We start from the raw sequence: 144,179 nt of genomic DNA on the forward strand, positions 1-144,179 counted from the left end.
CACAAATAAACTCTTTCATACACTAGGATTGCCGAAGGCGGTCCTCTGACTAATATATTCTAATACAGTCTTCTTCACTCTGTGTTCTACTGACGAGAAATGCGAACTCCCCGCCAAAAGGACGGAGTTCAGATAACGTCTCAACGTAAGTATAAGAAGAAGAAGTGCTCTCAATTACTGAACGCTGCGTACTCAAGACGACTTCCAACCCGGAGGTGAAGTCCAGAATAGACATCAAGTCTTGTTGCAACCCTTATTGACTCAAGACTGAGCAGCCCTTATTTACAACTATTCATGACGTCGCCTCTCCGGCTTAGATCTTTTTTTTTTTAATGTGGCTTGTAAGTACTGCATCTCTTTCCAGTCAGTACAAACTTTAATTTTGTTAATGTATTATATACCTAATATGTTTTAGAACAGTTAGTTTAATTCTGAAGACGACGCTCATAGTAGCGTCTAAACTTGGTCAATTTTGACTTAATATTTATGACAGAGGGCTTATTTGTTATAATTAATATGGGACATCAAGTCCGTCTGTACCAACAAAGCTGATACCGAGCGACCGTCACTTACGGGCGCTCACAACAGAAGACCTCGTCTCTCCACTGCTGGCTTCCCAACAAGGCTCGGATCGCCACCCTCGTAATTCCGAAACGAATCATATTCCCGATGCCACGTAATATTCTCCCTCTCTACAGATTCTTCCAAACGCCGACTAACCATATTTTAGTCTTTTGTCGTCCAGTACAGAAAGTTTGCGAGGAAAAACCGATACTCGTACAATGGTACGCTTCTGAGTAAAAATCCGCGGAAATAACCCAGCCTGTGTGGTTTCTGAGGTGCCACTTTTTCGTTCCTCTCACCTGATTTTCAGCGTTTCCAAAATATAATACTTCCGGTTCGGCTACAAGACTGGCCAGTCGCGACTCTATTGTGCTCCAGCGCTTAGTTGCTACGACGTCCGTCTTGCTATTTCCCATGTTTAAACAGGACCAACACACCTGTGTGGGCCTTCCACCCACGGCTTGAGTTCCGCCTGTCGTTTCATTTCCAGAGTCGTTCCAACCTCAAGTAGTATAGGCAATCATTCATTGTGCCGTTCTGATAACGAAGATACTCCGTCACCTTTCATGCTATAAGCGTTAACAATTATTTACTAGGCGTTCGTGACAACGTCAGTCTCCTTTATATATTCATATATACGATGTACAGCCTATCACATCATACCTAATTGTGTTTGTAGATCGCGGCAAAGTATGTGGATGAGTGCTTGTAAGGTGCAAAATTGTACCCACCTTACAACTTTATAAGAGAGTATATGTATGCTGAGACTGCTGTTAGTACGCATAATTTTTTTTAGTCAGTTGTCTACACGAAGTCCACGGTCGGACAGCAGATGATGTGCTTACAACATATTTCTGTCAAATGAACGTGTGTGTGAATATGGAAATGCCCAAGAAAATTATTCACAGAATGGATTTATGCAAAGTAGGACTATCTTCGCCAAACACAGAAATTAGGCGTAGAGCATCAAACGTTGCAGAACTCAACTGGTTAAGAAGAGATGAATAATATACGGTTTGCAATTCCATTTATGAACAAAGTTCACACCCAGGGATGTTCAACAATCAGTTTTACGCGAATTCTTTTGGCCAACCTGCGTGATATTATTATTATTATTGATGAACGATATATCGTGCCTTGTATAGAATTAAATGACCTGTGTTTAACTTAAATAGCATTCACCGAGAACCAATCAGTAATCATTTTGAGTACTTCATTCAGAGGAGGTGTAAACCACAAATAAACTCGTTTACTCGGGACAGCTGGGGCCTGTGACGTCATCTGGATTATCGACACTACGGGTAATCGGGAAATAATAGAAAACTTGATCTTGAGACAACTTTTCAATGGAAGTAAAAATTTCCGGCAGTTACTGTATCTCTCGAAAGGTTTTTCATCGGTTACTTAAACCTGGCGCATTCCATGTCGACTTTGAAATCAAACCAGCCCGCCTGTGAGATTAGCATCACCATTAGAAAGCTTCTTGTTTGAAATTTTCTCTTTTCTCTGCGATATTAGGCCTGAAATAGGGATGCCACTGCTCTTCGTAGCATTAAACCACGTGTAAAGTTCATCGTCTAGCGGTTCATCCGTTGTCCTGCATCTCTCTCAACTGTGCTTTGTCATCAGTTTGAAACAAAAGTCTTTAATTACATTGCGGTTATTCTTCCGAAATGTTACCGTTCAAGTTTCAGCACCAAATTCGGCAGCAATCTTTCTCAACAATCTTTCCTTTATTCATAATATGCAGTGCGTGAGACTTTTTGTCGATGAACACCGCCTTTAGTGTCTATACGCCACGGGACAACCGGGAAATCTGGGAAAACGCGGCATTGTTTTAGAATTCTAGGAATTTTCCATTGTTTTAGTATACAGTTAAATGTTTGTAATTTTGACCAGTAAAAACAGACACTCTAGCAAAGAATTTTACTTTAACTCAGCCGGCCGCTGTGGCCGAGCGGTTCTAGGCGCTTCAGTCTGGAACCGCGCAACCGCTACGGTCGCAGGTTCGAATCCTGCCTCGGGCATGGATGTGTGTGATGTCCTTAGGTTAGTTAGGTTTAAATAGTTCTAAGTTCTCAGATGTTAAGTCACATAGTGCTCAGAGCCATTTGAACCAAAAAGCTTTGTTTCTTCCTCGATTTCGTTTCCTTAAGTGTTGGAAAGTTCTACGACGTATATTGTCACTTAACACAGGAAAAAATTTGCGAGGGTTGGAGCTTTAATAGTGGCAACTATTTATTTACAGCTCGTACAAAGTAGATACGTGTTTCAAAGTTTTACTGACCAAAGTAGTCACCAGCATTGTGTATAACCCGTTGCCAGCGATGTGGAAGTCGTAGGATACTCTTAGCAGTACCAGTTGTGTTGACAGTTCGAGCAGCGCGGTCTATTGCTCGAGGAATTTGTAGCAGTTCTGAAGCGAATGCCGTGAAGTGTTTCTTTCAGTTTAGAAATCGAGATGAACGTACGAGGGCTTAAGTCAGGGGAGTGCAGTAGGTGGTATAGCACTTAGAAGCCCCATTAGTCAAACAAATCAGTAACAGCTTGCACTGTACGTGCTTGAGCATTGCCCTGCAAAATGATGGTCAGGTCCTGCAGAAAGAGTCGTTACTTCTCTCTCTAAGCTGGTCGTGGGTTTTGTTCCAAAAATGAACAGCATAGAGACAGAAGTGATGACAGTTTCTGCAGAACCTGACCATCAGTTTGCAGGACAATGCTCAAGCACGTGCAGTGCAAGCTGTTATTGATTTCTTTGACTGATGGGGCTGCTTAATGCTATACCACCTACTGCACTCCCCTGATTTAAGCCCTCGTACGTTCATCTCTATTTCTAAACTGAAGGAAACACTTCACAGCATTCGCTTCAGAATTGCTACAAATTCGTTGGGCAATAGACCGCGCTGCTCGAACTGTCAACACAACTGGCACTGCTAAGAGTATCCAACGACTTCCACATCGCTGGCAACGTGTTATCCACAACGCTGGCGACTACTTTGAAGGTCAGGAAAACTTTGAAACACGTATCTATTTTGTACGAGCTGTAAATAAATAGTTGCCAGTATTAAAGTTCCAATATATATATATATATATATATATATATATATATATATATATATATAAACAAAAATGCCATTCCATCCACAATTACGATCACAACAACTACGAAAAATGAACCAAATGAATCGAGCCGTTCTCAAATGACGATCTTTTACGACTCATATTAATTTCTGACTTTTCAGGTGAATTTTTCAAAAGATTTTCTTGCATACAAACCTTGCCCTGACAATAACGAACACAACAACAACAACAGTAAATCAATCAAATCGGTCAAGGTGTTCTGCATGATCTTACTTGTTTGTATAGATTCGAAAGAAAGGGAACAGTAATAAATTAAAAAGTTAACAATTTCATAGAATACAGTAAAAATAGAAAGTAGCTGATGTGTTGCCTGTGTCTATGTAATATGCTTTAGTCCTTAGAAACGAAAAAGGTAACACTGAAAGTAAGAGCTCTCCAACCGTAGTTTTCCCCATATAGCACTGACTATTGGTATCATCTTCAATTACAATATGATTGTTCAGCAAACTTTCAAAATATTAGAATCAGTAAGAGAATACAGGAGGGGAGAATGGTGGACTGAGAAAGTTTTCTTTCACTTTCCTACTTTATTTGATATTTTGCTTCTATGTATCTTGAAATGTATAATGCAGAAGGCTGAGGGAGTCTTACAATTTTTGAATCTTTGTTAGATATCTACGTTTGTTGCGAAAACGTTAGGAACAAAAAACCGATAATTTCAGTAATCGATTACTTTGAGTGGAATTAAGCGTCTTGTTAAACTGAAGATGAAAAAATCTGTGTAACCGGAAACTGGTTGTTTCGGTTGAAACCTTCCCGTCTCCTCTATATCTCTTTTGTTAATGATAACCTTCCCTTCTACTATAACCTATGAAACCTTCCCTTAGGATTTCTATCTCTTGCTTAATAGTAACAAATGAAATCTTCCCTTTGAAATTAATTCTCTTTCTCAATAATAATAAGTGCAATCTTCATATACAAATTTAAATGCTGCTTATTAAAAGTGATTTTCTGATTATTTCGACGAAACATAGAATGTGTCGTCGTCGTGGCCCTCAGTCGTTACCTGCAATAACCCAAAACTGTTCCTTACCTTTTTTACTCTTACTGGATCGCCATCTGACTGCTACATCGAACTGCGACATGAATATACTTACTCTGTTTTATTACACTCTATTAGCTGCTGGTGGGCTGTCATGATAAGTGGCTGTATTTGTTACCAAAGCTAACGTTATTCCTTAATAGCAAAGCTGACGTTATTCTTTAATTAATTTGACTGAAGTTACGTAATTCATAGTTAAACTTTTTCTTGACAACAATAAAATTTTGCAAAGTTTTACGTTGATGGTTTTTGGGATGGATTATAATCAGTAATGCAATATTGCTGGCAAAAATTAATTATATTCTGCATGAAATGATTTTATAAACGTTTAAATGGGACTTACTTTTTACAATAATCTTACAACTAGCATTGCGCAAACATACCTTCAGCAGTCTTGAGTTGCTCAAAAAATTAATTCAATAATATTAGTTCCTCTTATGATAATAGTTAGCTGATGTCTCTGTACATCCGTTTATAATCTCTTGTAAATCATAGCTGGTGGCTGGCAGGCACACCGCTCCTCTCAACCTCTCGCTTCAGACCTGCTACCGACTCGCTTCACATCTCGCTTACTACTGACTTCCTACGAACGCTAAAGTGCGGTCTCTCCCGCCAACAATGCTTTCTGGTGCAGACATTCCCTGCTACCACAATTATTTCAACATGACAAATATTAATTATTCCTACTTAATCCTATAAATAAAACATAAATATCTTTCATAAATTGTGGTTTGACAATAGAAATATGCACGTCTTATACAGTATAACCGCCATCCTAAGTATGAGGCTTCAGAAGCACCAGCTAGGCCGTGTAGGGCGGGCCTTGAACACAGCGATGATACCTGAACCGGGAGGCACGACTCGCGGCTGGCGTTTCGATCGCAGAGTAAACACCATCCTCGGCGGCGCTGCGCGGGCTGCATAGTAACGAGGCGCTGAGCCCCGCCGTTCCGTTATGCGGTGTGGCGCCCTCTGGCGCGGGCCGAGAATGTAAACGAGCTCGCGTGTGTGTATGTGTCTGCCTATCCGGTATACTCCGTATGTAGCGGCGTCAGGGATACGTCCCCCGGGCCGTGGAGCAGCCGAGGGCAAGAGGGGCTACATCCTTCTTTGCTGCTGCCGCTACCTGTCACATCCGAAGAGGCGCCTTTCTCACGGTAGCGAAATCAGAGAAGTTTTGCTCTCGGGTCGTTGTCTGATACGAGCTGCCGTGATAACACAGTCACGTACTGAGAGTCTCTCTAGACCTGTGCAAACCCTGCTTTTACAACGGAGAGAGCACCAGCGGAGAGTATTGGCAAACAGTTCGTGAGTGTTGAACGCTGTTCGAGACTGTATCCGTGAACAAGCGTGTACACTGGAGAAAACTGGTCGGCGCATCAGATAACGAGCATGGTCTTTGAACGCTGCGTTGTTCTTCTTTATCATACGAGATAAAACAGGATGTAGACGATAATTCTTTACGACGTGCGATAGTACTGTAGATGAAGTTGAGATGGACAATTTGATACAGGTAGTTAATTTCATGTTCCGTGAATCAGTTACACGATAAATTGTAACGATGTGCAACATACACACATGAAAAAAAGTTTTGCATCACCTCGGTTCCGAGAGTTCCGGAACCTGTGCAGAAAATTGGAATTGTGATCAACATACATATCATGCAGCGAGACCTTCAGAGGTGGTGGTCCTGATTGCTGTACACATCGGTACCTCTAATACCCAATAGCACATCATCTTGCATTGATTCACGCCTGTATTCGTCGTAGAAAACTATCCACAAGTACATCAAGGCACTGTTGGTCCAGGCTGCCCCACTAGTCAACGGCGATTCGGCTTAGATCCCTCAGAGTGGTTGGTCGGGCACGTCGTCCATAAACAGCCCTTTTCAATCTACCCCAGTATGTTTAATAGGGATCATGTCTGGAGAACACACTGCCCACTCTAGTCGAGTCCTGAAGGAAGTTATTCACAAGAGTTGCACGATGGGGACGCGTATTGTTGTCCATGAAGACTATTTCCAATATGCTGCTGATACGTTTGGACTATCGGACGGAGGATGGCATTCACGTATCGTACAGGCGTTACTGCGCCTTCGATGACCACCAGCGGCTTACGTCGGCCCCACATAACGCCACCCCAAAACAGCTGGTCAGTGTGTCTAAGGCATTCAGCCTGACCAGGTTGCCTCCAAACACGTCTCCGACGGTTGTCTGGTTTAAGGCATATGCGACACTCATCGGTGAAGAGAACGTGATGCCAATCCTGAGCGGTCCATTCGACATTTTCTTGGGACCATCTGTACCGCGCTGCATGGCGTCCTGGCTGCAAAGATGGACCTCGCCATGGACGTCGGGAGGAAGTTACGCATCATGCAGCCTATTGCGCACAGCTTGAGTCGTAACACGGCGTCCTTTGGCTGTACGAAAAGCATTATTGAACATGGTGGTGTTGCTGTCGGGGTTCCTCCGAGCCATAATCCGTAGGTAGAAGTCATCCACTGTAGTGTGGGTGGCCCGAGCGAGGCATATCATCGACAGTTGCTGTCTCTGTGTATCTTCTCCATGTCCGAACAAAATCGCTTTAGTTCACTCAGAGACGCCTGGACACTTCCCTTGTTGAGAGGCGTTCCTGGCACAAAGCAGGAATGCGGACGCTATGGAACCGCGGTATTGACCGTCTAGGCCAGGGTGAACAACAGACAACACGAACCGTGCACCTCCATCCTGGTGGAATGACTGGAACTGATCGGCTGTCGGACCCCCTCCGTCTAATAGTCGCTGCTCATGCATGCTCGTTTACATCTTTGGGCGTGTTTAGTGACCTCAAAAATGGTTCAAATGGCTCTGAGCACTATGGGACTCGACATCTTAGGTCATAAGTCCCCTAGAACTTAGAACTACTTAAACCTAACTAACCTAAGGACATCACACACACCCATGCCCGAGGCAGGATTCTAACCTGCGACCGTAGCAGTCCCGCGGTTCCAGACTGCAGCGCCAGAACCACTAGACCACCGCGGCCGGCTTAGTGACCTCTCTGAACAGTCAGAGGGACTGTGTCTGTGATACAATATCCACAGTCAACGTCTATTTTCAGGAGTTCTGGGAACTGGAATGATGCAAAAATTTTTTGGTGTTTGTATTTTACGTTCGCATCACAAATTGATTTGTAAATATGGCTACATGTTGAACATCTGTAAGTTGATATAACTGGGTTACTCATCTGTTTCTTTTTTTCAACAGATATTCGCATTTTCGTTTTTGCGTTGTGTTGATGGAGTCATCCCAAACAAATATAACTCATCGTGTCTTTCATGCGACGCCCAGAGTTGACGGAAGATGTCGATTCGTTTCTCATTACAACCAAAATTATTTTTAAATCAGTATTCTACGTGCTCATACAACAGAGGGCTCCCAGATTAGTCTAGCGTGACACTCGTTTAATCCACATGTATTAACAGGGACAGACGAAGAATAACCAGCTGCTGTCAGTACACCAACAGTGACTCAGTAGCGCTGCTGCGTGGTTGGTGGCAGCAGTCAACGCGAGCCAGGGCGGTGGCTCCCAATGCTGGAGTATTGGTTATTCTTCCAGTTTTCCCGGCCCCTGTCAATACTAATCGATAAAACGAGTATCGCCCTAGACTAATCTGGGAGCGTTTTGTCGAATGGGCACGTAGAAAACATTATTTTGTCCGTAACGGAAAGCAAACCGACGCTTTCCGTGGGCACTGGTCGTCGCATGAAATTTTTAAAAATTATGTAGGTTTACAGTCATTTAACTACACCTCGATAGAGGGCACCACAGGGCTCTGACGTCACATTTTGCTCCTGTTTGACCATGCAAGCAACGGCTTCAGTTCATGCTAGACTCTTGTACAAGGTATGCTCTACAGCAACCAATATTGTTTATTAGGAGACACTTTGGACTAATGTCACCTGTTGTTACAAGGTATGAAACTGTATGGTTCTTATGTTTCGACCTACGGCACGTTGTCAGCTGTCTTATACTCGTTCCTGATTGTACTATTTTGTAAATTTTTTGCAATGAAATTTTTAGCTATGTGATAGTTGAAATTTGGATCTGCTGTAACTACAGGACGGATTTCGCGATTGATTGCTGTTTTTCTCCATTGCATATATTCAGCGATCGCTGCGCACAACGGGATCATATACATTGATTTAAAAAATAATAATTTTTAAAAATTATATTTTCAGATCACCGGGAGGGGACTGCGAAGTGGTATGTACCTATGAGAAACAGACAGAATAACCAACGGCACGATAACGTTGTACAAGTCGGGGCGTGGAATGTCAGAAGCTTGAACGTGGTAAGGAAGCTAGAAAATCTGAACAGGGAAATTCGATGACTCAATCTAGATATAGTGGGGGCCAGTGAAGTAAAATGGAAAGAACGCAAGCATTTCTGGTCAGATGAGTATAGGGTAATATCAACAGCTGCAGAAAATGGTATAACGGGAGCAGGATTCGTTATGAACAGAAAGGTAGAACGGAGAGAGAGTTGCTGTGAACAGTTCAGTGATAAGGTTATTCTCATCAGAATCAACCACAAAGTAACACCTGCAACGATAGTCCAGGTACATATGCCGACGTCGCAAGCGGAAGAGGAAGAGATAGAGAAAATATGTGAGCATATTGAACATGTAGTTCAGTGCATAAAGGGAAATGAAAATAGAATAGTTGCTATATTAATGCGGTTGTGGGGGAAGGAGCAGAAGAAAGGCTTACAGGAGAATATGGACTTGGTAGTAGGAACGACGAGGAAAAAAACGAATTGAATTATGCAATAAATTTCAGCTACTGATAGCGAATACTCTGTTCAAGAAACACAAAAGGAGGAGGTACACGTGGAAAAGCCTGGGAGATACGGGAAGATTTCAATTAGATTACATGATGGTCTAGCAGAGATTAGGAAATCGAATACTGGATTGTAAGGAGTGTCCAGCTGCAGATATAGACTCAGACCACAACGTAATAGTGATCAAGAGTAAGCTGAAGTTTAAGACACTAGTCAGGGAGAATCAGTGCACAAAAAAGTAGGAAACGAAGTACTAAGGAATGAAGAGATGCTCCTGAAGCCTTTAGAGGCTTTAGACACTGCGATAACGAATAGTTCAGAAGGCATTTCAGATGAAGAGGAATGGACATTTCCAAAAAGGGCAATCACACAATTTGCGAAGGTACAAAGGAGGTAACTGCAATGAAACCATGGCTAACAGAAGAAACACTTCAGTTCATCGATGAAAGGAAGATGTACGAAAACGTTCAGGGAAATTCAAGAACTCAAAAATACATGTCACATAGGAATGAAGTAAATAGGAAGTGCAGGGAAGCTGAGGAGAAATGGCTGCATGAAAAATTTGAAGAAATCGGAAAAGAAATGATTGTTAGAAAGACTGACTCAGCCTATGGAATAGCTAATATTTTGAAGAATCAGCCTCAGTTGCGCAAATTTTTTGGTCTTTACCAGGTTTCGGCTAGATCAGGGCTTCCCAACGTGTGGTCCGCGGACCCCTTAGGGGTCCGTCGGCTCTTTCTAGGGTGTCCGCGGCCGTGTAAAATAATGAGTAAAAATATTGAATAAAAATGTGAAAATCAAATTCATCATTTTTTTTCGTGTGAAAAACATGTGTACTTTTACTTCAGCTCGTATTCCCAAGCAGCCTTTGCGGTTCCTAAGTGAGAACGCATACACAGTTTAGTGTCGGAGAATGCGGCTTCTCTGATCGACTGTTTCGCAACAATACGGGGGTCGTTTGTGAGCCGGTTCACGGCGCTAGATGCGCTGAAACCTTTTACGCATGCGCAGAGCGAGCTTTGTCGACCAGTCGCAGCACTCACTGGCACGTATGCGGCCCCAGGCATCATTAAATGTTAAACTTGCTTTGTCAGTGCACTACCTATTTCATAAGTCGATTTTTGACCTTAAAGTTGTTTTCATTCATCTCTAAACCAAAGACTATTGATACTTCGGGTGGGGGGATGGGGGGGTGTAATTGGGAACAGACTAGGGGTCCGCAATGGATTTTCGACTAAAGAAGGGGTCCACCAGCTACAAAGTTTGGGAAGCCCTGGGCTAGATTAATCTAGCCTTCTTCAGAAGCATAAAATTACTATAACATGCCAGAGTAAAGGCACAGTCAACGTTAAAATTAAAATGTATTGTACCGTGGTTCCATGTCGAATCAAAACTACTTAACTGAAGTCCAGCCCCGGCATCTCTTCACCACGCAGTCGGTTGGCAGCGGCAACTACGTTGGCACTCCGTGGTGTACTAGAGTGCCGTTGTGGTGGTGCAAAAGCAGCTCCTGAAACAGCTTCATCCTCTCAGTTTTCCGTTACCTCTTCGGAAGATATCGGATTGCCTCTTCCGTGCATAACCCTTTAGCACCATGCCGTGGCACTCCCAGTACACAATCAGAATTACTGCATCCGACAATCGTTGTGTTCATGCGCCCTCTCGCTCTCTCTGTCTCTCTCTCTCTCTCTCTCTCTCTCTCTCTCTCTCTCTCCCCCTCCCTCCCTCCCTCCCTCCCTCCCTCCCTCCCTCCCTCCCTCCCTCCCTCCCTCCCCCTCCCCCCTCCCCTTTTTTTATTTACACAGAGGCGCAGCGCTGTGGCTAGCATACTGGACTCGCATTCGAGAGAATGCGCGCGACACAAACCCTGCGTCCACCCATCGTAGTTTTTCCGTGATTTCCCTAAATCGCTTAAGGCGAATGCCAGGATGGCTCCTCCGAAAGGACACGGCCGCTTTCTTCTTCCTTCCTTCTCTAACACGAACTCGTGCTCCGTCGATGATGAAGTCATGTCGACGGGACGTAAAACACTGATCTTCTCCTCCTTCTCCTGCTCGTCCTCTTTATTTATTTATTTTTTTCGGCCGTATATCCACAAGATTCCTCTGCTCGCCTGGCTCCTTTTGTGACCGAATCGTAGTGCAGTGGTAGTTCCGAGTCTCGTCCGTGGTGATTAGGCAACGGAAGACGTAATCTGGACTTCCCGAACGCTGCAGACCGCGGACGCGAGATTGCAGCTGCACCCCTAGACAGCCGCTCGCCCTCATTACGGCCCGCGGGCGCTGCTTGAAAACCAATACGGCGTCTGCCGCCATTCGCTGTGCGCTGCGTGCTGGGGACACGGGTCTAGACTGACAGCGCCGCTCTGCTCGCTCTAATGAAAGCGAGAGCCCGCCTCAGGCCACGTGGGAAGGGGGAGCGTGGGGGCAGAGTGTCGGCAGGAGGGGGAAGCACCCACCACTGACAGTGGGGGACCATCCGTACAACTACACCACTCACACCAAATAGTGTTTCACTTATAGTGCGTCTGCAGTGTGCACTGGTGTGCAAAAGGACAAGAGTAACTTCACTGCCAAGTATCATAGCTCGAAGATACGCTACTGGCCTTTAAAATTGCTACACCAAGAAGTTGACGTGCTACAGACGCGAAATTTAACCGACAGGAAGAAAATGCTGTGATTTTTTTTTTTTTTGGTCATCAGTCTACTGACTGGTTTGATGCGGCCAGCCACGAATTACTTTCCTGTGCTAACCTCTTCATCTCAGAGTTGCACTTGCAACCTACGTCCTCAATTATTTGCTTGACGTATTCCAATCTCTGTCTTCTTCTACAGTTTTTGCCCTCTACAGCTCCCTCTAGTACCATAGAAGTCATTCCCTCATGTCTTAGCAGATGTCCTATCATCCTGTCCCTTCTCCTTATCAGTGTTTTCCACATATTCCTTTCCTCTCCGATTCTGCGTAGAACCTCCTCATTCCTTACCTTATCAGTCCACCTAATTTTCAACATTCGTCTATAGCACCACATCTCAAATGCTTCGATTCTCTTCTGTTCCGGTTTTCCCACAGTCCATGTTTCACTACCATACAATGCTGTACTCCAGACGTACATCCTCAGAAATTTCTTCCTCAAATTAAGGCCAGTATTTGATATTAGTAGACATCTCTTGGCCAGAAATGCCTTTTTTGCCATAGCGAGTCTGCTTTTGATGTCCTCCTTGCTCCGTCCGTCATTGGTTATTTTACTGCCTAGGTAGCAGAATTTCTTAACTTCATTGACTTCGTGACCATCAATCCTGATGTTAAGTTTCTCGCTGTTCTCATTTCTACTACTACTCATTACCTTCGTCTTTCTCCGATTTACTCTCAAACCATACTGTGTGCTCATTAGACTGTTCATTCCGTTCAGCAGATCATTTAATTCTTCTTCACTTTCACTCAGGATAGCAATGCCATCAGCGAATCGTATCATTGATATCCTTTCACGTTGTATTTTAATTCCACTCCTGAACCTTTCTTTTATTTCCATCATTGCTTCCTCGATGTACAGATTGAAGAGTAGGGGCGAAAGGCTACAGCCTTGTCTTACACCCTTCTTAATACGAACACTTCGTTCTTGATCGTCCACTCTTATTATTCCCTCTTGGTTGTTGTACATATTGTATATGACCCGTCTCTCCCTATAGCTTACCCCTACTTTTTTCAGAATCTCGAACAGCTTGCACCATTTTATATTGTCGAACGCTTTTTCCAGGTCGACAAATCCTATGAAAGTGTCTTGATTTTTCTTTAGCCTTGCTTCCATTATTAGCTGTAACGTCAGAATTGCCTCTCTCGTCCCTTTACTTTTCCTAAAGCCAAACTGATCGTCACCTAGCGCATTCTCAATTTTCTTTTCCATTCTTCTGTATATTATTTTTGTAAGCAGCTTCGATGCATGAGCTGTTAAGCTGATTGTGCGATAATTCTCGCACTTGTCAGCTCTTGCCGTCTTCGGAATTGAGTGGATGATGCTTTTCCGAAAGTCAGATGGCATATCGCCAGACTCATATATTCTACACACCAACGTGAATAGTCGTTTTGTTGCCACTTCCCCCAATGATTTTAGAAATTCTGATGGAATTTTATCTATCCCTTCTGCCTTATTTGACCGTAAGTCCTCCAAAGCTCTTTTAAATTCCGATTCTAATACTGGTTCCCCTATCTTTTCTAAACCGACTCCTGTTTCTTCTTCTATCACATCAGACAAATCTTCACCCTCATAGAGGCTTTCAATGTATTCTTTCCACCTATCTGCTCTCTCCTCTGCATTTAACAGTGGAATTCGCGTTGCACTCTTAATGGTACCACCGTTGCTTTTAACGTCACCAAAGGTTGTTTTGACTTTCCTGTATGCTGAGTCTGTCCTTCCGACAATCATATCTTTTTCGATGACTTCACATTTTTCCTGCAGCCATTTCGTCTTAGCTTCCCTGCACTTCCTATTTATTTCATTCCTCAGCGACTTGTATTTCTGTATTCCTGATTTTCCCGGAACATGTTTGTACTTCCTCCTTTCATCAATCAACTGAATTATTTCTTCTGTTACCCATGGTTTCTTCGCAGCTACCTTCTTTGTACCTATGTTTTCCTTCCCAACTTCTGTGATGGCCCTTTTTAGAGATGTCCATTCCTCTTCAACTGTACTGCCTACTGCGCTATTCCTTATTGCTGTATCTAGAGCGTTAGAGAACTTCAAACATAACTCGTCATTGCCCGCATCTCGTGGTCGTGCGGTAGCGTTCTCGCTTCCCACGCCCGGGTTCCCGGGTTCGATTCCCGGCGGGGTCAGGGATTTTCTCTGCCTCGTGATGGCTGGGTGTTGTGTGCTGTCCTTAGGTTAGTTAGGTTTAAGTAGTTCTAAGTTCTAGGGGACTTATGACCACAGCAGTTGAGTCCCATAGTTCTCAGAGCCATTTGAACCATTTTTTAACTCGTCATTCCTTAGTACTTCCGTACCCCACTTCTTTGCGTATTGATTCTTCCTGACTAATGTCTTGAACTTCAGTCTATTCTTCATCACTACTATATTGTGATCTGAGTCTATATCTGCTCCTGGGTACGCCTTACAATCCAGTATCTGATTTCGGAATCTCTGTCTGACCATGATGTAATCGAATTGAAATCTTCCCGTATCTCCCGGCCTTTTCGAAGTATACCTCCTCCTCTTGTGATTCTTGAACAGGGTATTCGCTATTACTAGCTGAAACTTGTTACAGGACTCAATTAATCTTTCTCCTCTTGCATTCCATGTCCCAAGCTCAATTTCTCCTGTAACCTTTTCTTCTACTCCTTCCCCTACAACTGCATTCCAGTCGCCCATGACTATTAGATTTTCGTCCCCCTTTACATACTGCATTACCCTTTCAGTATCCTCATACACTTTCTCTATTTGTTCATCTTCAGATTGCGACGTCGGCATGTATACCTGAACTATCGTTGTCGGTGTTGGTCTGCTGTCGATTCTGATTAGAACAACCCGGTCACTGAACTGTTCACAGTAACACACCCTCTGCCCTACCTTTCTATTCATAACGAATCCTACACCTGTTATACCATTTTCTGCTGCTGTTGATATTACCAGAAATCCTTGTCTTCCTTCCACTTCACTTCACTGACTCCTACTATATCTAGATTGAGCCTTTGCATTTCCCTTTTCAGATTGTCTAGTTTCCCTACCACGTTCAAGCTTCTGACATTCCACGCCCCGACTCGTAGAACGTTATCCTTTCGTTGATTATTCAATCTTTTTCTCATGGTAACCTCCCCCTTGGCAGTCCCCTCCCGGAGATCCGAATGGGGGACTATTCCGGAATCTTTTGCCAATGGAGAGATCATCATGACACTTCTTCAATTACAGGCCACATGTCCTGTGGATACACGTTACGTGTCTTTAATGCAGTGGTTTCCATTGCCTTCTGCATCCTCATGTCGTTGATCATTGCTGATTCTTCCGCCTTTAGGGGCAATTTCCCACCCCTAGGACAAGAGAGTGCCCTGAACCTCTATCCGCTCCTCCGCCCTGTTTGACAAGGCCGTTGGCAGAATGAGGCTGACTTCTTATGCCGGAAGTCTTCGGCCGCCAATGCTGATTATTTATCAAAGTTTAGGCAGTGGCGGGGATCGAACCCGGGACCGAAGTTTTGATTATGAATCAAAGACGCTACCCCTAGACCACGAGTACCTGTCAGTTCTAGTATAATATATTTGTCCAATGAATTCCCGTTTATCATCTGCATTTCTTCTCGGTGTAGCAATTTTAATGGCCAGTAGTGTACTTGGAGCACAGGTATAAAGAATTGCTGTAGTATAGTACAGAAGGTAACTGAAAGAAATAAGCGATCAGATCAAAACATACTAAAATCTACACTAAACTCCGCCCGAACAGGCCATGAAGTGCAACGGAACCGACCGGCCGCCGCGTCATCCTCAGATCACAGGCGTCACTGGATGCGGATGTGGAGGGGCTATGTGGTCAGCACACCGCTCTCCCGGCAGTATCTCAGTTTACGAGACCGAAGCCGCTACTTCTCAATCAAGTAGCTACTCAGTTGACCTCACAAGGGTTGAGTGCACCTGGCTTGTCAAAAGCGCCCTGCAGACCGGATGGTCACCCATCCAAGTTCTAGACTAACCCGACAGAGCTTGACTTAGGTGATCTGACGGGACCCGGCGTGACCACTGGGTCAAAGTCGTTGGCTCAGACGGACAGATATATTCAGAGACAATAATTATACTGGAGTCAATGCGATTTTTGATGGTCTCCTAGACATTGCAAGAGGCCGGATATGGTTCGTAATAGACGTGCGATCACAACGGACGGCGATGCATGCTCTGTAACGTGCTCCCATGCTGGGCAGTAAGTTGGTAAGGAGTCCTCGTGGCGGGGTCTTCAATTCCTCCACCAGCGTCGTTGATAACTGCTGCATTACGTCTCTCACACGTGCTTGATGGCATTTAAGTCTGGGGGACGGACATACCAGCGCTTTCGCCAAATATGCTCTCATTGCAAGGGCTCCTCTGCCTACGCTGTTCAATGTGGTCGCGCGCTGTCGTACATAATAATGAAGTCAGGGGCGAATGCACCACTGAAAAGACGCAAATGCGCAAGGAGAGTGTACCGTGTTGAAAGGTTTGGAGGTCGGTGCACCCACGCAACATTACGCCTCCCCACACCATAACACATGGAGCAAAGAAACGGCCATGTTCGACAGTGTTCCTGGATGCATCTCTCGCCAAATGAGGCTACGTGTAGAATCACTGCTCACACAGAATCTGCTCTCATCCGAGAAGGGCACGCGACACCTTTCCTCATAGGTCCGGTCCCTACGCTTTTGGCACCATTGCAAACGGTGCCGGCGATGTGCTGTTCTCAACGGAACAGAACGAACTGGTCGTCGGACAAAGAGACCACCCCCGTGCAGACGCTTTGCCACCGCTGAGCATCAGATTGCGTGCCTTGTAGTCCTGTTAAGTGTGGCTCCACTTGCACTCGCCGTTTGACATGCATCCATCCTTGCCTGTAACACAATGTAGCGGTCATCTGTTGCTGTAGCTGACCGTAGGCCTACTCGACCATTTCCTCTCTTTCGGGCAGTCGCGACTGTGACTCGGAACGATCCCCACGCACGTGGAACATTGCTGTTTGCAATACCAAATTCCTGGACTGCACTCGCCACAGTTCGTCCTCCTTCGAATTTCTCAAAGAATGTACCTCGTGTGAGGCATTCGAAAGTTGTTTACGGACCATGTTGTGATGAAGCGCGTCGCCAGAGTGCACGGTAGATGCTCGCTGATTGACACATGCACTGTCTTTCGCCGCTCCTTTAGCTGCCTCGTGTTCGCGAGGCCAGCCCCATTTGGCACTATAGTCACCGTGCCCTAACGCAGTGTGACGTCCACATTTCTGTGCTCGACTGGGAGACCTCTGGCAACGTGCTCCGGCACTCTCATTCATTTCCACCGAGCAGTTAATATGTTATGTTCCTTTATCTATCTTGTTCTTAGAGTTTTCCAAAGAAGTGCAATAGGCGGACTGCGAGATCTGTTCAAAGAATTCCGGAACAGAAATGCGGTTGGCATCCCTACACATGCCAGTGTTTTATGTCTAACTGCCGGAAGTTTCTTCGTTTTATGTCTGTTGCTTACATTCTTCAGAGTTGAGTTGAACGTTGTGTCGCACAGATTGTGAATTTCGAAATGTCAGGATTATAGGAGCAACGCGCCTGCATTAAATTTTACATTAAATTCAAGAAAACCCTTACAGACACACACCAAGTCACGCAGAAAGCCTACGGTGATGAGTGCTTAAGCGGTACTCGGTGTTATGAATGGTTGATGGTTCAAAAGTGGCCGGACGGTAGTTACAGGTGACCCTCGTTCCAGGACGCCCTTCGACGTCTACCGACAACGCTCATGTCAGGAACGTCAGCGAAATTGTTCGTGCCGTTCGAAGAGTGACTGTCCGAAAAGTTACAGAAGAATATAACATTTCAGTTTGATCATGTCATGAAATCCTGATACAGCAAGTTCGTCCCACGCCTCGTCAGTCAAGTCCAGAAAGACCTTCCCGCAAATGGTCTTTAAGAGAATCATAACTGGTGATGAGACGTAGGGCTACGGTTATGGTGTTGAGACCGAGGTTCAATCTTCACAATGGTTCGGGAAAGGTTCTCGAAGACCGGAAAAGCCTCATGAGGTCAGACCAAATGCCAAAGCCGTGCCGATAGTTTTCTTTGACTTTGAAGGGTTAGTTCATCATGAATTCGTGCCACAGGGACAAACTGTTAATTGGGACGTTTTGCGAAGCCTGCGAGAAAATGTGAGAAGGAAACGGCCTGGAATGTGGCGAGACAGTTCACGACTCTTGCATCACGATAACGCACCTGCACATTCCTTCCTGTTGGTACGTGACTACTGCACATAAACGAAATCACTGTTCAAATGGTTAAAATGGCTTTGAGCACTATGGGACTTAATATCTGAGGTCATCAGTCCCCTAGAACTTAGAAATACTTGAACCTAACTAACCTAAGGACATCACACACGTCCATGCCCGAGGCAGGATTCGAACCTGCGACCGTAGCTGTCGTGCGGTTCCAGACTGAAGCGTCTAGAACCGTTCGGCCACAACAGCCGGCCGAAATCACTGTGCTGCCTCATCCTCCGTACTCTCCAGACCTGACCCCAGCGGAAGAACCCTTTGAAGGGACGAAGATTTGCAACGATAGACGAGATAAAAGAAAATTCGCAGATGCAGCTTCTCGCGATCAAGCAATAGTGTAAGTAGGCTGTTTATGTTTTCTTATTGGCAACGTTACGTAGCGCTCTGTATGAAAATCACTGGCTGTGCTGTGTGCAGTCTGTGGCTAGTTTGCATTGTTGTCTGCCATTGTAGTGTTGGGCAGCGGCAGCTGGATGTGAACAGCGCGTAGCGTTGCGCAGTTGGAGGTGAGCCGCCAGCAGTGGTGGGTGTGGGGAGAGAAATGGCGGAGTTTTGATATTTGTAAGAATGGATGTTATGAACTGATATATATATTATGACTATTAAGGTAAATACAATGTTTGTTCTCTATTAAAATCTTTCATTTGCTAACTATGCCTACTAGTAGTTAGTGCCTTCCGTAGATTGAATCTGTTATTTAGCTGGCAGTAGTGGCGCTCGCTGTATTGCAGTAGTTCGAGTAACGAAGATTTTTGGTGAGGTAAGTGATTTGTGAAAGGTACAGGTTAATGTTAGTCAGGGCCATTCTTTTGTAGGAATTTTTGGAAGTCAGATTGCGTTGCGCTAAAAAAAAAAAAAATATTGTGTGTCAGTTTAAGCACAGTCATGTATAATTTGTTCTAAGGGGACGTTTCAATAGGCGTACCAAGGCTACTTCCGGACGTGGAAACGGCGTTCGGAGCGCTGTATCAATTGTGGAGAAAAGTATTTCGAAGGAGACCATGCACAGTAAGTAAAAGGCAAGCGTAGAAAAATTTTGTGGAGAACGTTCAGGACTTTTTTGAAGAGACCTCGTATGTGGACAAATCTGTAGGTAATTTATGAGGTACTATTATTACTACTACTACGTGATCAGGCGCAGTGGACCGTACGCAACTACAAGTTTCCTCCTCCACTGTATTCTGTCCAGTGGTGCTATCCGCCATTCGTTCACATCTATTGACACTTGGTTTAAACCTTCATGGAGCCCATCCCTCCAAAGCTTTTGGGTCTCCCTGGCGGTCTCTTTCCTGTAGGTGTGAAATCCAGGAGCTTCCGAGGCCATCTGTGATCCTCCATCCGGGCCACATGGCCGGCCCACTGCATTCGTTTGGTTTTGACAGTTCCTGCTGGTATAGTTCCTCAAGCTCTCGGTTGCATCTGATCCTCCATTCCCCTGTATCTGCATCCAGATCTTCCAAACCACATTTCTCTCAAAAACAAGGAGCTTATGGAAGTCCTGTTTCCGGATACTCCATGTCTCACAGCCATATAGAACAACAGGCTGGATCAGGGTTTTGTACAGTCGAATCTTGAACTGTCTGGAGAGAGATTTGGACAGAAGCAGTTTGGTAGGCTGTGGTAAACCGGTTTCCTGCTTGCATTCTGGCATTGATCTGTGCTTCATATGACGAATTCTCAGTGAAAAGTGCCCCTAGGTATTTGAATTCTTGCATTCTCTTGTAGGACTGGTCCCCAACCTGCAGTGATTGTACACGATCAACAGTCTGACAATGACCACGCGTCATAACGAGGTATTCTGACTTGGCTTCGTTTATGTTTAGCCCAAATTTGCTGGCAGCCTCCTTTTGTGCTTTGGTCATTTGCTCCATTTATGAGGTACAGTATGCGGAATCTAATACACAGGGCTGCCAACTGAGGCTCTGTTTAACGCAGATGCTCGTCCCCAGCCGTTCCCAAGCAGGGATCCTGCTCGTCCATTCTTGATCTCGTCGCTGGCGGAACAGTTTCTCTATTCCTCCTTCTTGGTTTTTCCTTGTAACACTAGAGACGACATAGAGGATTTAGCAGTGCAGTCCAGTAGGATAAAAGGAAAGTTAGATAACGAGATTGAGTCTGTGGCACTCCAAAATTTCTTTCTGTGAATTTAGATCAACATTTCATCTTTGCCAAGTCATATGACTATGTAAGTGTCTTCATTGTACTCTCAACGCGGCAAGATGGGTATTTTTCGGAGACTAGATGGATTTTAGACGAAGAAATAAATGTGTTCTAACGTGCTGAAGTCTTCAGCCGGAAGGCTGCCGTCATGCAATCTCCATGCTACACTACTGGCCATTAAAATTTCTACACCAAGAAGAAATGCAGATGATAAACGGCTATTCATTGGACAAATATATTATATTAGAACTGAGATGTGATTACATTTTCACGAAATTTGAGTGCATAGATCTCCATCTACATCCATACTCCGCAAGCCACCTGACGGTGTGTGGCGGAGGGATGTTTCTGGATGGTAATACATCGCATGTGTCAGTGCCCCTGAATCAGTATTGTGCAGAGAAGGGCATTATATCCAAAGACAACACACGTTTTGCAGCCTATGAATATTGCTGTGTTCCGTACCCAATAATGTCTTGGAAGCAAAATGTACAAAAATAACACATGGAGAAAGGACATTTAACTAAACAAAACTGCCCGTGTGCTCAGTTTGGTTCTAGATGGTATAATACTTGAGATCCTTCAGAATGGGTTCCGTGAATGTCCCTATAAGAAGCCCATTTTCTGCTCCTGAACTGGACAGTTTAATATTATCAGTTTTGTTAATGTTTAATTCGTGTTATGCTTTTGAAATATTAGAACTGAATAAAAATAAATCATTAGTATTTTCCTTGTTCATTTTCTCTCCTTATCCTGAGAAATCAGTACCCAAACAACCACCTCTGGCCGTAATAACGGCCTTGATACGCCTGGCCATTGACTCAAACAGAGCTTGGATGGCGTGTACAGGTACAGCTGCCCATGCAGCTTCAACACGATACCACACTTCATCAAGAGTAGTGACTGGCGTATTGTGACGAGCCTCTTGCTCGGCCACCATTGGACAGACGTTTTGAATTAGTGAGAGATCTGGAGAATGTGCTGGCCAGGGCAGCAGTCGAACATTTTCTGTATCCAGAAAGGCACGTACAGGATCTGCAACATGCGGTCATGCATTATCGTGCTGAAATGTAGTAGTTCGCAGGGATCGAATGAAGGGTAGACCCACGGGTCGTAACCCGTCTGAAATGTAACGTCCACTGTTCAAAGTGCCGTCAATGCGAACAAGGGGTGACCGAGACGTGTAACCAATGGCACCCCATACCATCACGCTGGGTGATACGCCAGTATGGCGATGACGAATAGACACTTCCAATGTGCGTTCACCGCGATGACGCCAAACACGGATGCGACCATCATGATGCTGTAAACAGAACCTGGATTATTCATCCGAAAAAAATGTTTGTCATTCGTGCACCCCGGTTCGTCGTTGAGTACACCATAGCAGGCGCTCCTGTCTGTTTTGCAGCGTCAAGGGTAACCGCAGCCATGGTCTCCGAGCTGATAGTCCATGCTGCTGCGAACGTCGTCGAACTGTTCGTGCTGATGGTTGTTGTCTTGCAAACGTCCCCATCTGTTGACTCAGGGGTCGAGACGTGGCTGCACGATCCGTTACAGCCATGCGGATAAGATCCCTCTGTCATCTCGACTGCTAGTGTTACGAGGCCGTTGGGATCCAGCACGGCGTTCCGTACTACCATCCTGAACCCACAGATTCCATATTCTGCTATCAGTCATTGGATCTCGACCAACGCGAGTAGCAGTGTCGCGATACGATAAACCGCAATCGCGATAGGCTACAATCCGACCTTTAACGAAGTCGCAAGCGTGATGGTACGCATTTCTCCTCCTTACACGAGGCATCACTGCTGTTTGTGTATGAGAAATCGGTTGGAAACTTTCCTCATGTCAGCACGTTGTAGGTGTCGCTACCGTCGTGAAGCTTGTGTGAATGCTCTGAAAAGCTAATCATTTGGATATCACAGCATCTTCTTCCTGTCGGTTAAATTTCGCGTCTGTAGCACGTCATATTCGTGGTGTAGCAATTTTAATGCCCAGTAGTGTATATCTGAATCAGCGCAAGCTGAGTCCTAACAGTTGCAGTGGGCTAGGTGTGGCAGGTTGCGGGCCTTCCCCAACCATTGGCGTAACGCGATTTTGTAAACGTTTCTACGGCAACGCCTCAGTATTGTCACAGCTCTGTAGACGGCTATTGTTTTCGCGTGCGGCCGTTAGTGCTTCGCAGTCAAAAGCTGGCAACAGGGATGGGAGCTGTCAGAGATCTTCTCAAGCTGCTTCGACTATGTCAATGCTAGGCTTTTCATCTCTGCATAACTACCGCAGCTCTTCTCCATTTGAACCTGTTTACTGTGGTCAAGTTTTGGTTTCTCTGTACGGTTTTAACTTTCCACATCTACCCACATAAACAAATTCACGATTCCTTGATAAGCTACGATATCTCCTAACAACCGACACCTTCTTTTGGTCTGGTTGTGGCATAAACTACATTTCTCCCCAGTTCTGTTCACTAGCTCCTCATTAGTTTTCCATCTACCCATGCAATCCTCACCATTCTTCCATAGCACCAAAATTCAGATACATTCTCACTACGAATTTCTTGGCGTCAGCTGTGTTAGATATAAATCTACTGCCCAATAGTGACATATGATAACCAGGATTCAAACCCAGATTTTGGAAGCGAGATATCCAGGCTCGAGTCCTGGTCCAGCACAAGTTTTCATATATCGCTATTGAGTTATAGACCAGTACGTAATACAGTTTATGTCAAGATATTCGCAGTCAGCCAATTAATTTCGAAGCATTTCCTATATTTGTGGATCGTCAACAGTGCCTGTTCACCCGGGTGGTCCGGTGACAGGCGGGTTCTGCTGATCTTGAAAGGGTTAAGCCGACGGGTGTGAGGGAGTCGAGTGAATGCTTTTCTGACGCCAACATTGTCATAAGAGCGGGGGCGACACGCCCACAGGGGCCTGACAGAGCCCAGCTGGGCTAAAGATTCCACTACTTCGCGGAAACTTTTGCACGTAACTTTTCTCGCTGTTGCCAATCGGTATTTTATACACTTCTTGTTTAGGCCTGTGGTATCTCAGATCGATACCACACTCACCGGCGGCAAAGGGAACACACGTCCTCCACAGACGCCGATAGCGGTAGCGCAGGGCCCAGAGGATCCAATGGCGCGCGCCTGCTGAGCCATGCCTTAAGCGGCTGCGGCTACGAGCGCCCTCTGGCGCCGCGATGTGAGATGACCGGCGGCAGCTTGAGAGGTGGCGTGAGCCCCCTCATTACTCAGAGTAAGATAATTCGATTTTCCTCTCTAATTGCATGCGGTGAAAAGTTGCTATTCCTTCCCACGCAGTGTCTCTCGTCACCCGAGTGGTCCGGTGTGGATGCTTTCCTGACGCCGACATTGTCATAAGAGCGGGGGCGACACACCCACAGGGGCCTGACAGAGCAGCTGGGCTAAAGATTCCATTACGTCGCAGAAACTTAGTGAAAACACTTTCTGGCGGGCTACCAGCGACGCGTGGGAATGACTTGTGTTCCCAGGCAGTCTTGGCGGGCAAATTCCCGCGTTTTCTGCAAAATCGTAACTGTGATTGGCTTGCTCAGGTGATAGCTCCGTGACGTAGCAAAATCGGCGCAAAAATTGGCGCCAAGCATCTCCATTGGTGGAATAGTAGTGTGTTGGCAATAGAGTGGCATTTTCCGCCGGTTTTCGAGTTGCTGATTGGAACGTTTAACCACGGCCAATGTCGTGGGGGCAGGAATGTTGTGTGTTCGGCTTGTACGGGTGCGCTTGACAGAGTCGGCTCTCGCCTTTTGGTCGGGGTAGGTTACAAGACTGAGCTCTCGCTGCTCTGGACATCCAGACCAGGATAATGTGTTTCGGGCAATACTCGCCACATTATCATCACCACGACGGGGCGTCGAGGCAACCAGCCATCGCCTCCGCTACGCCAGATCGTGTCCTTGCAGTTCAGAAGACAGCTTGGTAATGTATGTCCGCAGCACCGGCAGATTAGGGAATTTTGCTCTGTGATAATCAGAGCTCAGCAGAGCGCTCCTGCTCCCGTCTTTTCTTACGCGGTTCTGTCTTGGATGTTCATTGTCTGAGTTCTCTCTACTGTAGCAGCAATTAATGTTGGTTTAGCTGGGTGTTTCTCTTAAGATTTGAGTTGCAAGGAATTTGCTCCACATACCACTTGGTCATAAACGTCACAAGCTAGTTTATGGACAACCTTACCTTCACAGCATTTATTTGAGTATCCAATTTGATGTATTGTAAATGTTTCGTGTGTTTTGTTTATTATTTTGAGTTTAGTCATAATAAATGAAATTGTTATTTTGGACAGAACTTTCATTCTGTTAATTGGTAGAGCAACCGTTTCATTTCGCACTACGTTAATGAAACTTTTTTATCTAATTAATTTCTATCAAATTAAATTATTGCAGGTGCCAAACTCTTTTCTACTCCACTAGCAGGGTTGATTACAGTCAGTTCGCATTTCTTCTTAATCCATGTGCAATAGCAGAAGTCGGAGTTAGGAAAGGGGGGGCTTAGAGCATCATTTCCATATGAAGATTCTAGAAGAATTTAAATACACTGCTAGCCGCAGCACCTCGCAAGTCACACGGCCCAGCCTCATTCGCAGTCTTTGACATCTTCAGTCTGAGTCAGTAGTGGGAGCTTCACACTGCGCCACACTCTTTGCTGCTTTGTGTAACAGCTGGACTTCATTAGTGTTCGTTCTTTCGTAAAGTTTCTTCACAGTGGTTTGAGAAAGCTACAAGTTATGTTAAGCTTTTATGTGTTCGCGGATCATTTCTGCTCCTGTCCAGCTTCCCTAAGACGACAGCTGCTGCACCATTCTGTAGCCCACCAGCTCATACCACTGTGCACGAAGTAGACACAACAAGGTGCCCAGATAACGATAGTTGTCTTCTACTTATAACGTGTCATTTCCTAGTACAATTCCCTCAGCATCGCCTGATTCAATTCTAGCACACTTCATTACCCAGACTAACATACAAACGAAGATATTATATAAGAATGCGAACCGAAGTATTTATTGATGGCATAGTTTTGCAGGGCGGAGAAACCCAGCAGATGTAGAGAGTTGAAATATTCTCGCTATGTGTTCTAAAGTCGCATTTGTACGTTTCTCTTTTCAATTCCCTCTAATATCACATGTCCATTCCGCCAACAGTTCTTTTGAAAGTGTCGCCTATTTTCCGCAACGTTACAAAGTGCTCGCAAACAATTTTTTTTTACATTTAATTTATTACATGAATAGTCGTTTTTCCAGAAACTATGGACATATCAACTATTTTTAAACATCAGTGCACATTCTAAAATCGTCAGATTTGTTAAGTCGAGTGATCTTCCTTTCAGATCTACATGTTATTCTCATTACTATATACTATTTTTCTCGATACTTACAAGGTAAACTCCCCATCGCACCCCACTCAGATTTTGTAGTCAGCTGGTCCAGTGGGTAGCTCCTCAAAAACTAAACACAGATCAAGCATGAAAACAGCAAGATGGTGCACTGAACAGTGAAAAACGAAGCAAAATAGAAACAGTTAATGGTCAACATTGAAGATTTGCAACCTTGAGCGAACTGAAAGAACCACGTGTCGTGGTTGTGTGGTCTCTGTGTTGCACTGCAGAGGGATGGTGTAGTGAACAGTGAAAAAAGAAGCAAAACAGAAACAGTTAATGGTCGACATTGAAGATGTGCAACTTTGAGCGAATTGAAAGAACCACATGTCGTGGTTGTGTGGTCTCTGTGTTGAACTGCAGAGCGAGTGATCCCTGTTCAAATCTCTCGTGCGCCATTTTTTTTCTCAAAATTATGAACTGTCTGTTCTCCTTCTGTTGTATTGGCATTTGCCATACCATGGTTATAGAATATGAGTCATGTGGTACGAATACACCACCCTCGCAAGTAACTGTGATGAATAGTGAGAGCAGGAAATGAAAAGACAAATACACGGGTGCGAACTATGTTAAAACGCCCTCCCGGCTAGCTGCGCGGTCTAACACGCTGTTTCCCGAGCGGGAAGGCGTACCGGTTCCCGGCGTGAATCCACCCGGCGGATTAGTGTCGCGGTCCGGTGTGCCGGCCAGTCTGTTTTTAGGCGGTTTTCCACCTGCCTCGGCGATTGCGGGCTGGTTCCCCTCATTCCGCCTCGGTTACACTGTGCGGCAATTGCTACGAAAACACCTTTTCCACGTACTCGTACACCATAATTATTCTGCCACTCAAAATTTTGGGGTTACAGTCGTCTGGTATGAGGCGTTCCCAGGGGGGATCCACTGGGGGCCGAACCGCACAATAACCCTGGGTTCGGTGTGGGGCGGCGGTGGGGTGGGTGGACTGCTGTGGCCTGTTATGGGGCTGTGAACCACTGAGGGGTACGGCGGGACGAAGCCTCTCCGTCGTTTCCAGGTCCCTGGTTCAATACACACTACACAATACACAATGTTAGAACAACGGAATTCCAGAGTGAAAATTTCCAATACAGAACATAACAACTGGTACTTGGGTAGAACAACTAGGAGGTACATACGTCTGAAGGTCCCTTCCTTGCATCTCGCTGTTGCAGACGGACGTTACACCACCGCACAGACATAAATCTGACTACAGCAAAGGGACGTGTCAATGACTGGGCGGACGGCTCATAATTTTAGAAAATTGGAACACGAACGAGATTCGAACACTGATCTCCGCGTTCGCAGTCGTACACCGTGACCAGGTAACCACGACGCCGTGGCCTTCAAATTCACTCGATGTTGCACATCTTGAACTTGGGCCGTTCACTGTTTCTATTTTGCTTCTTTTTTCACATTTCAGTACACCTTCTAACTGTTTTGACGTTTGATGTGTGTTCTGTTTTTGACGGGCTATTCACGGGGCCATATTAGAACTAAATTTGGGGGTGGGGGGATGCGGTGGGGAGTTTCCGTTGTTAGAAAGCCTAAAGAGAAGGTCCAGCCCATTCCGCACGACTTCCTGGATGCGGCCTTGGTTTGCTACTAAGCCACCTCCAATGTTTCGAAACATTTCTACTCATTGTAGTGCACAAAAAAAAAAAAAAAAAAAAAAAAAATCGAAGTGAGTACGCTAGCATAGTTTCTCGATGCATGTAACAGCTGCATCAAGTGCTGGTAAGGGACATGTTCAGTTATCCGCTGATAATGACTAGTTTCCTAGCGGATGTTGCTTAACGGTTTTTGTGTTGTTTTTTTCTACTATGACTGGCTGCGTGGTTGTGCCGTGGTCGTCGGTCGCGTGATTCGGGAAGAGGGGGAGGGTGTTGGCGGTGAAGGGTGGTGCCTATATGGGACAGGGGACGGGGGAGGAATCCCCGCAGTGCCTGTTTCAGTTGGGGGCTTATCGCCGTTAATCGTTGTTTATCGCGAGAGGCCAGGGTTTTTTAATCCCGCCGGCTTTAGCGGAACAATGGACGCGTCTATCGCCGAATTATATAGCTCTGTGTCATGCGCCGCGGGAGGGGGCGGGGCGGTCAGTAAAAAAAGAAAAAAATGAAAATAAAAATGTAGGCGGGGTAGGGGCCGGCGCGCGAGGTGACACGAACTAAAGCACGGCGAGGTACTGGCTGGCCCTGCCTGCTACACAGACACACCCGGCTACTGGAGGCTGGGAGGCTTCACCCCTGTGCCCGCAGGCGACACTTAACGTACACCCTCTCAAAAAAAGTACGCGGACACCAGTTAGTGGACATCAGTATGCTCTGCGTCCACCAGTCGTACTTATGACGGCTAGAACTCGGCTGCCGACACTTTCAATGAAATTTCAAAATGGTTCAAATGGCTCTGAGAACTATGGGACTTAACATCTATGGTCATCAGTCCCCTAGAACTTAGAACTACTTAAACCTAACTAACCTATGGACATCACACAACACCCAGTCATCACGAGGCAGAGAAAATCCCTGACCCTGCCGGGAATCGAACCCGGGAACCCGGGCGTGGGAAGCGAGAACGCTACCGCATGACCACGAGATGCGGACAATGAAATTTCTCTGGATGAATGCTGGCCAGTTCTTGCCAAAGCTTCCAAATCAGAAACGCTGGACTGTGAAGTCAACGTGCTAACTCATCCCGAGGGCCTACCTTGTCGGGCTCTAAGCAGGCGTGTCGCTTTCAGGAATGCTGTTGTTCGCAAACCATTGCCTCACAGGCGCTGCTTTGTGGGAAGGTGCATTGTCATGCTCATACAGTCATCGTCTGCTGACGATTGCTCTGCTGTACGCAGTACACAGTACTGTGAAATGTGTTCGTGTCCCTCCGCATTTAGGGTTTTCTTAAGCGGAATAGGGGTACCGCTCCGTCACCAAGGAAAAAATGTGTGAAATCTTATGGGACTTAACTGCTAAGGTCATCAGTCCACCAAGTAAAACACACTGTAACACCACGTTTTCGTTACTTCACTGTTGGCATTACACATGAAGGTACGTTCAAATGGTTCAAATGGCTCTGAGCACTATGGGACTCAACTGCTGTGGTCGTAAGTCCCCTAGAACTTAGAACTACTTAAACCTAACCAACCTAAGGTCATCACACAACACCCAGCCATCACGAGGCAGAGAAAATCCCTGACCCCGCCGGGAATCGAACCCGGGAACCCGGGCGTGGGAAGCGAGAACGCTACCGCACGACCACGAGATGCGGGCATGAAGGTACGTGTCTCCGGGGTTTCGTGAAAGCCAAGCCCTTTCATGAGACATTTACAGAAGATACAGCGTCATTTATCAGGCCAAATAAATAGTTTCAGCATCATCCACTATGGAGCGGCGGCGCTCTAAACAGCACCTTAAGCTTCGCGTAGCATTGACCACAGTAATGTGTGTGGGTTATGACGAGCTGTTAAAGTTATTGGATACAGGTTCTGCCTTTTGTACGAACACACTGTTGATACGCGAGCTAAATCCGCTGGGCACAACAGGTGACAGGATTGTGGAAAGGGCCAGGGGCTAAGGTCAGTTTCTGCTTCTAATTGTCATTTATTGTAATTTAGCAACTCTTTCACGGCTGAAGGCGTCCAACAAGAAATCTTAACAAGATAAAAATCCAATTAAGATAGCAATAAGATAATTCAAAAAGCAACAAACGCAAAGTGCAACACAAATGGCTGAGGGCCACAATTAAATTTCAAAACTTCAGAATATACATTTAAAGGCAGAATAAACTTTTAAAGGTAGAAGGACAGCATGTACACTCCTGGAAATGGAAAAAAGAACACATTGACACCGGTGTGTCAGACCCACCATACTTGCTCCGGACACTGCGAGAGGGCTGTACAAGCAATGATCACACGCACGGCACAGCGGACACACCAGGAACCGCGGTGTTGGCCGTCGAATGGCGCTAGCTGCGCAGCATTTGTGCACCGCCGCCGTCAGTGTCAGCCAGTTTGCCGTGGCATACGGAGCAGGCAAAAAGGAATACAAACGTCTCAAAAATGAAATCGACAGGAAGTGCAAAATGGCTAAGCAGGGATGGCTAGAGGACAAATGTAAGGATGTAGAGGCTTGTCTCACTAGGGGTAAGATAGATACTGCCTACAGGAAAATTAAAGAGACCTTTGGAGAGAAGAGAACCACTTGTATGAACATCAAGAGCTCAGATGGCAACCCAGTTCTAAGCAAAGAAGGGAAAGCAGAAAGGTGGAAGGAGTATATAGAGGGTTTATACAAGGGCGATGTACTTGGGGACAATATTATGGAAATGGAAGAGGATGTAGATGAAGATGAAATGGGAGATAAGATACTGCGTGAAGAGTTTGACAGAGCACTGAAAGACCTGAGTCGAAACAAGGCCCCGGGAGTAGACAACATTCCATTGGAAATACTGATGGCCTCAGGAGAGCCAGTCATGACAAAACTCTACCATCTGGTGAGCACGATGTATGAGACAGGCGAAATACCCTCAGACTTTAAGAAGAATATAATAATTCCAATCCCAAAGAAAGCAGGTGTTGACAGATGTGAAAGTTACCGAACTATCAGTTTAATAAGTCACAGCTGCAAAATACTAACGCGAATTCTTTACAGACGAATGGAAAAACTGGTAGAAGCCGACCTCGGGGAAGATCAGTTTGGATTCCGTAGAAATGTTGGAACACGTGAGGCAATACTGACCTTACGACTTATCTTGGAAGAAAGATTAAGAAAAGGCAAACCTACGTTTCTAGCATTTGTAGACTTAGAGAAAGCTTTTGACAATGTTGACTGGAATACTCTCTTTCAAATTCTGAAGGTGGCAGGGGTAAAATACAGGGAGCGAAAGGCTATTTACAATTTGTACAGAAACCAGATGGCAGTTATAAGAGTCGAGGGGCATGAAAGGGAAGCAGTGATTGGGAAAGGAGTGAGACAAGGTTGTAGCCTCTCCCCGATGTTATTCAATCTGTATATTGAGCAAGCAGTAAAGGAAACAAAAGAAAAATTCGGAGTAGGTATTAAAATTCATGGAGAAGAAATAAAAACTTTGAGGTTCGCCGATGACATTGTAATTCTGTCAGAGACAGCAAAGGACTTGGAAGAGCAGTTGAACGGAATGGACAGTGTCTTGAAAGGAGGATATAAGATGAACATCAACAAAAGCAAAACGAGGATAATGGAATGTAGTCAAATTAAGTCGGGTGATGCTGAGGGAATTAGATTAGGAAATGAGACACTTAAAGTAGTAAAGGAGTTTTGCTATTTAGGGAGTAAAATAACCGATGATGGTCGAAGTAGAGAGGATATAAAATGTAGACTGGCAATGGCAAGGAAAGCGTTTCTCAAGAAGAGAAATTTGTTAACATCGAATATAGATTTAGGTGTCAGGAAGTCGTTTCTGAAAGTATTTGTATGGAGTGTAGCCATGTATGGAAGTGAGACATGGACGATAACTAGTTTGGACAAGAAGAGAATAGAAGCTTTCGAAATGTGGTGCTACAGAAGAATGCTGAAGATAAGGTGGGTAGTTCACGTAACTAATGAGGAGGTATTGAATAGGATTGGGGAGAAGAGAAGTTTGTGGCACAACTTGACTAGAAGAAGGGATCGGTTGGTAGGACATGTTCTGAGGCATCGAGGGATCACAAATTTAGCATTGGAGGGCAGCGTGGAGGGTAAAAATCGTAGAGGGAGACCAAGAGATCAATACACTAAGCAGATTCAGAAGGATGTAGGTTGCAGTAGGTACTGGGAGATGAAGAAGCTTGCACAGGATAGAGTAGCATGGAGAGCTGCATCAAACCAGTCTCAGGACTGAAGACCACAACAACAACGGAGCTCCATCGCAGTCTTTAACACTGGTAGCATGCCGCGACAGCGTGGACGTGAACCGTGTGTGCAGTTGACGGACTTTGAGCGAGGGCGTATAGTGGGCATGCGGGAGGCCGGGTGGACGTATCGCCGAATTGCTCAACACGTGGGGCGTGAGGTCTCCACAGTACATCGATGTTGTCGCCAGTGGTCGGCGGAAGGTGCACGTGCCCGTCGACCTGGGACCGGACCTCAGCGACGCACGGATGCACGCCAAGACCGTAGGATCCTACGCAGTGCCGTAGGGGACCGCACCGCCACTTCCCAGCAAATTAGGGACACTGTTGCTCCTGGGGTATCGGCGAGGACCATTCGCAACCGTCTCCATGAAGCTGGGCTACGGTCCCGCACACCGTTAGGCCGTCTTCCGCTCACGCCCCAACATCGTGCAGCCCGCCTCCAGTGGTGTCGCGACAGGCGTGAATGGAGGGACGAATGGAGACGTGTCGTCTTCAGCGATGAGAGTCGCTTCTGCCTTGGTGCCAATGATGGTCGTATGCGTGTTTGGCGCCGTGCAGGTGAGCGCCACAATCAGGACTGCATACGACCGAGGCACACAGGGCCAACACCCGGCATCATGGTGTGGGGAGCGATCTCCTACATTGGCCGTACACCACTGGTGATCGTCGAGGGGACACTGAATAGTGCACGGTACATCCAAACCGTCATCGAACCCATCCTTCTACCATTCCTAGACCGGCAAGGGAACTTGCTGTTCCAACAGGACAATGCACGTCCGCATGTATCCCGTGCCACCCAACGTGCTCTAGAAGGTGTAAGTCAACTACCCTGGCCAGCAAGATCTCCGGATCTGTCCCCCATTGAGCATGTTTGGGACTGGATGAAGCGTCGTCTCACGCGGTCTGCACGTCCAGCACGAACGCTGGTCCAACTGAGGCGCCAGGTGGAAATGGCATGGCAAGCCGTTCCACAGGACTACATCCAGCATCTCTACGATCGTCTCCATGGGAGAATAGCAGCCTGCATTGCTGCGAAAGGTGGATATACACTGTACTAGTGCCGACATTGTGCATGCTCTGTTGCCTGTGTCTATGTGCCTGTGGTTCTGTCAGTGTGATCATGTGATGTATCTGACCCCAGGAATGTGTCAATAAAGTTTCCCCTTCCTGGGACAATGAATTCACGGTGTTCTTATTTCTATTTCCAGGAGTGTATAACCACAAGAAATCTCGAGTATCAACAAGATTAAAATCCAATTAAGATAGCAATAAAATAATTTAAGGAAACAACAAATGCAAGGTGTAATACGAGTGGCTGAGGGGCCACAATCAAACTTCAAAATTTCAAAATATATTACCATAATCTTTGAAGGCAGAAGGCCGCAGTGTTTAAAATTGAAAGCTAAATTTAAAAATTAATTTTGTAGAATTTTAAGAAACAAACAATACCCATAAGCCTAAAATTTAAGCCCGCATCTCGTGGTCGTGCGGTAGCGTTCTCGCTTCCCACGCCCGGGTTCCCGGGTTCGATTCCCGGCGGGGTCAGGGATTTTCTCTGCCTCGTGATGGCTGGGTGTTTTGTGATGACCTTAGGTTGGTTAGGTTTAAGTAGTTCTAAGTTCTAGGGGACTTATGACCACAGCAGTTGAGTCCCATAGTGCTCAGAGCCATTTGAACCATTTGAACCTAAAATTTAAAATAGCTGACAACAGATAATAAAACGCCGGTGCGCATTCATAAGCCTCCAGGGAGGTCGGTCTGCTCTCGTTCACTTAGGTGAGACAGATGGTGAGCCGAACTACACTTGATCCGTCGAAACCCAACCAGGGGGCAGCCACGGACCGACCGACACAACTTGCTTTCCGTCAATAAATACATGAGAACCCCAACCGGCAATGTTACAAACGTGGTAATCCACAATGGAGTACGTACTAGCTGTCAAAATTACACACCATGTTGGACGGCGACAACAGGTGAGGAAAGGACGCTGCCCGAAGTTACGCTAGTGGCCAGGGCAGGTAACCGGAACACTTAACGGCCACTAGGCAGAAAATTCTGCTGGTACACTTGAATTTGAAACACGGTCATAGTTAACTCGCTCAGAAGAACACTGCCTAAATTTACGTCAGTGCCCAGTGCAGGTAACCAGAACACTAACGGCCACAAGACAGAAAATTCCACTGGTGCACTCGAATCGTAGTCGACCAAAATACACTCCTGGAAATGGAAAAAAGAACACATTGACACCGGTGTGTCAGACCCACCATACTTGCTCCGGACACTGCGAGAGGCCTGTACAAGCAATGATCACACGCACGGCACAGCGGACACACCAGGAACCGCGGTGTTGGCCGTCGAATGGCGCTAGCTGCGCAGCATTTGTGCACCGCCGCCTTCAGTGTCAGCCAGTTTGCCGTGGCATACGGAGCTCCATCGCAGTCTTTAACACTGGTAGCATGCCGCGACAGCGTGGACGTGAACCGTATGTGCAGTTGACGGACTTTGAGCGAGGGCGTATAGTGGGCATGCGGGACGCCGGGTGGACGTACCGCCTAATTGCTCAACACGTGGGGCGTGAGGTCTCCACAGTACATCGATGTTGTCGCTAGTGGTCGGCGGAAGGTGCACGTGCCCGTCGACCTGGGACCGGACCTCAGCGACGCACGGATGCACGCCAGGACCGTAGGATCCTACGCAGTGCCGTAGGGGACCGCACCGCCACTTCCCAGCAAATTAGGGACACTGTTGCTCCTGGGGTATCGGCGAGGACCATTCGCAACCGTCTCCATGAAGCTGGGCTGCGGTCCCGCACACCGTTAGGCCGTCTTCCGCTCACGCCCCAACATCGTGCAGCCCGCCTCCAGTGGTGTCGCGACAGGCGTGAATGGAGGGACGAATGGAGACGTGTCGTCTTCAGCGATGAGAGTCGCTTCTGCCTTGGTGCCAATGATGGTCGTATGCGTGTTTGGCGCCGTGCAGGTGAGCGCCACAATCAGGACTGCATACGACCGAGGCACACAGGGCCAACACCCGGCATCATGGTGTGGGGAGCGATCTCCTACACTGGCCGTACACCACTGGTGATCGTCGAGGGGACACTGAATAGTGCACGGTACATCCAAACCGTCATCGAACCCATCGTTCTACCATTCCTAGACCGGCAAGGGAACTTGCTGTTCCAACAGGACAATGCACGTCCGCATGTATCCCGTGCCACCCAACGTGCTCTAGAAGGTGTAAGTCAACTACCCTGGCCAGCAAGATCTCCGGATCTGTCCCCCATTGAGCATGTTTGGGACTGGATGAAGCGTCGTCTCACGCGGTCTGCACGTCCAGCACGAACGCTGGTCCAACTGAGGCGCCAGGTGGAAATGGCGTGGCAAGCCGTTCCACAGGACTACATCCAGCATCTCTACGATCGTCTCCATGGGAGAATAGCAGCCTGCATTGCTGCGAAAGGTGGATATACACTGTACTAGTGCCGACATTGTGCATGCTCTGTTGCCTGTGTCTATGTGCCTGTGGTTCTGTCAGTGTGATCATGTGATGTATCTGACCCCAGGAATGTGTCAATAAAGTTTCCCCTTCCTGGGACAATGAATTCACGGTGTTCTTATTTCATTTTCCAGGAGTGTAGTTAATTCCACCGCATGGCGGTAGAACCACTCGGTGTTGCTCACCGGATTACCTCCCCAACAGCAAACCACCGAAGCGGACCACCACAACATGAATTGGCGTGGCTCGGGTAGTTGAAACCACTACTCAACTTTGACGACCTGAGTCGGCGAACCAGGAAGCTCGTAGAGATCGGACAGCTCCACAAACTCTCCGACACTACGCGGGGGCTGCCAGCGGACTGAGCCGACTGCACCGCGCTGAGATAACTTACCACGTCCGCAACGGACCGACTCCCTCCAGACCCGCTTGCCGGAAACTATATGCACCAAACCAAAGATGGTACACGATTCAAATATCGATACACGTCACTGCTGCCACACGTAGAAGGAAGAAGAACCACGACTTAACCGCGACAAGGGCGGGAAACCAAACACAGACAGACAGCGAAGTTCACGAAAACGCGTAATTGGGAGAGAGCACGGCTCAACTGTTTTTCCTTGTTACCCAAACACGTTACGGACCTTTGTTTTATTGAAAACTGTAAAAAGTGCACAAATTTTATGTAGTAACTGATCTAACAAAATGGAGCCTAAAGACAGTTTGCCTTGATTTTACATTACATGGTTTTGCAGGGCCATCTGTATGGTGTCCTGCACCGATAGCTTGTCACGCGATGTAATCGTGAATTTCGTCAGCGAGTTACCACATCTCTTGATTTTTAAAAAACGCGCTTTTCGTGTGGCAAAATGTTTTGTATATATATTTTTTACTAACCACGTTTTGTTGTGATTGATCTTTTTCTGCATTCTAAGGGCACTGCATACACATATTACTGTGTGTGTGTGTGTGTGTGTGTGTGTGTGTGTGTGTGTGTGTGTGTGTATTGTGTGCACTGAACCGGGGACTTAGAAACGACGGAGAGGCTTCGTCCCCGCCGTAGCCCTCAGTGGTTTGCAACCCCACAACGGGCTACAGCAGTCCATTCACCCCACCGCCGCCCCACGCCGAACCCAGGGTTATTGTGCGGTTCGGTTCCCAGGCGACCCTCACACCAGACGAGTGTAACCCCTACGTTTACGTGGTAGAGTAATGCTGGTGTACGCGAACGTGGATACAGTGTTTGCACAGCAGTCGCCGACATAGTGTAGCTGAGGCGGAATAAGGGGAACCAGCCCCCATTCGCCGAGGTGGATGGAAAACCGCCTTAAAAACCATCCACAGGCTGGCCGGCACACCAGACCTCGACACTAATCCGGCGGGCCGATTCGTGCCGGGGACCGGCACGCCTTCCCGCTCGGGAAGCAGAGCGTTAGACCGCGCGGCTAGTCGGGCGGCCTCGTAGTGTACTTTGTGTAATTTCGGTTTTACACACGCCTTTTGACTTCGCAAAACGCAGCAGGCCCTATGTTGTTGTGTTTCCTAACCTCGTTGGCGTTCGTTTGTTGTCGTGAGAACAGGATGGAAGCAATTTCTAAATGAAAACAATACACTCTGTAAAGGCACATTATTTAACACATTGAAGGAACTTTACAGAAAAGGCAACACAAACAGTTAAGGAGACACACACACACACACACACACACACACACAAATGAAACAAAATTCAAATTGGGCGCGTAACTCTCTCGGGACCAAATGAACGCTAACGGGGTTATGACACACAACAACATAGTGCTGACCGCGTTTTGCGAATTGAAAAGGCTTTTGCAAAACCGAAATTACGTAAAGTAAATTTAATATGTTTGTGCAGTGCCTTCAAAACGCAAAAGAAGAAGGATCAGTCACAACAAAACGTGAGTAATAACAAACAGATGCGCAGAACATGTTGACACACCAAAATCACGTTTTTTTAAAAATCAGCAGATATGAAATTCACATTTACATCGATTGGTTTGCAGATGACAAGCTATTTGTCCAGGACACCGTAAAGATGGCCGTACAAAACCACGTAAGGTAGGATGACGGTAAGAACGAACAAAATTGCCTTTAGACCTCACTTTGTTAGATGAGTTACAACCTAAAATTTGTGCACTTTTGCAGTTTTCAATCAAACAAAATCCACTGATGATGGGACTGACGTGCAGAAACATGTTCGCGTAACAAGAAAAAGCACTGTGTTAGCAATGTTAATCACTTACATGTGTGTTCCAGAAATTTCGTTAGTCTACTTTAATTATTGTTCCGTGTTGCGATTTTTTCCGTCAGTGTATATAGTTCAAGTGAAACTTAGTTTTTTTTTATTTATTTCTTTTGCCTTTTGGTTTCTTCACCATAAACCGACCACAGCGTACTCACATAAATACAACTGTCAGTATCCTTGTTATCTATGTACAAGTTTGGTTCACGGTAATTTTGTGCTTTTTGCGTCTTTGAAATGTACCATTGTATCGCGTGTGTGTGGTTGTTTCGTTTATTATACACTGAAGAGCCAAAGAAACTGGTACACCTCCCTAATATCGTGTAGGGCTCTCGCGAGCACGCAGAAGTGCCACAGTAGTAGTAGTAGTAGTAGTAGTAGAGGGGTTCTTTGCGCCCACGACAGCAAGGTCTTCAGCGCCCGTTTGTAACATAGTGAGACGGGTGTCAAGAAAAAAAAACTCAGAACATTTATATAAAACAGAACATAAAACACGGGGAACAATCATTGAAAAATATTTGCTCACCCACACCGAAGCGAAAATGGTAGAGGGAGCTAAAACAATGTAGAGAAGTGCCACAGCAAGACGTGAGGTGGACTCTGAAACGTCCCCTTTGAATAATTTATACATGACTGTGCTTAAACTGACACACAATATTTTTTTAGCGCAACGCAATCTGACTTTCAGATATCCCTACAAAGGAATGGCCCTGCCTAACATTAACCTGTACCTTTCACAAATCACTTACCTCACAAAAATCTTCATTACTTGAACTACTGCAATACAGCGAGCGCCACTACTGTCAGCTAAATAAAAGATTCAAACTACTGAAGGCACTAACTACTGATAGGCATAGTTAGCAAATGAAACATTTTGATAGAGAACAAACAATTTATTTACCTTAATAGTCATAATATATATAGCAGTTCATGACATCCATTCTGTACTCAAAAATCCGCCATCTCATTTCCCACATCCACCACTGCTGGCGGCTCACCTCCAACTGCGCAACGCTACGCGCTGTTCACATCCAGCTGCCGCTGCCCAACACTACAATGGCAGACAACAATGCAAACTAGCCACAGACTGCACACAGCACAGCCAGTGATTTTCATACAGAGCGCCACGTGGCGTTACCAATAAGAAAACCTAAACAGCCTACTTACAACTCGACTAATGTCTGAAGTAGTGCTGGAGAGAACTGACATCTTGAATCCTGCAGGGCTGTCCATAAACCCGTAAGAGTACGAGGGAGTGGAGATCTCTTCTGAACAGCACGTTGCAAGGCATCCCAGATATGCTCAGTAATGTCTGAGGAGCTTGGTGGCCAGCTGAAGTGTTTAAACTCGGACGAGTGTTCCTGGAGGCACTCTGTAGCAATTCTGGACGTGTGGGGTGTCGCACTCTCCTGTTGGAATTTCCCGTCATGATGCACATTGGACGTGAATGGATGCAGGTAATCAGAGTCGATGATTACGTACGCGTTACCTGTCAGAGTCGTATCTAGGCGTATCAGGGGTTCCATATCACTCCAACTGCACACGCCCCACACTATTAGAGAGCCTCCACCAGCTTGAACAGTCGAAAAATAGCTCTGCGCACTGTGAGATTTAATATCTGAGGTCATGAGTCCCCTAGACTTAGAACTACTTAAACCTAAGGACATCACACACATCCATGCCCGAGGCAGGATTCGAACCTGCGACCTAGCAGCAGCGCGGTTCCGGACTGGTGCGCCTAGAACCGCTTGGCCACAATGTCCGGCCATGAACACTTCCCTGCTGAAATGCAGGGTCCATGGATTCGTGAGGTTGTCTCCATACCCGTACACGTCCATCCGCTCGAAACGATTTGAAACGAGGCACGTGCAACCGGGCAACATGTTTACAGTCATCAACAGTCCACTGTCGGTGTTGATGGGCCCAAGCAAGTGTCAAAGCTTTGTGTTGTGCAGTCATCCAAGGTACACGAGTGGGCTTTGGGCTCCGAAAGCCCATATCGATGAAGTTTCGTTGAACGGTTTGCACCGTGACACTTGTTGCTGGCCCGTCATTGAATCTGCAACAATTTGCGGAAGGGTTGCACTTCTATCACGCTGAACGATTCTCTTCAGTCGTCGTTGGTACCATCCTTGCAGCATCTTTTTTCGACCGCAGCGATGTCGGAGATTAACGGATTCCTGATTTTCACGGTACACTTTTGAAATGGTCGGACGGGAAAATCCGCATTTCGTGGCTCCGTCGGAGATCCCGTGTCCCCTTGCCCGTGCGGCGACCATAACACCGCGTTCAGAGTCACTTAAATCTTGATAACCTGCCATTGTAGCAGCTACAACTGACCCGGACAGTTGTCTTATACAGGTGTTGTCCACTGGAGCACCGTATTCTGCTTCTTTACATATCTCTGTATTTGAATACTCATGCCTATATCTGTTTCTCTGGCGCTTCAGTGTATTTTGCTATTAACGTGATCTTACAGTCCTTGTTACTAGATTTTAGTTTGTACCCGCACAAACACAGCCATTATCCCGCGGTTGTCCCGTTAGCTTCAGTAATTTTTATTAATAATTTCTAGAACTCTGTATGTGCTGTTAACGTTTCACCGCCACGGGGACAGTTAATGTTATTGGTCACCACGTTACAATCAAGTCTATTCGCATTTTGGGATTGTTATGACACCACTCGTCAAAGAATGATATCACAAGCAATGCAGATATTTACCATGAAAACTAAGAGAAAACTAATTACATAGCTTTAATTATTCTGCTGACTACTGTATCAGAATTTTATGACTCTAACACAGCCGCCCAGAGCTACTTTCAGCTACGCTGTTACGCTGATAATGTAGTATAACGACGTAAGTTTTGTATAAATGATTTTCTTTTGACATATGACCATGTGCAGACTTCGTCACCTACGTCAGTTACAAAACACTTCAAAATTATTTAAATTCTTTTTAAAGTTGTCTCTGGATGGTTCTTGAACGAAACTGTAATTAAAACATCATCACTTGAGTCGTATGGGCAGAATTACGTCACTCAGTCCAATTGGTTTGCGCAAACTTTTTTTCAATCTAGATGTCATTTGTTTTTTCTCAGAAATTATATTAATGCAAGTTATCTGCTTTAACAAATATTAAAACCACATTGAATAAACTTTTAAGACTCAAACTCGCGATGAACGTTATTAAAAATTAATAATCTTGTCAAATAAATCAGTAATACTTCTTCCTTAATATAATTCTTCATAAATAAATTCTCGGAACACGTATTTAAACTTTTGTAGTATACACTAGTTTATTATCTTCATATATACTACATATAGACGTGAACATGAGCCTTGACAAGATAGGACTGAACATTTACAACATGATTAAACTTCCTATGACGTCATTGTTGTAGAAACATTACAAATTCTTATTTTTTCAGTTTTTAGAAGCACGGCGCAACAACTCGGTTTCAGGATCTTCTGTTGCTCTTTGGCTGTCGACCCGCGACGTATAGTGGCCAGCAATTTTCTCTCTGGTCCCGGCAGTGAAGATGCCGTCTCCGTTCGTTGCGCCGCCCTATCCGTACATGAAACATAAAAATAAATAAGACTAAAAACAGCCGACCAGTTGCAATGGATAAAGAAATCTTTACCTAGGTTTCGACAGATTTAAATCTGTCTTCTTCAGAAGGCGGCAATTTTACATTAATATGGAATGATGTATCATCGTCGTTTTTACAAATATCTGCATAGATCCATTAGTCCAAATTAAAATATAGCCCTGAAAATAGGGTTTGTCAGAGCTCTGCAACATCCATGTACTAATTTTTATTTACATGACAAACCCTATTTTCAGGGCTATATTTTAATTTGGACTAATGGATGTATGCAGATATTTGTAAAAACGACGATGATACATCATTCCATATTAATGCAAAATTGCCGCCTTCTGAAGAAGACAGATTTAAATCTGTCGAAACCTAGGTAAAGATTTCTTTATCCATTGCAACTGGTCGGCTGTTTTTAGTCTTATTACGTGGAACCGTTGCTGTTGCGCAGCTATGTTTAAAATATAAAAATAAATACAAAACTTTAGATAATTCACAAACATTACAAATATTACAAAATACATAAACAAAACACTAAATTAAACTTACATTCACCTGCAAACTCGGCTGACACTGGTGGATGGGTGACGCTTCAATTTCGCGTCCCACTACACTACTGCTGTCGGTTCTCCTCATCTGTCCCTACCGAGACAGCGGGCTCTGTAAAGTGTAAACTGGCAGGCCGGCGGGTATCAGAGCTGCTGTGGTGGGGAGAGAGGGAGAGAGAGAGAGAGAGAGAGAGAGAGAGAGAGAGAGAGAGAGAGAGCGAGCGGGCCGAGTGTTTACTGAGGCGGGCGGCCCTCAGACAGCGACGCGGCCACTTGCACCGCTTCGCCACGCCGCCGCAACTTGCGTCTGCCGGTGTGCTGGGGCTCTGGTGGCCGCGACTTGTCGGTCGCTGCTGGCTTCTCACCCTGCAGGCCGCTGTCGGCCCCGCGGCGATCAGACTCGCTTTCCCACACACCGTATCTGCGTACACCACGTCCCGGCACTCACTTTATACAGGGTGGTCCATTGATCCAATTCCCTCAGCATCGCCTGATTCAATTCCAGCACACTTCCTTACCCAGACTAACTTACAAACTGAGATATTATCTAAGAATGCGAAACGAAGTATTTATTGATGGGCCGGCCGCGGTGGTCTAGCGGTTCTGGCGCTGCAGTCCGGAACCGCGGGACTGCTACGGTCGCAGGTTCGAATCCTGCCTCGGGCATGGGTGTGTGTAATGTCCTTAGGTTAGTTAGGTTTAAGTAGTTCTTCGTTCTAGGGGACTTATGACCTAAGATGTTGAGTCCCATAGTGCTCAGAGCCATTTGAACCATTTATTGATGGAATAGTTTTGTAGGGCGGAGAAACTATGCAGGTGTAGAGAGTTGAAATTCTCTCGCTATGCGTTCTAAAGTCGTATTTGTATGTTTCTCTTTTCAATTCCCTCTAATCTCACATGTCCATCCGCCAAAAGTTCTTTTGAATGCGTCGCCTATTTTCTGCGACGTTGCAAAGTGCTTGCAAACAACTTTTTTACATTTAATTTATTACATGAATAGTCTGCTTTCCAGAAAGTATGAACATATCAACTACTTTTAAACGTCAGTGCACATTCTACACTACTGGCCATTAAAATTGCTACTCCGAGAAGAAATGCAGATGATAAACGGGTATTCATTGGACAAATATATTATACTAGATCTCACATGTGATTACATTTTCACGCAATTTGGGTGCATAGATCCTGAGAAATCAGTACCCAGAACAACCACCTCTGGCCGTAATAACGGCCTTCATACGCCTGGGTATTGAGCCAAACAGAGCTCGGATGGCGTGTACAGGTACAGCTGCCCATGCAGCTTCAACACGATACCGCAGTTCATCATGAGTAGTGACTGGCGTATTGTGACGAGCCAGTTGACGCTACGCCATGCGGGAGTAAAATCAATGTGCGCAACGGAAAATAATAAACGCTAAAATGACGATTTGGCCCTGTCTGACTACCCCCTGAAGCAGATCTTAAGCTCTCTTAATTCTATAAATTACAATCTAAACATAAAGGCAACTAGTCCCATTAAATGATAAAAGTCGTTCCTGCTAATGTGTTTATTGTAGATTAAAAAAAACCTTTATATTACAAAGTTTACATTTCCTAAGTAAAATTACTAATCAGTTGCCCAGGTCTGCCACTTATTATGACTGTAGCCTAATATCACCTAACGCGGAAATTAGTGACGTCATCTACATATCAAACACTAGAACACACTACTTACAAAGATGATCTGCGGTGGTGTGGAACCTCAGTGGAAATAAACTAACGTGATCATAGCTGTTTCGCTTTATAGCCCTAATAAGCCGAAGCAATTTGCGATAGCACCGTATGCACTGCGTCCAGTGCGTCGAAGTGATGGTTCTCGTACTCGTCTGCGACGATGGAAAAACTCCAGCCACAAATAAACTGTTCCACACACTACGACGGCAGAAGGCGGTCCTCTGACTAATATACTCTAATATTAAATAAAATATGGCGTTTCAGTCTTCGATCGCTATTCTTTATTTTCAATTACCGGTTTCGGGCTAGCTGCCCATCTTCAGATCTGTTAGACAAAGTTAAAAATATACGATCGCGGAATTCCCATCGAGACAATCATGTCTAGTTTTGATATACTGTAATATTGTCTTCTCCTCTCCGTGTCCTACAGACGAGAAACGCGAACTCCCAGCCACAAGGACAGACTCCAGATAACGTCCCAACGTAAGTACAGGCAGAGGAAGTGCTCTCAATTGCTGAATGCTGTGTACTCAACGACGACTTCCAACCCAGAGGTGAAGTCCAGAATCGTATAGGTTCGCAACAGTACAGTGCCTAACGGTTCTAACTATAAACTGAGAGCAAAGACAGCAAGTCCGTCTGCACCAACAAAGCTGATATCGAGCGACCGTCACACACGGCTCCCCACCCTCGCAACTCCGAAAACGAATCATATTCCCGAAACCACGGAATATTCTCCCTCTCTACAGATTCGTCGGAACGCCGACCAACCATATTTTAGTCTTTTGTCGTCCAGCGCGGAAAGTTTGCGAGGAAAAACCTATACTCGTACAATGGTACGCTTCTGAGTAAAAATCCTTGGAAATAACCCAGTCTGCGTGGTTTCCGAGGTGCCGCTTCTTAGTTCCTCGCACCTGCATCCAAAATTTGCAGATTTAGGAAGTATTATCCGGTTATCCTTCCGGCCCTACTACAATAACAACCGATAGCGGCCGGTCGCCCCTGTATTGTGTCTTCGTGCTTAGGTGTCAATTGTGTCTTCGTGCTTAGGTGTCACGACGTCCGTCTAGCTTCTTCCTGTGTTTAAGCGGGACCAACACACCTGTGTGGACCTTCCATCCGGGGCTTGAGTTCCGCCTGCCGTTTTATCTCCACTGGCGTTCCAACCTCTGCTAGTATAGTCAATCATTCATTACGCCGTTCTGATAATAAAGACACTCCATCACCTTTCATGCTGTAAGCGTTAACAATTATTTACAAGGCGTACGTGACAATGTCAATCTCCTTTGTGTATTCATATATACGATGTGCAACCTATCAAATGATACCTAATTGTGTTTGTAGATCACGGCAAAGTAAGTGGAAGGGTGCTTGTAAGGTACGAAATTATAGCCACGTTACAATACAATCTATGTCTTCGAACTGTTCCTCTGTTGTACACGATACAGGGTTTTGTTAACCTCAGTAAGAGGACCATACATCGAGGGATCACCAATTTAGTACTGGAGGGCAGCGTGGAGGGTAAAAATCGTAGAGGGAGACCAAGAGATGAATACACTAAGCAGATTCAGAAGGATGTAGGTTATAATACTTACTCGGAGACGAAGAAACTTTCATAGGATAGAGTAGCATGGAGAACTGCATCAAACCAGTCTCAGGACTGAAGGCCACAACAACAACAACAACAACAACAACAACAAGAGGACCATACGCTAACCACGAAAAACAGCGCTATACTGTAACACCACTTCCTCTGTAGTCCATTATCCGCGCTAGACATGGTAGGAAACCGAGCGAGGTTTAGCAGACTGGACTCGCATTCGGGAGGACGACGGGCCCACAATAGTTGCTTTGAAAGGGCTCGGCCGACGTAACTTCCCTAATGCAATGGAATCGGTGATCTCGCTGTTTGGTACCCTCCCCCAGATCAACCAACCAAACATGATGGTAGATAAATTTCTCCTGGCGTTCGCCGAACTCAGGCCCTTCCATCAGTGTGCCCAGGTTATATCACAATTCATCACTCCAAATCGCCAGTTACTCTTCATCCACTATGCAATGGAGTCGCTCTTTGTCGCACTTCAAGTGCCGCTTAGCAATGACGACAGAAATGTGTGGCTTATCAGGAGCTGCTGGAACACGGTACCCCATTCTTTTTAATTCCCTGTCCACAGTCATTGTGTTACTTGCACTGCTGTTGGAACTCACCCGTGATTCGTTCCACTGATTTCATGAAATTTTTTGCAGCCGCCCTCTGCAGCGCTGAACTGTCCTCGTCCGTGGTAGGTGAGGTGTCCTTGTCTCGGTTTAGATGCAGTTATTCCTTCGTGTTTCCACTTCGCAATCACGTCGCCTACATGAGCATCTTTAGAAGTGTTGAAATGTACCTTACTGATCTGTTACTCGTGTGACCTCAACGACCAGTCGACGTTAGAACTCGCTGAGTTCTCCTGATGGACTCACCCTGCTCTTACTGCTTATGTATTGACAACACAGTATTCCTCACATCCTTTTATACTGGCGGGTCCGCCTATCATGACATCTAGTGGTCAGTACCGCGCCGGCCGCGGTGGCCGTGCGGTTCTGGCGCTGCAGTCCGGAACCGCGGGACTGCTACGGTCGCAGGTTCGAATCCTGCCTCGGGCATGGGCATGTGTGATGTCCTTAGGTTAGTTAGGTTTAAGTAGTTCTAAGTTCTAGGGGACTTATGACCTAAGATGTTGAGTCCCATAGTGCTCAGAGCCATTTGAACCTTTTTTTTTTTTGTCAGTACCGCATTACACGGATGTATCCGGATAATGTTGATTAGATCAGAGAGAAGTGGGAATCATTCTAGCGAAGAGAACCTGTCGATTATAGGGAAATCCGGCGACATACGGGACTTTCACAGAGGGAAAATTGTGATGGTACGACCCCTTGCAATAAGGATTTCGGAAGTGGCGAAGCTGTTCGGTTGTTCGCATGCTCCTGTTTCGACCGTCTATGAAAAGTGGTTGGAGTATGATGAAACCACGACTAGGCTACCCTCCTGGAGGGACACCGCCTTACAGTACCACTGTCTGTGTGGCCGAGGAGGTTTGCGTGGTCTGGATCCTGAGGGCTATGCCGGCGGTAGCTTAGCTACCAGCAGGGTCACCCAGTCCGGATTGGGCGAGGGGAGGAGCCAGACCAAGTGTGTCCCACTGGTCCTTTCCACCTATCGTAAGCCTGTCCTTACGCTGTCCTTTTCCTGCCATTTCAAATCATAATAAAGGCTAGGGGGGACTCTTAGACGTAGGGGAGCCAGCCGCCCCAGGAGAGTAAACCCTTAAAAGAAAATCGGGCAAGTCTGGAGGCAGCCCCATCACCAGACTAGGGGGCTGTGGGCCAATCACCGGCACTCCCAAAAACAAATGATTAAAGAAACAGCAGAAAAGAACAGCCTGACAGACTCAAATACGACGACGTTTTGTATGAAAAGGACAACGAAAATAGGTTTCTGGAATATTAGAACATTAAGAGAAGCCAGCAGACTGAACTAGGTTACAAAGGAGATGACGAGTTACAGGTTGGACATTCTCGGACTTAATGAGGTTGGAAATCCAAACACAAGATGGATACACCTTTTTATACTCTGGGCCCGCTGGAGAGGATGCAGAGCACAGAAATGGAGTTGGACTTCTCTTAACCAAAGGAGCGAAAAAGAGCCTTATGGAATGGAAATCGGTTTCAGAAAGACTACTGACAGCACGTTTTAAGACAAACATTCGAAATGCCACAGTCATCCAATGCTATGCTCCTACAGAAACCTCAGATACTGAACAGAAATAAAGAGTTTTACCTCTCCTTAAGTGACACCATTAAAAGTACCAGTAAGAGATTATTGTGGGAGACCTAAATGCAAAAATCGCAAAGGCCTAGAGCATATAAAGGGAGGCCATGGTATCGGAGAAATGAATGAATGTTTTCAAATTTCTGTGCCAGTCACGATTTGCTGATTTGAGGTACATTATTCCCACACAAGAATTGCCATAAGGTTACATGGGTATCCCCTGATCACAGAACGGAAAACCAAATTGATCGTATAGGGCTAAGCAAAAAATTTAGGAGGTCGCTGATGAAGGTGAGAAATAAACTTGGATCTGATGATGGCAGTGATCACCACTTTATTGTTGCAAATTTTAGACTAAAAGTCATGGCTACAAATAGAAAGTTCGAAGAACGGAACCAAAAATATGATGTGGTAAAATTTAGAATAACACCAAAACAAGAAGCTTTCGGTATTGAGCTAAGGAACCGCTGAGGCACTCTGAGAAGCACAGGAAAATGATGAAAATAGTGTTGATGATACATGGACTCAGATTAAGAACGTCTATTGCAATGTGAGCAAAGAGGTCCTTGGCTTTAAAAACCATTTGAAGAAAGATTGGATGTCTGAGCGTACATGGAATTTGATCAGCTGTAGGAGGGAGATTAAGGCAAAATGAATATGAGTAAAACAATACAGCAGAAAACTCGAATGCAAGCTGAGTATGCAGCTACTGACTCTCAAACAAAGAGTGTGATGAATGATAAGAGAAAGTGGATGGATGAGTAAGCTCTGAGAGCAGAGACAGCCGCAGCAAGGGGTGATGCAAAAGAACTGTACCGTATCACTAGAAAAAAAAGGTTTCAACAAGAACAGACCTGTGTAAAGCAAGGAGGGTCGACTGTTAACTACAGAAGAAGACCAACTTAGAAGATGGAGAAACATTTTTCTGAAGTCTTAAACACAGAGCAACCTGTAGAGAGGCTGAGGCAATGGAAATTTCCAGATGCCAGTGACAGATTCAATGTAAACACACCAGTTAAGACAAATTAAAATACCTCTTAGACAGATAAAGAACGGGAAGGCTCCAGGAATGGATAATATTGCCTGATGTGCTAAAAGCAGACATTGACACTACCGTAAATCTACTGCATCCATTGTTCGAGAAGATATGGTCAAAAAAGAAAATACCAAAGGATTCGAAAAAAGGGCTGATTATTAAGTTGCGAAAGAAAGGGGATACTACCAACTGGCGATACTACCAATAAATGGCGAGGTATCACCTTCCTATATGTACCAAGTAAAGTACTCTGTAGATTAATGCTAAATTGTATCAGTGCTACACAATGGGAAACGTACTGAATCTATCCAAGCAATTGCTGGGGTGAGGCAGGGATGTGTTCTGTCACCTACGTTATTCATGTTGGTTCTGGACAGCATAATGAAAAGTGTTCTTGATGGTAGGAGAAGAGGTATTCAGTGGGAAGGCAAGACAGGATTGAAGACCTAGACTTCGCTGACGATATCTGTCTGCTCTCGCAAAGATTGCGTGACATGGAAGAAAAGTTGGAAAGACTGAAAGAGGAAGCAGAAATGGCATGAAATAAAATAAATGTTCAGAAAACTAAGAAAATGAGAATGCGATCTGAAAAACAAGCGAAGCTAATAGTGTGTGGAAAGGCATTCGAACGACTCATTTGTATATCTAGAAAGTACCGTCTGTAAAGATGGAGGGCCGAGGAGGATGTGAAGAGTCGGATATGGAAGGCAAATGTAGCCTTTGTACAACTGTACCCTGTCTGGCGCAATAAGAACATCTCGAGACGAACCAAGCTGCGCTTGTCCAATAGTAACGTAAAGTCAGTCCTCCTGTATAGTTGCGAAACATGGAAGGTAACAAACATAACTAGCTGCAAGTCTTAATAAACCGGTGTCTTCGGCGAACTATAAATGTGAGGTGGCCAGATGTTATATCAAATGACGAACTGTGGGAGATGACAAACCAGCGACCAATCCGTGAACAAATAAAGGAAAGAAAATGGAGGTGGATTGGTCATACAATACACAAACAATTAGGAGCTATTGAAAAGGCAGCACTGGTTTGGAACCCACAAGGAACACGTAGACGTGGCCGCACGAAAAAGACATGGAAAAGAACGGTGGAAGAAGAAGCTCTGAAATCTGGTAAAACATGGAGCGAAGTGAAATGTTTACTGCCAACAGAACCAGATGGAAGGTCTTTACTGCTGCCCTATAATCCAACAGGAATAACAGGAAAAGTCAAACGTCAAGTCACGAGTAGGCAAGCGATTGTTGGACGTGCAGGCCTCATCAAGCAACGGCAGGTCGATGGCGTGCAGCTGCTCTCTAGACCAGTAAGGGGCGCGATCGGGTGATAGATCGCGCGAGAGAGAACAACGCCGTTGGAGCCGCTTTTCAGGGCATCAGTAAGGCTATTGATAATATCGATATTGAAAGGGCAATATCGACTGCCAGTATTTTTATTTTATATTATATTTTTTGGCAATTTTCGGTAAATATATGAAATTGTTCAAAAAATTTTCAAATGTGAGTGAAATCTTATGGGACTCAACTTCTAAGGTCATCAGTCCCTAAGCTTACACACTACTTAACCCACATTATCCTTAGGACAAACACACACACCCATGCCCGACGGAGGCCTCGAACCTCCGCATGGACCAGCCGCACAGTCCATGGCTCCAGCGCCTTAGACCGCTCGCATGAAATTGCTCCTTTGAGGTTGTAGTACGAGGTGCATTCAAGTTCTAAGGCCTCCGATTTTTTTTCTAATTAACTACTCACCCGAAATCTATGAAACTGGCGTTACTTCTCGACGTAATCGTCCTGCAGACGTACACATTTTTCACAACGCTGACGCCATGATTCCATGGCAGCGGCGAAGGCTTCTTTAGGAGTCTGTTTTGACCACTGGAAAATCGCTGAGGCAATAGCAGCACGGCTGGTGAATGTGCGGCCACGGAGAGTGCCTTTCATTGTTGGAAAAAGCCAAAAGTCACTAGGAGCCAGGTCAGGTGAGTAGGGAGCATAAGGAATCACTTCAAAGTTGTTATCACGAAGAAACTGTTGCGTAACGTTAGCTCGATGTGCGGCTGCGTTGTCTTGGTGAAACAGCACACACGCAGCCCTTCCGGGACGTTTTTGTTGCAGTGCAGGAAGGAATTTGTTCTTCAAAACATTTTCGTAGGATGCACCTGTTACCGTAGTGCCCTTTGGAACGCAATGGGTAAGGATTACGCCCTCGCTGTCCCAGAACATGGACACCATCATTTTTTCAGCACTGGCGGTTACCCGAAATTTTTTTGGTGGCGGTGAATCTGTGTGCTTCCATTGAGCTGACTGGCGCTTTGTTTCTGGATTGAAAAATGGCATCCACGTCTCATCCACTGTCACAACCGACGAAAAGAAAGTCCCATTCATGCTGTCGTTGTGCGTCAACATTGCTCGGCAACATGCCGCACGGGCAGCCGTGTGGTCGTCCGTCAGCATTCGTGGCACCCACCTGGATGACGCTTTTCGCATTTTCAGGTCGTCATGCAGGATTGTGTGCACAGAACCCACAGAAATGCCAACTCTGGAGGCGATCTGTTCAACAGTCATTCGGCGATCCCCCAAAACAATTCTCTCCACTTTCTCGATCATGTCGTCAGACCGGCTTGTGCGAGCCCAAGGTTGTTTCGGTTTGTTGTCACACGATGTTCTGCCTTCATTAAACTGTCGCACCCACGAACGCACTTTCGACACATCCATAACTCCATCACCACATGTCTCCTTCAACTGTCGACGAATTTCAATTGGTTTCACACCACGCAAATTCAGAAAACGAATGATTGCACGCTGTTCAAGTAAGGAAAACGTCGCCATTTTAAGTATTTAAAACAGTTGTCATTCTCGCCGCTGGCGGTAATATTCCATCTGCCGTACGGTGCTGCCATCTCTGGGTCGTATTGACAATGAACGCGGCCTCATTTTAAAACAATGCGCATGTTTCTATCTCTTTCCAGTCCGGAGAAAAAAATCGTAGGCCTTAGAACTTGAATGCACCTCGTACAGTATACTTTCGCTGTATGAAGGAGTCTTACTACTTTTTGAGGTTTCGTCACGTCCAGTCTTTCTCCTTGAGTGTGTGAACCAGGCACAGGTGGCACAAGAAGCAGCCCGGTTGCACAGGGGAGCGGCGGTGTGAATGGAATAACAAGATTTGCGATGTGACAAAATAGGTAGTGTGCTATTTCTTCACATCGGTATTCTTCAACAACAGCTGCTGAAGGTGATGAAGAAACATGAGGGGAGCAAACAGCGAGGTCATCTGTCCCATCGCATTAGCGGAGGACGGTGAGAGGAAGTCGGCCATGCCCTTTCGAAAGAACCATCCCAGAATTTGCCTGAAGCGCTTTTAGGGAAATCACTTAAAACCTAATTCAGGAAGGCCGGACGCGGCTTTGAACCGTCGTGGTAGCCAGGGCAGCAGTCGAACATTTTCTGTATCCAGAAAGGCTCGTACAGGACCTGCAACATGCGGTCGTGCATTATCCAGCTGAAATGTAGGGTTTCGCAGGGATCGAATGAAGGGTATAGCCACGGGTCGTAACACATCTGAAATGTAACGACCACTGTTCAAAGTGCCGTCAATGCGAACAAGAGGTGACCGAGACGTGTAACCAATGGCACCCCATACCATCACGCCGGGTGATACGCCAGTATGGCGATGACGAATACACGCTTCCAATTTGCGTTCACCACGATGTCGCCAAATACGGATGCAGCCATCATAAAGCTGTAAACAGAACCTGGATTCATCCGAAAAAAATGACGTTTTGCCATTCGTCCACCCAGGTTCGTCGTTTACACCATCGCAGACGTTGCTGTCTGTGATGCAGCGTCAAAAGTAACCGCAGCCATGGTCTCCGAGCTGATAGTCCATGCTGCTGCAAACGTCGACGAACTGTTCGTACAGATTGTTGTCTTGCAAACGTCCCCATTTGTTGACTCAGGGATCGAGACGTGGCTGCACGATCCGTTACAGTCATGCTAATAAGATGCCTGTCATCTCGACTGCTAGTGATACGAGGCCGTTGGGATCCAGCACAGCGTTCCGTATTACCCTCCTGAACCCACCGATTCCATATTCTGCTAACAGTCATTGGATCTCGACCAACGCGAGCAGCGATGGCGCGATACGATAAGCCGCAATCGCGATTGGCTACAATCCGACCTTTATCAAAGTCGGAAACGTGATGGTACGCCTTTCTCCTCCTTGCACGAGGCATCACAACAACGTTTCACCAGACAACGCCGGTCAACTGCTGTTTTTGTGTGAGAAATCGGTTGGAAGCTTTCCTCATGTCAGCACGTTGTAGGTGTCGCCACAGACGCCAACCTTGTGTGAATCCTCTGAAAAGCTAATCATTTGCATATCACAGCATCTTCTTCCTGTCGGTTAAATTTCGCGTCTGTAGCACGTCATCTTCGTGGTGAAGCAATTTTAATCGCCAATAGTGTAGTTCTAAGTGTAGGCGACTGATGACCTCAGATGTTAAGTCCCATAGTGCTTAGAGCCATTTGAACCATTTGCACCGCTATTTTTTAAAAAAATATCAACAGTCGTAGGCACCACCTCTGCGCCCATTGTTGAACATTGGACTCGGTAGAAGACGACACCTGTGTGTTCGCTTGTTGACCCAACAAAAGCGTAATTACGACTGCACTGGGCACAGGATCATCGAGAAGTGACTGCGTCGAGAGTTCGGATGAATCATGTTTCATGTTACACCAGGGCAATGGTTGTGTCTGTAATCACCGTCATCTCTAAACATACAGACGCAGGACAGTGGGGGCATTATTATGCTTTGGGTTCGATAGGACGTGTCGTAATAATCGACGTCTCTGTGTTCTGTGAATGATCGTGATAGATGGTGGTAGCGCATAGTGTAGGGTCTGTGTCGTTATGGGTGAAGGGAAGGGGGAGGGCGGCACGTAGCCTGCTGTTCTCGAACAGCACGTCGCAGACCGCCGAACGTAACGTTCCCACCCGACGGACCGGTCGCCACCAGCAATGCCACGTCGCTCCACGACGTGACAGACGGCGGAGGGGGCTGAAATTTAATCCAGCACGTTGGCGCAAAGTCTGGTGATCAGGCACTTTACTCCCCCACCTCTCCTCTCATTACCCGGCAAATACTGGCAGTGAAAATTTTCCCACAAACAGCATTCGAAGCGACCTACCTCCGTTGCGAGCACCAACGCTCAAGCTCGAGTTCGCGACATCGGTTGTGAAATAGAAATTCTTAAAGAATCTGCGGATATAGCAAGTCATCAAGCATCATTTAAAAAAATGGAAGTATTCTACAGGTCTGGCAACAACCTGCCACCCAAAATCCTGAAAACAAGATGCGATAAAATCGAGAGTTTCTCACTGCAAATATTTCGCCGTAACCATTCAGGTGACTTGCATGGAAAGCGTTAGATGCGAAATTCGTTATCAAAAAATTGAAACAGTCTTCATACTCATAAAATATATCTATAAAGAAAAATTAAAATATACCAAACTTAAAAACAAGACAATCGTCAAAGCAGAGTATGTTCATAGGCCTGTGACACTAATTTTATAGAGAAACAGGGAGATTGAAGAACTCTAATAGACAAAAGGAAAAGCAATCAGGAAAGTTATAGGACGAAATTATCCTGAGGAAGGGAGATACAGACTAAGAGAAAATAAATAAACTGGAAAGTAAACCAACATTAATTCGAATATGAAAAAACGTTGTTTAATATTCTCTGGGCATATTAAAAGAATGGAACCAACCAGACTTAACTGGATAGGTCGTGTAATTCTATGAAACCCGTAGCAAGCCTAAAACTGAAACAGAAAAATGGATCATGCAGGAAAAGAAGACGTGAAGGAAGCAGGAATAACACAACACAGGGGCGGAAAATAGGCTAGTCCGAGAAAATGAAAGTGATATGTGTACAAACAAACACTGAGCGAAAACTCTGAAGATACCTTTTGCTCTACATAGGGTGGTCCAGTAGGGGCCGAACTTGACTGATAATATACAGGATGATCAAAAACTTAATAAACCACGGAATAATGTAGATAGAGAGGTAAAAATTGACACACATGCTTGGAATGACATGGGGTTTTATTAGAACCAAAAAAAAGTTCACAAAATGTCCGACAGATGGCGCTGGACAGCAAAACTGCTACCGTGACGGGTGAGAGGTACGCCGACATGTTACAGAATCGCATCATCCCCAGCCTGGCTGATAAACACCTGCTGGAACGTACGATGTTTATGCAGGATGTCGCTCCACTCCATATTGCAAGACGCGTGTAGGACCTCTTGCGCGCGTCGTCTGGTGATGATCGTGTGCTCAGCCGCCACTTTCGTCATGCTTGGCCTCCCTGGTCCCCGGACCTCAGTCCATGCGATTATTGGCTTTGGGGTTACCTGAAGTCGCAAGTGTATAGTGATCGACTGACATCCCTAGAGATGCTGAAAGACAACATCCGACGCCAGTGCCTCACCATAACTCCGGACATGCTTTACAGTGCTGTTCACAACATTATTCCTCGACTACAGCTATTGTTGAGAAATGATGGTGGACATATTGAGCATTTCCTGTTAAAGAACATCATCTTTGCTTTGCCTTACTTTGTTATGCTAATTATTGTTATTCTGATCAGATGAAGCGCCATCTGTCGGACATTTTTTGAACTTTTATATTTTTTGGTTCTAATAAAACCCCGTGTTATTCCAAGCATGTGTGTCAATTTGTACCTCCCTATCTACATTATTCCGTGATTTATTCAGTTTTCAAATTTATACTGACATTTTGATCACCCGGTATATCTATAACGAAAAGTTAAAAGACACCAAACTGAAAAACAACACACTCCTCAAAGCAGAGTATCGTCATAGGCCTGTGACACTAATTTTAAAGACAAACAGGGAGATCAGGGAAATTGTTTTTCATTTTGTCTATTAGAATTCTTCAATCAGGAAAATTATTGGTCCAAATTATACTGAAGAAGGGAGATACAGACTAAGAGATAATAAACAAACTGGAAAGTATACCAACGTTAATTCGAATATGAAATAATGTCGTTTAAAATTCTCTGAGCATATTAAAAGAATATAACCATCCAGACTTAACTAGATAGGTAGTGAAATTCTATGAAACCCGTAGCAAACCTAAAACTGAAACATAAAAATGGATCATGCAGGAAAAGAAGACGTGAAGGAAGGAGGAATAACAAAAGACAGGAGAGGAAAATAGGCTATTCCGAGAAAATGAATGTGATATGTGCACAAACAAACACTGAGCGAAAACTCTGAAGATACCTTTTGCTCTACATAAGGTCCGGCCGCAGTCGCCGAGCGGTTCTAGGCGCTTCAGTCCGGAACCGCGCGACTGCTACGGTAGCAGGTTCGAATCCTGCCTGGGGCATGGATGTTTGTGATGTCCTTAGGTTAGTTAGGTTTAAGTAGTTCTAAGTTCTAGGGGACTGATGACCTCAGATGTTAAGTCCCATAGTGCTCAGAGCCATTTGAACCATTTTTCTACATAAGGTGGTCCAGTAGGGCCAGAACTCGACTGATAATATACATACCACATTGTGAGCTGGTGAAGAATTACAGAAATGCTCGATGAACTCATAGGGAGGCAGATAGACAGGCGTTTTCCCCTTCCCTCTGTTTGCTAGTGGAACAGGAAAGGGAGTGACGAGCAGTAGTAGAAGGTACCCTTCGCCGCGCACCGCGTGTTGCTTTGCAGAGTACGTATCTACAACACGTAAACGATAGTAGTTTGCACCATACTACAGTGGTGTAGAGATAGTCCAGAAGAACAATTTTGTTTGGACACTTGTACTGCATCAAGTCGGGAAACTAACTCAAACTGGCGTACAGAAGGCACGTAACCTACAGCGCATGCGCCTCTACGACATTTTCAATAATCTCTTACTGTCTTCGCGCAAGATATTAGTCACAGAAAAAAATGGAATAGGACCTTTTTGTGGGAAATTTAAGCTTACTGAATTTTGTACTTGGATACGTTTTCGCTAAATGCCGCGGGTTTCAAGTTATTCACGAAAATCGTGTAAAAGTGACGTTCAACTGTATCCCCACGCCCATACTGACTCCACACAGGTCAGGACCTTGCGTATGTTATTTGTTAAACTGCCTTCTACCAGCGTATAAAAATCTGCGTCTGTACCAATCGACCTTCTCTTGTTTTCGCTGGCTGGTCTATTACGGCTCCGGCTTAGTCGTGCGCATACAAACTGAAAATCAACGTTTGTATAAATTTCACTTCACAGTTACGTGCATTACAACAGCATAACATTTGCAATTAAATCGTTTTGTTCGTCTGGCCTTCTTCGTACAAAACTACTATGCTCTTAAGGGTGAAGTTTACATTAAATTGTAAACGTAACTAATTTTTTCATAACATGTACGAGAGACTTTTTTGTTTCATTACCCCCACGGAAAAATTTAAACCAATAATGTTAACGAAATAGATGACGAAGCCGGTAGCGAAATAGCCCAGTCAATAAAGGCCAAAAATGGTCGAATATTGCAAATAATTCGTGTAGTCGTATAAATTTTTGTACAGTGATAGCTCCGAGTGCCACTTATTATAATTATTCTGACCGCTTTGAGGTTAGTGTCGCGGTAGGGGGTTCGTTTGAAGGTCAGTTTTGTACATTTTTCTTGAGCAGCTCGAAACGGTGGCCTATAGCAAAACTAACGTCGGTAAAAAATTAAAATACATTAAATTTTGCACAAAAGAATCCCTGTTCGCTCGTTCTCTAGGACTAATAGTTTGCACGAAAGGAGCGAATGAATATTGAGAATCTCGAGCGACGCGCATACTTTGTGAGTTTGATAGTTTTTGTAGGCCAATTCGAGGTGTAGTTTCCCAACCTGATAGACCGCAAGTACGATACCTCAAATTATTCGTCCCGTCTTTCTCTACACAACCGTGAAACGTTGTTAACAATTGTCGTTTACTCCCTATATTGGATGGATATGTATCTTTTTTGGGGTGTAACATCATAGATTGAGGGTCGACCTGCAACAGCAATCACACAGCTTGCGTACGGGCCGCTAGAGGCCGCCGCGAGCCCTGAGAGTGCACTGCGGTCGCAGGCGTGCGTGTTGCGTACGGGCCGCGAGCTGCCGCCACGAGCGCAACCGTATACAGGGTGTTACAAAAAGGTACGGCCAAACTTTCAGGAAACTTTCCTCACACACAAATAAAGAAAAGATGTTATGTGGACATGTATCCGGAAACGCTTAATTTCCATGTTAGAGCTCATTTTAGTTTCGTCAGTATGTACTGTACTTCCTCGATTCACCGCCAGTTGGCCCAATTGAAGGAAGGTAGTGTTGACTTCGGTGCTTGTGTTGACATGCGACTCATTGCTCTACAGTACTAGCATCAAGCACATCAGTACGTAGCATCAACAGGTTAGTGTTCATCACGAACGTGGTTTTGCAGTCAGTGCATGTTTACAAATGCGGAGTTGACAGATGCCCATTTGATGTATGGATTAACACGGGGCAATAGCCGTGGCGCGGTACGTTTGTATCCAGACAGATTTCCAGAACGAAGGTGTCCCGACAGGAAGAAGTTCGAAGCAATTGATCGGCGTCTTAGTTAGCACGGAACATTCCAGCCTATGACTCGCGACTGGGGAAGACCTAGAACGACGAGGACACCTGCAATGGACGAGGCAATTCTTCGTGCAGTTGACGATAACCCTAATGTCAGCGTCAGAGAAGTTGCTGCTGTACAAGATAACGTTGACCACGTCACTGTATGGCGAGTGCTACGGGAGAACCAGTTGTTTCCGTACCATGTACAGCGTGTGCAGGCACTGATTGGCCTCCACGGGTACACTTCTGCGAATGGTTCATCCAACAATGTGTCAATCCTCATTTCAGTGCAAATGTTCTCTTTACGGATGAGGCTTCATTCCAACGTGATCAAATTGTAAATTTTCACAGTCAACATGTGTGGGCTGAGAAGAATCCGCACGCAATTGTACAATCCCGTCAACCACACAGATTTTCTGTGAACGTTTGGGCAGGCATTGTTGGTGATGTCTTGATTGGGCCCCATGTTCTTCCACCTACGCTCAATGGAGCGCGTTATCATGATTTCATACGGGATACTCTACCTGTGCTGCTAGAACATGTGCCTTTACAAGTACGACACAACATGTGGTTCATGCACGATAGAGCTCATGCACATTTCAGTCGAAGTGTTCGTACGCTTCTCAACAACAGATTCGGTGACCGATGGATTGGTAGAGGCGGACCAATTCCATGGCCTCCACGCTCTCCTGACCTCAACCCTCTTGACTTTCATTTATGGGGGCATTTGAAAGCTCTTGTCTACGCAACCACGGTACCAAATGTAGAGACTCTTCGTGCTCGTATTGTGGACGGCTGTGATACAACACGTCATTCTCCAGGGCTGCATCAGCGCATCAGGGATTCCATGCGACGGAGGGTGGATGCATGTATCCTCGCTAACGGAGGACATTTTGAACATTTCCTGTAACAAAGTGTTTGAAGTCTCGCTGGTACGTTCTGTTGCTGTGTGTTTCCATTCCATGATCAATGTGATTTGAAGAAAAGTAATAAAATGAGCTCTAACATGGAAAGTAAGCGTTTCCGGACATATGTCCACATAACATATTTTCTTTCTTTATGTGTGAGGAATGTTTCCTGAAAGTTTGGCCGTACCTTTTTGTAACACCCTGTATAAGTGCCGACGGAGTTCGACCAGCTCTCATTTTGTTGGCATCTCATTTTTGCCTATTCTCTTATTTGCTTAGTTGCTCAGCTCTTATTCGTTTATTGCTCATGTTATTGTGCTCTCTTTCAGCCATTCTGATTGTTTTGATTTACTCCCGATTGAGAAGTGCTCATTTTGGCATTTCACTTTTGCATATTTCTCATTTTGCTAATAATATGTTCCTTAGCTTTTTACAGTTGAATTGGTTAGCATAGTCTCATGTACTGTTTGTTCATTTCAGCCTGTTCATATTTTGATGTTCTTTAAATAGTGTAATAATTATCGAAAGCATTTCTTCCCTTAAACATGTGTAAAGTATTCTCGATGTAGGATTTTTCTGTGACACAGGTGTAAGGTTTTGAATATAAATTACATACGAAACTGTGCTTTAAAAGGAATTTATTTCTTCAGTTTGTACTACATCAGACGACAATTTTGCGATATGAGGGAGAAATTTGAGGGTGAACCCATGGAAATAGTGTTAAGTGATCCCCTTTAAAAATAAAAATTTGTGTGGCACTGAAAGACGTGACACTGTAGGCACCGAAAATTTATATATATAAAATTATACGTCACAAGGACTAATTTGCGTCACTGCCATGATTCCCCCGCCCCCTTTCGGCTGTTGGATTCACGCCTGACGTACATGAGTTTACAAATTCTGCGAAGTCTCGACTGTTGTGAACTATGGAACACGTGAACTGTCGCCCACTTATTCTGTTTTCGTCGCCGGCTTACCTCCCCCCTCTCCCTCTTCGCGCTGTGGTAGAGTGAAGAGTGCGCCCAGACTATTGTCTGTCGTAAACGGCAAAACTCGCGTGCCGAACGAGATGAGCAAAATTCCCCTCCCGCGCTTCCTCGCGGGCGGCGCGGCGCCAGGAAAGTTGGCGCTCCTGGCGCGGCCAGGGCTGCCACCCTCTCCTCTGGCTCCGGGCGGTAATCCCGACGTTTATTGGGGGTAATATCGTGGCGGCGGGCCATCACGGCGAATGGCACCGAGAACTGCGCCCCTCCAAGGATGTGGTTGCGGCAGCTGACGGAAAACACCGCGACGCGCTCTGTCCTCATATGAGACCAAGCCTCCGATTTCTCCTCAGGTCGTGATGTGTCGATCCACGACGATACAGCGAAGGTCTCGTCACCTTAATGACCAGCTAGCAGCAAAAAACTGCTGTTCTCTGTCTCCTAACTCTGTCCATTATGTCAAGCAGAGCGATGAGGAAATAACGTAGCGATTGTCAAACAAGTAATTCACTTGTTGTATGGTTACCTATATTACACTACCGGTCATTAAAATAGCTACACCACGAAGATGACGTGTACAGACGCGAAATTTAACCGACAGGGAGAAGATGCTGTGGTATGCAAATGATTAGCTTTTCAGAGCATTCACACAAGGTTGGCGCCAGTGGCGACACCTAAAACGTGCTGACATGAGAACAGTTTCCAACCGATTTCTCACACACAAACAGAAGTTGACAGGCGATGCCTGGAGAAACGATGTTGTGATGCCTCGTGTAAGGAGGAGGAAAGCGTACCATCACGTTTCCGACTTTGATAAAGGTCGGATTGTAGCCTATCGCGATTGCGGTTTATCGTATCGCGACATCGCTGCTCGCGTTGGTCAAGATCCAATGACTGTTAGCAGAATATGGAATCGGTGGGTTCAGAAGGGTAATTCGGAACGCCGTGCTGGATCCCAACGGCCTCGTATCACTAGCAGTCGAGGTGACAGGCATATTATCCGCATGCCTGTAACGGATCGTGCAGCCACGTCTCGATCCCTGACTCAACAGATGGGGACGTTTGCAAGACAACAACTATCTGCACGAACAGTTCGACGACGTTTGCAGCAACATGGACTATCAGCTCGGAGACCGTGGCTGCGGTTACCCTTGACGATGCATCACAGACAGGAGCGCCTGCGATGGCGTACTCAACGACGAACCCGGGTGCACGAATGACAAAACGTCATTTTTTCGGGTGAATCCTGGTTCTGTTTACAGCATCATGATGATCGCATCCGTGTTTGGCGTCATCGCGGTGAAAGCACTTTGGAAGCGTGTATTCGTCATCGCCATACTGGCGTATCACCCGGCGTGATGGTATGGGGTGCTATTGGTCACACATCTCGGTCACCTCTTGTTCGCATTGACGGCACATTCAACATTGGACGTTACATTTCAGATGTGTTACGACCCGTGGCTCTACCCTTCATTCGATCCCTGCGAAACCCTACATTTCAGCAGGATAATGCACGACCGCATGTTGCAGGTCCTGTACGGGCCTTTCTGGATACAGAAAATGTTCGACTGCTGCCCTGGCCAGCACATTCTCCAGATCTCTCACCAATTGAAAACATCTAGTTAATGGTGGCTGAGCAACTGGCTCGTCACAATACGCCAGTCACTACTGTTAATGAACTGTGGTATCCTGCTGAAGCTGCATGGGCAGCTGTACCTGTACACGCCATCCAAGCTCCGTTTGACTCAATGCCCAGGCGTATCAAGGCCGTTATTACGGCCAGAGGTGGTTGTTCTGGGTACCGATTTCTCAGGATCTATGCACCGAAATTGCGTGAAAATGTAATCACATGTCAGTTCTGGTATAATATATTTGTCCAATGAATACCCGCTTATCATCTGCGTTTCGTCTTGGTGTAGCAATTTTAATGGCCATTAGTGTACTAAGTAGGAGAGGTCACCAGTATCTACTTTTCGAAAAGGTCTGTACGGTCATGTAGGTTAAGATTCCAGCCACCCACCGTGGTGTGCCCTCATTCGCGAGTAACTGACAAAAAAAAAAATTCTGAATTTTTCGTGGATCTCAATAACATTAAAAAATAGTAATTCATATTCTGGTTGAGTGGTGTAATGGATAGGATAATAGATTCACATGCAGGAGGTTGTAGTTTCGAATCTCATTACATACACTAACCTTTTTTTAATTTTTAAGTCTTTACCGAAATGCCTTCATCATAATTTTTTATTCAGTCTGATTTAAATGTAACTTTTTAATTTTTTTTCCCTTGTCACGTAATTTTAATCATAATATCAGCTTCTTCACATGCTATCATTTCTCTTTCTATCACTCTTTCTCCATTTGAAATCTTTGTTCATGTGTTTTTGGAAAAATTTGGATATTTGTGGTAAGTTCTATGGGACCAAACTGTCGAGGTGATCGCTAGGCTTACACACTACTAATCTAACTTAAACCAACTTACGCTAAGGACAACACACATACATACACACACACACACACACACACACACACACACACACACACACACACGTCCAAGAGAGGACTCGAACCTCCGACGGGGTGGGGGGGAGGGTATGGGGGGGGGGACAGCACGAACCGTAACAAGGCGCCTAAACCGCACGGCTACCCCGCACGCGTCATGTATTTTAATTAATTTTTTGTATTAATTTTGATTTAATTTCTTTTGCTTTATCACCCTGTTTTCATCCACATTATTACGTTCATTTTATCTATTTCTCATTTCGCTTGAATTCACTTGTAAACCCTAGTTTCATTTGTATTTTATTCATCTGCGTTTTTGTGTCCATAGTGCGATAGGTATGTAGATTATGTTTTAAATATTTGTATGACGATTACCGTGGAAAAACATGCACATTTGGTAACGGAAAATACATTACACACACAATGTGAATAGATTATTTCGCCTTTTGTTTTTTAACTGATGGATCGGAATTTTCAGATAATTGAATATTATAATAGGTAAATGTAATTAAATTCATATTCACAGAAATACCGATTGCAGAAAGAATGATACAAGGAAGAAAATGAAACAAATGAAAAAGTTCGTACGGTGATTAAAAGGATGTGACAAAGGAATAGAAATAAAACATTACATTTACACCAATTAACTGAATAAAAATAATGATCTGTAATTTCGATAAAATTTAAAAATAAAAAAGTCGTTTCGATAAAGATTTAAAGCTAAAAAAAATACCATTAGCGGTGAGATTGGAACCCATTACATTCTGTTATGCTATCCACTACACAAGACAACAAGACTCAGTAGCTCAACATTTTTAACGTTATGAAGCACTACGCAAAATTCAGAAATTTTATTTCTATACTTACTCGCAAACGAGGGCTCACTATGGTGAATGGCTTCAGTATGTGATACCTGGGATATTAATCTACATCACCGTATACTTGGTTCCAAAAGGTCGATCCTACCAAAGGGGACCTCTCCTTCTAAGTGGCTAACCCGGTTCAGGGTTTATAGTTCACAGCTCCACTTAGTGCTTGCTATCAGACGGCATTGACCGGCAGCAAAAATTTGACTTCCGTTCACTGGCACTGACGGGCTCTTGGGAACCGACCGACCGCCGTGTCATCGTCTGTCAGTGGCGTCACTGGGAGCGGTATACGAGGTTTGTCCGGAAAATACGTATAAAAGTTGAATGATAACTTTATTTTACAATTATTCAGGTATTACAATATGGTCTTCTTCAAAGTACTCGCCCTGAGACGCGATACACTTCTGCCAACGCCGTTTCCACTGTTGATAACATTGCTGAAAGTCTTCAGTTATGATGTTGTTCAGTTGCCGTCTCGTTTCCGCCTTGACGGCTTCCACATCTCCCAAGTGCCGCCCCCGAAGCACCATTTTGCATTTCGGGAACATGAAGAAGTCACACGGGGATAAATCGGGTGAATAAGGCGGGTGGTCTGTCACGGTGATTGAGCTTCGGGACAAAAACTCGCGCACAACGAGCGACGTGTGAGCGGGCGCATTGTCGTGATGAAGGATCCACCTGCCCCCTTTTGCCAACTCCGGTCGAACTCGGGCCGCACGAGCTCTGAGACGTGTCAGAACTTCAACGTAAAAATTTTCGTTCATTCTCTGGCCGAGAGAGACAAATTCCTTGTGAACAATGCCCCTAGAATCAAAGAAAACGATCAACATTGTCTTCACATTGGACCTTGATTTTCGCGACATTTTTGTTCTCGGTTCTCCTACTAGTTTCCATTCCTTGCTTTGAGATTTAAGCTTCACATCGAATTCGTAAATCCAGGACTCGTCTCCAGTGATGACTCGGTTGAGAAAGTCCCCTCGTTCCTCTGCTTCCCTCAAAGCACTCAACCCTCTTCGCTTTCTGTTCTGGCGTCAAGAACTTCGGTACGATTTTCGTACACAATTTCTTCATTTCAAGTTTTTGTGTCAGGATTTCGTGAACGATTGTTTTGGGGATTGACAGCTCGTCAGCAATCATTCTGACAGTCAATCTACGGTCTTTAAGAACACAAGTCCGAATTCGTTCAACATTGGCGTCGGAACTCGATGTCGACGGGCGTCCTGGGCGAGGGTCATCGTTCACTTCTTCTCGGCCATCCGGGAACCTTTTTAACCACTTGTTCACGGTTGGTTCCTTCAGAGAATTGTCTCCGTAAACGTGTTTCAAACACTCAAAAATCTCACCGCCATTCTTGCCTAGCTTTGCAAGAAACTTGATGTTGACGCGCTGTTCCTCAATCAGAGAGAGCTCCATGCCGACGGCAGGTGAAAAAGGGTAACTGTCAACAAGCTGCCGCACACTCCCATCTTCACGCAGAGTGCTCTGACTCGAACTGAGCTTTGATGGGATTGATTACAGCAGTAGTCCCACCTGGCGGTGACTGCAACTTGTAACAAAAGGACATTATTCAACTTTTATACGTATTTTCCGGACAAACCTCGTACATCGGAGTGGGGTCGGCACTTTGCACTCCAGGTCGTTGTCAGTTTTCGTGACCTGGAATCGCTACTAATCGGTCAAGTAGCTCCGCAGTTCGAATCAAGAGGCTGAGTACGTTCCGGCGCAGTTCTTCCACCAAGGATAGGTTCCAGGCAGTATCGGGAATCGAACTCGGACCCTACACATGGCAGTCAGCGGCTCTGACCACTCTGCTACGGAGGCGGCCCGAATTTTGAAATTTACAATGCTTTTGCAATCCACGCATTGAGGTGTATCATCTTGTGTTGTATGTTTAACAGAGCAAACAAGTGTAGCTTATCTACAAAGGAGACCGCATATAGAGCACTAGTGCGATCCATTCTTGAGCACTGCTCGAATGTTAGGGATGGCCACCAGGTCGGATGAAAGAAAGATGTCGAAGCCATTCAGAGCCTGGCTGCTAAATCTGTTACGGGTGGGTTCCATCAACACGTGAGTATTACGGAGATGCTTTGTGAAATCAAATGCGAATCCTTGGAGGGAAGAGTGCGTTCTTTTCACGAAACACTACTGAGAAAATTTAGAGAATCGGCATTAGAAGCTGACTGCAGAACGATTCTACTACCGCCAACGCACGTTTGGCTTAAGGACCACAAAGACAACAGAAAACAGCGTTCGTACGGCAACAGATAGGCGGGCGGTTTTCAGTTGCTCCATTTGCGAGTGGAATACGAAACGAAATAACTCATAGTGGTGCAAAGTATCCTCCACCACACACCGTAGGTTAACTTGCGGCGTATGTAGACAAGTATTGCAGTTAGAAAATGTATGTTATGAGGAAGAAGAACTAACCACGCAAAAAATTCCAGGTTACATCGATCCAGTAAAGCTTTTTCTCGCTAACCCCCCCCCCCCCCCCTCCGCCCCTTGCCTAGAAAGATGAAAGGAAAAAAGTTTATCGATTACTGTATTTTCGTTGTTCTGTAGTAAAACTGTCACATCACGCATGGCGTTTTAATTTATTACTTCTTCATTACTAACACTATTCGCAACGCAGTTTGCAGACACTATCGACATGCACTACTAAATGTACTTGCAGATTTATATCGTTAAAAGACACGCACTTGAGTCATAGACATTGAGATGCGTGAAAATCCACCCAGGACACAGCCATCCAGTGTTTGATAACGAGACCGCTTAGTGACTTCAAACAAATTTCACTCATTGTTTCAAACCTTTCTAAAGTTTTCCTTATGCCTAACGTAAAATATTTCACTCGTTAAGTCATTTATGAGGTAATCAGAAGTTTTAACCCTCCAAGAGTCTAGTGGATCTTGGGGGCCGATCTGCTTCCTGCAATCAGACTGATGTGTGCTTAAATATTCCGATTTCCACGTGTCCTTAGTTTCATTCATTTCCACGAGTTCCTCGTTCAGTGAGCCCTCATCTACAGTTTTTGTACTTCACGTCGTGATCCGAGCTAGATACAAGCATCGGCATCTAACTTGTTACTTGAGCACCTATATTTTGGTAGTTCTGCGGGATAACAGTAGCCTGTTTTGTTTGTGAGGTCCGCGTGTTGATCAACCACTGGGACCTTCAGCTTTCGTGATCTACATCTACATCTACATTTATACTCCGCAAGCCACCCAACGGTGTGTGGCGGAGGGCACTTTACGTGCCACTGTCATTACCTCCCTTTCCTGTTCCAGTCGCGTATGGTTCGCGGGAAGAACGACTGTCTGAAAGCCTCTGTGCGCGCTCTAATCTCTCTAATTTTACATTCGTGATCTCCTCGGGAGGTGTAAGTAGGGGGAAGCAATACATTCGATACCTCGTCCAGAAACGCACCCTCTCGAAACCTGGCGAGCAAGCTACACCACAATGCAGAGCGCCTCTCTTGCAGAGTCTGCCACTTGAGTTTGTTAAACATCTCCGTAACGCTATCACGGTTACCAAATAACCCTGTGACGAAACGCGACGCTCTTCTTTGAATCTTCTCTATCTCCTCCGTCAACCCGATCTGGTACGGATCCCACACTGATGAGCAATACTCAAGTATAGGTCGAACGAGTGTTTTGTAAGCCACCTCCTTTGTTGATGGACTACATTTTCTAAGGACTCTCCCAATGAATCTCAACCTGGTACCCGCCTTACCAACAATTAATTTTATATGATCATTCCACTTCAAATCGTTCCGCACGCATACTCCCAGATATTTTACAGAAGTAACTGCTACCAGTGTTTGTTCCGCTATCATATAATCATACAATAAAGGATCCTTCTTTCTATGTATTCGCAATACATTACATTTGTCTATGTTAAGGGTCAGTTGCCACTCCCTGCACCAAGTGCCTATCCGCTGCAGATCTTCCTGCATTTCGCTACAATTTTCTAATGCTGCAACTTCTCTGTATACTACAGCATCATCCGCGAAAAGCCGCATGGAACTTCCGACACTATCTACTAGGTCATTTATATATATATTGTGAAAAGCAACACTCCCCTGTGGCACGCCAGGAGTTACTTTAACGTCTGTAGACGTCTCTCCATTGATAACAAGAAGCTGTGTTCTGTTTGCTAAAAACTCTTCAATCCAGCCACACAACTGGTCTGATATTCCGTAGGCTCTTAGTTTGTTTATCAGGCGACAGTGCGGAACTATAATATGTAATTCGTGCCACACAGTCTCACACGGAACCTACATCCGCTTTCTTTTATATACCGTATATGATAAGATACTGTCATCTCCCTTCCCTTCTGTGCGAAAGGATGAATGAGCAAATGTGTTTCTTGTTGCATACTCGATGGTAGCAGGCAAGCCTGTCTGCTAGAGAACAGTAGGACCAACGTTGGAACAGCTAGCTAAGCTTTCTAAAAGCAAAGAGGTTTCTATTCTTGGTATGGTCCTGTCTGTCCCTTGTCATGTTGGTATAGGAAGCTGCCCCTCTGGTCACTTCCGTTTGTATCTGTGAAGCACCCTCGGTAGGGGCCCAGGCCAGTCTGTCCACGGCGAGCGCCAGAAGTGGTAAGATCTCCGGCTAAGCGCATCTCTGCTAAGTCTGTAGGACAATGGATTTCTTAAGTTCAGCCTAACTGAAAATTTAATTACCTTTATTTCAGGTTCAAATCTAAAATATCTTATGTTATCTTAAATTGCAACGCAGAGTAATTCGAGCGTGAAGTTCAGAATATCTTCCAGTAGTTGCTTCGTCACTATTTCGTGAGTAAAGTGGAACCACGTGTTGATGAGCCATAACTCTAACTAAGATCATCAATCTTAAATGCGAATGTGCGTGAGAATATAACGTCTCGTCTTGACAATATTTTTCAATATAGCAACTTTTCTTTATGTTCAACCCACGTGGGGTGTACTTTGTGAGACCAGTACCACGCGCTCATACAATTGTTTGACCCATCAGGTTAATAGTAAGACGATAGTAACCAGTTTGAGGTTTTTCTTTTGTAAATTACGTTTCGATGTAATTTATTTTAATTATCAAAAGTATTATGGAGTTACACTCTTTGTGTAAACAAAGTTGACCACGTGAAACATGTTGTGTAATGATCAAAGTAGCCCTCAGCTATTCTTTTCGGGAAGATTTCACAGAGAGTTAGTACGAATTTAGTGTACCAGTGTGTGTGGTAATTTCATGACGGACAGGATTGCACTACGAACGTAACTTCTTTGGGTGAAAATTGAATCGGTTGGTTGTGGTTAATTTCCTCTTGTATATGTTTCAACGTTCTTTGTGTGTTATTTTATGAATGCAGTGTTGTATGCAGTCTCCCAATCTTGGCTCCATATTTGATGTGTTCCGTAAGATTAAAATCTCACATTTTCACAGTCCTAAATAAGGCACCAGTTTAGTTATGAATCAAGTTTAACCTGCTGAAATTTTAAGGGAACAGTGATCAATGTTAAAATATATGTGCAAATATAAACTGATTTATTTCTTTTTATTTAAATTCTTTATATATATATATATATATATATATATATATATATATATATATATATATATATGTATGTATGTACAGGGCTATTACAAATGATTGAAGCGATTTTGTACATTAACTGTAGCTCCATTCATTGACATACGGTCACGGCACACTACAGATATGTAGAAAAACTCATAAAGTTTTGTTCGGCTGAAGCCGCACTTCAGGTTTCTGCCGTCAGAGCGCTCGAGAGCGCAGTGAGACAAAATCGCGACAGGAGCCGAGAAAGCGTATGTCGTGCTTGAAATGCATTCACATCAGTCAGTCATAACAGTGCAACGACACTTCAGGACAAAGTTCAACAAAGATCCACCAACTGCTAACTCCATTCGGCGATGGTACGCGCAGTTTAAAGCTTCTGGATGCCTCTGTAAGGGGAAATCGACGGGTTGGCCTGCAGTGAGCGAAGAAACGGTTGACCTCTTTTTCTTCTGCGAAAAATACGTTACAGGACACGTGTATCTGGACATGCTGGAAAATTGGCTCATGCCACAACTGGAGACCGACAGTGCCGACTTCATCTTTCAACAGGATGGTCCTCCACCGCACTTCCATCATGATGTTCGGCATTTCTTAAACAGGAGATTGTAAAACCGATGGATCGGTCGTGGTGGAGATCATGATCAGCAATTCATGTTATGGCCTCCACGCTCTCCCGACTTAACCCCATGCGATTTCTTTCTGTGGGGTTATGTGAAAGATTCAGTGTTTAAACCTCCTCTACCAAGAAACGTGCCAGAACTGCAAACTCGCATCAACGATGCTTTCGAACTCATTGATGGGGACATGCTGCGCCGAGTGTGGGAGGAACTTGATTATCGGCTTGATGTCCGCCGAATCACTGAAGGGGCATATATCGAACATTTGTGAGTGCCTAAAAAAACTTTTTGAGTTTTTGTATGTGTGTGTAAAGCATTTTGAAAATATCTCAAATAATAAAGTTATTGTAGAGCTGTGAAATCGCTTCAATCATTTGTAATAACCCTGTATATATATATATATATATATATATATATATATATATATATATTACCGGTTGTCGTAAGATGACTATTAAAAGATTATAATTAATGTTAGTCTGGTTGGGAATTTGGTAAGCTAGACTGGATACCTGGTGAAACAGTTGCTTAGTAACGCAAGGTTAACTTCCCCAGATAGCTCACAGCTTTTAACCCGGTTTTATTGTCTTGAATATCAGCACCGCTTTGAGAACAACTTAATGCATCAACATTACAATGTCCCCTGCGAAATGACCCATGCTGCCTCTGTCGCCGTCCATAATTACGAAAGTGTTCCTGATGCAAGATGTTGTGCACAAACTGGCCTCTCGATTATGTGCCATAAGTGTTCGATGTGGTTCATGTAGGGCGATATACGTGGCCAAATGATTTGCTCGAATTGTCCAGGATGTTCTTCAAACCAATCGCAAACAACTGTGGCCCGGTGACATGGCGCAGTGTCATCCATAAAAATTCCATCGCAGATGGCTGCAAGTGGCGTTCAAGTAGCCGTTTCCAGTCAATGATACGCTTAGTTGGACCAGAGGATACAGTCCATTCAATGTTAACGCAACCTGCACCATTATGGAGCCACGAGCAGCCTTGTTCACAACTTGGGCCCACGGCTTCGTGGGTCTACGCCACACTCGAACATTACCATCAGTTCTTACCAAATAAAATCGGGACGCATCTGAGCAGGTCACTGTTTTCCAGCACTCTAGCGTCCGATCGATGTGGTCACGAGCCCATGTGAAGCGCAGCAGGCGATGTAGTGCTGTTGGCAGAGGCTCTCGCATCGGTACTTTACTGCTATAGTTCATTAGCGCCAGACTTCGCAGCACTTCCCTAACGGACACGTTCGTCTTACGTCTCACATTGATTTCTGCCGTTATTTCACACACGGTTGCTTGTCTGTTAGCACTGACAAGTCCATGGGAACGCCGCTGTTCTCGGTCGTTAAGTGAAGGTCATCATCCAGTGCGTCGTCCATTGTGAGAGGGAAGGCCTGAAATTTGGTGTTGCCAGCACACTCTTGGCGCTGTGGATCTCGCAATATTGAATTCCCTAACGATTTTCGAAACGGAATGTCCCTTGCCTCTAGTTCCAACTACCATTCTGCGTTCGAAGTCGTGTGACTAAAATCACATGGGAAATCTTTTGACGTGAGTTACCTGAGTATAAATGACAGTGCGGCCAATGCACTGCAGTTTTATACCTTGTGTACGCGATACTGCGGGCATCTGTAAATGTGCGTGTCCCATGTCTTTTGTCACCTGAGTGTAATTGATTTTATGTGATACGGTTCAAATGGCTCTGAGCACTAGGTGACTTAATATCTGAGGTCATCAGTCCCCTAGAACTTAGAACTACTTAAACCTAATGTGGTGCGAGTACTGTAAGACCTTCGGTACACACACCATCAGATTATTTGACTTGTCACTCTAACGAAGTAGGCGAATGTCAGCAATATGTCTCGTGGTCTTATCGTGGCGTGTTTATCTTCTGCCGTTAGGTCAGACGATAGAACTGCCACTTGCACACTTAGAGTAGCAGATTGACGGTGACCAACTTTAAACAGAACTTGATTAATTTTCACACACATTTATTAAAATAATAACAATCATAAACCTTACTTAACTTGATTCTGGAGTCTATTTACAATTGACAATCTGAAGTTCCTTTGGTCTTGGTACGTTAATCTTATTCTCACATATCTCTGATACTTGACAAAGTGTCTATACATTTACCTTCATGGCTATGTACAGGAATGTGATAATCTTATTAGGCGCAGACTGAAACTTGACTATAGACTGGTACAGACTAATGCAGACTGGTACAGACTGGTGCAGACAAATGCAGACTGACTAATCGGAGGTCAGTACACTCGTTATAATACCACGCGTGTTCAGGTATCACTGCGCGAGTGTGATCCGCGAGGAGAAAAGGTTCTACGTTAGCAGCAATCTCATTGGCTGCGTTACATATTAATACGCGGATTGGCGGAATCAGAATTTGGTCCGTCTCTAAGACAGCGCCCATCTTGTAGTGTGGAGACGGATGAGCGCTGCGCCTGCGCTATTGTGATTAGCGGGGCGTGTTCTAGTGGGAAAGTTGTGTACGCGCTGACTACGCGGAACTATGTACACAACACCTAACTAACCTAAGGTTATCACACACATCCATGCCCGAGGCAGCATTCGAACCTGCGACCGTAGCAGTTGTGCGGTTCCGGACTGAAGCGCCTAGAACCGCTCGCTTACAACAGCCGGCTTTTATGTGATAACAGATATCACACAAATGTGATATAACTCAGTATGGAGAGATTTTAGGCGCGCGGGATTAGCCGAGCGGTCTAGGCCACTGCAGTCATGGACTGTGCGGCTGGTCCCCGCGGAGATTTGAGTCCTCCCTCTGGCATGGGTGTGTGTCTCCGTCCTTAGGATAATTTAGGTTATGTAGTGTGTAAGCTTAGGGACTGATGACCTTAGCAGTTAAGTCCCACAAGATTTCACACACACATTTTTTTAAATTTTTTTTTTATTTTGAGAGATTTTACAAACAATGATATCGAGTACTGCACTGATACCGTGTGTATGGCAACCACTTGTCCATTGTTTTTGCCCTCGCAGTACATTGCGCCTGGCAGACCACCCCTGTTTGCGTGTGAGCAGAACGTTGCCCTAGCGGCGGGTGGACACCGGACACTGGACAGCCCTGCCCTCAAACCTCTGCGACGCTCTGGCCTGCAGCGACGGCGGCAGGAAAAGTTGTCCGTCGCGACGCTTGTTAGCCGGACCGGGATTGCCTCAATAAATACGGCGGCGGTGCTGGCACAACCCCCCCCCCCCCCGCCACACCCCACCCCACTCCCTCCCCCCCACACACAAACACAGACAACTGGCCGTCGTTACGGCCCCTCGTTGCTGGTAGCCGGCTCTCAAGGACACCGGCTGCTATCTCGCTGCCAACTTTCCTACACAGACGCGAGTTAGCGAGTCCGCTGTAACCCCCTACCCGATGGCCGGTGCGCTCTGCATCTCGCTACTTTCACAGACTAATGCAGTTATAAATTAGTCTAAAGTGTTGCGGTATCACCACTGCAGACTTGTACCACTGACAGAGCCACATCTACAACTACAATCTGGAATCCACCTTATGGCGTACGGCAGAGGACACTTCAGGTAACACAGGATTCTCCCCTGCCCCATTAGCGAATAGCGCGAGGGATGAATCACTGTCGTTAAACCTCTGTATAAGCTCTGATTTTGTCGTTGTGGTCATTTCGAGATACATATTATAACATTATTTGTTTATGGTTCATTTAAATTTTATAATTTTTTTGCTTTAAAATATTCGCATTTTGGTACTATATTTTCTGTAGATGTAAAGTGTGGTACACTGAAATTCGAAGTTCTTTCCATTGTATGTGAGTAATGTATGTAAAATACAATTGAAACGTCCCCTTAGAAAAATTATGAACTACTGCGCTGGTAAACTTCTACGTTATTTGATACAAAGAGAGCTGGGTAAAACTGAACGTACTCAGACAGGTCTCTCTTTATTTATTCTGATCATCACTACACTGACACCAATATTTTTTTCAGCGCAACGCAATCTGACTTTCAATAATCCCTACAAAAGAATGGCCCTGACTAGTAATAAACTATACATTTCATTAAGCACCTACCTCACAAAAATCTTCGTTACTCGAACTGCTGCAATACAGCGAGCGCCAGTACTGCCAGCTAAATAAAAGATTCTAACTACTGAAGGCACTAATTACTGATAGGCATAGTTAGCAAATGAAAGATTTTGATAGAGAACAAATAATGTATTTAGCTTAATAGCGTTCAAAATATATAATTTTGTGACATCCAATTAAACAAATTTCCTGTTTCTGACGCACACATGTCCAGATTGTCCGCTCTCAAAACTCTGGCATCTCTCTCTCCACATCCAGCACTGCTGGCGGCTCACCTCCAACTGCCCAACGCTACGCACTGTTCACATCCAACTGCCCAACACAACAATAGCGAATATTGCAACAATGCCAACCAGCCACAGACTGCACACAGCACAGTCAGTGATTTTCGTACAGAGCGCTACGTGGCGTTACCAACATAAAAACTTAAACAGCCCACTTACACTATGGAAATTGTTTATTACGTTAAATAATTTTCTGATGACCTTTTGTATTTAAAAGTATTTGTGTGTATAAATTGTTCATGTTGATGTAAATTTGACAATTTAAGAAATGATCACGCTTAGGAACAATGTAAGATGTAGGTGTTATGTAAAAGCCAGTGTGCTTTTCTTTGAAACGAAAGTGGCTCTGGGGACTGGAAAAGGTGGCGAGGACGAATTGAGGCAGGAAGTAAATCACACAGTCTGTAGGCAGCAGTGATTGAGGCAACACCTTTGTGGAGCAGGAGAAGCTTTGGCTGCAAATTTGCACAAAAATGCCTCGAATGAAGGCTGCAAACGGCTTACGGCATAGTTGTGAGTTTCTGCTGGACCTGACCATCATTTTCCAGGGCAGTGCTCAAGCACGTACATTGCAAGCTGTTACTGATTTGTTTGACTGATGGGGCTGCTAAGTGCTAACCACCTACTGCACTCCCCTGACTTAAGCCCTCGCGAGTTCAACTCGATTTCTAAACTGAAGGAAACACTTCACGGCATTCGCTTCAGAACTGCTACAAATTCTGTCCCGTCCCGGCACAGCCTCACTATACCAAAATGAAGTAAGTGCGAACTGCGTAGCGCAATTGGGGAAGTTAACGACATTGGTTTCGTTATAAATTGCTGTCAACCTTTATATCGGAGATGAGAGGGAGAGAATCTCCTTGGTTTGAAGCAAATAAGTTTCCCGAAAATAGGTTACAGAACTGCAATAGGCACAAAAGATTGGTTGGTTTCTATCAAGTTTATTCTCACGTATACTTATGTGAGGTGTTGGACCATAAATCCCTTAGTAAGATTCAGTCTATTTATTCGCACTTTCTACTTCAAAGCTAATTGCCGGTACATATAAGAAACAAGTGCAAAGCAGAATGAGATTTTCACTCTGCAGCGGAGTGTGCGCTAATATGAAAGTTTGGAAGGAGACGAGGTACTGGCAGAAGTGAAGCTGTGAAGACGGGGCGTGAGTCGTGCTTGGGTAGCTCAGTTGGTAGAGCACTTGCCCGCGAAAGGCAAAGGTCCCGAGTTCGAGTCTCGGTCCGGCACACAGTTTTAATCTGCCAGGAAGTTTCAAGTACAGAGCAATCACTTGTTCTTGGTTAGCACTGAACTCTCTCTAAATAACTGAGACAAAGACTGACAGCCTCTGTTCAGCACTGTTCCAATGAAACTCTAAAAATCCTACTTGACCTGCAGTTCCTGAGTGTCCACCAGAGTCTATCACCGACTTCTCGTAGTTGAAGTCTTTATGAGCTGTATCGGCTGCTAGGGGCCTACTCGGCCCCGCTGGCGTCTCGCTGCGGAATCTCCAAACTGCCGGCACTGGCCCTGAACCTGCATCTGAATCTCTGCCCCAGCTCTTCCGCTGCCTGGCCTTTTATTTCGTTTCTCATGTACTTGGGTTGTTTTACGCAACCCTTTCATTTCTAAGTGATCGGATTGCACAAGAATGCCTATGGTTACACATGACACTCTCGTTTCTATTTGGTCGGCTTGCGCAAGAATGCCTTTGGTTCCACACAGCACTTTCGTTTCTAGCTTCACACAACTTAATTTGGTTCCACACGACTCTATCGTTGCTGTATTATCGCCCTGGTGTTTGCGTCTTCCATTGCGCAAGTTTGATTCATGCTGCTTCCTCTGGCAGGAAGTCAAACACTAAGCTATTTGATCAACAAGCAATACTTGGCAGCCTCCGCCGCTTACCTTGTCCCTATGTCCTGGTGGACTATTTCTTAATGTCGGCTGGCTGTTTGCCTATGGAGCCTGGACTCTTATTATGGTCACAAAAGCAAGAATGAAAATTAAAATTTTCTACGGTCACAACAATTCGTCGGGCAATACATCACGCCGCTCGAACTGTCAGCACAGCTGGCACTGCTAAGAGTATCCTACGATTTCCAAATCGCTGGCAACGGGTTATACACAATGCTGGCGATTACTTTGAAGGTGAGTAAAACTTTGAAACACGTATCTATTTTGTACGAGCTTTAAATAAATAGTTCCCACTATTAAAGTTCCAAACTTCGTACACGCGGGTTGATATCGTGATGTTGATACAAATTTTAAGCGATAATGGCGACAGATAAATGTTTCAATTTGAGGTAAGGGTCCCTGTACTGGAAAGGAACGAGTCGAAAGTTAGAAACGGAAATCGTTCTGATGTTGTGATACCTCTGACAGTGGAATAAATGTGCTGGTGCTGTTGTTGCTAAGATTTTAGGGTAGTATTCACCAAAACAAAAAAAGTCCAGTAAATATGGCCTCTACAATGCATTTCTTATGACCGATGAGCAGCCGCGCGGAATTAGCCGAGCGGTCTCAGGCGCTGCAGTCGTGGACTGTTTGACAGGTCCCGGTGGAGGTTCGAATCCTCCCTCGGGCATGGGTGTGTGTGTTTGACCTTAGGATAATTTAGGTTAAGTAGTGTGTAAGCTTAGGGACTGATGACCTTAGCAGTTAAGTTCAATAAGATTTCACACATTTGAAACTATGAGCACTTGTTCATTTTCGCTGCTGTGAAACACACCTCTTCTATTGAACAAGTACTCATCGGTATTAAGGAATGCATTGTAGAGGCCATGTTTACTGGACATTTTTTTGTTTTGTTTTGGTCGATACTACCACCTCTGAAAGTTTCCTACCCTAAAATCTTAGCAACAACAGCACCAGTACATTTATTCCACTGTCAGAGGTACCGGAACGATTTTCGGTATAACTTTCGACTCAGTCGTTTCCGGTACAGGGACCCTTATCTCAAACTGATACATTTATCCTTCTCCGTCATACTAAAAACCTGTAACATCATCACAGGATCACCCTGTATATACCTACATTTACAGGCGCCGGCGTCTATATTTCTGACGCTCTGTAACGTCATTGGATGACGTTTCCGGACGTGGGTTCCTATGCGAAACTCGATCTACTAAGTCCCCTCTACAACCTCCAGAAGTGTGTAACATGAATTGTGAAATACCCTGTATAAGTGTTCTCGTGTGACTCTCACGTTGATCACGCAAACATCCTGCACATATTTCGCCTGCCCGATGTAACACAACTACAATTACTCAGCACGGCCGCAGTTCATTTTACTCGTGAGGAAAGATAACTGGCTGCTGTACGACAAAATGACTTGAGTGAGTGAAGAAGCCATTCTGTGAGCGGCACCGCCCTTGTGCAAGCACTGGAAGATCGTTTGCTGGGGCGGCGGAATCGGCTTATAAAGGAGGCCTGTCTGCCTAGCGGCTTAGGGACGTAGCTGTCCCGGCACTGTTCTTAAAATAAATCTTTCGAAGAGGCTTCCAAAGTCTGCCGTCTTCCCAAAGCCGGCAACTGCGTCTCCTCGCCGCTCTCTGCTTTACTACTGTTAGTCTGTTGTTCGTCAAGTTTCCCGCGATTACCTCAACTTCGTCTGACAAACTGGGACTTATTTATTTTATCATTGTTCTTCATCGTGTTTGGGTTCACAGCAGCTAGAAAGCTGCTCTTCATTCATACCAGTGTTTATATAACATAATATGTTTATAAACAAAAAGCCGCTAAAACTAGCGGAGAAAATAATTATATATGAATATGGTACCTGTTCCCGAAAGAACAGATACCATTGGTGAACGTGCAGCTTCTCTAGAATGGAATGATAATTAGATCGAAACCCTTAGCTGCCGACAAGTGTTGTTGATATATATCAGTGGGGACTGCTGAAAATGTGAATGGGCAAATATCTATTAGGAACACTACGAATTTAGGTTGTGGACAGTTGGGCATGTGGTCGCACGGGAAGCGTGCGCCCTCTGTAATAAAAAAACTGAGTGAAGGAATCAACGATCAACTTGAAAGGATGTCTTGTGACGTCCGCCCAGACCAAACGCAACGAACCGTACCGAAAAAAAAAGGATAGAGCGTCTGGCATGTAAGCAGGTGATCCCGGGTTCGAGTCCCGGTCGGGGCACACATTTTCAGCTGTCTCCATTGATGTATATCAACAACAAATGTCGGCAGCTAAGGGTTTCGATTTAATTATCGTTTGAAATAATTATACATTTGTAATTGTGGTGTGTCGTCGTACTTGCGGTGTGGTAATGCTGGTGGGAAAATCGTCGTTACTTGTTTTACACGTAAACGTGATAATCAAGTTGCTTATGTGAGTGCTTCTATAAACTATAATAAAGAAATGATTTGTTAGACAGTTGGTGGGACCGAAGAAGGAAGCAAGATTTAAATGCTTACTTCGAAATACAGCATCTAATCAAGCAATTTGCAATGAAAAGTGAATAGAGGCAGCAGGAAGGTGTGGGAGAAAGAAAAGGGAACCCTTGAGGAGAAATATAGAGGACGTGGAAGCACATTACGTTAGGAATGAAAGGTGAATGAGAAATATAGAGGACATGGAAGGACATTACTTTGGGAATGAAAGTAGAATGTTTCATAAGAAAATTGAAGGAGGAGCTCAGGAATACAGATATAAAATAACGATATCTAAACATAAAGAGAGAAATTTACTGCCAGATAAACATCGTGTTCTGGGTGGATGTAGAGACTGTTTTAATGGAATTTTGGCAGGCAGTTGCACAAGAACTGAACAAACGGTTCAAATGGCTCTGAGCACTATGGGACTTAACATCTGAGGTCATCAGTGCCCTAGAACTTAGAACTATGTAAACCTACCTAACCTAAGGACATCACACACATCCATGCCCGAGGCAGGATTCCGACCTGCGACCGTAGCGGCCGCGCGGTTCCAGACTGAAGCGCCTAGAACCGCTCGGCCACCGCGGCCGGCAAGAGCTGATCATCTCATCATAGAAAAATATGGAGAAGACTACCAAAGTGCGAGAATTGAAGTTTGTAGATTGTCTAAAAAATTAAAAACCACCAGGAACTGATGGAATGCATGTGGAATTGTTAAAAAGTAGGGAATCCATCTCCGTAAAGGAATCCAGAAACTTATTGATATAGAATCAAGAAATAATCTCAGAAGGGTGAACTAATACTGTGATTCAGGCCATACATCATAAATTGGGAAAGACCAGCTGTGACAGCTACTGAGGAATTACCCTATTGAATGCCACTTATAAAATTATCTCCTATTGTCTACAATTTGCAGAACTCATTGCCGGAGTACCAGTAAATCACCGATTCTGCAAACAATAAAACTCCCATGTATAAAACAACTTCAGACACCTGATTGTTTTACAAACGTGTTGACGTGTTAAATAACTGACGGACAAAGAAGCGCAACGCCAAAAAATAATTAACGTAGCTGAGCCGTGGCTGGCTCGTGTTATGCTTTGCATTAAACCTTGGTTGCTATTCTGTGATTAGTCTCCCGCGGTTATCGCAATTATGCTGTTATCCTTTCTCTCCGCGAGTCGCAGCTGCGGCGTGTATCGATATTCGCACCCTTGTACTATCTTTGGCCTCGCGCTTAGAGTTTCCGGCTGTACAGTGTGCGGGCAGTCGGTCGGTTGGTGTGCAGCAGCGGGGAAGTCTCCGTGGCGCATGTGTAGCTGGGGCCACAGGCGGCGTAAACGCGCGGTCGTTGTGTGAGGGGCTGTTCCCATTACTACCAGGTCCGTCGTTCACCGATCCTGGACACGAAAGTTGAGTCTTTACTTAATCTACCAGCCAGCCCCAACTGTTCAGATTCTGCCGTTTGAATTACGTTGTGGGCTGTTGGGACATTCCCGCGAGCAACAACGTGTGTGACGTGTGTGAAATTCTAACTGCCCTCTCGTGGAGTTTAAATTAACTTGATTATTTTTGAATTGAAGTGCACCAACGTAATCTTCTGGCTTGTGGCCGTTAACGTTCCGCTTACCTGCCCAGGCCGTTGACGTAAATTCAGGCAGTGTATTTTCCTCGTCGTGCTGTGGCTGTCCAGCACGGCGTGTAGTTTGACAGCTGAATATGTGATTCGTTGTGGGCGCCGATACCTTCTGCGTTGTTCCATTGAACTCCCTGTTGCGTGCTGGTCGGGTGGAGCGGAAGTTATCCTGGTCCGTTGACTGTCTGTCGGTTGGGTTGTCGTCGGATTGAGAGTTGTTGGGTCGACTGCCTGTCTCACCTAAGCGAGCATTAGTGTTTGAATGCCGGGCCGACTCTTGGAAACTTCCGAGCGCCATTTGATGTGCTGCCTTTTCTTATTTGTCCTTGTTGTTTGTTTATGTATGGCTTCTACCCGATTTTAAATTAAAGTTATTTTGCCCTTAAGGCGTGAGACTGTTTGGGCCTTCAGCCTGATTTAAAAAAATTTTGGGATAAGGTCTTCTGCCTTTTAAAATTAAAATTCCTGTTTTCAGCTGTAAGTTATTGGCCTTCAGTCGATTTTAAGTTAAAGTTGTTTTGCCCTAGGGCGTGAGATTCTTTGGGCCTTCAGCCTAATTTAGAGAAATGTTTTAAGATGAGACCTTCTGCCTTTTAAAATTCGAGCTCTTGTTTTTCAGTCTTAAGTGATTAGCCTTCAGCCGGTTTTAAATTGCTGTCTAGGTAGTACATGCTCTTAACTTCATCTACTTCGTAATTACTAGTTCTGATATTTTTCTCGGTATTCTCGTTTCTGCTACTTCTCATTACTTTCGTCTTTATTCGATATACTCCCAATCCATATTCTCTCTCATTAGATTATTCATTCCACTTAACACATCCAGTAATTCTTCTTCAGTTTCTCTGAGGACAGCAATGTCATCAGCGAATAAGACCATTGATATTCTTTCGCTCTGAATTTTAATCAGAGTCTTGGACCTTTCTTTTATTTCAGTCATTGCTTCTTAGACGTGTAGACTGAAGAGCAGGGTCGAAAGACTACGTCCCTGTCTTACCCCCTTTTTAATCGGAGTATTTCGTTCTTAGTCAGCCACTCTTATTATCCCCTCTTGGTTCTTGTACATATTATACACTGAAGTGCCAAATAAACTGGTATAGTCATGCGTATTCAAATGGTTCAAATGGCTCAAAGCACTGTGGGACTTAACATGTAAGGTCATGAGTCCCCTAGACTTAGAACTACTTAAACCTAACTAACCTAAGTACATCACACACATCCATGCCCGAGGCTGGATTCGAACCTGCGACCGTAGCAGCAGCGCGGTTCCGGACTGAAGCGCCTAGAACCGCTCGGCCACAGCAGCCGCCATGCGTAATCAAATACGGAGATACGGAAACAGGCAGAATACGGCGCTGCGGTCAACGCCTATGTAAGTCAACAAATGTCTCGTGCGGCTGTTAGATCGGTTACTGCTGCTACAACAGCAGGTTACCAAGATGTGAGTCTGAACGTAGTGTTATACACAGCGAGGTAGCGATAAAGTGGGGATTTTCCTGCACGACCATTTCACGAGTATACTGCGATTATCAGGAATCCAGTAAAACATGAAATCCCAGACATCGCTGCGGCCGGAAAAAGGCCGTGCAAGAACTGGGCCAATGACGACTGAAGAGAATCGTTCAATGTGAGAAAAACGCCGGTTTTAAATTAAAGTTGTTTTGCCCTTGAGGCGTGAGACTGAATGGCGCATTTAGCCGCCAATTAAGTTCAAAAATTAATGTTGGGCTTGCTATGTTTTTAATGTTTTCTTTACTCTTGTAATGTTTGTCAAATGAATAAAGTAGTATCTTTGAGTGCAACTGACAGCCACTCATTTTGGCCCCTTTCCACAAATTAAACTATCTTTCCTGTCCTGCGGGTATAGCAGGCGATGTCAGCAGTGTATAGCAGGCGATGTCAGCAGCGTAATGAAATTTCGAGATTACTTATACCTAGGTAACATTTTAAGTCGTTAACATTGCAAGAGCACAGGTTAATGTAAGCGCAAGATAAGCCACTGCAAATGAGTGGAACGCTGGTACATTAGTAACCGGCGTAACCGACAGAATATTCAGTGCAAGCATTTGTGCATGCATTGTGTTGTGCAAGTGCCGGATGCCAGTTCGTACGATGGGGTTCCATGCCTGCTGCAATTGTTCGGTCAGGGGAGGTTAATGCTGTTAGTGGCTGACGCTGGAATTGTCGTCCGATGATGTGACACACGTGATTGGAGAGAGATATGGTGATCGAGCACGCCAAGGTAACATGTCGACGCTCTGTAGAGCACGTTAGGCTACAGCAGAGGGTTTTTGGGCGAGCGTTATCCTGTTGGAGAACACCCCCTGGAATGCTGTTCATTAACGGCGGCATAACAGTCGAATCACCAGACTGACGTACAAATTGGCAGTTAGGTGCCTGAGATAACCACGGAGTGCTCCTGCTGTCATATGAAATTACATCCCAGACCGTATCTCCAAGAGTAGGTCCAGTGTGTCTAGAACGCAGACAGGTTGGTTGCAAGCCCTCAGCTAGCCTCCTCCCAACCAACTCACAACCATCACTGGCATCGAAACACAAACAACTCTCATCAGTAAACACCGCAGACCTCCACCTTGCCTCCTAGTGACTTCTACCTTGACACTGAAGCCGTAAATGGCCATGGTTTGGGGTCAGTGGAATGCACGGTCAAAGGTGTCCTTGAACAGCTGGTTGTGTCCCAGTGGTGCCAAGTTCTGCTCAGATTGCTGCTGCAGATGCAGTACGATGCGCCAGAGCCACACACCGAATACGATGGTCTTCACTCTCGGTAGTGGCATGTGGCTGTCCGGAGCCCGGTCTTCTTGCGTACATTCTCGCGACCACTGCTGCCAGCAACCGTGTCCAGTGGCTTCATTCCTGCCCAGTCATTCCGGAGTATCGCAGAAATAACAAAAAATGGTTCAAATGGCTCCGAGCACTATGGGACTTAACATCCATGGTCATCAGTCCCCTAGAACTTGGAACTACTTAAACCTAACTAACCTAAGGACATCACACAACACCCACTCATCACGAGGCAGAGAAAATCCCTGACCCCGCCGGGAATCGAACCCGGAACCCGGGCGTGGGAAGCGAGAACACTACCGCACGACCACGAGCTGCGGACACAGAAATAACATCCAAACTTCTCGTAGCCCCACTACACGACCCGGTTCAAACTCTGTGATGTGTTGACGATGGCGTCTTTGTCGCCTTAAAGGCATTCGTGACTACCATCAACTCACAGCGTACGATCTCAAAGCTAATTAACGCTCATGACCGTTACAGCGTGTATTTAAAATAAACCTCATTTGCATCCTAATGCTGGAGCTACTAGCGCCATTCTCGTGCGACTGGCCCGAAATTTGAAGAGACGTCATCTCTCCGGTGTAGAAACACGCCTACAAACTTTCGCTTATGTCGCACGACTCCATCTCGGTGTTGGGATTTTTTTTCCTCCATTGTATTTGACGCTATGCATGTAAAGTAGAAATAGTTTAGGAGCGCTCCAAAATCATGCTTTAAGCTTCTTGTAAGTCCATAAGTACTCTCATTGCGAAACACTGATGATGATGAAGAGGTCCCATACTCCGAGGAGCTTAGGGAAAGATGCGCGAGACCCGCACCGCCGACTAGGCAGGGTCTTGGAAGAGGTGGTTTGCCATTGCCTTCCTCCGACTGTAATGGGGATGAACGAGGATGATGACGACACAACAACACCCAGTCATCTCGAGGCAAGGAGAATCCTGACCGCGCCGGGAATCGAACCCGGGATCCCTTGCGGGGGAATCGAGAACGCTACCGCAAGACAACCAGCCGCGGACTGTGAAACACTGGATGAACATAAACTGAGTAATTTTCACTCCATTTTAACCAAAGGCTAGTTTTTCACACATCCTAAATCTTATGACGTCATATTTGAACTGTGTGTCGTACATCGGTCTAATGTAATTTAACTTTTATATTTAGATACTTGTATGGAGTGTAGCCATGTATGGAAGTGAAACATGGACAAAAAATAGTTTGGACAAGAAGAGAATAGAAGCTTTCGAAATGTGGTGCTACAGAAGAATGTTGAAGATTAGGTGGGTTAGATAACGTAACTAATGAGGAGGTATTGAATAGGATTGGGGAGAAGAGAAGTTTGTGGCACAACTTGACTAGAAGAAGGGATGGGTTGGTAGGACATGCCCTGAGGCATCAAGGAATCACCAATTTAGCATTGGAGGGAAGCGTGGAGGGTAAAAATTGTAGAGGGAGACCAAGAGATGAATACACTAAGCAGATTCAGAAGGATGTAGGTTGCAGTAGGTACTGGGAGATGAAGAAGCTTGCACAGGATAGAGTTGCATGGAGAGCTGCATCAAACCAGTCTCAGGACTGAAGACCACAACAACATTTAGATACTGTGCGCAAAAGTAGTACGAATAGAATTTGTTGTGTTGGCAGAAGAGCCAACACCGTGTTACTAATGGAGGCCAAAATACACGCGTTTTAGCTCACGCAGGCTGGCGTGAGGAGGGAAGGACTATACTGACGTGAGGTCTGGAACATGACAAGGAATTAGAATTCAGAAAGCGGACATAGCTAGTTTGATACTGAACTTTAATCCGTTAATGATGTACATCGCTCTTGGCGGTACATGATTCACAATATTATCTGTTCAGAATACATTCTTGAAGTAATTATAGTAACTGAATATGGCGCCTTGCTAGGTCGTAGCAAATGACGTAGCTGAAGGCTATGCTAAACTTTCGTCTCGGCAAATGAGATCGTATGCAGACAGTGAACCATCGCTAGCAAAGTCGGCTGTACAACTGGGGCGAGTGCTAGGGAGTCTCTAGACTAGACCTTCCGTGTGGCGGCGCACGGTCTGCAATCACTGATAGTGGCGACACGCGGGTCCGACGTATACTAACGGACCGCGGCCGAATTAAAGGCTACCACCTAGCAAGTGTGGTGACTGGCGGTGACACCACAGAATTAGTAGTGACGAAGTAATAAATAAAAATGTTATGCCTGATGCTGAAATTTGACTGCCTCCTTGCACAAACGTACGTTACCATAATGTGTGGCTGCAATACAGTAGCGTTCCCTTCAACAATGGTGCAGTGTTGTTGCGATACATGGCAATATACGGTATGGTCGAGCGACGTTGCTGATGGAGCAGGCTGTCGCAGGCAGTTTAAAGAGCCGCGCGGGATTAGCCGAGCGGTCTATGGCGCTGCAGTCTGTGCGGCTGGTCCCGGCGGAGGTTGGAGTCCTCCCTCGGGCATGGGTGTCTGTGTTTGTCCTTAGGATGATTAAGTTTAAGTAGTGTGTAAGCTTAGGGACTGATGACCTTAGCTGGCCGCGGTGGTCTAGCGGTTCTAGGCGCTCAGTCCGGAACTGCGCGACTGCTACGGTCGCAGGTTCGAATCCTGCCTCGGGCGTGGATGTGTGTGATGTCCTTAGGTTAGTTAGGTTTAAGTAGTTCTAAGTTCTAGGGGACTGATGACCACAGATGTTAAGTCCCATAGCGCTGAGAGCCATTTGATGACCTTAGCAGTTAAGTCCCATAAGATTTCACACGCATTTGCACTTTTTTTCAGTTTCAGATGTTATCTACTATAAACTTCGTGAATTGCTATTTACTAAATTTTTAGGGTATGAATAGATGACTGATAAATGTCACTGCTATAAACTGTTCATAAAGTGATTATACCACAATAATAATTAAAAAAAAAAACAGAACACAAAAATCCATACGTCATGTACAGAGGGTGACTATATACACTGAAGAGCCAAAGAAAGTGGTAAACCTACCCAATACCGTGTAGGTTCCCCGCGAGCACGCAGAAAGGCCGCAAAACGACGTGTCATCGACACGACTAATATCTGAAGTACTGATGGTGGGAATTAACACCATGACTCCTGCAGCGCCGTCCATAAATCCGTAAGAATATGAGGGGTGGAAATCTCTTATGAGCAGCATGTCTGGGGAGATTGGTGGCTAGCGGAATTGTTTAAACTCGGAAGAGTGTTCCTGGAGCTACTCTGTAGCAATTCTTGACGTGTATGGCGTCGCACTGTCCTGCTGGAATTGCCCAAGTCCGTCGGAATGCACAATGGACATGAATGGATGTAGGTGATCAGACAGGGTGCATACGTTTGTCTCACCTGTCAGAGTCGTATCTAGACGTATCAGGGGACCCATGTCACTCCAAATGCACAAGCCCCACACCATTACACAGCCTCTGCCAGCTTGAACAGTCCCCTGCTGACTTGAATGGTCTATGGATTCATGAGGTTGTCTCCATACCCTTACACGCCCATCCGCTCGATACAATTTGAAACGAGACTCGAGCGACCAGGCAACATGTTTCCAGTCATCAATGTCGGTGTTGACTGGCCCAGGCGAGGTGTAAAGCTTTGTGTCGTGCAGTCATCAAGGGTAAACGAGTGGGCCTTCGGCTCCGAAAGCCCATAGCGATGGTGTTTCGTTGAATGGTTCGCACGCTGACACTTGTTGATGGCCCAAAATTGAGATCTGCAGCAATTTGCGGAAGGGTTGTACTTTTGTCACGTGTAACGATTCTTTTCAGTCGTCGTTGGTTCCGTTCTAGCAGGATCTTTTTGCGGCCGCAGCGATGTGGAGATTTGATGTTTTACTGGATTCCTGGTATTCACGGTACACTCGTGAGATGGTCGTACGGGGAAATCCACATGTCATCGCTACCTCGGAGTTGCTATGTCACAACTCTCGACTATAAAATCACTTTGAAACTCACTCAAATCTTGATAACCTGGCATTGTACCAGCAGTAATCGATCTAACAACTGCGCCATACACTTGTCTTACGAGTATATAGGCGTTGCCGACCGCAGCGCCGTCTTCCGGCTGTTTACATATCTCTGTATTTGAAGAGTCATGCCTATGCCAGTTTCTCTGGCGCTTCAGTGTAGTTAGGTAGCACATATTGAAGTAGCTGAACATTACATTTAAAATTTGTGCACTCTTTCGGGTTGACAACAACATTGCAGTCGACGTTGGAATATTTCCGTTGACCAGTGTGCCGACAAAGGATTTTTGTTGTGTATTTTACCTGATACACGAGGACAGTAGATGATTCACGTCTGCTTCTTTATTGCATATATCATGTAATGGAGATTCCTTCAGTCCTATTCCGGAACAGATGGGTTATGATATTGCCAAGATTTGAGCGCGTGCACGTATTCGTTGTTACGAAACGTGTGCTAGTATTCCATTCAGTAAACCTACAGGATCTCTTCTTTAAAGTCATTACCGCCATTATACTGTTTTTTATTTGCAGTGTTACGTTTACACGATCATTATTTCGGCTTGAACGTGCCATTATCAAGTGTATTAAGTCTTATACAGTGCCCAAGATGGCATACTGTCGCATTTAAAACACACTATTAGACACACTGACTAAGGGTCAATATTTCTGGTAAAGCCTACATCACTGAGTATGCTCATGCCATCTTAGGCACTGTAGAACACTTAATATACTTGATACTGGCACTTTGAAGCCTAAATCATGATCGTGTAAATGTAACAACACTGCAAAAAAAAAAAAAAAAAAAAAAGAAAAAAAAAGAAGAAAGAAAAGTCTAATGACGGTACTGACTTGAAAGAAATATATTATGACTGTGGCCCCACATTATCAAAAAATTATCAAGAGAATAACGGTATTTTAGGCTGCAGCTGGCCGTATTGTAATCCTTTTGGTATCTTGGTCGAATCCCATTGTGTCCACCAGTCGTTTCTCGCATTTTCGTTAATTGAGCTCAGCATTTCTCGATAAGGAAGTCTCTCGTCTAGGGTTTCACGTAACTTCATTCCTCGCTTCGCCAAGCTGTCTACTGTTTTATTACGAAATATGCCACCACGCCCTGGAATCAACAAGAGATTTGTTACTTTTCCTGCGGGCTTATTTGTAATGAATTCCTTAATAATGTCTATTATTATAGGTGACTAACTTTGAGGCTCTTTAATACACTTAGGGGATCTGTTAATATCACATACTGCTTTGTCTGCAAAATGTGCCATATTTTAGTGCTTCTGTATCTTCGATAGCTTTCCCGTAAGCTTTCTCTTTCTCTCGCCGACAGCGCGAAAGTGTCAAGTCATCTGAAACACTGTTATCTCGTTTCACTCGATTTGTTTGTTGCTATGTGAATATAGAAATGGTCAAACGATACAAACGTCAAATCCGTAAATGTGGTATGTGCTTTTACGACCAATGCTATAGGACACAGAAACTAAGATATACCTTTATGTATGTATTAGTTCATACACAGCTGTAAGGAGAGGTGGGCTAAGTGTAGTGTGGCAACTGTCGTCGTAGGAAAGCCAGAGCGGAGCAAGTAAACACAACAAACAGAATATTTACTTAACTTGTATTTCTCGAAGCATATGAAGACTCATTACAAATAATGTGCCGAGGAAGCAAGTCCAGCTGTTGCAACAGCAACAAAGATGAGACTCTCTCATCTAAAGCACGAATGATTGAGTTGGAGCCGCGACTAGGTGGCGTCTGCATGGCGTCACGTCGCGAAGTGATTCAAGCGAGTGTGGGCTGTGTGATTGCCGCTGGCGATCCTACACTGCGCTCGTGGTACGTGGTACGGGAATGCTCCATTGGGTCCGTGGAATCCTGCACGACCACTACCGACGTCTGACGGACATTTGCGATTCCGTTGCCAATTTTGGGACGCCTGTGGGGTGATATTGATACATGATACCACATATACAAAGACGGAAATCTGAAAAAGACATTCTTGCTGCTACTGTTGAGTTAGAAGATTCACAGTAGTGAGTCGTATTCTACACAAATTCTTAACAATTCTAATGTTTTTTGAAACATCTGTGTTTCATAGCAGCTTTTTTTCCTTTCTATTTTTAATTACAGTACTTATCTGCATTACTTTTCGTGTCCCATAACTCTGGAGGGAGTATATAGAGAGTCTATACAAGGGCGACTACTTGAGGACAATATTCTGGAAATAGAAGAGAATGTAGATGAAGACGAAATGGGAGATAGGATACTGCGTGAAGAGTTTGACAGAGCACTGAAAGACCTGAGTCGAAACAAGGCCCCGGGAGTAGACAACATTCCATTAGAACTACTGACGGCCTTGGGAGAGCCAGTCCTGACAAAACTCTACCATCTGGTGAGCAAGATGTATGAAACAGGCGAAATACCCTCAGACTTCAAGAAGAATATAATAATTCCAATCCCAAAGAAAGCAGCTATTGACATATGTGAAAATTACCGAACAATCAGTTTAATAAGCCACAGCTGCAAAATACTAACGCGAATTCTTTAAAGACGAATGGAAAAACTAGTAGAAGCCGACCTTGGGGAAGATCAGTTTGGATTCCGTAGAAATATTGGAACACGTGAGGCAATACTGACCTTACGACTTATCTTAGAAGAAAGATTAAGGAAAGGCAAACCTACGTTTCTAGCATTTGTAGACTTAGAGAAAGCTTTTGACAATGTTGACTGGAATACTCTCTTTCAAATTCTAAAGGTGGTTGGGGTAAAATACAAGGAGCGAAAGGCTATTTACAATTTGTACAGAAACCAGATGGCAGTTATAAGAGTCGAGGGACATGAAAGGGAAGCAGTGGTTGGGAAGGCAGTGAGACAGGGTTGTAGCCTCTCCCCGATGTTATTCAATCTGTATATTGAGCAAGCAGTAAAGGAAGCAAAAGAAAAATTCAGAGTAGGAATTAAAATCCATGGAGAAGAAATAAAAACTTCGACGCTTGCCGACGACATAATTCTGTCACAGACAGCAAATGACCTGGAAGAGCAGTTGAAAGCAATGGACAGGATATAAGATGAACATAAACAAAAGCAAAACGAGGATAATGGAATGTAGTCGAATTAAATCGGGTGATGCTGAGGGAATTAGATTAGGAAATGAGACACTTAAAGTAGTAAAGGAGTTTTGCTATTTGGGGAACAAAATAACTGATGACGGTCGAAGAAGAGAGGATATAAAATATAGACTGCCAATGGCAAGGAAAGCGTTTCTGAAGAAGAGAAATTTGTTAACATCTATAGATTTAAGTGTCAGGAAGTCATTTCTGAAATTATGTATATGGAGTGTAGCCCTGTATGGAAGTGAAACGTGGACGATAAATAGTTTATACGAGAAGAGAACAGAATATTTCAAAATGTGGTGCTACAGAAGGATGCTGAAGATAAGACGGGTAGATCACATAACTAATGAGGAGGTATTGAATAGAACTGGGGAGAAGAAAAATTTGTGGCACAACTTGACTAGAAGAAGGGATCGGTTGGTAGGACATATTCCGAGGCTTCAAGGGATCACAAATTTAGCATTGGAGGGCAGCGTGGAGAGTAAAAATCGTAGAGAGAACACACTAAGCAGGTTCAGAAGTATGTGGGTTGCAGTAAGTACTGGGAGATGAAGAAGCTTGCACAGGATAGAGTAGCATGGAGAGCTGCATCAAACCAGTTTCAGGACTGAAGACCACAACAACAACAACTACTCTGGTCGTATGTGTATCACATTTATCAAATTCGTGGATCTCCCACAGTATGGTTGAAACACAACAGAACACTATCATTTGATTTTTATTTGAAACTATTTTAATGCATTCGTTAATTCTGTCTACCAAAACGTTCCAAACCAAGAAGCATGGTGACAAGTACATTTCAGAGAGGTACATGAAACTTCTGTAGTAGTTACTACTAGGAAAACTAATGGACGATCGCCAGTCTAGCTTCAAACTGGTGTACAGCCATTCATATTGATATTGGACTTTAATTTTCGGACGAACTGATTTTTTATTTTTGAACGGTATATTGAAAATCTTGTTACAGCGTTCTGGAAAAGGTACCCTGTAGTTAAACTTTCGGAATCTGCTCGCCTAATTAAAAAAAGTCCAGATGTTAGTAGTGCTCGCGCACTGAGGACTCCGTACACGCTTAACTACACTCCTGGAAATTGAAATAAGAACACCGTGAATTCATTGTCCCAGGAAGGGGAAACTTTATTGACACATTCCTGGGGTCAGATACATCACATGATCACACTGACAGAACCACAGGCACATAGACACAGGCAACAGAGCATGCACAATGTCGGCACTAGTACAGTGTATATCCACCTTTCGCAGCAATGCAGGCTGCTATTCTCCCATGGAGACGATCGTAGAGATGCTGGATGTAGTCCTGTGGAACGGCTTGCCATGCCATTTCCACCTGGCGCCTCAGTTGGACCAGCGTTCGTGCTGGACGTGCAGACCGCGTGAGACGACGCTTCATCCAGTCCCAAACATGCTCAATGGGGGACAGATCCGGAGATCTTGCTGGCCAGGGTAGTTGACTTACACCTTCTAGAGCACGTTGGGTGGCACGGGATACATGCGGACGTGCATTGTCCTGTTGGAACAGCAAGTTCCCTTGCCGGTCTAGGAATGGTAGAACGATGGGTTCGATGACGGTTTGGATGTACCGTGCACTATTCAGTGTCCCCTCGACGATCACCAGTGGTGTACGGCCAGTGTAGGAGATCGCTCCCCACACCATGATGCCGGGTGTTGGCCCTGTGTGCCTCGGTCGTATGCAGTCCTGATTGTGGCGCTCACCTGCACGGCGCCAAACACGCATACGACCATCATTGGCACCAAGGCAGAAGCGACTCTCATCGCTGAAGACGACACGTCTCCATTCGTCCCTCCATTCACGCCTGTCGCGACACCACTGGAGGCGGGCTGCACGATGTTGGGGCGTGAGCGGAAGACGGCCTAACGGTGTGCGGGACCGTAGCCCAGCTTCATGCAGACGGTTGCGAATGGTCCTCGCCGATACCCCAGGAGCAACAGTGTCCCTAATTTGCTGGGAAGTGGCGGTGCGGTCCCCTACGGCACTGCGTAGGATCCTACGGTCTTGGCGTGCATCCGTGCGTCGCTGCGGTCCGGTCCGGTCCCAGGTCGACGGGCACGTGCACCTTCCGCCGACCACTGGCGACAACATCGATGTACTGTGGAGACCTCACGCCCCACGTGTTGAGCAATTCGGCGGTACGTCCACCCGGCCTCCCGCATGCCCACTATACGCCCTCGCTCAAAGTCCGTCAACTGCACATACGGTTCACGTCCACGCTGTCGCGGCATGCTACCAGTGTTAAAGACTGCGATGGAGCTCCGTATGCCACGGCAAACTGGCTGACACTGACGGCGGCGGTGCACAAATGCTGCGCAGCTAGCGCCATTCGACGGCCAACACCGCGGTTCCTGGTGTGTCCGCTGTGCCGTGCGTGTGATCATTGCTTGTACAGCCCTCTCGCAGTGTCCGGAGCAAGTATGGTGGGTCTGACACACCGGTGTCAATGTGTTCTTTTTTCCATTTCCAGGAGTGTATGTATGTAGACAGTTCATGCATCCCGAGGGTTGAGAAGGTCGACGGATTTCTGCCTGCTATTGACGCTGACGCTTGCAAGATGTCGGTCCCAGGTACGTTTCGGTTTTAAGTTTGAAGTCTGGTAGCAAATGAAAGAAACATTTTACCGTGCGTATAATTAAAAATGAACAACATACTGACTTTTTTTCCCTTTCATTGGTCCGTGCGACCTTGCTTCTAGCCAAATTTGATGATTTTAGATCAACGAGAAGTATCTTATAGGTTTTAACGAATGAATTTCCGAGTATCAAAGTATGTAACATAAGTTGACATATGTTTTGACTTGATTCACTTGAAAGCTTAACATTTCTGGACCACCAAGGGATTGTACGCCTTAGTGTGCTATATAAATTTCAAATTGATACGTCTACCCTTTCCAGAGAAAAAAAGGCATCTTACCAGACAGGCAGATAACAAATGACAAAAAAATTTCCTGTGATATAATTGCAAATCAACAATTTCCGTTTTTCCCCTTTACTTGCATTATGAAGCCTTTTTTTTTGGCAACTGTCATGATTCTAGATCAACAGGAAATCCTTCATAGGTTTTGATTAGTGGGTGTGCGAGTGTCAAAATATGTGACGTAAACGACCATATCTTTTAGAATGAAATTTTCACTCTACAGCTGAGTGTGTGTTGATATGAAACTTCCTGGCAGATTAAAACGGTGTGCCGGACCGAGACTCGAGCTCGGGACCGGAGTTCGAGTCTCGGTCCGGCATGTCTTTTGATTGCATTGACTTACGTGTTTTTCACCGCCAGGGGACTATAGACCTCAGTATGTGACATCAATTTCAACTTGTTACGTCCACCTGTTAGTGAGAAAAAAGGAGTATTAACAGGCTGTTGGACATGATAAAAAATGTTTGTATTATAAAATTACAAATGCACAATTTTCGGACTGTTTCCTTTAGTTTTATGTGAAACCTTGCTCCCTGCCAAATTTCATAGTTCTAGGTCAATGGCAAGTATAGGTTTTGATGAGCGAGTTTTCGAGTATCAAAACATGTCATAAATGACATTATCTGGTCGGCCGGAGTGGCCTAGCGATTCTATGGTCTACAGTCTGGAACCGCAAGACCGCTACGGTCGCAGGTTCGAATCCTGCCTCGGGCATGGATGTGTGTGATGTCCTTAGGTTAGTTAGGTTTAAATAGTTCTAAGTTTTAGGGGACTTATGACCTCAGAAGTTGAGTCCCATAGTGCTCAGAGCCATCTGAACCATTTTGACATCTATTCACTGAAAAGTGGCTTGTCTGTAATGTTTATAGAATGAAAATCCGCTTCAGTTGCTAGTAATTTTCTAAATTTATTCCGCGACCGGTTTCGAAGCTTTAAGTTTGATCTTCAGGTGGCACGAAGTAACACAGTAGTGTAGTGCTGTGGAGGTAGGCGCTGTGGTTGGTTAGAGGTGCTACGCTCCCATGCGTTCGTTTGACGTGGGTGTGATCCTCAGTGACTGAATTGCCCGAACGCCACACATTTATGTTTTTAGAATTATTTGGTGGCACCCGAAGATGAAGCTTTAACCTTCAAATCCGGTCGCGGAGTAAATATAGGTTACTAGCCGTTTTTATCGTCCGAGGCACGGGACCGTAAAAAGAAGGCCAGAATTCTCTTTGTCTTGCTAACTCATTTCCTCGTGGAAGGCAAATGTAGCAACTTTCATAATCTCTCTTTCGTCCATATCGTGGCCATAGTGTGACATCTGGCCCCAAAATGTATCGCGGCAAATATTGCTGGCCATAATAACCAGCAATGTTGCCCTACTACTGGCTGCAATTCGAGTGGCCACAGTGCTGGCGGACAGCGTTGTCGGGCTATCGCCACAATGCAGTTGTTATTGCACGTGTAAACGTACGTTAAGCGCGTTCATCGAGCCGCCTTGTAATGGTCCGGCTGGACGAGCGGTAACGCGCCGTCAGCCTAGCTAATGGTCGCAGCGCAATAGGCCGAGAGGTCGCTACCTGCGCGTGTACGGACGGCATGCAAATGCAGATTTCGTCCGCCGGGCAGCAGCAGGAAGGCAACACGTGTTGAGGCCGCCTGCTCGCCTCGTAATGACTGCTGTTTGGCCATTCAGCCCTCTGTGGCGGCCGCCCACTAATCACAATCGATTCCTCCTTCCCTCCCCCGCGCGCCGGCCGCGTATTGACTTGCTAATGTTTACGGCTGCTCGTGCCGCCTGGCCCCTCGAGACGCATTCGTCACTCTCCCGCTGTCTCTCTCTAACCTCCCCCAGCCACGTGAGCGCGAGAACAGCAGGAAATCAATCTGCCGCCACGTTCACCCCTCCCCCCCTACCCGCCAGTACAATAACTCTGCGACGCACACAATGTTGCACGCGCTGGCAGGCATTGTTTTCAGGGCCCACGCTATGAGCAGACACCATTGTCCGCTCGCCTTTCTGCGTCACTGCTTCCCCAGACTGTCGCTTCGCGGCACATCTCTGTCTCTCTGTGTTTGTCTGAGCGGTTGAGGCGCCGGTCTACTGTTTCCTACGGACACACATTTCACGCACGATGCATCACATTACGGTTAGATCCTGAGCAAGCGACGGGCCCTACTCGTTCGCTTTTCTTCTCGGATGGCTCGGCCAAGAGCCACGTGCCAATTTCAGTTCCTTGTTCGCTGTTCATTTCTTCCAGTACTCTCGCATCTGTTCAATTCTGGTCTTCTGATCGCTTCAAACCAGTCTTCCTACGATGCTACCTTCCATACTCAGTGCTTTTTCCCTAAGGACTTCTTCATCACCTGTTTATTCAGATTTTATATTGTTGTTGTGGTCTTCTGTGCAGAGACTGGTTTGATGCAGCTCTCAATGTTGCTCTACCCTGTGCAAGCTTCTTCATCTCCCAGTGCCGGCCGGAGTTGCCGTGCGGTTCTAGGCTCTACAGTCTGGAAACGAGCGACCGCTCCGGTTGCAGGTTCGAATTCTGCGTCGGGCATGGGTGTATGTGATGCCCTTAGCTTAGTTAGGTTTAAGTAGTTCTAAGTTCTAGGCGACTGAGGACCTCAGAAGTTACGTCGCATAGTGCTCAGAGCCATTTTTCATCTCCCAGTACCTACTGCAACCTACATCCTTCTGAATCTGCTTAGTGTATCCATCTCTTGGTCTCCCTCTACGATATTTGCCCTCCACACTGCCCTTCAAAACTAAATTGGTGATCCCTTGATGCCTCGGAATATGTCCTACCAACCGATCCCTTCTTCTGGTCAAGTTGTGCCACAAACTCCTCTTCTCCCCAATTCTATTCAATACCTCCTCATTAGTTTTGTGATCTACCCATCTTAACTTCAGCATCCTTCTGTAGCACCACATTTTGAAATATTCTATTCTCTTCTCGTATAAACTATTTATCGTCCACGTTTCACTTCCATACAGGGCTACACTCCATACACATAATTTCAGAAACGACTTCCTGACACTTAAATCTATACTCGATGTTCACAAATTTCTTTTCTTCAAAAACGCTTTCCTTGCCATTGGCAGTCTATATTTTATATCCTCTCTACTTCGACCGTCATCAGTTATTTTGTTCCCCAAATAGCAAAACTCCTTTACTACTTTAAGCGCCTCATTTCCTAATCTAATTCCCTCTGTATCACCCGATTTAATTCGACTACATTCCGTTATCCTCGTTTTGCTTTTGTTGATGTTCATCTTATATCCTCAAAAATGGCTCTGAGCACTATGCGACTTAACTTCTGAGGTCATCAGTCGCCTAGAACTTAGAACTAATTAAACCTAACTAACCTAAGGACATCACACACATCCATGCCCGAGGCAGGATTCGAACCTGCGACGGTAGCGGTCGCTCGGCTCCAGACTGTAGCGCCTAGAACCGCACGGCCACTCCGTCGGCTCTTATATCCTCCTTTCAAGCCACTGTCCATTCCGTTCAACTGCTCTTCCAAGTCCTTTGCTGTCTCTGACAGAATTACAATGTCATCGGTGAACCTCAAAGTTTTTATTTCTTCTCAATGTATTTTAATACCTACTCCGAATTTTTCTTTTGTTTCCTTCACTGCTTGCTCAATAACATCGGGGAGAGGCTACAACCCTGTCTCATTCCCTTCCCAACCACTGCTTCCCTTTCATGCCCCTCGACTCATTCTGTATTATGTTATTCCAAACCCCTTTTTACTTCATCACTCCGACATGTTCGCCTTTTATTCCACAAATATTTGAAGATCTCTTTGATTAATGTACTATCTTGCATTCAATACAAATGTCGATTTTCCTTTCTGTGTTTCGATAAATTTCACCGCTACGTCGTAATTTCCAACCTTCCATAGTTTGAATATTTTTAGCATGGTGCAGCAGAGTCAGCAACTGTACAATTAAATTATATTAAATTCCAGCCTCCAGTTGTATAAGCAAACTAACTTTACCTAGGTTTCGACTATAATAATGTAGCCTTCTTCAGGAATGACACACTATAAAATATCTGGCATGGTTTAATTTTAATTTTATATTGTGACATTCCTGATGAAGGCTGCATTATTAGAGCCGAAACCTAGGCAAAGTTTCTTTGCTTATGGAACTGGAGGCTGAAATTCAATATACACTCCTGGAAATAGAAAAAAGAACACATTGACACCGGTGTGTCAGACCCACCATACTTGCTCCGGACACTGCGAGAGGGCTGTACAAGCAATGATCACACGCACGGCACAGCGGACACACCAGGAACCGCGTTGTTGGCCGTCGAATGGCGCTAGCTGCGCAGCATTTGTGCACCGCCGCCGTCAGTGTCAGCCAGTTTGCCGTGGCATGCGGAGTTCCATCGCAGTCTTTAACACTGGTAGCATGCCGCGACAGCGTGGACGTGAACCGTATGTGCAGTTGACGGACTTTGAGCGAGGGCGTATAGTGGGCATGCGGGAGGCCGGGTGGACGTACCGCCGAATTGCTCAACACGTGGGGCGTGAGGTCTCCACAGTACATCGATGTTGTCGCCAGTGGTCGGCGGAAGGTGCACGTGCCCGTCGACCTGGGACCGGACCGCAGCGACGCACGGATGCACGCCAAGACCGTAGGATCCTACGCAGTGCCGTAGGGGACCGCATCGCCACTTCCCAGCAAATTAGGGACACTGTTGCTCCTGGGGTATCGGCGAGGACCATTCGCAACCGTCTCCATGAAGCTGGGCTACGGTCCCGCACACCGTTAGGCCGTCTTCCGCTCACGCCCCAACATCGTGCAGCCCGCCTCCAGTGGTGTCGCGACAGGCGTGAATGGAGGGACGAATGGAGACGTGTCGTCTTCAGCGATGAGAGTCGCTTCTGCCTTGGTGCCAATGATGGTCGTATGCGTGTTTGGCGCCGTGCAGGTGAGCGCCACAATAAGGACTGCATACGACCGTGGCACACAGGGCCAACAGCCGGCATCATGGTGTGGGGAGCGATCTCCTACACTGGCCGTACAGCACTGGTAATCGTCGAGGGGACACTGAATAGTGCACGGTACATCCAAACCGTCATCGAACCCATCGTTCTACCATTCCTAGACCGGCAAGGGAACTTGCTGTTCCAACAGGACAATGCACGTCCGCATGTATCCCGTGCCACCCAACGTGCTCTAGAAGGTGTAAGTCAACTACCCTGGCCAGCAAGATCTCCGGATCTGTCCCCCATTGAGCATGTTTGGGAGCGGATGAAGCGTCGTCTCACGCGGTCTGCACGTCCAGCACGAACGCTGGTCCAACTGAGGCGCCAGGTGGAAATGGCATGGCAAGCCGTTCCACAGGACTACATCCAGCATCTGTACGATCGTCTCCATGGGAGAATAGCAGCCTGCATATCTGCGAAAGGTGGATATACACTGTACTAGTGCCGACATTTTGCATGCTCTGTTGCCTGTGTCTATGTGCCTGTGGTTCTGTCAGTGTGATCATGTGATGTATCTGACCCCAGGAATGTGTCAATAAAGTTTCCCCTTCCTGGGACAATGAATTCACGGTGTTCTTATTTCAATTTCCAGGAGTGTACTTACTTCCGTAGTTTCTCGTGGGCCTAATATTCTTTCAAAGATTCGCCTTTCCAGTATTTCTAAATTATCAATAGTTTATCCATAGTTCAATGCTAGACATTCATTCCGTGTAGACATTCTGGCTTTGCTACTGTACTGTGAAAGAAAAGGAAAGCTGGCACTCACCATATAACGGAGATGCTGAGTCGCAGATAGGCACAACAGAAACAAAGGCGCAAATAAGCTGGCAAGGCTTTCGTCAAAAATATACGACACACACACACACACACACACACACACACACACACACACACACACACACACGCGCGCGCGCAAACGCAAGTCACACACATATGACTGCAGTCTCTGCAAACTGAAGCAAGATCCACCCTGGATTTCCCATTGTTTTATTTTTGCATTTTTGCGTAGGTGTTTCTGTTCTGTAAAGGCATTTTGTAATACGCTTTGATTCACTATTTCATCAGTTCTTGGTTTAGTGTTTCATACATTATGAATGAAACCACACACAACACTGATGTAACATTCTACAACATTTACTTCGCAAACCGGTTTCCGCCTGTTACGCCATCATAAGGTACAAAGATGCGCATGTGGTGCAGCGAAACTAGTGGATCTACAGGGTATCTCCATTTCCAGAGATGAAAAATGCCAATGTTACACTTAGGAATAAAACAAGAGGGATTATTTCAATGTAAATTCGATGTAGGATAATTTAACTAAAACACGTGACATATTAACTAATGAACAAAACAATGTGATCAAAAGTACTCTAAACCACCAAAAACATAAGTTTTTCACATTAGGTGCATTGAGCTGCCACCCACTGCCAGGTCCTCCGTATCAGCGACCTCAGTAGTCATTAGACATCGTGAGAGAGCAGAATGGGGCGCTCCGCGGATCTCACGGACTTCAGACGTGGTCGGGTGAATGGATGTCATTCGTGTCATACGTCTGTACGCGACGTTGCCACACTCCTTAACATCCGTACGTCCACTGTTTCCGATGTGATAGTAAAGTGGAAACATGAGGGGACACGTACAGCACAAAATCGTACAGACCGACCTCGTCTGTTGACGGACAGAGACCGCCGACAGTTGAAGAGGGTCGTAATGTGTAATAGGCAAACATCTGTTCAGACCATCACACAGGAATTTCAAACTGCATTAGGATCCGCTGCAAGTACTATTACAGTTAGGCGGCAGCAGAGAAAACTTCATGGTCGAGCGGCTGCTCATAGGCCACACATCACGCTAGTAAATGTCAAACGACGGCTCACCTGGTGTAAGGAGCGTAAAGATTGGACGATAGAACAGTGCAAAAACGTTGTGTGGAGTGACGAATCACAGTAGACAATGTGGCGATCCGATGGCGGGGTGTGGGTATGACGAATGCCCGGTGAACGTCATCTGCCCTTGTTTTTGCGTGGAACTATCACAGCACAGGCCTACATTCATATTTTAAGCACCTTCTTGCTTCCCACTGTTGAAGAGCAATTCGGGGATTGTGATTCATTCAACGCGACCGAGCTCCTGTTAATAATGCACGGCCTGTGGCGGAGAGGTTACACAATAATAACATTCCTGTAATGGACAGGCCTGCACAGAGTCCTGACCTGAATCCTATAGAACACCTTTGGGATGGTTTGGAACGCCGACTTTGTGCCAGGTGTTACCGATCGGTATCGATACCTGTTCTTAGTGCAGCACTCCGTGAAGAATGGGCTGCCATTCCCCAAGAAACCTTCCAGCACGTGATTGAACGTATGACTGTGAGAGTGGAAGCTGTCATCAAGGCTAAGGGTGGGCCAACCCCGTAGTGAATTACATCATTATCGATGGAGGGCGCCACGAACTTGTAAGTCATTTTCAGCCAGGTGTCCGGATACTTTTGATCACATAGTATATATACAAATTACAGCTGTTGCTCGTAGAAAAATATAAATTTAACAACGAACTTTGGTGATAAATTCCAAATATTTTACACCATACCTTCTCGTTCCTTGCCTTGTCCCGTTTCTCTGCGGGCTCGTCCTTGTTATATCGGATGTGGCTGTGTTAGTGGTACTTGGTGGCCGTGTGTCCTTCCTCACACCAGTACTTCCTGTGGAACGGAATTTGTGCACCACATATTTCTGCATTTAAAGTGAAACTCTTGTGTAAGTCCGAGTTCAACACGACGTAGATAAGACAGTATATTGCGCTTGTCCTAGCGTGGCCACTATCGTACACAAACGGTGACGTTACAGTAAACAAGTACCATGTTGACTAAGAACACGCATCGTACTGTGGAAGTTTCGAGACAGTTGTCGATACACTATCAATTGTTTCATTGTGTCTTCATGAAATATCACAAGAAAAACTCATGATAAGCAGAGCTAACCGCATTCACTCCGAGATGGCCGACTTAATACGTTTTTCTAAACGTTTGCGTAACGTGTAGCTGAGGTGAGGCATCTGTGCCAGCCCGGAATTTACCAGATCCGATATGGGAAAACGGCTGATCCACGCTGGCTGCCAAACCCACGCCGTTCGTTAATCCAGTGGATGGGTTCCATAGCCTGAGTCATGCAAGCGGGTCTCTTAACGCGCTCTGCGGGTTTACATGCCGTATACCATCTATCTTTCTAATTTTATGTATAATTTCTTCATAGCTGCTTTTCCCAAGCCTCCTTCTTGGATTATCTCCCCAAGATAATTAAATTTTTTAACATTCTCCATTTGGCCAATATCTGTTTTTCACCGCCTTTTTAGTGTTGTCAGAACATTTTTTTTTCTTCGAGAAAATATTCGGCCCACGAGAAACTATGGAAGGTTGGAAATTACGACGTAACGGTGAAATTTATCGAAATACAGAAACATATCATCGGTAATGAGGAAAAGACGACCTGACATTTATTTAGAGTGCAAGATAGTACATTAACCAAATAGATCTTCCAATACTAGTGGAATAAAATGTCAACAACAAGTTGGATCCATGAAGTAAAAAGGGGTTCAGAATAACATAATATAAAAGCTGAAGAAACAACTGACGCAGCAGCGCTTAACGAAAAAGCATTGAATAGGGAATGATAATATCAAGAGCTCAGATGGAAACCCAGTTCTAAGCAAAGAAGGAAAAGCACGAAGGTGGAAGGAGTATATAGAGGGTCTATACAAGGGCGATGTTCTTGAGGACAATATTATAGAAATGGAAGAGAATGTAGATGAAGATGAAATGGGAGATACGATACTGCGTGAAGAGTCTGACAGAGCGCGGAAAGACCTAAGTCGAAACAAGACCCCGGGAGTAGACAACATTCCATTAGAACTACTGACAGCCCTGGGACAGCCAGGCCTAACAAAACTCTACCATCTTGTGAGCAAGATATATGAGACAGGCGAAATACCCTCAGACTTCAAGAAGAATATAATAATTCCAATCCCAAAGAAAGCAGGTGTTGACAGATGTGAAAATTACCGAACTATCAGTTTAATAAGCCACGGCTGCAAAATAATAACACGAATTCTCTGCAGACGAATGTAAAAACTGATGGAAGTCGACCTCGGGGAAGATCAGTTTGGATTTCATAGAAATGTTCCAACACGTGAGGCAATACTTATCCTACCACTTATCTTAGATAATAGATTAAGGAAAGGCAAACCTACGTTTCTTCCATTTCTAGACTTAGAGAAAGCTTTTGACAATGTTGACTTGAATATTCTCTTTCAAATTCTGAAGATGGCAGGGGTAAAATGCAGGGAGCGAAAGGCTATTTACAATTTATACAGAAACCAGATGGCAGTTATAAGAGTTGAGGCGCATGAAAGGGAAGCAGTGGTTGGGAAGGGAGTGAGACAGGGTTGTAGCCTCTCCCCGATGTTATTCAATCTGTATATTGAGCAAGCAGTAAAGGAAACAAAAGAAAAATTCGGTGTAGGTATTAAAATCCATGGAGAAGAAATAAAAACTTTGAGGTTCGCCGATTGTAATTCTGTCATACAGCAAAGGACCTGGAAGAGCAGCTGAATGGAATGGACACTGTCGTGAAAGGAGGATATAAGATGAACACCAACAAAATCAAAACGAGGATAATGGAATGTAGTCGAATTAAATTTGGTGATGCTGCAGGAATTAGATTAGGAAATGAGACGCTTAAAGTACTAAATGAGTTTTGCTATTTGGGGAGCAAGATAACTGCTGATGGCCGAAGTAGAGAGGATATAAAATGTAGACTGGCAATGGCAAGGAAAGCGTTTTTGAAGAAGAGAAATTTGTTAACATCGAGTATAGATTTAAGTGTCAGGAAGTCGTTTCTGAAAGTATTTGTATGGAGTGTAGCCATGTATGGAAGTGAAAGATGGACAATAAATAACAAAAATGGGTCAAATGGCTCTGAGCACTATAGGACTTAACATTTGTGGTCATCAGTCCCCTAGAACTTAGAACTACTTAAACTTAACTAACCCAAGGACATCACACACATCCATGCCCGAGGCAGGATTCGAACCTGCGACCGCAGCAGTCGCGCGGTTCCGGACTAAGCGCCTAGAATCGCTAGACCACCACGGCCGGCGACAATAAATAGCTTAGACAAGAAGAGAATAGAAGCTTTCGAAATGTGGTGCTACAGAAGAATGCTGAAGATTAGATGGGTATATCACATAACTAATGAGGAGGTATTGAATAGAATTGGAGAGAAGAGAAATTTGTGGCACAAATTGACTAGAAGAAGGGATCGGTTGGTAGGGCATATTCTGAGGCATCAAGGGATCACCAATTTAGTATTGGAGGGCAGTGTGAAGGGTAAAAATCGTAGAGGGAGACCAAGAGATGAATACACTAAACAGATTCAGAAGGATGTAGGTTGCAGTAGGTACTGGGAGATAAAGAATATTGTACAGGATGGAGTAGCATGGAGAGCTGCATCAAACCAGTCTCTGGAATGAAAACCGCAACAACAACGTCCAGGTAGGATCGTAAAAAAAAAAAAGAAAAATTAGAAAAAACTGGTCTGAAGTGGGCAGAAGCCAAGAAGCGTGTCCTACTGGCTATTTCTTCTAAAATATAAATTTCTGCTACGCTGATTTCACATTTTCCTAAAGTATAGCAAAGTGATCTGTAAAAGTATGTAGAGTGTTCCGAAGCGTGATCATTACAATCGAAATTTAAAGAAAGGAAAAAAAAAACGGTATTGTAGCAGAGAGTTGGCCAAAACAGTAACACTGAAGTTTCATTTGTACATCACATTTGATTTGGGCCATTTAATATGGTATAAATCGAGTTACGTATTACAGCAGCGTTTCTAATTTAGGCTTATGCGTGAAGTACCGATCCGAAATTACGAGTTTTGCACAGGATACGGAGTCATGACGGGCTGCATCTAGTTAATTACGTGTCTGATGACAAAAAGAAAGGTATAGCGTGTTTTGCATAGCATAATTGTCCCCATCATTTCACAGTTTCAAAAATAATTACACTTTGGATTTTTCAGTACACGGTAGGGCATAATGAGACACTGTTCCTTTTATCGGAAATGCCCCTTTTCTGTTCCAGTAAAACATTAACGTAAATTTTAAGTAATGGTTATGGCTTCAATCGTAACAAAAAAATAATGTCCATTAAAACATCCTGTGACGTTATCTCCAAGAACTTAAAAATTGTCAACTGACATTTTAAATTCCGATAGCGTCTATATCCTAAATGCTATTTTCAATTGAGCTTATGAGGCAATTGTTAATTTTCACAAGCTGCGACATAGTCACGAATAAATGAGTGATCCTGAAAGCGCCGAAGAGATTTCTTTTACTTACGTCTATGATCACAGAATTTTCCGTCCTCGCATGCATGCATGTCCAAAGGAACACGTAATGCGGCGACTACAGCTGCGAACACATTTATTGTATCTTTACAACGTGTCCTAATGCACTGTAATGAAGCCGAGGTGGCATCGTCAAAACACCGACAAAATCAGTTTAGCGTCGCCGCACATTTTTAAAATATGGTGTCATGCTATTAACAACGCTACTGTTCGTAACGAACGGTTTTCTGCGTGGATCGGCACATCGTGGTGTTTTTTTTTTTTTTTTTTTTTAGTACCTCATAGAATGGCGGTTCGTTACGCTTGCGGGTTGACGTCTATTTGCACCCTATCGGTGTCCCAAAGCTCAGTTAGGTTGCTTGCGGCCAGACAAGTCGCGTAGTTGTCACAAGCCGTGTCTAGTTCATGGGTTCCTCTATGTTCAGGCACCTTATCATAATAAAAACGCAAGGCCTCACGTATCTGGTATCCTAAACAACAAAAACATTGGCAAACTGCTCCGCCGCCGCTTGCCGTTCGCCTCTAGAACAGACTGCCCTACACGCTGCTCACACTTCAGTGCCCCGCTGCTTTTAAGGAGTAGTTGAACCACTTCCTTGTGTCAAACTTACATCGTGATCCCAAAAACTGACGTATATGGACGGTTTTCCCCTTTGTCAAATAATAAAGAGAATGCTCCCATCTTCTGCCGGTTACGCTTCTTGCTCTTTCTGTTTTTCAATCAGTCACGTGATTTTCTTTTCCAGTGTCTTCATTAACCGTGTTCTCTCATGTCTGTATTTTTCTCTCCCTCTTCTACCTCTTGTCTCATATCCACTGCTGCTAGCGCTCATAGTTTAATTCTGCCTGCGTGTAATCCGTTATTATAGTTGTACTTGTCAACAACTAATATAAACTGTGTCTTTTCTTGCACTGTTTATGTCATTTGTTTCTTAAATATTGGATTATATGATAGATGTTACATATTTACTGCAATATATGTAACGTAACGTATGTAGGACACCTGTTTACATCTAAGAGGAGGCATATTAAATAAGTAAATAATTTGTTGATCGAACCGGGTTGACTTGAAGATTGGAAGAGTAAAAAATATCCTGTAAAATTACTTGTATGAAAAACAAGTGAAACTCTATTCATTAAATGATAGCAATCGGCAATCGGGAATACTTATCGATGTTTTAATGAATTCGTGTGGATTTAGATTTCGCCTTTTATGAGAAACTGCCTGAATCAAGTATTTTGTTCTCCTGGTCCGATCAATACAGCTCATTTGCTCCAAAAGATTATTCGTAAGTCAGTAAATGTTAGCAAGTTAGGTGTGGTTTCTCAGAACAAACCGAATGCTAAAACTCGAAGCAAACGTTTATAGCTGATACACGAAAAAAAATTATGGATTTCCGACATGCTGTATTAATTACAGGGCAGCAGCTTGTGTTAATCGATTCGATGAAGAAACAGTCATAGGTGGAAGATACCCTTTTTATTTACTTTCTGACTTGTTTTTAGTTACCTCTGGTAATTTTCAATCAATATTTCCTGAAACAATATATAAACCATGTCAAGATTATATACATACATATATGCTATATGTTTGTGCTATCACTGTTCATTATTAAACTTGACTTCGTTATACTTGTACGTATAATCTTGACGTGGTTGAAAATGGGTTGAGGTAACCGGAACTATGGTTCCATTAAATAAAAAATCAGTGGTTGGACTTTGGCTGTGTCTATGACGTAGAAGTAAATTCGCGTGGCATGACTGGTAGCTCAACAGAGTTGTCCAGTTGCCTGTCTGCAAGTTCTTGCAGTTGGACACCACTTCAGTGACGTCTTGCACGCCATTAGCGTGCCCACAGTAATTTTACCGCGCAAAGGGAGCCTATAGTCGAATCTTGACGTCATTCAAAGTTGAAGGCTAGGTTAAAATCAAATTGAAATATTCCTTGTTCCAGCTGGGATTTTATTCGGCGATCTTTCACCGCTGGACCACCAACCTAAGCAGCTGACAAAAGAAATATAAGAAAAAATACTGGCTTCAAAAGAAACGGATAACGTCAAGCAGTTTCACGTTGCAGGCGGACGTATATGTTCATATTACATCAGAACAAACATTTACCATCTAAAAATTTAAGTTAGAAGAAACAAAGAGATTTCATTCGGAAGCAGTCGGTAAGACATCGATTGAATGCTTGCAGTCGATAAGATGTCGATTGGATGTCTGCTGTAGATCAGTGATTGTTAAAAGACCGGTGAATTCGAGATAATTAATTAGTTTATGTGTTTGGCTACCTATTAACGTTTTGAGAGTCACGATATCCGATCGTGACCCAGTAAATCTCATGGTTCCTTATCAGCAGTTTGGCACCTTGTTATACAACGACGGCAGAAGCATCGGAGGAATTAATGCGGCATCAGTTTGTAAACTATACATGTTTTTACTTAAGTTCTGTAGCAATATTTGACTAGCTCTAGTTTCTGTCTCTGATTGAATTGCGCACCTGCAAAAGCTCAATAAATTACTAAATAAAATACCTGTTTCTTACGCTTATTTTATTAGACGGCGAGAGTCAATTGTGAACTAATAAGAATGACGAAAGAACAGTACTACTACTACTATTACTACTACTACTACTACTACTACTAGTAGTAGTAGTTTTACACTTCTACAGCACATGTTGCGGTGTTACGGTTTTAGAGATAAAAACATAATTCATATGTACAGACATTTACGTACCTACAGGTCTACTGCGACGAGGAGGGGTCAGATAGTCGGTCACGACCTTATAGTAGTAACCATCTCGGAATTTACCTGAAATCGTCTAGGAAAACGACTGAAAAATTAGATCACGATGGCTGAATGAAGACTGGACCCTCCGACACCTAGAACAAAAGGCCAGTTTGTCTAAAACAATACCGTTTTACAAAGAAATTATTTCATAGCGTAAAAAGCTAGTGCTACAGTGTTTAATCATTTCTCAGCCCTAAGGACTGAACACATTATACACAAATTATTTTATAGTGTTAGAGTACACAATCAGCGACGATGATTGGTTTCCATTTAGTGTATTGCAACTTACCATTTGCTAGCGTGAAAAATTGAGTCGGCATTCCTCCACGAGTGAGATGTTCAACGAAGGAAGAGAATAAGATCTTAGTATTATGCATTGCAGAGCTATGGCAAGGTTATCGAGAAAGAAAAATTATCATAGTACGAAAGACGGAGATCTTACGCAATAATTTACTCGTGTTATATGTTTTATATATGTTGTACCAAACACCTTACAATGTATTATCTAAGTAATCCTTAACTGTTTACAGCATGTAATTAAATAATTCGCATTTCTAATGCCTTTAATTTATTTGGACAATTTATATTACAATTTGGTGTTTTGTGTTTTATGTTTATTCTTTCCTGGTGAATGTAACGTAAGTCGAAATCTTTTTCCATTGTCATGGACGGAGCTGTTTCTGCAGCAATGATTAAGACCATTTGTAATGTGTATAACTGACTGACAAGTGCATTCATATGGTTTTGTTAAAATCCCTATTGTTCGGAGAACTCAATTACTACTTTTCGTTATTATTCTTATGCCCTTATTCTGAAGTTTGAAAACTGTCTTCATACGAAGGGCTTATTTCAATAGTGGTACAAGTCCATTACCTTCATTTTTCTGCCTATAATGCTCCTGAAATTAATGATCCAAACAAAGACAGGTTCATCTCTAGCAAGAAGCCATATGGTTGAATATTTCTGATATCTCAACTGCAGATTTTTCAGCGCTCATTTAAATTTAGGACTCTGTATCTCAGAATGAACGTAACGAGAGAGGTGGCGCAGTGGTTAGCACACTGGACTCGCATTCGGGAGGACGACGGTTCAGTCCCGCGCCCGGCCATCCTGATTTAGGTTTTCCGTGATTTCCCTAAATCGCTCCAGGCAAATGCCGGGATGGTTCCTCTGAAAGGGCACGGCCGACTTCCTTCCCCCTTCTTCTCTAATCCGATGAGACCGATGACCTCGATGTTTGGTCTCTTCCTCCAAACAACCCAACCCCAACTCAGAATGGACAAAAATGGACTTGTACCACTATTGAAATGAGCCCTTCATATTTTGTGCATTCTTCCCCAGAAAGAATTTCATAAGTAGTAATTGTAGGTTTAGTAGAAAGAGATGTGATTTGCGGGCCGAATTCGTTGCATTAGTGTCGTGTAAATGTGATCCCTTCGTTGTAATGTAGCTTCGTCTCGTGTGTAGTGTTCATGTGTGTTGGGTCGCGGCGCACTTTCCTTTTCGCTGTGCGGTGTGGTTAATGTATCTTTTCATACGCCGTCTGCCGCATCGTATCAAACGGCACGTCTTTTCAGGATATCCGTCCCCCCGCTGCACGCGGTTTTATATTCGCGCAGCCTTTGAAGTGTTCAGAAGCGGAAGAGAGCACTCAACGGGGCATTTAATATGAGAGAGCGACAGATAAAAAGTCGTTTCCTCGTTGTTGTCCTTTACCAGCTCAAGTGGAGTCGGAAATTTGTTTTAAAAGCTGCGCGTCCATTATGCGGGATGTCGCTGAAAGAAGCTGCTCGGTGTTTTAACTGCTTTTCTCTCACGTGGCTTTAACGTAGGCACACGTCCTCTCTGTGAGATAGCCTGTGCGCTTTTTGACTTCACCGTTGGACAAAATAACTGAATGACAACACATAGCGTGTGGTGTGAAAATTGTCTCGTGTCAAACAGTGTTCACCTACCTAGTACTGGCACGCTGTCAGCCCAACAATATACTCTCAAAATTGGAGGTATGACGACCTATAAGCTCCAGTCATGTGCGTCCTCAGAAATTTGTTCTAAAGGGGACAAGACCCGAATTGTTTATCATTTTTGATATAAGCAATTTAGTTTCATATTCAAGACGAGTACAAGAGTAATCCACAAAATTACAGGACTATGTCATTAATGTCGGTATGTTGCAGGGTTTTAGAATGTATATTGCGTTCGAACGTTATGAAGCACGTCTAAGAGAACGGTCTATTGACACACATTCGACACGGATTAAGAAAATATCGTTATTTTGAGACACAACTAGCTCTTTACAAACACGAAGTGTTTAGTGCTATTGACCCGTGCTTACGGAATATTGTCTCAGTTATGTGACTGATTTTCTGTCAGAGAGGTCACTGTTCGTAGTAATTGACGGAAAGTCATCGAATAAAACAGAAGTTATTTTTGGCGTTCCCCAAGATAGTGTTAAAGGCCCTCTACTGTTCCACATCGATATAAACGATTTAGGAGACAATCTGTGCAGCCGTCTTATGTTGTTTGCAGATGACGCTGTCGTTTATCGTGCACCAGAGTCATCAGAGGCCGGCCGGGGTGGCCGAGCGGTTCTTGGCGCTACAGTCTGGAACCGCGCGACCGCTACGGTCGCAGGTTCGAATCCTGCCTCGGGCATGGATGTGTGTGATGTCCTTAGGTTAGTTAGGTTTAAGTAGTTCTAAGTTCTAGGGGACTGATGACCTCAGACGTTAAGTCCCATAGTGCTCAGAGCCATTTGAACCATTTTGAACCAAGTCATCAGAAGATCAAAAGAAATTGCAAAACGATTTAGAAAAGATATCCGTGTGGTGCGAAAATTGGCAGTTGACCCAAAATAATGAAAAGTGTGAGGTCATCCATATGAGTGCTAAATTGAGTCTGTTAAACTTCGGTTATACGGTAAATGAGTCAAGTCTAAAGGCCGTAGATTCAACTAAATATCTAGGAATTACAGTTACGAACAACTTCTATTGGAAAGAAGACATAGAAATTGTTTTGGAGAGAGCAAGTCAGAGACTGAGTTTTATTGCCAGAGCACTTAAAAAATGTAACAGGTCTACTAAAGACACTGCCACCACAACGCTTGTCCGTCCTCATTTGGGGTACTGCTGCGCGGTCACGGATCCTTACCAGATAGCATTAACAGAGTTTACCGAGAAAGTTCAAAGAAGAGCAGCACATGTTGTAGTTGTAGTCTTCAATCTTGAGACTGGTTTGATGCAGCTCTCCATGCTACTCTATCCTGTGCAAGCTTCTTCATCTCCCAGTACTTAACTGCAGCCTACATCCTTCTGAATCTGCTTAGTGTATTCATCTCTCGGTCTCCCTCTACGATTTTTACCCTCCACGCTGCCCTCAACTGCTAAATTTGTGATCCCTTGATACCCCAGAACATGTCCTACTAACCGGTCCCTTCTTTTTGTCAAGTTGTGCCACATACTCCTCCCCAATTCTATTCAATACTTCATCATTAGTTATGTGCTCTACCCATCTAATCTTCAGCATTCTTCTGTAGCACCACATTTCGAAAGCTTCTATTCTCTTCTTGTCCAAACTAGTTATCGTCCATGTTTCACTTCCATACATGGCTACACTCCATACAAATACTTTCAGAAACGACTTCCTGACACTTAAATCTATACTCGATGTTAACAAATTTCTCTTCTTCAGAAACGCTTTCCTTGCCTTTTCCAGTCTACATTTTATATCATCTCTACTTCGTCCATCATCAGTTACTTTGCTCCCAAAATAGCAAAACTCCTTTACTACTTTAAGTGTCTCATTTCCTAATGTGAACCGAGCGAGGTGGCGCAGTGGTTAGCACACTGGACTCGCATTCGGGAAGACGACGGTTCAATCCCGTCTCCGGCCATTCTGATTTAGGTTTCCCGTGATTTCCCTAAATCGTTTCAGGCAAATGCCGGGATGGTTCCTTTGAAAGGGCACGGCCGATTTCCTTCCCAATCCTTCCCTAACCCGAGCTTGGGCTCCGTCTCTAATGACCTCGTTGTCGACGGGACGTTAAACACTAACCACCACCACCACCACCACCATCCTAATCTGATTCCCTCAGCATCCCTTGTATTATCGAAAAATAGGAGTGAGAGTGTCACTGAAAAGATACAGGATTTGGGGTGCACATCATTAAAACAAAGTCGCCTTTCGTTATGGCGGGATGTTCTTATGAAATTTCAATCACGAACTTTCTCCTCCGAATGCGAAAATATTCTGTTGACACCGAAATACACACGGTAAAACGAACATCATAACAAAATGCCGGAAATCAGAGCCCGTCCGGAAAGATTTAGGTGTTCGTTTCTCCGCGCGCTGTTCGAGATCGTAATAATAGAAGGTTATTGTGAAGGTGGTTCGATGAACCTTCTGCGAGGCACTTAAGTGTGACTTGCACAGTATCGATCCAGATGTAGATATAGAAAAACTAAATTTGAGAGGCAGTGTACTATACGTATTTTTCTCATCCCCTTATTTTTTGAAGGCAGATCACTTTGAAGCTTGAAAGGTGAGAATCCTTCATTAATATATGCAAAGCACATCTTGTTACATTATCAATGGGTATATAAATTTGATTGTTCGATTCAACAATATGAAATTACACGCTTTTATGATTAAATCCAGCGCATTAATGGGTTCGAAAATAAATCTAGAAATAGTCACAAAAGATCTTGGTTCATATGCCAAACGGTTCTAGGCGTTTCAACCCAGAACCGCGCTGCTGCTACGGTCGCAGGTTAAAATCCTGCCTCGGGCATGGATCTGTGTGATGTCCTTAGGTTAGTTAGGCTCCAGTAGTCCTAACGGTCTGATGAGCTCTGATGTTAAGTCATATAGTGCTTAGAGCAATTTGAACCATCATATACCAAAAATGGTAATTTGACTCTGACAACAAAAAATTGGAACTACCAGAATTCTGTAAATGTTGCTGATTATCTTTGTGTAGAAATAGGATAGAAACTTCAAAAACAGTTGTTCAGTTTCGATGTCATATGTACACTTTGTTTGGCTACAAAACGTCATTTCCTGTCATGTTAATGCAACCTGATGAGACAAAAAAAAAAAGGCTCAAATGGCTCTGAGCACTATGGGACTTAACATCTATGGTCATCAGTCCCCTAGAACTTAGAACTACTTAAACCTAACTAACCTAAGGACATCACACAACACCCAGTCACCACGAGGCAGAGAAAACTGATGAGACAAATGTAGTGGAATATGTATGATTGAAAATTAAAAATAAATGTTGTTTGGTGAGAGAGAGAGAGAGAGAGAGAGAGAGAGAGAGAGAGAGAGAGAGAGAGAGAGTATTTAATTCTTTCGAAATGTCTTTTTGGGATAGGTTACACAACCTGGTAACTGTCCTATAACACACTTCGACTATGGAATGAAATGTGACACAAAAAGTTTTTTCGATATTGGGAAGGAGACGTTCAAGGTATCCTGATGTCTTTCTCCATAACGCCAGGGAGCTTCCGCTACGTCACCGACTGCGAAGAAACATAACCTATGTCTGGGTGGGGAGGCAGCGACTCAGGTGAGAATCCGTGTCGACGCGCAATGCGGCCGTTGAATTGCAAAACTCCCTACCGGAATCACCCGCGTGGCCGGACGGAAAATGACGCAACAGGAAAAAGTGACTGCGGAGAGGGTTCGCCTCTCGGCTAGCAGTGTAGGGAAGGATATCCGGCAGAATATAATAAGCAGACGCGCTTCACTACACCTGTATACCGCCGCCGCTGCTCAGGATATAATAATAACGCGCCACAAGCCAGTTTTCCGCGCCGTAGAGCGACGCCGTCGCAACGCAAGTCGAGCGCGGCGCAATCGAGCTCTCGAATCGAATCGAACCGCACGGCGGAGCAACAGAGCGGCAGACATGGCGGCCCCTTAGCAGACGCGTAGAGGGGCGATCGTCATTTTTTTCGCCCCCACTCTTCCGGCATTCGGCAGTTACGCGGCCTGGCCGCGAATATAAATACCATAAAAGCGGGAAGTGGGGGCGGGCCGGAAAGGAATGCGAGAGAATGGCGGCGAGAGAGGTCGCTGACGCCGAATTCCTGCGCGCCGGGCCCCCTCCCTTGTGATCGGGGCTTCGGGCGATTCTGGTGACAGCCGAAGCGGCAGAATTCGCACCGCACTTCGGGGTCTTGTATTTTTTTTCCCTTTCTTTAACAGCCGCCCTTCGTTCAGAGTGTAAACTGTAATTGGACACGCTTACGGGCAGCTGGCCAAACACTAAACGGTGTGGGCGCGCAGTGGAAAAAGGAAGAGAATTGAAGAATTCGGTTTCACAGTCGCTACCTTATATCGAGTGGGGCGATCATTGGATACGTAGCACACGCCGTGTGCACATGTCTGTTTACAGAAACGACCCCAAAGTCTTGGTGTATGTCACAGCCAGGACAGACGATAACTTATGGGAATAACAGGTGGTAAATATTTTCATAAAACGATCCTAATTGTCGAAGGAAGTGTAAGGGATTATCCATGCCATTTTAGAAGGAATACGTTAACTGTAAATCAGCTTTTTGCAATCAGACACGAGAACGGTTAGGAAAGTAACGTTGGGCTTATGAAGGCAGACGTAGGGGCACAATCTCCGTTATTTGAAAAATTTTGCTTCCACATAAGTTTATATGACTGTTACAGATGTCATGGAAGTAGAATAAATGAATTAAAATTTGTGCCACGGCCGGGATTTAAACACGGGTATCCTTGCGATGAGATCCGGATTCGAGTTCCGGCGGAGGAACAAATTCTAATTCATTTATCCAGCTTCCATCTTTATCGTAGATAAAGGTGAGTCTTAGATGTCTCCAGGAAAATTTAAGAGCCGTAGTACAGATACGTTCAGAGGAAGCCAAGTATAGAGTGAACTGATCTTAATACTAGGAGATGCGTTACCTACGATACCTTTTAATTTGAATTTTAAAAATGAAAGTCTGAGAACACAAAAATTAAGCGCAGCTGGAATAAGACTGGGTGACAACACAATAAAACGACTTTCATGAGCGAACGATATTGTTCTAATAAGTGATAGCAAAGAGGCCTTGCACCTCTTGACAAGTTCTTACAGAAGTATTGCAACGAAAGCGGGTTACAGGAAAAAACTGAGTACTTGGTAGTGAGCAAGGCACCCAATTACGGTACCCCACTGGTAGTTGATGAAGTATATTTTTTTAAAAATTGACATATTTGTATGTTTGGGACGTATCTTTAGCAAACAGAATAAAATGGAAATTGAGATTAAGGTAATCATCGCAGCGGGAAATAGAGCATGCTGTGAAACATGCTGTGCGGTAGAACCGTTTCGAGAAGTTTTAAAATCACACTGTCCCAGAGTTCAGTTCTCCAGGTAGCTCTGTGTGGGTTGAGACTTTTATATTAAGGAAAGTATATGAACAAAAGCTCTTCGAGAGTAAGATACGGGGGAAAGTATTTGGCTCCAAGAAGAATCGTCATTTAGGGTGAAACCTCCCCTTAGAAAAATTAGTGAATTTCTGTGCTGATAAACCTCTCGCGTTATTTGACTTTCAAACAGCTGAGCAGAACTTAACGTATTCAGACATTTCTCTCTTTACTTATTCTGATCAACACTAAACTGACACACAATATTTTTAGCGCAACGCAGTCTGACTTCAATAATCCCTAAAAAAAGAATGGCCCTGACTGACAATAACCTATACCTTTCATGAATCACTTACCTCACAAAAATCTTCGTTACTCGAACTACTGCAATACAGCGAGCGCCAATACTGCCAGCTAAATGAAAGATTCTAACTACTGAAGTCACTAACTACTGATAGGCATAGTTAGCAAATGAAAGATTTTGATAGAGAACAAACAATGTAATAGTGTTCGAAAGTCATAATATATATATATATATCAGTTCATGATATCCAGTCTTACAAATTTACTCTCTCTGATGGGGACACGTCCAGATCATCCACTCTCAAAACTCCGCCATCTCTCTCCCCACATCCACCACTGCTGGCGGCTCACCTCCAACTGCGCAACGCTACGCGCTGTTCACATCCAACCGCCCAACACTACAATAGCGACTATTCCAACAAAGCCAACCAGCCACAGACTTGGCAGGCCGCGGTGGTCTAGCGGTTCTGGCGCTGCAGTCCGGAACCGCGGGACTGCTACGGTCGCAGGTTCGAATCCTGCCTCGGGCATGGGTGTGTGTGATGTCCTTAGGTTAGTTAGGTTTAAGTAGTTCTAAGTTCTAGGGGACTTATGACCTAAGATATTGAGTCCCATAGTGCTCAGAGCCATTTGAACAGCCACAGACTTTACACAGCACAGTCAGTGGTTTTCAAAAAAATGGTTCAAATGGCTCTGAGCACTATGGGACTCAACTGCTGAGGTCATTAGTCCCCTAGAACTTAGAACTAGTTAAACCTAACTAACCTAAGGACATCACAAACATCCATGCCCGAGGCAGGATTCGAACCTGCGACCGTAGAGGTCTAGATTAGATTAGATTAGATTAGATTAATACTAGTTCCATGGATCATGAATACGATATTTCGTAATGATGTGGAACGAGTCAAATTTTCCAATACAAGACATAATTAAGTTAATTTAACAACATACTTAAGTTAATATAACAACTTTTTCATTTTTTGTTTTTTTTTATTTTTATTTTTTTTATTTTTTATTAATATTTTTTTGTTTTTTTGTTTTTTTTTTAAATTTATATCTAAAAATTCCTCTATGGAGTAGAAGGAGTTGTCATTCAGAAATTCTTTTAATTTCTTCTTAAATACTTGTTGGTTATCTGTCAGACTTTTGATACTATTTGGTAAGTGACCAAAGACTTTTGTGCCAGTATAATTCACCCCTTTCTGTGCCAAAGTTAGATTTAATCTTGAATAGTGAAGATCATCCTTTCTCCTAGTATTGTAGTTATGCACACTGCTATTACTTTTGAATTGTGTTTGGTTGTTAATAACAAATTTCATAAGAGAGTATATATACTGAGAAGCTACTGTGAATATCCCTAGATCCTTAAATAAATGTCTGCAGGAAGATCTTGGGTGGACTCCAGCTATTATTCTGATTACACGCTTTTGTGCAATAAATACTTTATTCCTCAGTGATGAATTACCCCAAAATATGATGCCATATGAAAGCAACGAGTGAAAATAGGCGTAGTAAGCTAATTTACTAAGATGTTTATCACCAAAATTTGCAATGACCCTTATTGCATAAGTAGCTGAACTCTAACGTTTCAGCAGATCATCAATGTGTTTCTTCCAATTTAATCTCTCATCAATGGACACACCTAAAAATTTGGAATATTCTACCTTAGCTATATGCTTCTGATTAAGGTCTATATTTATTAATGGTGTCATACCATTCACTGTACGGAACTGTATGTACTGTGTCTTATCAAAATTCAGTGAGAGTCCGTTTACAAGGAACCACTTAGTAATTTTCTGAAAGACAGTATTGACAATTTCATCAGTTAAGTCTTGTTTGTCAGGTGTGATTACTATACTTGTATCATCAGCAAAGAGAACTAACTTTGCCTCTTCATGAATATAGAATGGCAAGTCATTAATATATATTAAGAACAGCAAAGGACCCAAGACTGACCCTTGTGGAACCCCATTCTTGATAGTTCCCCAGTTTGAGGAATGTGCTGATCTTTGCATATTATGAGAACTACTTATTTCAACTTTCTGCACTCTTCCAGTTAGGTACGAATTAAACCATTTGTGCACTGTCCCACTCATGCCACAGTACTTGAGCTTGTCTAGCAGAATTTCATGATTTACACAATCAAAAGCCTTTGAGAGATCACAAAAAATCCCAATGGGTGGTGTTCGGTTATTCAGATCATTCAAAATTTGATTGGTGAAAGCATATATGGCATTTTCTGTTGAAAAACCTTTCTGGAAACCAAACTGACATTTTGTTAGTACTTGTTTGTTACAGATATGTGAAGCTACTCTTGAATACATTACTTTCTCAAAAATTTTGGATAAAGCTGTTAGAAGGGAGATTGGACGGTAATTTTTGACATCAGATCTATCCCCCTTTTTATGCAAAGGTATAACAATAGCATATTTCAGTCTATCAGGGAAAATGCCCTGTTCCAGAGAGCTATTACACAGGTGGCTGAGAATCTTACTTATCTGTTGAGAACAAGCTTTTAGTATTTTGCTGGAAATGCCGTCAATTCCATGTGAGTTTTTGCTTTTAAGCAAGTTTATTATTTTCCTAATTTCAGAGGGAGAAGTGGGTGAGATTTCAATTGTATCAAATTGCATAGGTATGGCCTCTTCCATTAACAGCCTAGCATCTTCTAATGAACACCTGGATCCTACTATATCCACAACATTTAGAAAATGATTATTAAAAATATTTTCAACTTCTGACTTTTTGTTCGTAAAGTTTTCATTCAATTTGATGGTAATACTGTCTTCCTGTGCTCTTGGTTGACCTGTTTCTCTTTTAATAATATTCCAAATTGTTTTAATTTTATTATCAGAGTTGCTGATTTCAGACATGATACACATACTTCTGGATTTTTTAATAACTTTTCTTAATATAACACAGTAGTTTTTATAATGTTTGATAGTTTCTGGGTCACTACTCTTTCTTGCTGTCAGATACATTTCCCTTTTCCGGTTACAAGATATTTTTATACCCTTAGTAAGCCATGGTTTGTTACAAGGTTTCTTACGAGTATATTTAACTATTTTCTTGGGGAAGCAGTTTTCAAATGCATTTACAAAAATGTCATGAAATAAATTATATTTTAAATTGGCATCAGGTTCACGGTACACCTCATCCCAGTCTAACTGCTGTAGGCTTTCCCTGAAATTTGCAATTGTTAAATTGTTGACTGAACGTACTACTTTGGAGGACTGTTTAGTATTGCTGAATGGAGCTATGTCATATATTGTAACTAGCTGTGCACCATGATCAGAAAGACCATTCTCAACAGGCTGAGCATTTATCTGGTTAAACTTATCTTGGTCTATAAAGAAGTTATCTATCAGTGAGCTGCTATCCTTTAGCACCCGAGTAGGAAAATCAATAACGGGTGTCAAATTGAAAGAACCGAGTAATACTTCAAGGTCATTTTTTCTATTACCCTCTTTCAGAGAATCTACATTGAAGTCCCCACAAATAATAATTTGCTTCCCCCTGTCTGACAGATAGCACAACAAGGAGTCCAAATTTTTCAATTTGCGGTTCCAGACTGCAGCGCCTTTAACCGCACGGCCACTTCGGCCGGCAGTGGTTTCCGTATAGAGCGCTACGTGGCGTTACCAACATAAAAACCTAAACAGCCTACTTACAAGGGGACTGAAGGTTCTAAAAAGCTAGTAACTGGCATAGGTATAATTACAAGCTGATACTGGCAAAGCATGAAGAATGAAAGGATGATGTGGGCTGGACCCCTATATAGGATGGAAGAGTGAAGGCTACCGCGAGCAGCATTATCAGAAACTGTGGAGGATAGAAGGGGAGTGCGATATTAACAGGATACGGATGCGACGGGGCTGAGAAAAGGAGAATGGACCGCGAGAGGCAGAAACAGAAATCATTGGTGGAAGAATGTAGAGAACGCACATGGTCTCCCAGGCTAAACGTCAATTAAGAAGAAGATGTTAATACATGCTTCATTGAAGGGACGCAAATATGAAAAACATAAGCTCTCTGATCCTTCTCGGTTTCTAGAATGCTGCTTGCATCGAGGAAATGTGTGAATGTGTAAAACGCTGTCTCTCTCTCTCTCTCTCTCTCTCTCTCTCTCTCTCTCTCTCTTAATCTACGTATTTCAATTGATCGAAAAGGCCAACGTCTTGACGCAGTGGTAAATCCCATTCCCATCATATCACCGGAGTTGAAAGATGTCGGGCTTGCCTAGCACTTGAATAGGTGCGCGATGAGGTCTGCTGACTCTGCTAGCAAGCGGGGTGCACTCAACCCTGTGAGGCCAAATGAGGAGCTTACTGACTGAGGAGTAGCGGCTCCGGTCACGAAATCCGACGACGGCCGGGAGAGCGGTGTGCTGACCACATAGCTCTCCATTTCCGCATCCAGTGACGCCTCTCGACTGAGGACGATACGGCGGTCGGTTGGTAACCTTCCTTTTCGGACGGAGTTTAATTTCAGTTTTTAATTGATCGGGGTGTTCGTGTGATTTCTAATTTGGACACAACCGGCAATATCATCTCCATCTGGCCATCTAGATATGTGTTTTGCGTGGTTTTCTTACATCGGATATCGTAATCTGTAGACTAGAACCTTGTGCATTCAGCCATGGGCAGTTCTGTTTCAAAAAATCTCGCTTTTTTTTTAGTGTGTTGTTGACAAGCTCGTTGTACTGCTTTTAGAAAACTGGTGTCCGTTCTCTGACCTTCCAATCCTATAAGAATGATGACCATCAAGGAGGACCAGTCCGTAAGGCCTACTTGTAAGATTGTTTTCAGGTGTTTTTATATGCCTCGTATTCCAAACACTTTGTAAAAAAAAAAAAAATAGTTTAGATCATGTTGCACGCCACAGACACACAGGGGTGTGCTATTAAGCCTGATGCAATGGTCGTGTTTCTTGTAGTTGAGTTTGCGTTTGTATTTGGTGTTTCAGACGAGGAGCGCCGGGACCCGCGATGCCGCCATGACAGGGCAGTGGCCGCCCAGGAGCAGGGGTCGCAGGAACAACGTCTGCTGGTGAGTCGCACTGTACCTCTAGTCGTGTTGTCAGGTGGGCATGTCTCTTTGCTTTTTGTAAGTTATCTATGTGCACGTCAGAGAGCAAGCTACGTTAGTGCTAAACAATCTTTAGTCTTGTCGTGGCACAGTCTTTGTCTCTGTGCAGTCTGATACATTCTTTGTTGACATGTGGTAGGCGATGCACGTATTCAGTAGTGCCGTGTTCACTTGTGATTCTATCTGTTAAATGAAGGAAGATTTACTGTAAAGGACAGCAAGGATGAATGTGATGTATATTGAAACGCGAGGAGAATATTTATTTTGATTCAAATAGTTCCAATGGCTTTAAGCAGTATGGGACTTAACATCCGAGGTCATCAGTCCCCTAGACTTACAACTACTTAAACCTAACTAACCTAAGGACAACACAGACATCCATGCTCGAGGCAGGATTCGAACCTGCGACTGTAGCACCAGCGCGGTTCCGGACTGAAGCGCCTAGAACCGCTCGGCCACAGTGGCCGGCTATTAATTTTGAATATTTTTTCTTTTCGAAGAGAAGAAGTTTGAGATAGAACAGCAGTGCTGCGCAGCTAATTTTTATAGAATAACTATTGTCAGCTAGTTAACGTGCTGAGAGCATAGACAAAGGCCAGCCCACTTCCCTGGGTCATGGCCGGCCGTTGTGGCCGAGCGGTTCTAGGCGCTTCAGTCCGGAACCGCGCTGGTGCTACAGTCGCAGGTTCGAATCCTGCCTCGAGCATGGATGTCTGTGTTGTTCTTAGGGTAGTTAGGTTTAAGTAGTTCTAAGTCTAGTGGACTGATGACCTCGGATGTTGAGTCCCATACTGCTTAAAGCCATTGGAACTATTCTCTTCGCGTTTCAATATACATCACAACCGCTATGGTCGCAGGTCCGAATCCTGTCTCGAGCATGGATGTGTGTGATGTCCTTAGGTTAGTTAGGTTTAAGTAGTTGTAAGTTCTAGGGGACTGATGACCTCAGATGTTAAGTCCCATAGTGCTCAGAGCCATTTTAACCAAGATGAACATCAGTATCGCGGCGCAACGCCATCTACCGGTAAAATGTTCCTCCAGCTCCCGTTGTCGCTGTAAACCGATCGTAATGGAACAGTGTAACTTGAGCAGGCGTCCAGGATACCTCGCAGATGCGCGTATCGTACCGTCAAAATCAGTGTGTTTGAAAGAAGGCGCATTATCGGCATCACAGACTGTGATGCATCTATCCGAAAATGGCTGCTCGTGTGGGACGAAGTGTTCCGACAGTGCAACGGGTGTGTGCAGAACGTTTCACGAAAGGCTGAAGAAGACGGCGAGATGGGTCATGTCGCGCCAGCGGGCTCCCCCACCCCCTAGTTAAACACCTTATCCACATGGCATTGCAGGACAGATCTGCGCCCTCCTCGGCTTTGGCGCAACACTGGAGCACTGTAACACATCATACACTATCAGGGATGGCAGTCCGTCGGCGTGTACTATGACATAGGTTACGTGCGTGCCAAAAAAAAAAAAATGGTTCAAATGGCTCTGAGCACTATGGGACTTAACTTCTGAGGTCATCAGTCCCCTAGAACTTAGAACTACTTAAACCTAACTAACCTAAGGACATCACACACATCCATGCCCGAGGCAGGATTCGAACCTGCGATCGTAGCGGTCGCACGGTTCCAGACTGAAGCGCCTTTAACCGCTTGGCCACTACGTGCGTGTCCTCCACTTCTAGGCGTACCTTAGACGAATGTGCATAAACGTGAAACTTCCTGGCAGATTAAAACTGTGTGCCGGACCGACACCCGAACTCGGGACCTTTGCTTTTCACGGGTAAGCGCTCTACCATCTGAGCTACCCAAGCCCGACTCACGACTTCTCCTCACAGCTTCACTTCTGCCAGTACCTCGTCTCCTACTTTCCAAACTTGCCCGCGAAAAGCAAAGGTCCCGAGTTCGAGTCTCGGTCCGGCACACAGTTTTAATCTGCCAGGAAGTTTCATATCAGCGCACGCAGAGTGAAAATATCATTCTGGAAACATCCCCAAGGCTGTGGCTAAGCCATGTCTCCGCAATATCCTTTCTTCCAGAAGTGCTACTTCTGCAAGGTTCGCAGTAGAGCTTCTGTGAAGTTTGGAAGGTAGGAGACGAGGTACTGGCGGAGGTGAAGCTGTGAGGACGGGTTGTGAGTCGTGCTTGGGTAGCTCAGATGGTAGAGCACTTGCCCGCGAAAGGCAAAGGTCCCAAGTTCGAGTCTCAGTCCGGCATACAATTTTAATGTGCCAGGAAGTTTCATATCAGCACACACTCCGCTGCAGAGTGAAAATCTCATATTGATGCAGAAACGTGGTAGCCGGAAATTGTGTATGGAATGACGTCAGTGGGGACAGCTATGGCATCAGATAGTGTTTTTGGACGAGTCCAGGTTCTGTTTGTTTGAAAATGATGGCCGCATTATTCTTCGCCAGAGACAGGGGGAACGGCATCCCTGTGATTACTTTCGCACAAGGCATACAGAGAAGTCTCAAGGCGTTATGTTGTGAGATGCTGTTGGGTACAACCACAAATCACAGTTCGTGTGTGTCCAGTGCACTGTGACCAGTGTGACCCAACTGAATGACCCGTAGCCGTATCCTTTCTGCACAACACTGCAAACGCCATTTTTCAGCAAGAGAATGCACAACCACATGTTGCTGCAAAAACACGTGCCTTCTAAGTGTCACATGATGTCAGCCTTTCGCCCGGTCCGCCACAGCACTAGACGTGTGGTCAGTCAAGAAATGTGGGAGTGGTGAGGTGACGAGGCAGGCGAACTTTGGAACCAGGTGAATGTAACATGGATGGCTATACCATAGGACACTGTTTCCTCCTTATAAACGCCGATGCCATCACGCATGGAGAAATTTGGAAATTTGTGGTAAGATCCTATGGGACCAAACTGCTGAGGTCATCGGCCCTTAATCTAACTTAAACTGACTTAGCTAATGGCAGCACACACGCCTATGCCCGAGGGAGGACTCGAACCTCCGACGGGGGGAACGGAGCATGTTATCAGGGCCCATGGCGCCTACTAGGCACATGCTGAACCGAGGTGACTGAAATGCTACTCATTTCTGCAGAACATAATGTCATGTGAATATGAATATCTGTAGTATATCTGTAGTCGTTCAATGTGTTCTGCTTTTTCTAAAGACCTCCACCTTCAAGTCCGCATACCTCCCTTGAAATGCATTTCCGGCCCCATGTCCATTTGCCTGTTTTGCTCCTCATCCTCCCAGGAATTGTGTCCTACAGTTTGTTCCGACTTGGAAAATTCACTGTGTATACAAAAGGTCTAGTGGATAACATTCGAAGTTCCGTGAGGCTTTTCGTTTATGCTGCTGTTGTATACAGAGAGGTATATATCCTAGAAAATTGTAGCGGATTGATGTTTGGTGCAGGGATTGGCAGTTGGCAGTCAACATAAACAAATGTATTGCGAACACATGGCAGAAATAACCATTCCTTTGTGATGACATGATTGCTGTAGAATCCCTGGACGATGAAGATGATGTTTGGTTTGTGGGGGCGCTCAATTGCGCGGTTATCAGTGCCCGTATAAATTCCCAACCTCTACCCAGCCCAATCTCGCCACTTTCATGAATGATGATGAAATGATGAGGACAACACAAACACCCAGTCATCTCGAGGCAGGTGGAAAATCCCTGGCCCCGCTCGGAATCGAACCTGGGACCCCGTGCTTGTAGAATCCCTGGAGGCCGCCGCATCCATTGAATATCTAAGAGTATGCATACGGAGAGATCCAAAGTGAAACGACTACGTAAAATTAATCGCAGGTAAGACAGATGCCAGACTGAGAGTCACTGGAAGAATCCTCAGCATATGAAGTCCACCCACAAAGGACACAGCTTGCAAAACTCTCATTCGATCAGTCCTTGAATACAGCTCGTCAATTTGTGATCCGTACCAAACAGCATCGATACAGGAAATAGAAATGCTACGAAGAAGAGGAGCGTGTCTCATCACAGGTTCTTTAATAAGCGCGAAAATGTCACAGAGATTTTGATTCAAATTCAGTGGCAGGCGCTAGAAGAGAGCCGCTCTGCATAACTGGTTTACTATAAAATTTTATAAATTAGAATACAGGTGTGTATATCTCCACACCTATTATCAAACGAGCAAACCCAATTCAATTATCGACCTCTTTTAGATGAGATCACAACCCAAGGATAAAAGAAAAACTTTGAGCCTCAGCCGATCGTAGTTAAAAAGCTGTTGAGATTAGATAAGATTAGATTAATACTTGTTCCATAGATCATGAATACGACACTTCGTAATGATGTGGAACGTGTCAGGTTAATAAAAAATGTCTGCACAAGATATTACATTACAGAAAATATTGCATGACACTAATGTTTAAGTTAGTTTCTTTTTTTTCCCTCCCTTAATTTATATCTAAAAATTCAGCCAATGAGTAGAAGGAGTTGTCATCTAGAAATCCTTTTAATTTGTTTTTAAATGTTGGTTGACTATCTGTCAGGCTTTTGATGCTGTTTGGTAGGTAACCAAAGACTTTAATCAGGTCATTGAAGAGTAATTGATAAATGTGTAATAATGTATGTAATTTCGTTAGAAATGGTTATTAACGTAATTGTACATTAAGCTATGGATCGATACCTTAAGAAGTTGAGATGATGTCTTTGCCTTGTCATCATGTTCATCTCTGCAGTATTATACTTGAAATGGGCATATAACCCGAAGCCTAGGTTGTGCGGTAACATAATAATAAAATTGTGGAACAATGCCAGAAACAGTGTTTAAGTGGTCATAATGTTCCGGCTCATCAGCGTATGTTGGACGATCGCTGTCCCTCAGCACATGAGAAGTTCTTGGTCTTGATTCAGCTGCGGTTTTTCCTTCACGTTTCCAGTCAACAGTCAGATCAGTTACTGGTCCGCGGAGGGAGTGACTGTTCTCTCCCGAGCGACCCATTCCGCTCCTAGTGCCTCTATACTGGCAACGTAGTAGTGCGCGCCTTCTTGTGGGCTGACTGGTCCGCCTCACGTGACATCTTGTGGTCAGTTTCGCATTACATAGGCTGTCCAAATGCTTTTGTTCGGCTGCTGTATTCATTTCATTTAAACACTACAGAGTAGCCCACCACCTGGGTTACTAAGGTGGGCCGTGTGCTGCTTAAGACGAGTGACAAGCCAGGCAGCGTGTAGGTCTCTTAGCCGTAATGGCTGCTCGCAAGTTAGGTTACCTCGACAAGAACCCATTCCGTTACCGTCCCTGCCACGGGGAGGCGGACATTTTTCTAATACACTCCTGGAAATTGAAATAAGAACACCGTGAATTCATTGTCCCAGGAAGGGGAAACTTTATTGACACATTCCTGGGGTCAGATACATCACATGAGCACACTGACAGAACCACAGGCACATAGACACAGGCAACAGAGCATGCACAATGTCGGCACTAGTACAGTGTATATCCACCTTTCGCAGCAATGCAGGCTGCTATTCTCCCATGGAGACGATCGTAGAGATGCTGGATGTAGTCCTGTGGAACGGCTTGCCATGCCATTTCCACCTGGCGCCTCAGTTGGACCAGCGTTCGTGCTGGACGTGCAGACCGCGTGAGACGACGCTTCATCCAGTCCCAAACATGCTCAATGGGGGACAGATCCGGAGATCTTGCTGGCCAGGGTAGTTGACTTACACCTTCTAGAGCACGTTGGGTGGCACGGGATACATGCGGACGTGCATTGTCCTGTTGGAACAGCAAGTTCCCTTGCCGGTCTAGGAATGGTAGAACGATGGGTTCGATGACGGTTTGGATGTACCGTGCACTATTCAGTGTCCCCTCGACGATCACCAGTGGTGTACGGCCAGTGTAGATCGCTGCCCACACCATGATGCCGGGTGTTGGCCCTGTGTGCCTCGGTCGTATGCAGTCCTGATTGTGGCGCTCACCTGCACTGCGCCAAACACGCATACGAACATCATTGGCACCAAGGCAGAAGCGACTCTCATCGCTGAAGACGACACGTCTCCATTCGTCCCTCCATTCACGCCTGTCGCGACACCACTGGAGGCGGGCTGCACGATGTTGGGGCGTGAGCGGAAGACGGCCTAACGGTGTGCGGGACCGTAGCCCAGCTTCATGGAGACGGTTGCGAATGGTCCTCGCCGATACCCCAGGAGCAACAGTGTCCCTAATTTGCTGGGAAGTGGCGGTGCGGACCCCTACGGCACTGCGTAGGATCCTACGGTCTTGGCGTGCATCCGTGCGTCGCTGCGGTCCGGTCCCAGGTCGACGGGCACGTGCACCTTCCGCCGACCACTGGCGACAACATCGATGTACTGTGGAGACCTCACGCCCCACGTGTTGAGCAATTCGGCGGTACGTCCACCCGGCCTCCCGCATGCCCACTATACGCCCTCGCTCAAAGTCCGTCAACTGCACATACGGTTCACGTCCACGCTGTCGCGGCATGCTACCAGTGTTAAAGACTGCGATGGAGCTCCGTATGCCACGGCAAACAGGCCGACACTGACGGCGGCGGTGCACAAATGCTGCGCAGCTAGCGCCATTCGACGGCCAACACCGCGGTTCCTGGTGTGTCCGCTGTGCCGTGCGTGTGATCATTGCTTGTACAGCCCTCTCGCAGTGTCCGGAGCAAGTATGGTGGGTCTGACACACCGGTGTCAATGTGTTCTTTTTTCCATTTCCAGGAGTGTATTTCTGCCCTGGGTGTTGCTCTGTGCGTTGGTACACTCTTTAATACAGTAAGTGATGTTCTAATGCAAAATAATTAATAAAACCAATATAATTATGTAAGTATAAAGTAAAACAAAATGGAAATAATAATATACATACAAAAAAAGAAAAAGAATTCTAAACTATACGGTATGTATCAAGAACGAAGTTCTCACTGATGCATTTCCAGACTGCAAGGCTATACATGTGCCCCAAAATTGAACTTAACTAGATTTCTCTATATGAGATTATAAATGATGTTAAAATTTCACATGAAACATAAGAGAATAATGAATATTAAGATATAACGGTATTGGTTTAAGTTAAAATTTCAATTCTATTAATAAAAAAAACTTAAGCCAAAATTCTTGCATAAACAATCTCAGATACAGGAAGTATTCAAGTAGCTATCTTTCAACATAACAAGATTCCTCTATTCAAAATTTAAAAATTAAATTTAAAGATGAGATAACATTAAAAATCATCAAGTGTTGGAGCCAAGTGGTTACCAAAGTTAGTATAGTTAATAAAAAGAATATAATTATACTTAGTGTAAAGGAAAATGAGTATAAACAGTGAATTTTTAAATTGCATGATGTCTCCTAAAACCAGATTCTCACACATGCAATTCCTGAGTGTGGAGGCTGCGTATGTGCCTGTAGATTGAACACAACTAGATTTCTCTATATGACATTATAAATAAGGTTTCAAATTTCATGTGAATAGTAAAACAATATGAATATTAACATATAACAATACAATTATACCTTTTGTGGGCTATTAATCATAACTGATACCAAAGTTATCCCCAACACAAATAAAAATACAAAAATATTCACGTAGCTGAAGGCTGTACATGATCAATTCCTCTATAAAAAATTTTATTTGGGACAGTAGATTACTAAAGTAGAAACAATGTTAATATATCTTGAAAGCTAGAAATGGCTTTAGTAGACAAATCAAACATCAAGTCTCATAGAAGTCTAAAATGTGATAATTCAAGTGTAAAATTACTTAACTTGATTACAACTGAATCCAGGACATCTGGCAAGACAAGTGACAAGGCTGTGAGCCAGGAGGGGGAACCTGCATGAACGTCCAATGAAATCTCAGATAATTTGTCAGCCAAAACTGGGAGCCTACTTTGTATGTCTAATGAAGTGCATCAATCAGTCGTGTGGCACAGTCATTGTAAGTTTGCCCACCTGCATATCAGTATTAGTCAGTATCTATTTCGCCGCCCTTCTGCACCTTCTGTCAATATTAATCAGTATCTGTTCTAGTGTTTGTGTCTGTGTTGGAGGTTGTGTCTTCCCATGTTTTGTGTAGTGGTTCTGTTACTGTCTGTGTTCTTGTTCTGGCAGTAGGATGTTGATTTTTATATATGTCAAGCAGTGTCGTTGACACTGAGTCAGCCAGACTATTTAAGGTATTCCATTTATCTGGGTCACGAAGAGTCGCACTGACCTCGTCGTCTCTTATAGCAGGTCGTGCGTGGTCGAGTAAGTTACACGTTAACACAACATGTTCAGGCGTTCCAAGAAAGCCGCATGTGCAAATCTCGGTTTGCCTTACTCCCATACGGTGTAGATGTGTTGGGTATGGTCCATGCCCAGTCAATTAGTGTACCATGCCACGACTTGGATCTACATGTTTTTAGTTTTAGCCTCTCAGATACATTTGGAAAAAAGGAGAAGACACGCCGCCCTTTATCTGATGTCTCCCATTCTCTTTGCCACGTGTCTAATTTCCATAGCTGTTGTTTAGTTTGTATGTTTTCTCCTGTTATTTGGAATACAGTTTCTAAGTCACCATTCTTCAACCAATATGAGGCAGCTCTACAGTGAATAGTGAGGTCTATTGGACATGTTCCTAGAACCACATACAGGGCCTCAACTGGTGTTGGGCTAAACGCTCCAGACATCCTAAGTAGTGCACTTCTTTGTCCTCTCCTGACTATTGTTTTGTAAGTCACTATACATAGACGATGTGCCCAGGCACTAGCTGCAAAACATGCAATGGACTCGAATAGTGCTGTGTGATACATCCGCATCGTCATTAGTGGTAATTGTAACTGCACTGAATTTAATCTAGCAAAGTTTATGCATAATTTTAGCAGCTTTGTCTACAGTAAGTTTTATATGTTCTTTGAAGGGGAGCCGTTCATCTAGACGAAGTCCTAAATACTAGCTACCTGTTTCCTTTGTATATTAATGTAATTGAATTTTATGCTAGGGTTCCACTGTAGTACTCCCTTAAGCAATAAGTAAACTGTTTTGTTTCTTGCTATTTTCAATTTGTTCTGATTACACCAGTAATTGATCATCTGTAGTGTTAATGTACACTTATTTTCCAACTGCAGTCTAGACGGTGCAGAAACGACAACCAAAAGATCATCCACATAAGCGACAACACCTTCTATAAGTGTGTCTCTATCCAAGATGCCCAACAGGGACTCAATCGCTATATCCCACAAAAATGGGCCCACAGATTGATCCCTGTGGACATCCCTTGGTTATTCTCTTAATCACCTTCTGTGTTCCTGCTTTCCATTCTACAATTCTTCCCCTACAGTAGTCCATAGAACTAGAATACAGGGCAGTAGTTAATCGAATTTCCCTTAGTCTGGCGATTAGTGACGGCCATCAGAGATTATCAAAAGCTCCAGCGGTATCAATGAGTACAGCGACCGCATATTTCTCGGTCGTATTCCCCACAATTTGTAGGGCGCAGTTTATGGCGTCATCTTTTGATATATGTTCTCTAAATCCATATTGGTGGGGAGTTAGACCAAAAAGGCGCCTATGTGCCTATAATCTATCACACAGGAGGCTCTCCTGTACATTGGCAAGTGTATTCAGGAGACAGGTAGGTCTATAGGATTTTGGGTCAGTTGGGTCCCTATCTTCAGACTTTTTAATAATAACTGCGTTAGTCATTTTTCAGAGTGTAGGGATTCTTCGTTGTAGGAGGGCTTCATTAAAAAATTCAGTCAGATATGGGGTGATCAATGTACTGGCATTCTTCAATGGTTCTGTGTATATTCCATCGGGACCTGGCGCCTTTCTATTTTTAAGTTTATCTATTGCTAAGGCTACCCCTTCCTGCGAAAAGGGGAGTGTGATACCCTGATTTACATATGAAGTTTCCACTCCATCACGTAAGTCAGGATGATGTTGCATGGGGGCTTAATTAAAATAAAGATATAAGAATGCAATGCAAATACTTTTTAATTTTCTGTCGCTGTATGTCCGATTACGCAAGTCTCGTAAACGGCTGGCCCTGACTAGTATTAGTACGCAATCTGACTGCTTAGAATGACAATAAAGAATGTAAGAAAATTTTCGTTAACACAGTTAATTAATTAAGTCCCCAGCAACTATAAAACCTACGAAACCAACAAAGCACAAGTGTAGCTGTTCTGTATGTGGTAGTACGACTCAACGCACATCTGGCACAGTTCTTCTTCAACAAGACAAGAATTTTTAAATACCAATTATACTGACGTGATAAAAGAAAATTACAAATACTATAATTGTGCAAGAAAACCAAAATTACACTCTAATACAAGAACACACGCCAGATGCTTTGTTGACTGAACCTGTAATGACACATTATTCAGGTCACTGAAAGAATAAAAGAAAATACCTCCATATATATTGACGAAATGCACTCTGACCATTACAATATCTCCATTAGAACATCATCATCTCTCCCATCAAACCACTGCATAAAACATGGAACAACACTCTCCACTACCGCATCTCACTCTGACTTCAGCTACAAGCAGTGTCCACCACAACTTCTCGGCAAGAACTGCCTGCCGCTACGTCTCAATAATCACTGCCAGTGGAGGCGGCGGAACAATACTCTCTGGCGCGATTTCTGGCGCTGTGGCTCAGTGTAGCCACCTTTCATATGCCCTTCCTCCACGGGCTAGAATTTGATGGTATTTTTGCCAGCATTGGTGGTGAAAATACCACCAAATTCGTCAAAAAAATACAGACAAAAATAAAAGATAATATTAATACGTAAGTATCATATAACTAGATAAAATTTTGGCTTTGCACTGACCTTACAATAGCCTAATATATAAAATACAGTAAGGAATACAAATTCTTTCATACATATGACTTTACATAATAGTTTACACAAATATCATGTGGTTAAACAATTCAATCGATAGCGTCAGCAATGACGAATATGAGCAGGTAAGAGTCTTATAACTTTTCACAAACAGTAATACACAAAAAATCAGTTTATACAAATATTCACATAAAATGTTTTCATAACAAGTGGTTGACAGTTCCAGCAGTAGCACCCAGCAATGTTGGGTAGGTGCAGACACCATCAGGTGACATCATTTCAGTAGAAGCAGTCCATCAGTGGCACCCAGTATTGTGGAACAGGTGCAGACTCCAACAGGGGACATCATTTCAGTAGAAGCAGTCCATCAGTGGCACCCAGCATTGTGGAACAGGTGCAGACTCCAACAGGTGACATCATTTCAGTAGAAGCAGTCTATCAGTGGCACCCAGCAATGTTGAAGAGGTACAGACAGCAAGAAGTAACATCATTTCAGTAGAAGCAATTCCATTTGTGGTACCCAGCAATGTTGAAGAGGTACACACAGCAACAAGTCACATTTCACAGTAGAAGCAGTTCATCAATGGCACCCAGCATTGTTGAGAAGGTGCAGACACCGACAGATGACATCATTTCCATAGAAGTAGCTCCATCTGTGGCACCCAGCATTGTGGAACAGGTGCAGACTCCAACAGGTGACATCATTTCAGTAGAAGCAGTCCATCAGTGGCACCCAGCAATGTTGAAGAGGTACAGACAGCAAGAAGTAACATCATTTCAGTAGAAGCAGTTCCATTTGTGGTACCCAGCAATGTTGAAGAGGTACAGACAGCATTGTGGAACAGGTGCTGACTCCAACAGGTGACATCATTTCAGTAGAAGCAGTCCATCAGTGGCACCCAGCATTGTGGAACAGGTGCAAACTCCAACAGGTGATATCATTTCAGTAGAAGCAGTTCATCAGTGGCACCCAGCAATGTTGAGTAGGTGCAGACAGCAAGAAGTAACATCATTTCAGTAGAAGCAGTTCCATCTGTGGTACCCAGCAATGTTGAAGAGGTACACACAGCAACAAGTCACATTTCTCAGTAGAAGCAGTTCATCAATGGCACCCAGCAATGTTGAGTAGGTGCAAACAGCAACAGGTGACATCATCTCAGTAGAATCAGTCCATCAGTGGCACCCAGCAATGTTGAGTAGGTGCAGACAGCAAGAAGTAACATCATTTCAGTAGAAGCAGTTCCATTTGTGGTACCCAGCAATGTTGAAGAGGTACACACAGCAAAAAGTCACATTTCTCAGTAGAAGCAGTTCATCAATGGCACCCAGCAATGTTGAGTAGGTGCAAACAGCAACAGGTGACATCATCTCAGTAGAATCAGTCCATCAGTGGCACCCAGCAATGTTGAGTAGGTGCAGACAGCAAGAAGTAACATCATTTCAGTAGAAGCAGTTCCATCTGTGGTACCCAGCAATGTTGAAGAGGTACAGACAGCAAGAAGTAACATCATTTCAGTAGAAGCAGTTCCATCTGTGGTACCCAGCAATGTTGAAGAGGTACACACAGCAACAAGTCACATTTCTCAGTAGAAGCAGTTCATCAATGGCACCCAGCAATGTTGAGTAGGTGCAGACACCGACAAATGACATTAAACAACTATCACTGATCACACTGTTCCTCAGCAGAAATTAAACATGTCCTAGTGGCACCAATCATGTAGAAAAAGTACAAGTAACAGTCCATAATATTTACTATCACTGATCAGACAGTTCAAGCATGAACAATAGTTTGAATACACATACAAATGCTTTTACACTAAACATACAAATCATAACAAACACACAAATGATATCAGATAATTGTCATATTACTATTACAAATACACAAACATCAGTAAACCTATAATATTTATGGGTGTCAGTGCAAGCCACTACAAACAAATAAAATAATATTTAGGAGATAGGTGGGTAGGATTAGGAAAGGAAAACACACAAAACACACTCACTCATCTTTCATCCACATTAAGTACTACTGTGTAATTGAATAGTGTTAACTGTGTGAATCCACTTCTGTCAAAATTTCATGTTCATCATGTGTATCAAGTAGTAGTGACAGCAATGTATAACAGTAAATAATAGTTAAGTCAACGTCATAGTCATCATGTCAAGACCAATGTTTGCCAAGCCAGATCAAAATGTACGGTTGCTGAACAACTGTCAGTGTGCCAAGATATGCAACTTCCTCTCTCCAAAAAAAAGTACATACTGCTTAGTGATTTAACAAAGTGTGTGTAGACAATCTTCCTTCCATTTTAGTGTTCTAGTCTGCTATCTTCATCCTCCTTGTTCCATATAGACCAACAACAACAACAACAAAAAAAATATGCACCTCACTTATTTTACCTCTTACACACCGTAACTCCAATCAACTTCATATAATCTCAATACCTCCATAATACCTCTTCAATACGTCGATACATATAAACCTTATTGCCAGTATCATTTCACTTCCATAACAACTCTTTCCTCTAGTCAGTCTCCTCGATCGAGTACAGATAAAATCCTAATGCAAACCTCCTCATCCCATACAATCCGAAAACACACTGTCAACACACAACCTCTGTGTAATCCATCTGACCAAAATCTTCTACTCATTATGAATTATAAACAAAGAATGCATACATGACCTCTAACAGACTTAGTTCGAATAACTCTCAGTAATTAAGTACGATTACGGAGTGTGAATGATCCTAATATTTCACAGTGTGTACACCACTTCAAGAATTATGGCAAACAGAAGCAAACATGTGGAGTATTTCTTGTGTCAAGTGTCACTTCCTATTTCAATTGCTCACGAAAAATGCAGTGTAATAACTGTGTTGGTATTTCATGTCGTTAGCTTCCTTCCTATTGGCATACATTTATACAGCTTTCATAAAACCTCCAGCTCATGTGACTTCTATGATGTTTCTTGTACTAAAGTCGCTCGTCGAATTACTGCAGTTCATTTTCTTATGTTAAAATATAAAGCACTGAGCGTAAGCAAAACAAGCAACAGCGAGTAAATATACCAGTAGTGAACAGAATGTCAACAAGTGGATGCAGCACAATTTCTATAACGAGGCTTCGCCAAGCGAACAATCCGTAACCCATACCACATCGTAACGCACACTCCATGTCCGTACACTGTACATCAGCATTGCTATATACCAAATTAAAGTATAGTTATGACAACAAGCAGAAATGTGTAAATGTGCAATCCATACGCATAGCAGTAAACGTATATCTTACGTACTAAACAGGTCATTAGCATCGTATCTTAATAAGTAAACATGAAGGCGCAAGCAGATAAATCACAAAGTATAACTTACATACCTAACCACATCAGCATAATTAATCAGGTGACAATTATAATTTAAATAAATAAGCACAGCAGGCACATAATAAAAAAAATATAACATCAGTGAAAAAGCAGTGCAGTCAAGCGATGCATAATATACACAAGTTACAACCCAGTTCATTAATAATCATTGTCAAAATCAGTTAACGTACGCAAGCACGTCGCTTCACAAGTAAATTCATAGAACATGAAATTTAGCAGAAAGTATGAATCACGTAATCGCGAGCAGCAAATTACGTCTAAAGTACGTACCTAAGTGGAAATATGTTACCTGAAAAATAAACTCAATTAATAATTACCTTTTTAGTTTATTACTTTCTTCTTCGAAATGACATTTTTCCTGAAATTTTCTCGGTAGCAAGTCGTCTTAACGTCGGACACGCACAGAATTTACCTGAAGTTCTTAAATATTTTATAGAACCGTATCCTGAAAAATACTGAATGTTAATAACAGAATTCATCAAGTCACTATAGCTTTATACTGAATTTAGTCGGAGAAATTAGACTGTGTATTTATTTACGGCTGTCAGTGCATTCGCACTGAGCGCTCGATCAGCTGTAGGCGCGTGACGTAGGAAGTGATTGTTTGCGGTCAACGACTGCCTTGTACGGCGCGCAGACTTGACTGTTGCTTTGAGTATATGCCGCCGCCAAAACACAGCGCGGTATCCTTGTACTCTCCGCATGTTTACATGTAGCTGTTAGTTTCTCAAAAGTATGTCATTCTACAAAAATTTTTCAAAAGTATATCATTCCACAAAAATTTTAACGTTAGATATATGATGTATTCCCTTAGAGCGTCGTGATTTAAGAGTTTCTACTTCGACAGTGTTATCATGAATAATTTTGCGAATTCAATATGGACAGTTATAAAGCAGAAAAAATTTCCGACACAAGCCTTTTCCTTTGTGAGACAAACGATGAGACTTAATTAACACCTTCTGACCAACTGACAAGATTTTTAAACGACCAGGACGCTTAGCTGATTTCTCTCTTCTAGCAGCCGCAGATGCAATATTTTGTAGAGCCAGATTCACAACTTCAGAATGCCGCAGTTTCCGTGAAGGCGGAAAAGGAACGATTTCAGAAATGCGATTTGTCGGTGCTTTATTTTTTAATATCAGTATAGGTGGTAAAGAAGTTGAATCATTAGGGAGTTCATTCAGAATGTTTTGAAAAATATGAAGATACTGATCCCAAGTTCTGTGATTCTGATGACAATAAAGACGACACAATTTATTTATTTCCTTCATCCATCTCTCTGAAGCGTTAGATTGAGGGTGAAAAAGTGAAATGAAAATTGGTTTAATTTTACGACGCCGTAGAGTACGAAGCCAAATTTTAGAACGAAACTGTGATCCATTATCTGATATAACCTTATCAACATGACCCACTTCTTTAAGAAAATGGTTAATGAAAGCATTAGATACTGAACGAGCTGTTGCCTTGCGTAACGGTGTAAAACACACATATTTTGATGTCAACTCCACTGCTACGAAAATGTACGCAAAACCATTAGTAGATCGAACCACTGGACCGAACAAATCAACTGCAGCCATGTCCTTTAATTTTGCTGGAATGATAGGAAACAACGGTGCTCTGTGAGAAACTGTCGGCGGCTTAGCCTTTTGACATAATTTGCATTTGGCAAGAACAAATCGAATACGTTTTTCCATATTATTGAAGTAGCAATTTTCTCGTAATTTATGAAAGCATTTTCTGGGACCAAAGTGTGCATAACTGACATGCGTATACCAAATCAGCTTATTAACCCACTCATCAGGAATACAAACTAACCAAACAGAGTTGTCGACCGATTTTCGTTTAAAAAGAATGTCATTGCGAACTAAATAATGCTGTCTAATCGCTACGCTTTCCTTTCTCCTCCACTTCTCCTTAATGTCCTTCCAGATTGGATCCTTATTTTGCTCCTTAGCAATGTCCTGAAGCGAAGACGAAATAAAGTTCTCAAACGCAACACCTTGAATATACATCAAACAATAATTGTTTTCCTTGCAGTCCTCTTCAGCACTTTGTTTCAAACCCATAGGTGCACGTGATAAAGCATCAGCAACAATATTTGAAGAACCCTGTATGTAAACAATACTAAAATCAAATTCCTGTAGGTACAATGCCCATCGTGACAATCTGCCATGAGTTAATTTTGTCGACATAAGAAATTCCAGAGCTCGATGATCGGTGTAAACCTTAGTATGTCTGCCAAACAAAAATGTGCGAAATTTTGTAAAAGCCCAAACAACCGCCAAAGCTTCAAGTTCCGTTATCGAATAATTCTTTTCTGATTTAGAAAGAACACGACTTCCAAATTCATAACACCTTTATTGCTGCCGAGTACAATGTGGCTTGGTGATATCAACGACCTTCCCCGAGTCCTCGCTGACTCGTAGCGATGACACCAGATCCGGGCCGCACAGTCTTGCTAGCGCAGCGCCGCGTGCTGTGACGTAGCGGAGGAATGCCCTTACTTCGGCCGCGCGTGGCTGGCGGCGCCCGGCTGGGCGGCGGCTCGGCTGCGGACAGCAGGCCACTGCGCGTGGAAGGCTCCGGGTTGGATTCCCGGCAATGTCGGCACGAGAGGCGTTCTCGTAGTGCGGAGAGTACTCTGTCCCACCCCGTCTTCTTCCCTGCTCCTCCTGGTGGCTCGTCCGCGGTGGACGGGCGGAACGGACTGCAGTCCCCCAGCGTCGTCGTCTCACCCGGTTGTGACGGCGGATGCACAGGGCCTAGGCCCCGCACGATCTCGACGACGACTCACTGATGTGGTCAGCATTGGCGGCGAGCGAGTCTGCCGCGATGTCTGCTAATCCTGGGTCGATGATTGACAGCGGCAGCAGAGAGGACCAGAGCTGGTACTGTCCCCTCACGTCTGCTGCTGGATGGGCCACCCTACTGCAACATCTCCTTAATAAAGATTAACATGTCGATCACCGAGCTGAGCGCTACACAGCGTCCCAGTACACATCTAACTGCAAGTGCCTTGTTGCTATCAAAGATGGCGTATTTAAAGGAAGCACGAGCGACGTCCTGACGTCATGCTCGTATGTAATGAACGCATTCGTTCCACTTATACTGCTGACTTATCTGTCGTACTCGCCCCTTAGGTGTTCTTGCGACAGAGTTACGTGTTGTTACGACAGACTTACGCGAAGTTGTGAAATGCAGTACAGCTGACGCTATACCTCTGTCTCGCACTCTACGGAAGTCTCCGTGTAACACAAACCGGCGTGCTAAGCAATTCTCTCTCGCCTGTTGTGTGTAACCAGGCCATTGCCCCTGCGTGACGACACATTCCGATATACAGGGCTATTACAAATGATTGAAGCGATTTCATAAATTCACTGTAGCTCCATTCATTGACATATGGTCGCGACACACTACAGATACGTAGAAAAGCTCATAAAGTTTTGTTCGGCTGAAGCCGCACTTCAGGTTTCTGCCGTCAGAGCGCTCGAGAGCGCAGTGAGACAAAATGGCGACAGGAGCCGAGAAAGCGTGTGTCGTGCTTGAAATGCACTCACATCAGTCAGTCATAACAGTGCAACGACACTTCAGGACGAAGTTCAACAAAGATCCACCAACTGCTAACTCCACTCGCGCGATGGTATGCGCAGTTTAAAGCTTCTGCATGCCTCTGTAAGGCGAAATCAACGGGTCGGCCTGCAGTGAGCGAAGAAACGGTTGAACGCGTGCGGGCAAGTTTCACGCGTAGCCCGCGGAAAATTGGCTCATGCCACAACTGGAGACCGACAGCGCCGACTTCATCTTTCAACAGGATGGTGCTCCACCGCACTTCCATCATGATGTTCGGCATTTGTTAAACAGGAGATTGGAAAACCGATGGATCGGTCGTGGTGGAGATCATGATCAGCAATTCATGTCATGGCCTCCACACTCTCCCGACTTAACCCCATGCGATTTCTTTCTGTGGGGTTATGTGAAAGATTCAGTGTTTAAACCTCCTCTACCAAGAAACGTGCCAGAACTGCGAGCTCGCATCAACGATGCTTTCGAACTCATTGATGGGGACATGCTGCGCCGAGTGTGGGAGGAACTTGATTACCGGCTTGATGTCTGCCGAATCACTAAAGGCGCACATATCGAACATTTGTGAATGCCTAAAAAAACTTTTTGAGTTTTCGTATGTGTGTGCAAAGCATTGTGAAAATATCTCCAATAATAAAGTTATTGTAGAGCTGTGAAATCGCTTCAATCATTTGTAATAACCCTGTATATTGAACACCCCTCCTATATAATCTTTCACTCCCTGCGTTTTATCGGTGCTACCTTCAGAATATTAATAGGTGTATTCCAGTTCAAAGTGTAAAAAGGTTTCCCTATATCCACTAATGCTATAAACGTAGGCTTGCGTTTCTTCACTCTAAGATAAGTCTTAGCGTTAGGTTTACTTACGTGCTGCCACATTTCTCTTTGGCTCAAACTGATCCTCCTCGTTGCTGGCTCCCGCTACTCTTCTCATTCGTTTATAAATAATTTTCGTGAGTGGAACCATGTTCCGCTCGTGCAACGGTCGCAGGTTCGAATCCTGCCTCGGGCATGGATGTGTGTGATGTCCTTAGGTTAGTTAGGTTTAAGTAGTTTTAAGTCTAGGGGACTGATGACCTAAGATGTTAAGTCCCATAGTGCTCAGAGCCATTTGAACGTGTAAGTAGGCTGTTTAGGTTTTTATATAGGTAACGCCACGTAGCGCTCTGTATGAAAATCACTGGCTGTGCTGTGTGCAGTCTGTGGCTAGTTTGCATTGTTGTCTGCCATTGTAGTGTTGGGCAGCTGGATGTGAACAGCGCGTAGCGTTGCGCAGTTGGAGGTGAGCCGCCAGCAGTGGTGGATGTGGGGAGAGAGATGGCGGAGTTTTGAAATTTGTTATACTGGATATTATGAACTGCTATGTATATTATGCTTTTTCAACACTATTAAGGTAAATACATTGTTTGTTCTCTATTAAAATCTTTCATTTGCTAACTATGCCTATCAGTAGTTAGTGCCTTCAGTAGTTTGAATCTTTTATTTAGCTGGCAGTAGTGGCGCTCGCTGTATTGCAGTAGTTCGAGTAATGAAGATTTTTGTGAAGGTAAGTGATTTGTGAAAGGTATAGGTTAATGTTAGTCAGGGCCATTCTTTTGTAGGGATTTTTGAAAGTCAGATTGCGTTGCGCTAAAAATATTGTGTGTCAGTTTAAGCTCAGTCCTGTGTAAATTGTTCAAAGGGGACGTTTCAACGGCAATCGGGCGTAATCCGTCGAATGGCTGTGTTTGAAAGAGGGCGTGTTATTTGCATGAGAGAATGTGATGCATTCAACGGGAAATTGCTGCTCGTGTGGGACGAAGTCTTTCGGCAGTGCAATGGGTGTGTGCAGAACGGCCGTAGAACAGAACGAGATGGGTTAGGTCGCGCCACCCAAGTCATCCCCCAGAAAGATCGACACCTCATGCGAATGGCACTGCAGGTCATACCTGCGCCCTCCTCGACTCTGGCGCAACAGTGGGACAGTGTAACACAGTGTACATTATCAGGGGAGGCAGACCGTCGGTGTTTGTTGCGACATGGGTTACGTGCGCCTCGTCCATTTCTCCGCCTCCCTTGACGAATCTACAGAAACTTGCTAGATGGCAATGGTGAATGGAGCGACATCACTGGGGGCAGGAATGGCATCAGACAATGGTTTGAGACGAATCCAGGTTCTGTTTGTTTCAAAATGATCCCCGCATTTGGTTCGCCGCAGGCAGGGGGACCGGCATCACAGTGACTGCGTTCCCACAAGACATACAGCGCCAACTCAAGGCATTATGGTGTGACATGCTATTGGGTACTACCGCAAATCACAGGGGACTGACCAGTGTGACCTATGTGAATGACATCCTGCGAACCGAGCGACGTGGCGCAGTGGTTAGCACACTGGACTGGCATTCGGGAGGACGACGGTTCAAACCCGCGTCCGGCCACCCTGATTTAGGTTTTTCGTCATTTCCCTAAATCGCTTCAGGATGGTTCCTTTGAAAGGGCGCGGCTGATTTCCTTCCCCATCCTTCCATAATCCAATGGGGCCGATGACCTCGCTGTTTGGTCCCTCCACCAAGTCAATCAATCAATCAACCAACATCTTCCGACGCGTAGCCTTACCCTGTAAGTAGGCTGTTTATGTTTTCTTATTGGCAACGTTACGTAGCGCTCTGTATGAAAATCACTGGCTGTGCTGTGTGCAGTCTGTGGCTAGTTTGCATTGTTGTCTGCCATTATAGTGTTGGGCAGCTGGATGTGAACAGCGCGTAGCGTTGTGCAGTTGGAGGTGAGCCGCCAGCAGTGGTGGATGTGAGGAGAGAGATGGCGGAGTTTTGAAATTTGCAATACTGTATATCATGAACTGCTATATACATTATGACTTTTGAATACTATTGAGGTAAATACATTGTTTGTTCTCTATTAAAGTCTATAGGTTAATGTTAGGGATCCCTACATTCTTTTGTAGGGATTTTTGAAAGTCAGATTGCGTTGCGCTAAAAATATTGTGTGTCACTTTAGTGAATGTTTGAGTACGTTCAGTTTTGCTCAGCTGTTTGAAAAGCAAATAGTGTAAGAGTTTTTTCAGCACAGTAATTCAGAAATTGTTCTAAGGGGACGTTTCAACCCTTTCTCCACGACATCCCAGACATCATTTTTCAAATGGCTCTGAGCACTATGGGACTTAACTTCTGAGGTCATCAGTCCCCTAGACTTTCTTTTTTCATCAGTCTACTGACTGGTTTGATGCGGCCCGCCACGAATTCCTTTCCTGTGCTAACCTCTTCATCTCAGAGTAGCACTTGCAACCTACGTCCTCAATTATTTGCTTGACGTATTCCAATCTCTGTCTTCCTCTACAGTTTTTGCCCTCTACAGCTCCCTCTAGTACCATGGAAGTCATTCCCTCATGTCTTAGCAGATGTCCTATCATCCTGTCCCTTCTCCTTATCAGTGTTTTCCACATATTCCTTTCCTCTCCGATTCTGCGTAGAACCTCCTCATTCCTTACCTTATCAGTCCACCTAATTTTCAACATTCGTCTATAGCACCACATCTCAAATGCTTCGATTCTCTTCTGTTCCTGTTTTCCCACAGTCCATGTTTCACTACCATACAATGCTGTACTCCAGACGTACATCCTCAGAAATTTCTTCCTCAAATTAAGGCCGGTATTTGATATTAGTAGACTTCTCTTGGCCAGAAATGCCTTTTCTGCCATAGCGAGTCTGCTTTTGATGTCCTCCTTGCCCCGTCCGTCATTGGTTATTTTACTGCCTAGGTAGCAGAATTCCTTAACTTCATTGACTTCGTGACCATCAATCCTGATGTTAAGTTTCTCGCTGTTCTCATTTCTACTACTTCTCATTACCTTCGTCTTTCTCCGATTTACTCTCAAACCATACTGTGTACTCATTAGGCTGTTCATTCCGTTCAGCAGATCATTTAATTCTTCTTCACTTTCGCTCAGGATAGCAATGTCATCAGCGAATCGTGTCATTGATATCCTTTCACGTTGTATTTTAATTCCACTACTGAACCTTTCTTTTATTTCTATCATTGCTTCCTCGATGTACAGATTGAAGAGTAGGGCCGAAAGGCTACAGCCTTGTCTTACACCCTTCTTAATACGAGAACTTCGTTCTTGATCGTCCACTCTTATTATTCCCTCTTGGTTGTTGTACATATTGTATATGACCCGTCTCTCCCTATAGCTTACCCCTACTTTTTTCAGAATCTCGAACAGCTTGCACCATTTTATATTATCGACTTAGAACTACTTAAACCTATCTAACCTAAGGACATCACACACATGCATGCCCGAGGCAGGAACTACTTAAACCTAACTAACCTAAGGACATCACACACATCCATGCCCGAGGCAGGATTCGAATCTGCGACTGTAATCATTTTTCAGCTAGAGAATGTACGACCACATGTTTCTGGACGAACACGTGCCTTCTTGGAGTCACAGGATTTCAGTCTTTTGTCGTGGCTCGCGGGATCTCCAGAGTTTGCGCCAATAGAAAATGTGTGTGATATGGTGAAACGAAGAGTGCAGTGCTGTGATTCAGTGCCAACCACCCCACATGAACTTGGAACCAGGCCAATGCAGCATGGATGGGTATAACGCAGGACACTATTTGCGCCTTATACGCGTCCGTCGATTCCGTCACGCATGGAACAAGTCATCAGGGCCCATGGCGGACCCTGTGCCTGCTAGGCAACAGGACACATGCTGAACCGAGGTGACTGAAATGCTAGTCATTTCTGCATAACTTACTACTGTAAATGTCGTGTGAATATGAACGTCCTGTCTCAAGTCATTCAATGTGTTCTCTTTTTTCTGAACATGAGTGTATTATTCTACGTGCAGCTACACTTGTTTGTCATATTTGCTGTTTCCTCTCCGTTGTTGTCAAACAACTGCGTAGACGTCCCAACAAAGTTTGTCGACCAGAATCAATTATAACTCTGCAAGAGAGGGTGCGTTGATATGCAGCTTGCTGGCAGGTTAAAACTGTGTTCCAGACTGGCACTCGAACCTGGGACCTTTCGTGGGCAAGTGCGTCCCGAATGAACTATCCAAGCACGACTCAAGTACCTCACTTCAGTTTGAAAGCAGCGCACACTCTGCTGCAGAGTGACAATTATTTCTTGTCAAAACGGCAGTCGATGAAAACTTTTCTCGAACACTCCAGACACACTCTGTGTTCGACAAATTCGTCAAAGGAGCCATACACTGCCAAATACTGTGAAAAACAGTAGTGAAGTTTCACAAATAGTTTGATCGTTTACAGGTGCTTTAACGTTTACCACTGTCATGTAAGGTCACCAGACGAAACAGTCCTCCCAGCGATCGCTTTGGAGCCCAGTAGATGTTTTAGAGCTGGTTCCAGTTCGTGACGTGATTCTCCACCGCTGACGTGAAGTGGTGTGTACGTGTCAATCGATTGTATAGATTCAGCGCACTGATATGAGTTGACATGGATACGAGACAGAATGGAAGGAAGGCTGGTTCAAATGGCTCTGGGCACTATCGGACTTAAATTCTAAGGTCATCAGTCCCCTAGAACTTAGAACTACTTAAACCTAACTAACCTAAGGACATCACACACACCCATGCCCGAGGCAGGATTCGAACCTGCGACCGTAGCGGTCGCTCGGTTCCAGACTGGAGCGCCTAGAAACGCTCGGCCACCCCACCCGGCTCATCAATGGCGTTTCAGTCAAGCCCATCCTTAGAGCTATGAGACTCCAAATTTTCCCTTATGGAGGTTTTAAGTTCTGGTTGCTGTATTTCTGTCTCACGCAATTAATTTCTTTTACAAAATTCTACCATTCACAGTACTATAAGGTGTTGTTTCTCCCGTATTAAAAGAAAAAAGAAAATCCCACTGCTTTGCGGAAGATGAAGTTTTTAAAAAAACAATTCAAATTTTCCCAGAAATATCAAAATTATAACCAATTAAGGGTTTAGCAGTTGCGTTTAAGAGGCCATAAAACAGGTATAAAGCATATCTAAACACTGGCATACTCACACACACGACAGAAATGAGCGAAGAAACCTATCAGAATGATGAGCTCACTGATGCGATCAGCGTACAAGACGGAGTAGACGGTTGTCACAGAAGTGGAAAGAAAACAGACTCTGGCACCATCCCACATTCCTTTCCTCCTGTGTTATTTTCACGATCCACTTCTTATCTGTGACCGCTCGTTTTATGACAAGGCACACAACAAACGAAGAGAGACAAATTAGTAGGCAACATAATTATCGCTTTACAATTCACTTATCTGTTTTCTGTTTAATAATTCATTAGTCTGGTAACACCCACACTCGTATCTTATCTGTGTCTCTTTAACATTTTCGATGTACCGTACCATTTCTGTTAGATGTCATTACTCGTGTTGGACAAGAATGTAGTAAGAAAATTGCTTAATATTAGTGAGACTAACATTTCTTAAATTCCACATAGTCATTATTATTATTATATATGTCTCATGTACCATACAAATTTTAACGTTTACTCGCTGAGGAAGTCTGGTTGGTAGTAAGAGGGGGCCTGAAGGCCAGATGAAATAAATGCATAAATAAAGAAGTAAAATGCTTTATTTAGAATTAATCTTCTACTTTGTATGAAAAGTATACGAGTGAAATGAAAGAATAACAAGAGGAAAATGAATGTGGAGGAAAATGAGGGAAAGAGTATAAATGCTAGGTTT

This window comes from Schistocerca cancellata, chromosome 10 (assembly GCF_023864275.1).
Source record: "Schistocerca cancellata isolate TAMUIC-IGC-003103 chromosome 10, iqSchCanc2.1, whole genome shotgun sequence".
Classification (NCBI taxonomy): Eukaryota; Metazoa; Arthropoda; class Insecta; order Orthoptera; family Acrididae; genus Schistocerca; species Schistocerca cancellata.